At 43.6% G+C, this 144,179-nt stretch overlaps 1 protein-coding gene across 2 annotated transcripts; it reads right to left on the reverse strand.

Moving 5' to 3' along the window:
• Positions 1-8,594: 8,594 nt before the first annotated feature.
• On the reverse strand, positions 8,595-74,900 carry SESN3 (sestrin 3). Of its 2 annotated transcripts, none has more exons than XM_089775725.1 (10): positions 74,637-74,900; positions 41,793-41,858; positions 37,655-37,873; positions 36,646-36,828; positions 35,988-36,224; positions 30,333-30,480; positions 26,071-26,189; positions 22,621-22,811; positions 19,330-19,474; positions 8,595-17,725 (listed from the first exon to the last, which is right to left on the reverse strand). In XM_089775725.1, exons 1-10 carry the CDS (start codon positions 74,724-74,726, stop codon positions 17,639-17,641), a joined length of 1,485 nt encoding a protein of 494 aa, XP_089631851.1. In that variant the 5' UTR covers positions 74,727-74,900; the 3' UTR covers positions 8,595-17,638. The 2 variants fall into 2 exon arrangements, with proteins under 2 accessions (XP_089631851.1, XP_089631852.1); XM_089775726.1 differs by having other exon boundaries at positions 37,655-37,852; positions 74,637-74,899.
• Between the last annotated feature and the right edge of the window lie 69,279 nt (positions 74,901-144,179).

Genomic DNA, 144,179 nt, shown 5'->3' on the forward strand with positions numbered 1-144,179 from the left:
TGCCAATATTAGTGAGAGGTGCTGCACCCTAGTGCATGAGGTTCACAGTGACACTCAGGATAGGCTCCTTAGGCCATCTGTTATAGGGAAGGGGCTGGGCCAGATCTGCATAGCACTGCAACCCCTGTGCACTGGTTCACAATGCCACTCCATATTCTGACCCTGTGTGCCCCCCCCCCATACCCTCTCAATAGGAAGGGGCTGCAAGGCCAAACCTGTTGTGGGGCAGGCTTCTGCACCAAGGCTTTCTGTGAGGTGTTCCCAGCCTCATACCACTTCCAGCAGCCCATGCCCCAATCTGTTCTGCCTGCAGGACTCCCTTAGCAACAGCCCCAAGATCTGTTGGAAGAATGAGGAGATGGGATGAGGGCCCGCAACTGGGAGAAGGGTGATGTGGAGCCTGAGGGTCAGGATGGGGTAGAGACAAGGGGGGAGGGTAAGATAAAGGTGCCTGTGTAGTTACCCTGCTATGTTAAGTGAGGGAGGGTTAGCTGTGTATTCCATGTGAAGCATTTCTGGGGCTGCCCCAGAGCAGAGCCGCCTTCCCTACTGCTGTTCAATGAAATAGTTGTCAAGTATGTGTCTCACAGAACCGCATGGATGGTCATTTTCCAAGTCAGATCTGGCTACCAGCACAGGCACAGCAGCCAGTATAGGCAGGATCCACACAATCTAAAATAAACACAAACAAGCATGGGAGGAGATTCTGGGCTCAGTGCTGCCCTGGCAACTAGCCCAAGACTGAGAACTTGTGAAGGCAGCTGGAATGGCCACAGATCTCAGCATTCTCAAAAGCCAAACATCAAGCCCAGTTTCTTCACACAGCTTTCCTGCAACACCCAGGAAAAGGAAACATGAAGCAGTGCTGCCAACTCCACATACCAGGAAGTCACCAGACAACCCAAGTCACTAGATGTAGCTGTTTAAGCAGTAAACAAGAGGTAAAAAATTGTTGCTAAACAAAATGTCCAGAGACTTCAACAGAGAATTTTTGTTTGTGTGTGTATGTTTGTGTGTGTATGTATTAGGGCCATCAAACAATTTAAAATTAATTGTGTTTAATTGCATGATGCATATGCCATTTATTTGCATATTTTTGGATGTTTTCTACATTTTCAAATATATTGATTTCAATTACAACACAATACAAAATGTACAGTGCTCACTTTATGCTTATTTTTATTACAAATATGCACTGTAAAAACAAAACCAAAATACATAGTATTTTCCAGTTCACCTAACACAAGTACTATAGTGGAGTCTCTTTATCATGACAATTGAACTTATAAATGTAGTATTATATATAACCCCTTCCCCCGCCCCGCCAGCATTCAAAACCAAAACAATGTCAAATGTTGAGATCTGGAGGAGGGCCAGTGAGCAGGAGGGGAGAGGGGCACAGGGAGGATGAAGAGAAAGATAGTCAGAGACTTGAGAAAGATAGTCAGAGACTTGTAACCTGTCCCTGAAGGAAAGAGAGGCCCAGAGAGACTGCAGAGCCGGGGGCGGGGTACAAGGTAGGAATATAAAAGTGAAGTCGATTAACTGATAAGCAAAAGTTTATCCATTAATGCTATAGACTATGCACATTCCCCTTCCCACTTGCCAGTACATTTGTTAGCAGTCTGGGACCTACCCCCACTGCAGCTCTGCATTTAAAGTGTTTTAGGAGCCAGGCGGGCAGGCAGCCAAGCTCAGTTCCAGCTCATGCTGAGTCTGGGAGCTCAGACCCACCCCCTAGATAGGGGCTGCTCCTACCCTGAGCCACTGCCTCTTTATGGTCCACAAGGACAGCTTGTTTTTTAACTGGCTCCCTTCACGGACCAACTCCCACCTGGCATCCCGTGCTTCTATCTCTGATACAGAAGCAGCAGCGTGGAGTGGCAGGGGTCTTCTAGGGTGTGAAGCTGGAGCGCACTGGCTGCTGGCTCTGCCCCCGGGGACTATAGAATAGTCGACTATCCGATAAGAATTCACGAGGTCACTTGACTATTAAATTAACCGATATTTAACATCCCTAGTACAAGGAGGTAAGGGGGAGGGTTGTGATGGGGGAAGGGGATGTCGAAATGAGACCTTGCGGTCAGAGAAAGAGAGGAAGTTCAGAGCGACAGAGATGGGGAACATGAGGCCCATCCCACCCTTCCCAGAGAAAGCAGTTCCTCAACATGTCCATGGAGGTGAATATTGAATGCACTTACTGACTCATCACTGTGTAACCCTGTAGAAACCTCCATAATCCCTCTGCAGCAGAATGGGAAGTAACAGCCAAGTAACAGCCTGAGGTCAGAGAGGAGGGCTCAGGAAGGAACCAGAGGCTGCATGAGGAGAGCAGCAGCTGGGAGGGAAGGCCAGGGAGCAAGCTGCCTGGGAGCTGGCATTTGCATTTGGAGAGTTGGGCAGCCATTCACCAGCAAAAGCGACGAGGAGTCCTGTGGCACCTTATAGACTAACTGAAGTGAGTCTATAAGGTGCCACAGGACTCCTCGTCGCTTTTGCAGATTCAGACTAACACGGCTACCCCTCTGATACCATTCACCAGCAGAGGCCAGCAGTCACTTGCAGCGGAGCGCTATAAAACTGGGTCAGGCAGAAGAACAGTGAGGACAGGTTACACAGAATGAGACTCTTACCTTTATACCAATTAGTTGAATTGTTCCTATAGGCTGGGCTAGGAACTGCTGGTGAGAGCTTTGGGTTATAATTTTAAGCAACTGAGTCTTTTATTTGTGTCTTTACACCCTGTGCCACCTATCCTATTACATGAGAGTTATCCTACCCTAAGCATGAGAGTTAAAGGGGACCCACCGACGGCTAGTGCTTGTGAACCCTCAAAGCTTCATGCCACACAGAGCACTGTGCTAAGAGCGGTGAGAGGGGATAGGTGTAATCCAGCACACATGGCCCTGCTCTGCATGGGGGTGCGCTGCATATTCCCTTAAAGACATGAAAATAAAATCAGCTGTTTTTAGGCAGGCTTTGATCTTTGCAAGTGTATGCAAATTTGAATTCAGATTTATGCAAACTGAACCTCAAGCTTTTGGAAGCTACAACATAGGCAGGTCAGACCCAGCTCTTCAGCTCAGCACTGACAGGAATGTGTTTTATTGTCCTGATCGTTCAGGATCACATAGTGATCCTAGTCACATCATCTGCTGACGAGATGATGCTATACGGACCTTTCACCTTCTAGGCTGTCTTGTGGCCCAACCCTTTCAGGTTTTTCTCCAACCCACTACAGAGCCAGCGGGTTCATTGCAGTACTTAAGCAGGTCAGACCTGCTTTGAAACCCACAGCTGGCTGCATATCTCCACATGGTGAAAGAACATTAAAGTAAAATATCGCTGTTTCATTAAGACAGCGAACCTCTGAAGAATAACAAAACAGGGAGAAAAGTAGTTTCTCTGCTGAAGAAACTCAACGGCCTGCATCCCACTCCACTCTCAGGCAAGGAGCAGCTACAGGCCACTCAGAGCAGCTGGCTATTCCACATGCCTCTCTGTCCCACTGCAATTCTGGCCAATGGGAACTGAGAGGTTGTGCTGGGGTTGGGGCAGCATGCAAAGTTACTCCCCTTCCCCCAGGTGCCCAGCGCAGAGAAGCATATAGAGCAGCCAGCCACTTCCAATGGCCTGGGGCTGCTGGCAGGCAGGGAGTCTACTTGAGGAGCCCACTGGGCTGCTGGCCACGAGCCACCTCGGTAAGCACCTCATGGGCAGTCTTCCTCTGGCACTCCAGCTCATCCTGCACCCTAACTCCCTGCCCCAAACAACCACCCCTTCCTGCCCCAGGTCACCATCCAAGCCCTCTGCACCCTCCCACCCCCTACCCTCAAGTCACAACTCCCTCCCAGACCCTGCAAACCTCCCCCAGGCCAGAATCCTCTCCTGTACCCAGACTCCCTCCTGGACCTTGCACCCCAATCTTCTGTCCATCACAACACTCTTCTTCACTCAAACTCCCTTTCAGACCCCACACTTTCTCCTGCACCCTAGTTCCATATGCTGAGTTCCCTTCTACACCCAATCTCCATCCCAGACCCCACACTCCCTTCTATAGATAAGTGAAGCCCTTGACCACTTAGCAAAAATCTAGGAGTGCCCCTTCTATTAAAAAATTATTGCTCATTCCTGTATTAGAGGGACGATACAACAAAGAGAGTCAAGGGGATTTTGTGAGTGGCTATGTTAAGTGACCAAAAATTTTAAAAAAGGGGGAGGGAGGTTTTCTGGCACCATCTAGGAGGAGGGAGAGCTGAGTATTCAGACAGGAGACCTACCCTGGCTGAATGACCCACAAATACAGAAGGTAAAGCATCCTACATCCAGTGGTGGACTGTGGGCCAGGAGGGCCTTTCCCAGAGTCCCTGGCCAATTTGTGGCCTCCAGGAAAATCCCCCACAGAGGTCCTGGGGCTGGAGGAGCTCTTGCTTCCTGCTGCAGTGCTAGGGCTCAAAGAGTTTCTCTGGTCTTGGGGCCATAATGAAGGGCAGGAGAAGGAATGAGTAGGGCGTCCTTCTGATTTTGTACTTTCAGAGGTGGTGGTTGGATGACATAGACATCAGGGAACAAAGAATGTAGGCCATACTTGCAGAATGGGGGCTCTGTCCTGGGAAGTAGAGACTCTAAAAACAATCTGGACATTGTGGTGGATAACTGGGGGAACATGAGCTCCCGGGTGACACTGTGGCCAAAAGGGCTAATGCAATCCTTGGATGTCTGTATAGAGAAATATTGAGTAGGAATACCGGGATTATTTTCCCTCTGCATTTACCTCAGCCACACCTGCTGCTGGAATACTGGGTCTGGTTCTGGTGTCCGCAGTTCAAGAAGTATGTTGACAAATTGGAGAGGGTTCAGTGAAGAACCATGAAAATGACTGAAGGATTAGAAAACCTGCCTTCTAGTGACAGACTCAAAGAGCTCCATCTATTCAACTCAACAACAAAGTTAAGGAATGAGTTTGTCATAGTGTAAATACCTAGAAAGGGATCAAATATTCGATAATGGAGTCTTCAGTAATGCAGACAATGGCATAACATGATCCAATAGTGAAGCAAGAAGTTTTTGCCTTGAATGGTTTAAATGAAGGCTGGTAGAAAAATACTCAGAAAGGGTTTAAAAATCTGAACAAGTGTAACTCTCTTAATGGGACATAAAAAGGGTGGTGATAGTATCAAGACCTGCGAGAGTGCATAAAACAGTAATTAGTTTTAAGATTAAAAGTTATTAAATAGTTTAAATTTAGAAAATCCAATATGGCTGACAAAATGGCGGATGTAGGGAAAGGGTAAATGGAAGGTTACATCTCTGAAAGGTATATAGTGACATAATGGTACATTCAATTTCTGGAAAATTCCATATGATGTAATAGGCAATTCTGCTTGCTGTTCCACTTCCAGTAGGTAGTGACTCAGCAAAAAAAAGCCCAACTTTGTGTGAGAGCTGACGCTCACATCCTCCTTGACTGACATCTAACAGTCTCATAGGGATACATGTGACTGGGAGGAACTACCAATGCATACGCAAATATACATGACTGGGTGGGGCTAAGGACAGAGCCAACAGAAAGCTGGAAGCCGATTGGCTGAGCTTGGGAGAGCCCCCAGTATATAAAGCCAGTAGCAGATAGGTTGAACATGAAGTGAGTCTGGGGCTTGATAGAGAACAGAAACTGCAAGATACCTACAAAGAAGCAGCTACCTGCAAAGGAGCAACTGCAGCAGCAATAGAACTCTGCAAAGAAGCAGAAGCAGTAGCAGCAACCACATAATTCTAAAGTGACTACAGCAATGGCAGTAACAGCCAACCAGTGGCAGTAACTGAGAAGAGTGTGGCCCCAATAACCACAGCAATTACCACCTCCACATAATTATTGACAGAGCAGAAGGCCCATTAGACAAATCTGAGAGAAATTTGATAGGAAGAAAAAGAGTGTATGGGTTTTGCCCATCAGAAATGCTGGATGCCCTATGTTCTGAGTGAGACCTTATCCTACATATCTAATAACTGCCTCATCAGTACTTATTGGATGTTTAGTGCTAAATGGCAATTGTCAATATTAAATATTAAAAGTTAAATGTAAACCATTCACATCAGACAAAAACTTCCAATTTAGAATAACGAGAGACCAAAGTAGGTTTAGTCTCAAAAGACATGAACTAATGAAGACCACTTACATGTGATCTATTGTAGATGCTTTTCAGGATTTTAGAAAATAGTATCACTTAAGCCTTCAGGTCTTGGGGTAGGAGATGCTTTGATGTAATATGTTTTGATGTCTACATCAGACATGTTTCTCTGCTAGGAGTCAGCAAATTTACTGTGAGTTTGCTGTTTCTTCATATAGTTACAGATCTTCTACATTATGCACTCCTTGTATTTTGAGGACATTTACTTTAAGAATATTGGTTCTTTGCCATTTGGCTTGTGGCAGGTAAGCTCTGCACACAGAAGCTGGGACAGGTATCTGTAGGGGTTTTAGCACATAGCATTGTTAACGTTCTCCTCCCTCCCCTCTAATTAAACAGCTATGTTTACTCCTTCAATTTAAATGGTCTTCAAATTAGTACAATAGACTATAATGTGTGAATGCTGCCACGGCTCAGTTTAAACCAACTCCACCTATGCATTTTGAGTAGCTTGAGTTGCGTACCTTAAACTGATCTGCCTGGTCTAGTGTAGAGCAAGCCACTGATAGCAGGAGCACAAACAGTTCAGTATAAAGGTATCAGAATCTAGCCCTAGACAAAGCTCTAATGAATTCTGCTGCAAGGGTGGTGTGCTCACTTGCTAGCTACTAGTAAAAGTGTGATCAACAGTGGAACTTAAATGGTGTCAACAGGTCAGGCCATGTCTATGCTTACCGGGGATAGATGTTGCTGCAATCAGTGCAGCAGAAATTGATTTAGGGGGTCTCAGTGAAGACCACAGAGTGCTCTCTGGTTGACTCTGGAACAAGAGTAAAGTAAGTTGATGGAAGAATCTCCCATTGATGCAGGGCAGTGTAGACAGCGCAGTAAATTGACCTAAGATACGTCAATATCAGATATTTCATTCATGTAGCTGGAATAGCAAAACTTAGGTTGACTTACCATGGTAGGGTAGACAAGATCTTACACAGGGAGGTGACTATGAAAGGCCAACTGAAAAAATTCTCAAGGTGTAAGACTAATTGTTGACCCGATTCATTCATCATAATTTGAGCTAGGAAAATTTTGCTAAGGGGCCTGTAAAAATTAGTGCAACCATGCAACCGAATACTTCCATTTGGAGAATTCTACTTTAGAGAGACTTACATCTTTGAATCTTTGATGCAGAATGTAATAATATTAGGCTGCTTGTTGATAGCAAAACAAATAGGGAAACTTTTTTTTTAAATTAGGAATCACTATATTCCTTTAAAATCTCTGTAGATTAGCAGGCATGAACGTGATAGTGCCATTGTGACAATTATGGAAATTTCTGGCAAACATTATTGAATTAAGTTAAACATCTTTAGTGTCCATTGTACTAAATGGATGGTGTATGTGTCCTTGTGGGCCAGAGATTTGTGTTAATTCCATGGGGCAAGAAGATCCAGCCCTCCAGGAGTTAAGGACAGCAGAAGGTGATTAGATAAATTCACTCAGATGGTAACTCCTCCTGTGTGTTCCCACCATCTCTAAAGTCTTGCATATGCTGGTTCAAACTGGATTCTCTAGGGACGAACAGACAAAGAAAGGATTTATGGTTAAGTAACCTGAGTTTAAACTGACCCAGGACCTTCTTTCAGATCTGGCAACAGACAGGATCTTCAGGAAGGGTTAGAAAGACTTTGGTCCACTGAGACACCATAAGATTGGGCTCTTGTTCTGGGCTAAAGTGTGTTATGAACTTGAAACCATGGGGGGGGGGGAGAAGAAGAGAGAGAGAGAGAGAGAGCAAGAGTGTGTGTGTGTGGGGGGGTGGTGGTTTAAAGGACTATTCACATGCTAAAGCCTGTGAGGGAGTTGGTGGCAGGAGGGGGAAGAGTATCTGGAAAGCTCGGTAATATGCAGGTAATGCTCTTTGATTGTTATCAGTTTTCTTTAAGGATTTTACCTTAAGAATAAAATGTTTGCTTAGAAAGAGCAGTGTGTAAGTAGTACCTGTGGCAATTAGCCTGGTTAGACAGCCTGTGTTTTCCTGATTTCACAGTATAGGCAGCAGACTGTGCTTCATGGAAATATCCTGGTCAGAAGGGAGACATGCATGTTTCCATCCAAGAAAGGCAACAGCGAGGGAGCTAGAGTCTTACAGTGGATGTCCCTGTTGGGCCACAGAGTGGGAATAGAGGTACAGTGGCCCTGAATTATGGCAGCCATATCAGAAATGGCAATAATTGTGTTTTCATTATGAGTATTTAATGATTATGAATTAAGCATGCTTTCCATGACCTCTGTTCAAAGGACAAGTGTATGTATCAATGTGATAAACCATGCCAAGAGCATGGCAGTGGAAGAAAACCTACACAATGGATATAGACTTTCAGAAGGTATATTTCTGAAAGCAGACAGGAACATATCTCTGCAACAAAGTGTGTTCTAAACAGACATTAAATAAAAGAACAGAGCAGAGTTTTGCCAGTTTTATTGAACCAATAAAATTCCTACTGATAACAATGAAAGAAATTTCAGCAAGTATAAATGCGATAGTTTAACAAATCCCATTGTTTCGTACCTATAAATAGATTTTTCAAAACCTCATAAAAAGTGCAGATTTATGAATTGCTGTTAACATGTTAATACACAATTCCTTTTAAAAGGCGTTTTTTGTCTCTTAATTCACTAAAAAGTTCCTTCCGCATCTATGATGAATTCAAGTCAGACAACTAAAAACTAAAAAAAAAAGTCACAGAAAAATGGATCCAGCTAGGTCAGTTTATCCAAAAATCAGAAACAGAAGAAAAAAATTGCTAAAAGCTCTTGTGGAATCCTGCAATGAACTCCAAACTACTCACCCTGCCAATGGACAAGCCATTTGCAAAGATGCATAAGCAGTCAGGATCAAAGTGAAGCTCAGCCTGCTGCCCTGGGTAAGATGCCCAGGTATTCCTTTGGACTGGCTACCCATAGCATAAACTGTACCGCAGGACAGCAAGAAGACTGCAGAACTGCTGTTTCCCTCATCCATTATAGATGAGTGGGTAAGCTGGGTTCCCAGACTCCATCCTTTCAGCTTGCCTGCCTAGCTGCACTGGTACATTGGGGAGAGTAGGCTGCATACAATATAGACCTGGTACAGTTTACTTCCTCCTTGGAGTATGAAGCCCCAGGAAAGGGATTTGTTTCTCTCCAATTCACAATCTCTGACCACGTCTAGACTGCAGGCTTCTTTTGGAAGAAGCTTTTCTGGAAGAGATCCTCCAAAAAACTTCTTCCAAAAGAGTGTCCACACTTCCAAAGCGCATCAAAAAAGCGATATGCTTTTTCGAAAGATAGTATCCACACTTTTTTTAAGACATATTTAAGCTGTGGTTATTATGGGCGGAGTTGCCACCAGCGCAACCCTGCTTTTTCCTCTTTCCTCAAGAACTCCCTCTTCTCCATCCACACATGCCTTTTTGTGAAAGAGCTCTTTCGGAAACAGGCTTCTTTCTCGTAGAAAGAGGTTTACTAATGTCGGAAAACCCCTCTGTTCTTTCGATTTTTTTCCCAAAAGAACACGATTGCAGTGTGGACATAAATGAAGTTTTTCAGAAAAATAGCTGTTTTTCAAAAAATCACCCTCCCCCCCCCCCCCCGGTAGAGTAGACATACTCTCTGTCTTTGGCTGCTCTTGGGCAGCCCAACTACTTATTGCTCCTTATTCCACGTAGATAATTAAATCATAATCTAGTCTCAATAAATTAGACCCATCACAACCTTTGGAAGGAACCTTGCCTTATGTTCTCTTGCTGAGCAGGGCTTCTTTGACATCAAATTAAAAGTAATGTAGCCATTTCCATTATTTAAAGAAAACCCCAAAGGAATTTAGGATTCTCAATGGACTAACCACAGAAGATTATCTTGTCTTACAGGTCAGCAAGGTACAAGGCTTAGGCAACACTTGAATCCCTCCCGTTTTGAGCTGTCGTGTAGAACATGTAAATGATGCTTGCAATGGTCCTCTGCATTAGGGATGTAAATACCACTCAAATAAGTTAACTGGTTAAACAATTAAAATTATGTTGTTTAGCCACTTAACCTTTGGTGGGCCAAAGGTCTCATGAGGCTGTGGGCATGCATGGCATGGCTGCTGTGCCATGGCCAGGGTCCTGCCTGGAGCCACTGCAGCATGGCCAGAGCTGGGGTCCCACCTACCACCACCCAGCATGCAGTGGGGCCAGGGCTGGTGCCATGGTTACTGGCATGGCCGGGGCTGTGGCTACTGCTGCAGCACAGCCAGGGCTGGAGTCCCACCTGCTCCCACTAGAGCTGCAGGCCTTGCCAGGACCAGTGTGGCTGGGGCTGCTGCTATGGGTGTGTCCCATCTGCCCCTGCCTGGTGTGCAGCGGGTCCAGGACGGGGCTGCCTGTATGGCCGGGAGTAGGGCTGCCACTGCAGCTGGGGCCCTGCCTGCTGTCCTGAGCTGTCCAGGTCCCCGCCACTTGACCCATCCAATTAACCTGTAACATGTAAGCATTCTGATAAGCCTAATGCTTTCTGGTTAACTGGTTAACCTCTGACATCCCTGCTTTGCATAGGAACATATTTCACCTTTATGAATAGCATATTCATTGATGGGGGAGGTTACAATGTGCTTTAAAACCACAGCTCTTCATGCTAATGGGAAAAAGAGACTTTGACCCATCCACAGAGAGTCCTTAAGACACTGCCATTAGTCCAGCCCTTTACTACCCATATTTATAGCAGTATTTTATCTCCAACAGGGTCTGTTTCACAAGAGCAGTTTAAAGTGGCTATGTCTATCAAATTGGCTAGTTTACAAATTAAAACTATAAATACAAAGACTCCCACATACTGAACATTGCTTGTGTGAATCCTAAACTGCATCAATTAACTATTAAAAGCTTATTATATTTAAAATCTTACATAGTACAAGAGATTGATAAGTAGCAGTCCTGTATGATCACACGCCTGCCTCACATTAGCCTACAGTCATGTGCTTCACAAGAATAGAAATGTTACAGTAACAAAGCACAGGCCTGCAAAGGCATATCACAGCTTCTGATTACATTGGATAAAAAGTACCAAGTAACACAAAAAGAATAGGTGTTAATACTGATGAATTAAGAATAACTATAAAGATCAAACATGTTCACAGCATGCTACATATACTGCTCAACTTAAAATAAGGTGAATACAATGTTTAACAAAAACCAAAGTAGTTGGCAGTGTGAATTTTGAATTGTGTTTCAAATACAAAGATATAGCATATACATTCATTATGTGGCTGTCCAGCAAAAATTGTGGTATAGATTTCAAGTTTAAATGCTATCTTGTAAGCTACAGTTTAGATCCAGTTCTGTCATAGCCAAGGAAGTATTTTGTGTCTTTGTGTATTTTTTCAGAGTCTCAAGACAGAGACCAAGTTTACAAAACCTCAATATTTATCTGACTTTCGGAAGTTTGTTGAGTGGCTGTTCCTGTCCTGTCAGCATTAGTATGAGTATTGGTGGGGGGCATCGTTTGAATTATGACAACAAAATGAATTATGCATGGATGAGGCACAACATAAAGCTAGATGTGGCAAAGTGTAGATTATAGTTTGCTGGGATGAATTTAGTGCCATTTTATCTACAACCTTTAAGATGGATAGGCATCTGATGTGCCATAATTCTTAAAACTTTTGCCTAAAGAAGTTTATAACAAATGCCAGAAAAGGAAATTTGAACAACAGTTTTTACTTTCAAAAATTAAAGACTGGTCTCCCAACCCCTTTACACTGTAGAACGATAAGATGGCCAAGATACCACAATTAAAACCCAGCAACTCAAAGCCATATCTTTTGTAAAAAAATTTCACTGGCAGTCTTGGAGGAAAAAGTATTGCCACCCTTTCCCCTGAATACAGAAGTACCATCTATGTATTTTTAAATCCATTTGATGATATTTTATTTTAGGGAATAAAAACACTGATTTCCCTCCTAATTTTATTCCTTCCTTCCTGTCAAACAGCCCCATGCAAATAACTTTATTCACCCAAGTAAATTTACTCAGGTAAGAACATTTGCATGGGAAGGCCCATTATTTTGTATATTTTTCAGTATCATAAAAACGTTATAATGGCATCAGAATCAGGAGCAAAACCTTCCACAGACTTCAATTAAAGCAGAATCAGGCCCTCCTAACGAGTAAAAAACCTTTGCTGTCTCAAATAATCATAAGCAGATGTATTTATGCTTAGAGCTGTCCATAAGAAGTATACAAAGGTAATTTGTTCTAAAGGCCATTATACAATCTACTTCCTTTTAAGGGTCGTCCCCCCCCAATCTAAAGTGATTCCCTACTGAAATTCATTTTAGTCTCTTACTAGTTGTACAAAGGTATATGTTAAGAAAACTGAATGGTCTAGGTCTAAAGCCTTTACATGTGGAAAATTCCCCAAAATTAAGGGAAGTTTTATCTGAGAAGGGTCTTCATGAGTGGGTCAAGAGTAAGTACTAGAGGATTTCTTTTATTGTAGACACAAGCTGGATGAGTATCTTTTATTGAGCCGAGTTTTGTTGGTGAAAGAGACAAGCTTTAGAGCCATACAAAGCTCTTCTTTAGGCCTTTTTTTTTAATTACAGAGCAAGACTCTGATCCCTGTTTCCTATACTGAGTAGCACCGCTCCATGAGTGGTCCAGTTGGCTCATTTCATAAGGATGGCAGAATCAGATCCTTAGAAATAAAGCTCTGTTAAGTTAGTCTCCCTTCTCGACAGTGTGATTTTAACATTTAAAATAGGCACGCTGAACTTTTAGAAGAGATTTAATCTCCCTGGCCCGGAATAAAGGGAACATTTTAATTCAGTGTTGCTGAAAGTAAGGAACATTGAATATGACCACTGAACTCCAGCTAGCATCTAGATGGCTGACTTGGGAAATGAATGCAGTCTTTAGATCTTGAGCCTGGGAGCTTGTCCCTGAAACCTGAAATTTAGACTTTGACAAGTGGGAGAGCAGGACTAAGAACTTTTCCTTCTAACAATGTCTTGAGATGAGAGACCTTTAGACAGGATTAGCCATTGAAAACTCGGGCTCAAAGCCCTTGGTGAAAAGCAGAGCTGGATGGGAGATTGGGATGGGGTGCCTGTGGGGACTCACTGCATGGCCAAGGTTAAAATAGGATACAGCAGGCAGATGCTAAGCATCCGCAAACTGGTATGCCAATGCATCAGTCCTAATTTCCTATTATTGTACCAGGTGTCCTCCATGCCGAATGGGTGTGTGATGTTGTGATGTGTACAGCTTGCCGAACTCTTTCACTTGAGAAAGACAAAGACTTCTTGATTAACTTAAAAGTTGATTTGGAAAAAATTAACTTTTTGGCCAACCTTTGTGGTAGGCAGCATTTGTGTGCCAAAGGCAGGGTATCTGCCTGGATCAGCTACAGTAAGTTTCATTTACAGATGGTTGATCCATTTCCTTCTCGTTTATGTACTATGGGCCTATTGTGAAAGTACGGTAATGTCAATGGGTGTTGGATCAGGCCCTATGGATAGAAAGGCCTGACACAGGCCAGACACCCACTGAATCCAATGGGTGCTTGGTTCAAGTGGAGGCTTCAAAATTTATCCCCTAGAAGCTAGGTCAGTCTGAGCACATCTGTTAAACGCATATACTTACGATGAACAAGTGCATACACAAGAGCAAGGATGTGAAGATTTTGTTCTACAATGGTAGCAGCATACATATTAACATCTTTCAAAAAAGTGAATAAAAACTATTTATGTCACTAAACCAATACAAATTATACTATTACTTTAATATTCATGGAAACTAACTGCTAGTCTAGTAACTTTTGGCAACTGAATACCATTAAAAATTGGGTTCAGATATGGAAAAAGGTACCTACCAGGATTTTCAGAAGTGCCTATGTACTTAACATCCATTGAAAGCATTCTGGAAATCCTAGTAGGCACCTAATCTGTCCCCTTGTCCTTTTCAATTTAAGCTTTATTATTTAAACATTGTCTTTCTGATTTGTTCTAATTTGACTTCAATTTAAGATAGTCCTAAATATGTAATTTTTACATTTGCAGCTAATTTTGCAGCTCCCACTTGCTAAAACATCAAACAAATTAGCTTATGTTTTGGGGGAGGAAGGTTAGGGGAAAAAAGCAGATCGAGACAAGCTCTCTGGCCCAATTCTGTGTAAATCCCAGCAGTATTAACTTAGGCATCCTATGCACTAGAACTGCAGCACCATGGACATAAGTGAACTATAGAAGAATTTCAAAAATTAGTTCTCATGGGACTCAACAGTAGTTTGAATCACCTGCTGTTAGCATAAATTGTATCTTACTTATCTTAAAATGGGTTCTACTATTATATGACTACAATCTCATGATATTCTATTGCCATAGAATACTGAGAGAATGCAAATGGCTTTTCCAACTTGTACTTTTCCCCCAACTTATTTTCATTACAGACAAGCAATTTCTAAACGTACTGTTTTGTGCCTGACCAGAATACAAATACTTTTTAAATGCTCGTAAGGTTAATAAGCACTCCAATCTCGTAAAAAAGCTATTCCCTATTTCTCACGTGGTTAGTCATTACCCTAGTGAACCAATAGTTCAGGACTTTTCTTCAGCAGATAAGAGATGATGCATTTGTCTTTTTACCTTAGTGAAGACAGGGATTTTGATAATTAAACATTAATGCTGATACATATAAACCCTAGAAAGGGAAAGCAAAAAGTCAGTAGCCATGCATGTTCCCCCATGGATTATTAAGGTACATTTCTGACAAAGGACGTTGACAAGCAATGAAGTTGCAGGATTCACATTTACATTTTTTAAAAACAGTTGCACATTTAAGTTTGGCACAAAGTGAGCCTACGGTGTAGGTAAAATATACGGTATAATCGTATACCCTTAACACCTGTCCTGAACAAACATCTATATTTTAAAAATATCACATTTTGAGTATAAAAGCTAGGCTATAAATGATTATACAGTAAACTGAATACTCTGAAAAAGTGGAAAACAGCATTATAATTTTTTAAGTTCGCATTTTATATAGGAAAGTTACAGCAAGTAACTAGTTGTCAAATGACATTTCCCAATGTGGAATGCCATGTGGGCCATATTAGATAAGATATGGCATCTTCTGAAATCACTCTTCATTTTGTTTAAACTGATTCACTATGAAGAGATCAATTCAATTACAGTTTATGTATTTCAAAAATCTAATCACATACTTCGCTGAGAAGGCAATTCAGCTGGAAAAGTAAATTCGGTAGTGAAAGATTAAAATAAAGGCACTAAAAGTTTCTACAACTAATACTCAAGCTACTTTACAATCCTTATATTTCTGAAGAGGAATTAAGTGGTTATGGTAGCTACCTAAAACTAGTTTCACCTTCCTTCCAAAACTTAACTGTTCTTGAGAAATACCTTGCCTCTCATATCAAAGAGATTTCACTGAACAGAGTTTCCATAATTAATGTCAAAGTTACTAACATCCTTCCCAGATAGAACGGTTACAAGCAAAAAACCTCATTAGGTGCAGCCACTATAGTTAAGTTGAAAAAAGATAAGTTAAATAAATCAAATCTAAGGTTATGTATATCAACCTCTCACCGCACTGGCTGAATAATCTTTATGGTGAGCTATACAAGATGAATAAATCTTATTATTTATGCAATGTTTTATACAGGAGAGATTCAGATACACAGTTTGTTGGGCAGCTTCTTATCTTGGCTTTAAAAAGTTAGTAATTTCTTTCTCACACGGCTTTTCATGCAAATAGACTGCCATCCAAAAGTGCAGAAAAATGAATTTAAATGTACAATCATTTAGTTTTCCAATCTGGAACAGCTAAAACAAAAACCCCATGATGTGGTGTCACAGCAAGTTATTAAGGGAAGGAGGAAGAAAACTAATTTTAGTAGTATACTGGTCCATGTTTGTTTGTTTCCCTCAATGAAAGTTGTTAAAAGGGCTATTCTGCAGTCTTCAATGTAAACGTTTTCTTACATCGTCTACAACTCAGAAAAACTTTAGAAAGCCTAACCAGTTTGCTTCTAATACATGTAAAAGCAATTAAAGCCACCCTTCTTATAGTAAACAGAAAACAAAAGCCAAAACAAAAGACTTTTAGCAGTGACTGCTATGTCCTACTGGGTAAGTTTAAGCATGAATTTAGGCACTTCACTGGTTCATTAACACAATCCAAAGTAAAGCTATAAACACTGAAATGTTGTGCTCTTAAAATCAGTCTAGTCAAGCAACACAAAACAATGCAAAAATGTGATATTTTTGGCAGCTTATTTCTTCCCCAGTATTAGCAGTTGTCCAAGTTTAATTTTGTGGATGCTTTGGCACTTAAATATCAGATTGCTCAAACCATACAAGCTAAAACAAAAATGCAAAGCCTTGGACAATAAAGAAATTGTTTTAAAATTTCTTTATGGCTGTATAAAAAGGGCACTTTAGCCATGACATAATAGGGAAAAAGCTTGCTTTCTTTTTAAATATTGCACTTTTCTTTTGTTCACACACATTAATGCATAGAAACACAATTTTAGCTTTGAATGCTAAAGTATTCTGACACTATGAATGAAAAAATCCTAGAAAATAAATGTCTATAATCTAATAGGAAAGCCACATGTAAGATAGCCTTCCTTTGCTTTACTTAAACTATAAAATGCACTGGAAAAAGGAGAGTGCAAAAAATTTTTTTGGTCAGTCTGTTAATACATTTACAGGCACCAACTAAGTGAACTTGCAAGCAACACTATGATGAGCATGTATGCTGTAAAGACGACTGAGGGTGACTGTCTGTAAGACAAAATTATCCATGATTGAACCATAATATGTACAACTGAAATGGATCATTGTGAAACCTCTTCTTTTGGAAAAATAACTGAATTTTCCATTTCAGTAGCATGCTGTAGAATTTATCATGATTAATGTCACATTAAAATGTGGACCATTGTTGGCATTACACTTCACATCACCTTCAATTGCTGTAGTAAAACAGTGCCTGACAAGTAGTCTCCAGGAGATAAAGAATCCAGTAGCCATTTCAGTGTCATAGATCACATGTTTCTCTCTACTAGAGTTAGGACATGGCATTACGATCTCTTAGTACATCCAAAAAAATCTTTGCTGAATTCCACTAATCTGAAAAATGATTGCTTGAAAAGATAAACACTTTTTTGTATTTAAGAACAAAGCACTAGAGTTGAGTATAACAAAATTAGTCTTAGGATTTTGACCAGTATCTTGAAATCCAACTAGAAAAAGTAGTGCTCCTCTGTTATTTTTGATATCATTAGTAATGTTAAGCATCAAGAAAATAAAACACGTCATTGCACATTACAGCCGCCAAAAATACGGCTAAACTTTGACACTAGAGAATTGAGTAACTTGATGCTACATCACATACAGCTTCTGGTGTGTATCTATTTCAAAAGTCTTTACGTAGCAATTAAACTTCCTTTGCCCTCTCTAAATTGATGCTTCAGGTCAAGTGTCGAGTTATGGCACGAAGGGCATATAGAAGTTCTGCTTGCATACGGGCTTCCATTAAAAGTAGGTTTACATGGACCTGTTTAAAATAATTAAAAAAAAGGCATTTAGTTCACTATTACATATCAACCAGCAGAAGAGTTTAATCAATTATCTTACAGATTTAGACGTTTGTGCTAACTAAAAATAGCTGCATCACTTCTCTCTACATACTAGTGTCATGTGGTAGACTGAAGTGTTGCTATTTCTTCTCCAGATTGCTATCTAATATGCCAATTTTATCTGACATTCTAAACTCCCCAGTAACAAGCCCTAATTACAGCTTTAAGCAGTGTTCCATCTGTTTTAAAAGAACTCACAGCAAAACAATGGATGTATGGTAACAGCAATCATGAGAGAAGACTTTCATTTCACTATGACTATGAACATTATACTCTGGGGACTAGATTTCTGTTATCAATGTTGTATCTTCAGTCCACATGCCAAACACCATACGAAATCAACTGTCAAATAACTGCAACCTTAGGAATGGCAAATTATTCCAATGAAGACAGGCTGGTTTCAGATTGATATTTACTTAACAACAAGGAATAAAAAATGCACATAGCACTGCTTGCTGCTTTAGCATCTGGGCTTACTGCACAGCTGTCTCAGGAACTTCGAGCAGCATGATGTCTCCTAGTGCAATGCTGGGGCACTGGCTCAGATACCACATTAGAAGAGAAGAATACTGACTACTGAATCTCTCACATCATTCCCTGCAACTTCTAGGTCTCTCTTTTATGTATCCCATCTAAGTTTTGATCAGGTCTGTTCCAGCTTAGCTGGTGATATTAGGAGACCTAGCAGTTATCAATAAAGGAAGATCAACTGTAGCTTTATCTCATCTATTACAGGTCTTTAAGAAAGTCTGCTTCTATTGAAGATCCAATCATCATGATTGGAGGCATCTATAGTAGCAGTTCAGAAAAAGTTTTATAGATTAGAGAAAGGACAAAAAGAGCAGTATTTTGGCCATGGATGTTGCTGGACCAAAAAGCTCCATGAGGTAGTGGGGTTGGTAGCAGCCGGACAGCAGCAGCTAGGCAGCCCCAGCCGGAAACCCCCAGAGGCAGTGGGGCTGGAAGTGGCCGGGGAGCCCTGGCTGGGGAACCCCTGGCAAGCCCCAGCGTAATGGGTGGGGAGCTTCAGCTGGACCAGCTTTAGTGAGGCAGTGGCAGGGGAGCCCCAGCCTTGGGAGTGCCAGAGAAATGAACTGGCAGCAGGGCAGCCAGCAGGGGAGCACTGGTCCAGCAAACTCCCTGGTCTGGATGACTCAGGTCTCAAGGGTGCCGGACCAAGGAGGTCCAACCTGTAGTAATTTTTATTATCAGAGGGGGGTGAGGGTGCAAGGGAGTCATGGTGCAATGAAGTTTGAGAATCCCTGATCTAGCTTCATATAGGAATCACAAGAGACTGTCCACAGTTTGCTCATTAAGAAAATGTTTTTGCAACAGTTAAATTTAACATTCATAGAACTAACATGTATTGTTTTGCTGTACAGTACTTAATATTTAAGCTTTTATTTTACGGTTAAGAAAGTTAGCTCTCCTATACACACCCTTTTGCAAACCATCTTATTATTTGCACTGTTTGCACAGCACAGGGCCTCTTATCTAACGTGTTTGGCTATGAAACACTTACCTTCTCTGAATGCTTGAACTGACGCCAATAACTATCGTACATGCGCTTGGTAGTTCTCTCTGGGTAGCAGGTCACTGTCTTAATGTAAACCTTCAGGCTGCGTTCAAGTAACTGATTAACTTCCCCATAATCATAATCATCATACCTAAGCAAAATAAGGCAGACTGAATATTTTTTTGGACCCACATGGTTTTTTAAATTCTGAAACTACATGTTTTTATGAACTGAAATACTAGAAGGAACAGTTATTTATCCTGTACAGTAACTGGAGATGTTCGAGATTCATTACCTTATGAGTGGTTCAGTATCAGGGCATGCACATACCTATACACTTTTGATTTTGCAAACTATGTCCACAAGTCCGTGCCTGCAGCCCAGAAATCCTCATGCTCTGGAACAAGGGCATTTGGGAGGGAGGCAGACCAGCCAGCAGGCTAGTTCCTTTTCAATCCAGTGAAGTCCAGTGAAAGATTTTAAGGCAGAGGGGAAGAAGGGTGGGAAGTGGAATACCCACAGGGACATACCTTGAAGAATTCCAGTTAACTCCTGTTTTGAGTAGTGTCCCTATGTGTGTTCCATATCAGAAGATTCATGAGCATTTATGGAGGAGAGTGCCAAAGAGGTGGATTCAGTACAAAAGCATGACTGGAGCAATTTAATCTCTAAAAATGGAAGAGCTCAGTGCCAGTAAAACATATGCAGTGAAGACTAGATGGCTGCCCTGCAGATATCAAGAACTGTATGTTTTTCAGTACCCAATGGAATGAACAATAACTTGTGTGTGCGCGCATGTACAAGTATGTGTGTGTAAACCACCGAGGCTTGTAACTGGTTAAGAGGCATCCTGAAATCCATTTGAACAGTTTGCATGGAAACTGCATCTTTTTTCGTGCATTCTGCAATTGAGATGAAAGGACTGGGTGAAGCCCTAAAGGGCCTAGTCCTATATGGGTAAAAAGCAAGGGGTCTTCTTACGTTCAGTGTATGGAGGCTCGTTTCTCCTCTTGAATACTGAGACTTGAAATAAACACCAGCAAGAGACCTTATTTAACAGAACACTGTGTATAGTGCGTAAGCCACCTATAAGGAATGAGGCATTACGGGACAGATGAATATTTGTCATGGTTCAACTGGGTGTTTTGTTTGTTTTTTAAGCACATTGAGAGCTGAAGTCCCATTATATAGAAGTTCCTTGACAGAAGGGAAGAGTGAACAGGCCCTCATAGGGGCTGGGTAGGTGAAGACTGAAAACCCTGTGATAGGGAGAGAAAAGCTGTGACAGCAACTAGGTGAACTTTCATGGAACTCAGCAATAATCCCCCGGCTTTTAAATTGAACAGGTAATAGAGATGGTGCATTACACACGACTTGAAAGGCAATATATATTGGTGACTGCATGAAGTCATTTCCACTTCTGCAGGTAAGTTTTCTGCTACGAAGCAGTACTGTTTGTATTATGAAAAGCAGTCTTGTTCTACATTAGGGAGCCATCTAAATAGCTACACCCTGAGATGAACTACTGATAAGTTTGGGTGGGTGATGGAGCCCAACTTCTGGGTGACAAGATTTGTGGTCAGAGAAGAGACAATCACAGGGGCATGCAAACCAGCTCTGGCTCTTTGAATACTGTGCTATGGAGGATGGCTACTTATTTTTGTCTTGTTAAGTTTATCCAAGAAGTGAAGTAAAGAAGTCAGGGGATAAACATATACCAATATATGAGGTCAAGCAATGACTAAGGCATCTCCTTTTTGTTTACAACCATTCACTTCCCTTGAGGAAAGCTGAGTACACTTCACATTAGATGGAGTTACAAAGATTTGTGAATGACACATGTAACATCTGGAATACCTCATTCATCTCCCACTCATGGTTGATGCTGATAAGGGAGTTCACCACTGATTCTGCAGTCCTGGCAGTTAAAATATTGTGATCTGTATGTGGGGTAATACAAACCAGTCACACATTTTATGTGCCCATTTGATGTATAAATACTGGGGTCTTCCTCCTTCTTGACAACTGGTATAATGTATAGCTGCTTAGCTGCTCTGTCATCCAATATTATTTTGACTGAATGGCCCCTGACATGACTTGCATAACAAACCACTCTGAGTTCTAATATATTGATACGGAAGATCACTTCCTGAGGGGGTTCATTTGCCGTGGATTATAAGGTTTTGAGAGTGTGCACCTCAGACTATTTAAAGAGGGATCTATCATGAAGCATAGTGGGATCAGGCTGCAAGAAAAGGAGCTCCATGTTGAGTGGAACCAACATATTATCTGTTCCATTCAATAACTGCCTCTCTGACCAGGGAGTTGGGTGAATAATGGAAGGGGAAAACCCCCAAAACATTCTGAGTCTTTGGGTTGTATTTTCTGTCATCCCATTTACACACAGTTAGTATAGTAATTAGAGTTTGCTACACAGAGGTCAAAAGAACGTCACTGAGGGGCAAGATGATTTTGCCTGGAGATGTATAAAGATTGTCCAATAGGGAATGTTGGTGTTCTTATGTCTCTTCCAATGGAATATGTAGGATTTTTGGTAAAGATCTTGAATGGCTTTGAAATCATCAGCATAAGACAGTAGGGGAGGCAAAATTAAGAGAAAGGGGTTATGTTCCTCCCCGCCCAAAAAAAGCAAGAACAGAGCCAAAAATACAAAAATAAAGATATATTGAGAAAAGAAGGAATTACACGTGAGAGAGGTAGCAAGCTGTGTAGCTAGTTTGGTAGCTAGCTAATGGACACAATGATGTTCCATGTCAAGCCATAGGTGGTTGAGAAAGGAACAGGTGTAGCACTAGGTAGTATACTCCTATACCAGAGCATGAGAGTATCTGAGGCACAGGCAGGGATTCACAGACAGTGCTGAACATCACTGATCAACAGCGAATAGGTGTTCACACTTCCTGACATGGCGAGCCTATAGGGACACTACTCAAAGAAAAACAAAAGTTCCTCAGTTCCTCAGAGCCTTTTAAATAGTGCAGTTATTTACTTTTTTCTGACCTGACAATGTTGTCCATGAGTTCAGAGAAGACAGATTTCTGTAAAAATATCAATCCTAATTTGATTCTGTAAAAACCATTTTTTAAAATTGATTAAATTATACTGCCACCAGTATTTGTATCAATTTCACTGCAGAAAACAAATCTAAAAGCCACAGACACCAATTCTAAAACACTGCTTTAGTGTGATCAAAATTTCTGTTCCTATCCTGAAGTAAATATATTTAGCTTGTATGTTTCCAAATATACTTATTAAACAGGTCAATTTGTCACAAACCTGATTCCAAACATACAGTGAACGTAGTTAAATAAAGCTCTTCTCAACATGGTTGTGTCAACACCTTCATGCGTAGCCATAGTGTTGTATGTGAGGTTGTAGACCATTCGAAACTTCTCATCCAGGAGATGCCCAATATCAGAATAAAGCCTGTTCACAAGGGAGAAGCCATGATTTTCCCAGGTATAATCCTGTAAGAGCATAAAGAAATACATTAGTGATGCATAAATATGAAAATAGTGCCATACATACCCAGCTGATCCTCCCTCTGGTTTCTCTCCCACCTGAAGATCTTGTTATCTCATTCTGCTTTATTAATTTAATTGTTCTGTCCCTGCACCAAAGGGAGGTTTTGATCAGTAAATTTTCTCTGACAAGGTCTGCTTTAATCCTGAGGTCCTGCAGATTTGGTTCAGATTAGAAAATATTCACCCTGATATTATTCAGCAACTGCTGCTTTGGTAAGCTATGAGCTAGAGCAGAAGACTGGGAATGTCTTGTTCCTTAAAGACTTCACTCATGCACCAATGATTAAAAAAAAAAAAAAGAGGTAGCAGAATGAAAAATGCTGCCAACAGTGCCTGAGCAGCAACAGTTTTGCAGGCTACTACTTTACATGTAACCACTTTGGGGCAGGGATTATCTTATCCTATGTTCATAAAGTGCCTAGAATAATGAGTCCTTGCTCCATCACTGAGGTCTCTGTCTGAGTGCTTTTGTAATACACTTGTTACAACAGAAGATCCGATTACGAAAAAGTGTCTCATATTCTAGCACCATTCAGCCTATTAAGCAATTGAACAATTTAGCTATTCAGAAGAAGGTGAAACTTTTGAAGCTAGAAGACAGTAACTGTAAATCCTTGCCTGCCAACAGAGACATTTTAGTATAACCTTCCCTACAGCTCTTCAGAAGCAGTACTGTACATGCCTAACATTGTCTCAAGCCAATGATGATTATCAGTTTTCTCCCAGGAGAGTCTTCTAAAGTTCCTAGAAATTCCAGCAGTATCTTTGATCTCACAAGCACAAACTTGGCCATATTCCTGTTCATAATACACTTCTGTGGTATGGATGTAAAATGTCGCTTAAAAAGTTAACTGTATAACTACTTTTTAAGCTCTATATTGCAGAGTTCACAGTGAAGCCGCCCTGGGAGCAGGGCTGGTAAGGGCTACTAGCTCCGAACATGTGGAGGAGGCTTTGGTGTCACAGTGAAGCCGCATTCCCAGGAGTGAGGCTAGCTACCTTCTGCTGGCTCTGCTCCGGTGGAAGCTTTGCTGTGGGCTCTGTAGCTGGTTCCCCAGGAGCAGGGCTGGCAGCTCCTGCCGGCCCTACTCCTGGGGAGCCAGCATGTAACCTGCAGTGGGGGGAGAGGGGCGGGCTGGCTGAGGTTTACCAGTTAACATTCCCTACTCTGCGGTGGCCCAGGTGGAAACTCTAAAATATGGTACTCTCTGGTCTGGCAACACCATAGATATTGCTGGACCAGACAGCCTGGCTGGGAATAGGGGTGGCCAGGGTCAGAAGCACAGCCCCAGCTGGTGGCAGCAGAGCCCGAGGCCAGGAGTGCAGCCCAGACCTGCAGTGGGGAGTGCAGCCCTGGCCAGGGCTGGCAGCAGCAGGGATGGCGTGGCTGGGAGTGCAGTCCCGGCTGGGGCTGGCGGCAGCAAGACTGCTGCAGCAGGAAGTGCAGCCCTGGTCAGGGGTGGGAACGGGGCTGATGCCCAGGAGGAGAGCCTTGACTTCTCAAGTCTGGAAAACTCCCTGGTTTAGGACCACTCAGGTTCTGAGGATACTGGATCAGGGAGGTCCAACCTGTATGTGTGTTTCCTCCCAAAATATGGTTTACTGTACATGAAAAATTGCAGCGTGAATTCATACTGATCATCACAGACCGCTGTAAATTTACGAGCTTGTCAACACATGGCATTATTTAGGAATAGCTACTGAGCTTTAACACTCTACTTTAATCCAAATTAACTTTCAAGTATAGACAAGCCTTATTATGTCTGTTGAGAGAAACCACGACCTACCATATTTTACCAAGGAATTTTCTTTTGTATACAAGTGCTCTGACATGATTAAAGATTTTCCCATTACTTGCAGTTTTTTAATATTAGTTTCCCAGGTGATCAAACACCTAGGCTGCATCTAGACTGGCAAGTTTTTCCGCAAAAGCGCCTGCTTTTGTGCAAAAACTTGCCAGCTGTCTACACTGGCTGCTTGATTTTGCACAAAAGCACTGACATTCTACTGTCCGAAATCAGTGCTTCTTGCACAAATGCTTTGACGTTCCCATTCGGGCAAAAGCCCTTTTCCGGAAATGTTTTTGCGCAAGAGGGCCAGTGTAGACAGCTAAAAACTGTTTTGCGCGAAAAAGCCCCCATGGCAAAAATGGCAATCGGGGCTTTCTTGCGCAAAACCGCATCTAGATTGGCACGGACGCTTTTCCGCAAGAAGTGCTTTTGCAGAAAAGCGTCCATGCCAATCTAGACGCTCTTTTCCGCAAATGCTTTTAACGGAAAAACTTTTCCGTTAAAAGCATTTGCGGAAAATCATGCCAGTCTAGACGTAGCCCTAGAGCTTTCTTTTTTGTTTTTATTTGTATCGTAATAGTACATAGGAGCCCTAGTCAAGGATTAGGGCCCTACAGTGCTAGACACTGCACAGACATAAAACAGATACCAGTTACATACACTTCTTCTGTTAATACAATAGAAGACCTACTGCACCATGGCCTGGTTATTACAATTAATGTGGGTGGCAGGGGGCTAGTCATCCAACTGAAGCTATGGAAGTCTCCTCATTTGTGATAATCTAACAGCTGACTGAACAAAATGCTACAAATATAAAAATATACCATAAGGAACAGTTATCTACTTGGGCTATATCTACACTTAACACTACAGTGGCATGGCTGCAGCACCTGAACTTCAGTAGAAACAAATACTCCAGTGACCAGTATCTATACATTGTTATAGGTAATCTACCCTCCTGTAAGGCAGTAGGTAGGTTGACAGAAGAATTCTAGATCTAGCACTATCTGTATCAGGAATTAGGTTGGCTTAACTGTACCCCTTTCAGACCACTGAGGAATTTAGCAATGGTGATCTAATTTTTCAGTGTAGACCAGCTTTTGGTCCTCTGCTTGGGCATGGGCATTTAAAAAGAATTTTCTGCTACTACTCCATCTTATTTTTCCAGTAGAGAGAGACTTAGGGCATATCTGCAAGTCTTTACTTGCTATGAGGCATAAAGCTACAGTACATCAAAGGGCAATAGGGAACTTTAAGTGTGCAGCAGCACAGTCCACATATACAGTGAGTGCAAGGCATGCTAATGTGCTGTAAATGGGTGCCCTAGCTTGCAGAACAGCAAGTATTCATTCAGATATGCCCTGAGAATGCTGGCGTTAATTTATTTTTAAAAATAAGTGCATTTAAAGTACCTGAGCTCGGAATGTTGGCAGATGTTCTTCTCCCCTCCTGGCAAAGTCTTTGTACCCAAAACCAGGATCTTCAACATAGCGGGAGACATCCGATGTAGAAACAATTTCATCATCAAATGCTGAGAAGGACAGAAAAATGCTGTGTATAAGTATGGAAGCTGTTGTACCCTTCTAACCCACTCCTCAACAAAGACTACAAACTATAAGGTGCACTGACCAAAGTATTTAGAAGGTTTGCAACTAATTCAATGTACAAAAAAAAAGAGGATAAATGTTGGTGTAGGAAGAGTGTTGGGAGAATTTCAATCAATTTCCATTCAGTTTATGATACTTCATGTGTGCATATTTGTCAATGTCTAATTCAAAGTAATTTGTTTGATTTACGAGTTTCAAGTAAACATTTATTCTTACTCTTCTCCCTCTTTCAGAGATTTTCTAAAACTCATTAAAACTCTGAAACAAGGGGCAAGATGTTTTTAAACAGACTGAAAGATTGGATTAGAGAATGAGGTTAGTAACAAGAAATCTGGAGAAGGGGAAGAATTCATTAGTGAAGATTTGAAATGATCTGGGAATGGATCAGAAATTTATTTGTTGGAATAGGCAGCAACAGTTCAATTTCAGAGACAAAGCAAGAAAAGTTGGGATTTATGCATAAGTTGAGGGGGTAGATGTCAATGATAACCCTAATGCTGCCTACAGTGTTAGGAAGAATGAAGGTGTGTCTCAATGGTGAATGGAAATAGCACAGAGCTCAGAAGGAAGGCAAGTTGGCCCTACTGAATTTGAGATTACAGCAGGCTATATTCAAGAGAAGTGAAAACGTAAGACTGAACAAAAGTGGTATGTCCTTTTATAGTACTGTTTATTACAAAAAACAAAACAACCCTTTAAGTTACAACACACAACTATAGTTCATGTTTTTCTTACAATATACAAATTATCAAAGTGTTAAGACAGCACATGCCTCATCTGAAGAAGTGGGTCGCACCCACGAAAGCTCATGATACCATCTACATGTTTTGTTAGTCTTTAAGGTGCTACTGAACTATTTGTTGTTTGTTTAGGTTTTTCCTGTTACACGGATTCTGACCAGGTGAAAATAAGAGGCTACTGAGGAGGTGTCATCTCACACAGCTTCAGACAATCTTGCCTCCACCACAAGGCTACGTACAATTGCATGTGAAGGCCAATGGACATTGCTGCAAAACCTTCCAGCTTCAGCACATGGTGTGCATGCACACCTGCATTTGGAACACCTACAAGGACTGTCATTTGAAGAACTAAATGATACAAGACTTTTGGCTTGTAGATATCAGTTGAAAACAATAGGAAAGCAAAGAGTGCTACAGTACCTTCAGCTCTAGGCTGAACTTATGCCAAGAGTTACAGTAACTATATGGCCCTGAAGAGTTCCAACAATGTGTTACTGAGGACAGGCTCTCTAGCAGGAATCAATTTATATCCATTGAACAAACAGGTGGTTTGATGTGTAACTACCTTTTCAGAAGCTGATTACCACATAGCTGACTGCATTTGACCCTTACATTAAACGCTGGCTCACTTCCACATGCATTGACAGAAAAGCTGCCAGATGTCCATTGTTCACACCTTTAAAAATATCAGTTAATCTAAGACTCACAGGGATGCTTTACCTTCTCGCTGGCTCATTAACCAAGACATAACTGTATGGGAAGAAACCTGCATGGCACCTGTCCTAGGTAATCACCCCCTGAAGTTTTTTTTTTTTTTTTAAATACAGCCTGTTGACACCAAATATTTTAATCCCTGAATTTTATGGGAGACAAAGATACATGACACAGCTTTGCTCCCTACCAACCAAAATGGTGATAAACCCTACACCACACAATACTATTGCTATTGATTTTACATAGAAGGTGGGCAGATACTGTGGTGATAGGCAGCAATATAAAATCCAAAAATAGAAACTGTGACAAATTCTATGTATTTGCCACAGTTATCTAAATTGAATGATCTTACATGATAATGAAAATTACATTCTCAACAGATTTTTTTTAGATCTAATGATGACAAACAGTTCAAAGACACAACCATTTTGCAAAAAGTCAGGCAGCATAGCCACTGTTCGTTGGGTTTTTTCCCCCCAAAAAATGTACTTTCACCCCCAATGAGCAGCATTTGTATTGTTGGCAGAAGAGCGCTCCTGTTGACAACATGCTGCTCATACTTAAAAAACGAGTAGTCCTGTAGCACCTTAGAGGCTAACAAAAATATACATATATAGTATCATGAGCCTTTGTGGGCACAACCTACTTCTTCAGATGCAAGGAGCAAAAAGCCTTTGCTATAGAACTATGCATTTTTTAGTTTTTTTTTTTTTTTTTAATTACAGACTAATGGGGCTACCCCTCTGAGATTTTTAAACGTGCTGTTCATACTGGTACTTTTTGCAGCAAAACTTTTCTCTTGTTGCAAGAGAGGGATATTAGCATCTTTGAACAACAGAAGTTTTGTAGTTCAGCTGCTCGTGCAGATATAGCTTAAGTGATTCTTCCTTATCTCCCCCAAGGCACCAAGAACCCTGAAGGACAAGGAAAGAAGCTCTGGACCGGGGGAGTGAGAAGTCCTGGTGGAAAGGCATCCTGCCAATAAGACTGCAAAAGCATATGGTAAGAAACCTTTGCTTTGAATTCATTTAGCTTACGTTAGGTGTTACTTGTATTTTACCTTTTATTTTCCTGTATTTTTCTGTTGATAATAAACTTGTTTTATTGTTTTATCTAGACAAGTATGTTTGGACTGAAGTATCTGGGAAACTCCATTTGAGGTAATGGGATTTGTGGATATTATTTTCTATTGATCAAGTGCTAGACTTTATAAGAGCTTGTATTGTCCGGGAGAGAGCTGGGCAATATGAAAGATACACTTCTGGGGACAAGTCTGGAAATTGGAATTTGTTGGTGTTGGTCTACAGTATAATTCAGAAATGGCTTGATACAGAACTCACACTACAGCTGGGAGTAATCTACATGCAGGAGTTTGTGCTGTGAGCAGTCCAGAAGTGGTGCTCTTACAACGAGGCCGTGTAAAAGGCACCTGGGTTGGAGAATTGACAAGACGGAGCTGATCAATAGGCCAGGTGGTACTCTGATTAATGCCACACATGTTAAGCAGACTTCAACTATCACTAGTCAATGGATGACACTATTATTCTCAGGAGTGAAGAGAAACATAGCAAGGCAAATTCTCCAACTATGAATTTTGAATAGAAATAAGCTAAACATGTTTTATGAAACCTCCATCACAACAGAGGTAATGGCTATAATGTATAGACAAGTAACATCTCAAAAATAGATTATTTCAATCCACCCAACTCCTCAACTTCAGATTGTCCCTTCAGGACAAGGTTGAAGCTCAATGATGGAGTAATGTAGGGCCTACACTGCTATAATCTATAGCATACTTATTTCTTGAACAGAAAGTATCAGCTTCCAAGAATATTAGCAAAGGATTTGCAGAAATGGATTTGAAAATGTTGAAGTCTGCTATTTAAAATCCTATTAAGGAATGAACTTGGATTTAAAGAAATAGTAGTATGAAAGAGCAGTTTCTCCTGAAGTTGTCTGCAAGTTTCTTAGTCCTAGTCTACACTAAGACCTTATTCCAAAATAACCCCCAAATTTGAATTTATAAGCAGTGTGTGTGTACCCACTACCAAACCTGTTATTTCAAATAGTGGCTGAAGAATTCGAACGCTGTACTCCTGCTTTTCAAGAGGAGTAATGTTGATTCCAAAATAGTAATTTTAAAATAACGGTAGTATAGATACTCCAGTGCAAATAATTTGAAGTAATTGTTCTCCAGGAGGCCTCCTATAGCTCCCTATAGTGCTTTGTGTGGAGCTGTAGGAGGTAAGTCTAAGGTAGCGTGTCCACATTAACGGAGCCTGCCTTGGATTAATTTTGATGCTTCCCCATAATGAAGACATTCTAGTTTGAATTTGGTAAGTTGGGAGTTCTTAAGTCAAATTTAGTAATTTTGAAATAATTTCCTACTGTAGACATGACCTTACTGAAGAAAGAAGACTGAATTTCTAGTAACAATGAAACTTAATATATTTGAGAACCAAGAAATCTCAGACAGCTAGTGACATGAGCCAGCCTTACTGAGCTATGAAAATCCAAATTAGAGTAACTGTTGAAGTCTACTAATTGGATTGGGCCAGAGAATTCTAGTTATAATGGAGCAGAGAAAGAAGGATGAGAGAGAGGATAAAGTACCTCCAGTAACTACTAGAAGACTCTCTTTCTTCTCTTTTTCAAAGCGAGTTGCCATTTCTTCCTGCGAGGCCTCCTCTTCCTCCTTTTCTTCTTGCAGCCTCTTCATTCTTTCCATTAAGGCCTCCAGCTCACTCAAAGAATCCACAAACTGAAAAAAACCCAAACATAATATTTTGGAAAATTATAAAGTAAATGGCATCATAGTTGTCTAGGAATAAAAATTCAAATTAATATTCTCAAAGGTTATTTTGAAAAATCCAGCATATGGTACATATATTTTGAGTGCACTAAGTGAAAGAAATCTTTAAAAAAATCTTTCACAAAGGATCTATCCTATGCTTCAATGTAAACCCAGGGTTAGTTGGAGTCAAGTCAGCTGACCCACATTAGAGAATCCTAGCCTTGAGCACTTACTGTGAATCTTAATTTATGTTAAGGCTTTTCTAATCTAAGCTTGAAACAGAGGTACTGTTGTCCATGCTGTAGCATGCTGACAAGTCAAAGGGTACGTTTAGACTACATGCCTCTGGCGACAGAGGCATGTAGATTAGACTACGAGGCATAGGAAAATGAAGTGGCGATTTCAATAATCGCCGCTTCATTTAAATTTACATGGCTGCCGTGCTGAGCCGATCAGCTGTTTGTCGGCTCAGCGCGGAATTCAGGACACGCGGGGGTCGACATCAAAGGCATTTGTCGACTTCCCAGGTTTGCCTCATCCCAGGAGCTGCACCCAGGCAACAGAAGTCAGGGATGGTTTATGCTTGCACATTAGGAACTCATATGGTCCAGTGAAAGAGGAGGAAATAGTACCTGTAAGAATGTGCTTGTGGGGGGAACTGCTATGCAATTATCTTATGAATTACACACAAAAAATAATGAAGGCAGGTGGAGAGGGGGCATAACAACAGGGCTCATCTAAGGAAAAACTACTGCACTTTGGATTGCTATACCTAACTGCATGTTGAATAGTGTTAGCTTAATAATGTCTAATTACTCCTGATCTTGTTTTTAGCTTTATCATCTCAAATCATGATTGTATGATATGATGAAACAATACCAAGCTTTCTTGCTGACATTTAGGGGTTTATTTATAAATATATTAAAATAGTACTATAGGTATCCATTGCTAGGCAGGGCAGCCACCAGTATGACACCCCAAAACAAGTAACAAAAGAACATTTTCAAAAAGACACAATATAAACCCTCTATGGATGAATATCCCATTGCTCTTCATTCTCCTTTCCCATCTCTGTTTTCTATGCACTTGACACAGCGATGAATGTAGCCACAGAAGGTGTTCATGAGTGAAGGTTGCATGGGGTTTACTTGCTCTGCCCAGACACTCATGGAGCTTGAATGCATGGGCCACCCCAACATTGAATTGTTCAAGCTACTTCTGGTTGGAAAGTTTTATTGCAGGACGAGGCAGCAGGAGCCGATGCTCTTCCAGGCATGATGGAAATAGGCTCTGAAACAGTTCTCGGTTGAGCTCCTCCCTAAGCTGCTGTTCTTGTTCTAGGAATTGTATACATGTGCCTGCTCCCTCACTGAAACCTTGTCTTCCAGTTGTGTGGCAAGTCTGAACCTTTCCTTGTGCTTCTCAGCACACAGTTACTCCAGTCTTACAACCCTTTGCTGCCGGTAATGGACCTGCTTGTCAACCCTCTCAAGAACCTCAACCATAATTTCACCATGGAAACATTTTTGCATGGAATGTCCAGGAAGGTATGCAGGGATCAAGTGTATGTAGAAAAATATATAAAAAAAAAATATATAAAAACGGACAGTGATAGAACATCATATCTATGAATAGAGGAGATTAATCAGCTAGTGAGGGGGATTCTGAAAAATACACCTTTCCCCTCAATATGGCTATCAATCTGGAATTCCTACTTCAGGGAAAGTTTGCAGCCATCAGCAACCAGGATAGGGTCAGAATCCATGAGAAAATTAACATGATGCTACATTAGCTTACACATGGGCTTACCTTATGACTTGCATGTAGACACACAGAACTCCACAGCCTTCCTACTCTTCTGCCCCCAGCACATTTCTGGACAAAAATTCATACCCCAGTCATACCTGGGAGAAATGATTTTGTCACCCACAGGCATCATGGATTATCTCTAACTGACATGACTGCTATGTCTACACAGCAGCGTTATTTTGGAATAATTGATGTTATTCTGAAATAACGAAGAGCGTGTCTACACTGCAAGCCATTATTTCGAAACAACGGTGAGGAAGAGTGTTCTTCCCTCGACTTCCTGCTCTGTAGACAGCGCTAAAAGCTGAAATAACTTATTTCGACTTCAGCTACACAATTGATGTAGCTCAAGGTGTATAGCTTAATTCAACTTTTACCCTGTTGTGCAGATGTGCCCTAAATGTGGAAATGAGACACTGTTTCCCAAATACACATGGACTTCACTGTTTCCAGGCAGCTCCACAGTCCATTAAATAAAGTCAAACTTAAAGCCTTTACTACTTAAAGGAAAACATGAATGACCCCAACAAACGTGTAAAAAAGACATTTTAGAATATGTTTTTACTGTTTGCAATTCCCAGTTGCCATTTTGAACTAAACATGGCAGGGGAGGAGGGAAGGAGAATGTCAAGGCACTGAGATACAATCCAACATTATCTGATTAGCCAGAGTTTCTCATAATTTCTTCATTGGTTCCTAGAATAGAAATCCCTCCCATTGCTGTAATAATAAACTTTAAACAGGACTCAAAGTTACCGGGAACAGGTGTGGCTTCTTTCTCCTCCATGTTTGCTGCAGGCTGAGCAGCAGCCTGTTTGTTAGGCAGGGGGAGGGAGCCTCAAACAGATATAAGTATGGACCTAGAATTTGATTCCATAGCCTACACTGGGACCAGTTTCAGAATCCATTACTTTCTACTCTTTTCTTGGCACCTGCTTCCAGCAGTTCTCATGATGGATTCAGGGGACAGGAAGGCACTGTCCTGGCTGTCCATGGATGCAATATACAACAGCTAGCTGCAGGCTAGCAGTTCCCATCACTTGGTTAAATTCCTCATAAAATGAGCATGAGGTTGGAGAGTTGCCTGAGATGAAGCTCTGGTCCCTGGTCTTCCTTGCAGCTTAATCCAATCCTGGACTTGGTCACCAGTGCAGAAAATTTACAAAGCTCCCAGCTTTTTAGTGATCTGCTGATGTGTGCTTATTCTTAGTACTTTTGCTGAAGATGACAGTTTTACTGACTTGACATTGAAAAGTCACCAAAATCTGGCCGTGCTCTCATGCCCACAAAGCAGCATGCAGTGTAAAAGTCTTGTTCTGTTGGGTCTCCACTGCAACAATAGAAGGTTCCCTGATGGTGTGTTTGCCTCTCAAGCTATGTCTACACTGCAGTCTTCTGTTGGCAGAGACAATGCAAATGAAGCGTTCATTAGCATTTGTCGCACTGTCATTTGAATATTCTCTGCCAATGCTTTTTGCGGAAGAGGTTTTTGCGCAAAAACAAGCAGTGTAGATGGGGCCTTTTTGAGCAACATCCCCCTTTTGCACAAGATCCCTTATACCTCAAAAAAGGAGGTATACAGGATATTGTACAAGATTTTTTTTGCGCAAAACGTCCCTATCTACACTGCTTGTTTTTGAGCAAAAACCTCTTCTGCAAAAAGCATTGGCAGAGAATATGCAAATGTCAGCATGACAAATGCTAACGAGAGCTTCATTTGCATTGTCTACAAAAGGCTACAGCATAGATGTAGCCTCAGTGATTAGAAGGAAGTGAAAGAAGTAGAAGAAGTACACTGGGGAGGGTGGCTTCTATTTTGAATTGAGTTGACTGAAGATTGACAGAAATTAAGAAAGTTATCCCATGGGATTGTGGGATTCTTCAGGCAGACTCCCAAAACAAGAGTTAAGTGGGGCTGTGTCTACACTGCAAAGCAACAGGATTTTAACATGGAGTCCCAATGTGATTTAGACTTGTATCTGTAGCTCTAGATACTAGCCCTAGTTTAGCATGATGTGTGTACTTGAAAGGAGGAGGGGGGAAGGCTTGAGCCTGATCCTGTTCTTACACTGCAGGGTAGGCATACATAAAATTACAAGGAAAGGCAAAGAATAGGGATGGACCTGGGAGCACCATTCAAGCCTATCAAACTGTTTTATTGCAGCAGAGGTGATTGAGAAAGGCAGACATTGTTCGTAAAAGGAAACGGTAGCCATATTATATGTTACAATATTACGAATGTTCAGAAAAATTCACTTATCCCTGAATAAATATTGACATGTACTTTGGAAGACAGTTTTTAATATTAACATTGATTTTTCTGGTTCTACTGCTGCTGACAGACATCTTACAAATACTTCACAGTGGCTATGACACCAGCAATATAGGAACCCAACCTAGGAGAATAAATCAATATTTTATTCTATATTAAAGTTTATTAACTCAAACTTGTTGCCTTTACATATATATTACAAAGAAGAACCCTATACACATCTTGTAGTGACAAAAAAGGTCAGTTACAATCTTACTGAATTTATCATTCAGATATGCATAACCTAAATCTAGTTCTCTCCTTCAGTCTCTTACTTATGAAAAGGAGATTTTATTTCTTTTGTTAGCAATCATCTTAAGTGCTACTAATTAAAATGCATCAAGGATGCACGCCTCAAAAAATAGCCTAACAAAACACTCAGATTTATACATGTAATTAACTAGAGATCAAAATTCTCTCTGCTAGTTGATTCAGGAAAAAAATATCCTAGAAGTACATACTGGTTCTCATCTGCAGAAGTGAGACTTTGTTTAGTCTGCAGAAGAGAAGAGTGAGGGGGGATTTGATAGCAGCCTTCAATTTCCTGAAGGAAGGTTTCAAAGAGGATGGAGAGAGGCTGTTCACAGTAGCGACAGACGGCAGAACAAGGAGCAATGGTCTCAAGTTACAGTGGGAGAGGTGTAGGTTGGACATTAGGAAAACTATTTCACTAGGAGGGTGGTGAAGTACTGGAATGGGTCACCTCGGGAGATGGTAGAATCTCTATCCCTAGAGGTTTTTAAGTCTCAGCTTGACAAAGCCCTGGCTGGGTTGATTTAGTTGGGACTGGTCCTGCCTTGGGCAGGGAGCTGGACTTGATGACTTCCTGAGGTCTCTTCCAGCTCTATGATTCTAAGTGTTTCAAACATTGTTCTGTTTTGAGATCATTGACTTTAAATAGAACATAATTCTGATTATAATGTTGCAATTTTTTCAGTTTTGATCACAGCAACCTCTATTGCATGAGCCTCTGGAGCTCTAACAGCAATTTGTACTATTTAAAAAGCTAGGACTTCCAGCTGTCTACAAAAAAAAAGCCTTAATCTACCCCAGAAGGTAAGGGGCCAAGGAACTACTTGTTTTTTTAAAAAGTTGTTTTTAATCTCCCCCGGTAATTCAAGAGATCATCTATTAAAATCACTTTGAAATTGAAGCTTGTAATCAGAATTATGTGATTTTGAATCTGATATATTGCAAATTGTCAGGGATAAAATCTTATATGCCACTAGAACCTTAACATTCCAACAGTATATAAAAAACACATTTTTAAAAAAATCAGGTTTAAATAGGCAAAGAGTGGAAAAAGCCTAATACAAAACATAAGCAAGCAAAAGAATACTCTTGCAACACTGACCCCAAAGTTGCTACTTGTGAGGGAAGCATTTTCTATGTTGTTGTCGTTGGCAAGATCACAGACACAGAATTTGTTGACTGCAATAAGTCTGAAGCCATTAGAGGTATCCGGATCTCTCTCTGGATTAATGCCACTACCAAATACAAAACTCGCCAAGGCATGATAGTGGGCCAACAGCACCACAGCATGTACCAATTCAGGAAGAGACCAATTATTTTCTCCAGTCTTGACAAGTTTCTGAAATGAGAACAAAACAGAGGGTAAATACATGAGGTCTAGAGACCAACACAGAAAGAGTATGATAATGTATTATATGAACAGGATTAACTTCCAGCCTCCAAGAATAGTTTTTCTTTCATTCCAAACTACCCCCAAGCAAACAAAGGAGCATATACTGTCCTATTTTCTACCAAAAAGTTATCCGTGTTCTTTTCCATATTGGAGTGGGGGGGAGGAGGAGGGAGAACATATTTTTTACAAGAATAGTTTACACAATTACTTAATATCCTAATATCTTCAGATTTCTTCTGAATATATAGATTTCTCATTTAATATGAAAATTATAATAAATATAAAGCCTAAGTAGGTATTTTCATATTATTTAGAAATTTTCATGAATAAAATTATACTATTAATCTAGGTACATTTTGATGGCTACCTGAATGTGTTCTTTTGTGATCAGCCATGGTCGATGTGCAAGAAGTTTGTTTATTTCATTCAAATTTTTCAGTCTTTGTGGGATATATTCCAAACCATTCAACCATTCTGCAATCCCTCCAGTCTTCAGAAACTCATCAACATGCATATTTACTAGGTAAGAACACTGATGTCTGGCAGCAGCCTAAAGTGGTTAAAACAGTCAGGAAGAGCTTATATAAAAGCAACAGATTTAGATATGTTTACACTCCAAAAATATCCCAGAGCAACAGGACCGAGCCTGGGGGCTTGCCTACAAGTACAGTGCTGCAGTTGTACCCTGTAGCACTTTAGCAAAGACACTACTATACTGACAAAAGAGTGTTAATCAACCTCTATAAGAGGCAACAGCTATGTTGACTAGAGAGCAGGTAACTATCTGGCTCATGTGTGTGGATTTTTCAAACCCCCTCCCCTCAAGCAACAGTTAAATCAACGTAAGTTTGTACTGTAGATCTGGCATAAGTGAACTGACTCAGGTTTCCCACCCCGCTGTAGAGCAGACTCTGCAAGCCTAAGGCTTGGGGGTCTGGTTCTGGCTCCTGAGGCTCAGGGCTTCCCACCCCAGCATTGGGGAGACTGCTGCCTCCCCAATTGGGGAGATTGCCACCTCCCCACAGGGCTGAAGCACACAAAACTTACTAGCCTGGGCCCCACTAGGCTCTGGTGTGCGAGGGCAATACGGGGAGTGTCTTTCTCATTCTCAGTTGGGGGCTATGTTAGTGAGGATTTTTTTTTGTCCTTTTGGGGTTTTTTGGCTTCTTACTTGTGTGTGGCTCTCCCAATTGATTTTTTTTGTGGCTCACCTGTCCCTGGCCCAAAAAAGGTTCCCCACACCTGCTCTACAGGAAGGAAGACGCTAAGTTGTCAAGGCAGGTCTATTTATAAACACAATTTGAGGAGTTTTTCTGAGGAGCATCAAAGAGATAGGGAGGCAAATATGTGTTGTTATAAGAATTCTTGGTACATACCATTATAGCAATGTAGTGCCTGTAAGGCAAAGGAAGGGGCCCATCCATACGCAACATATAGAACTGGCTGCGGAGGAAAGACTCCAAGTACTGACTGTGTAAACTCATGACCTGTGTGATGTTGTCCAGGCGACCAGATGTTGAATATTCTTCCACAAGAAGGTTAGTACGTTCATTCAAACCATTTGCTTGCATAACCTTAAGAGCAAAGTAGACAATCTAAAAACAAAAAAAATATATGGACTCCCCCCTCCACTCAAGTAACCTTCATAAATACATAATTCAATTGCACAAGCAAATCCCCACTTCTGTGAACCTGGGGATGATTGTGCATACAGAGAATGCTTAAGAAAATAAAAGAATAAGAAATGTGCAAAGAAGCTGTACACTCAATGTTTCCATAAGAGTGGAGTCCAGTTTTCAATAAATCCTTCTGAAAATTGTATTCTTAGCTGGTACAAGTCAGCACAGGTTCATTAAAGTCAATGTGTCTATGCTAAAATACCATCTGAGAATTCAACCCAAAAATATTACTTCAAAGTTAGTAAGGACAGGACCCCAGGTTATATAACTAAACCAGAGAAATAGTCTATCTGCCACTTTCCCAGTTTTATATTTGTATAATTAAAGAGATTAAATGCCAGTTTTTCCATCATGCTCCTAATATTATTTAAAAGCTTCAGAGGGGTAGCCGAGTTAGTCTGTAACATTATTATTTAATACAGGAATTTAATGCACTCTTTAAAAACTGTTCTTTACTAGTCATTCTAGACAATCCTGACCTTGGGCTACAAGATGAAATCATGTTGTAGAACAGTAGCTCTTGAAATGCAAGCCTTAGCAAAAAACATTACCAGCTATTAGCCTGTGTTTTATCACCCAAGAACAACCATTCTGAACATGTTCATCTCTAGGGGAAAAAAAGTTGCAAGAAAGAGACCAGAATACCAAGAGTTATTCTTTAACTCCCGATAACAGAACATTACGGTAGCTAGTTTATCATTACAAATACTATGACCTTCTTTTCCACTCCAACAGGTTTACTGCGAATTAAAAGATAAAATCCCCACAACTATCAAATGTAGCTCTTTTTATGTTGATTTTTTTATTTCCCAATTACAAAAAATTTTGTATTTTAGTTTATGATGAACTGGCAAAGAGAAAAATGTTTCTTGATAAATCATGTTTTATTCAAATGAGTTACTAAAACTTATTTTTACCTCAAGGATTCCTTGTTTTAGACTGTAGAAGCAGAAGGCAGAGGTGGAAGAGTCTTTTCAATCATCTTGCCAACTAGTCCAAACATCTTTCCAAGAAGAATTGTTCCCTGCAATGCTTCTTTTTGTGCTTTGTACCAAGCAATGGACCTTCCACCATTCTTACTGGGAGGCTGTACTGACCATAAGACACTGTTGATTTTCAGAATTTGCCTATACTAGAAATGCTACTGTGGCACAGCTGCAATGCTGTAAGGTAGCCACTTGATGGAAAGGTTCTTTCAAAGCTGTAGTAAATTTCACCTTTCCAAGAGGCAGCAGATAGGTGTTTGTCAATGTACACTGAGGCTTAGATCAGTTTAACATTCATACCCCTGAGCAATGTCAGTAGGTTGACCCAAGTTTTAGTTAGAGACCAGGTCTAAATCTGGTCTTAATTTTATCCCATTAGTTCTGGTTATATTACTACACACCACTTCAATAATTCCTCTCATTCCTTGGCGATTACATCCTTCAATTATTTCTAGAAGAGTGTCTCTGTTAAGTAGTCTCTTCGGAAAACTATCCATATTTGTCTCTCTCTTTCCTTGTAAGTTTCTACCTCCAGTTCTGATCATCTTTGCCAGTTTTCTCTACACTTCATATAGCTTGTCAGCATTTTTCTTCAAATAAAGTACTGAGAACTGAAAACTGATTTCAGGTGCAGTTAAATTTTTGGCAGAGAGGATTTGTGCCTTGTATAGGCAATTACAGAACTACACTCTGATCATTACAGCTTCCCTGGCTTATCTTCACAACATGTGCTTTTGGATAATTTTCCTCTGGATAGATCAGCTAACATTTTCCAGGCTCACTTTGTATTTTCTGAAGCTTCAGGGAGTAGCCAAATTAGTCCGTACAGGATAAACTTAAAAAACAACAAATGGTCTGGTAGCACTTTATTTTGGGTCTGCACATTCTAAACTCAAAACTCCGGTCATCTGAAGAAGTAGGCTATGCCCATGAAAGCTCATGATACCATCTATGTGTTTTGTTAGCCTAATTCGAACTACCAACTCCGTGCCACGTGTAGCCGCGGGCACGGAGTCCGAACTACTGGGGCTTTAAAAATGGCGGCGCCCGGTAAGATGCAAATGAAGCCTGGGGTATTTAAATCCCGGGCTTCATTTGCAACTTCGGTTGCCTACATTAACCACCCTAGTTCGAACTAAGTGCTACCAGACCATCTGTTGTTTTTTAAGTTTATTTTGTATTTTCTGACTGTGTACCTAGTTCAACAGGTATTACTCTTTTACTCTAACGGGTATCTTTGCAAATTAATATCCCCTGTGGATTTAAAAAAAAAGCCTTTCCAGACTTTTACAGAATCCTACCCCTTTCTGATTCATGTTTGCCATTACCTATTTCTTCACTCCTGTTTTCAATCTATTCCACAATGCTCTTGCCAAAGTCCATTTTCATTAATTTTTCAAGCTTTGACATTTACCTAATTGTTTTATTAAATTACAGTTCTATCAAGTGCATTTCCTTCATCCACTATATTGATAACTATTACGAAAACAAAGTCAAGCCAGCTAGCAATGTTAGTCTTTATACCACTGCTTATTTATAGTTGAAATTTCCTATAGAAATTTGATGATTTGTTTGAATATTAGCTCCCTATTTCTTTAGTGGTAGAAGTCAAGTTTATGGGCAAGTAATTACCAGAATTATACTCCTTTCTGAAGACAAAGGCCTGGTTTACACTAGGCATTTACAATAATATAGCTATTCAACTGTACTGGCCTAACTCTGGTGTAAACAGTGCAAGGTCAACAAAATAATTCTTTCATTAACCTAGCTACTGCCTCTCCTGGAGGCGGATTACCTTCGTCCACAGGAGAGGTTTTACACAAGAGCTACAGCAATGCCACTGTACATTTTACACATCCTTTTATATGGGTTTCCAGGACCCTTCCTATCAGGACAGATTTTAACTGATATAGTACTCTCATTAGACAATTTTCCTCAAAATCTACATGTTCAGATTCAATATATTAACTTTCTGCTTTTTATGACATTTTCCTTCTTTTCTAGTTGTCCAAAGTTCATTGTTTTCATCAGCCACTTGCTTTTAAGTGTGATATTACTTGAAGTTTTTTCACACACCCCTTTGCAACTTTGGGAATCTGTTTTTTGTTGCCCTGATCTTCTCCCTGCAAGCTTCAACATAATCTTTATCCTTGTTTGTTTCCTCTCTAACTCTCCATTTCCAGTACACATTTTAAAAGTTTTTTGGTTCTGATACGGAAATATTTGAGCAAGATTTCATGATATTTAGTCTTTATAAATGCTAGTTATTGCTCATGGGTCTAATATATCACAGTCCTAAAAATTCATATTTTGGCATATATCATAGGACCCAACCTGAGTTTGCACCTTTACAACTATACAATTCATTTTATTATGAACATAGTTGTGTCCTACCAAATTAATCACAGCTTCACTTTTTTGAAAAATGAAAGTCAGATCCTGCTAAAATTATTCAACATTTATGCTTCAGTATTGCCCAAAGACTACAACTAGGTATGTCCCCACTGGGGCAGGTATTATATAAATGAGTCCCCCAGTCTCCTAAAAAGTTGACAATGTGTTTGCAGGTCCTGTAGATTTAATGAGAATTGCATTTATGTAGTTGAAGACCGAAATTAATCCACAAGTTAATGGGAGCTACCTGATAAGGGGTAAACTTTGACGTGTACTCTGATTCTCACATTAAGTGATCCTTTAATCCACAAAAACTGCACTGGATTCTCAATAGGACTTCTTATAGATTAAAATACTCCTCAATAAATGTAAAGTACCTGAAATTGGCCCTGAACATTTTCAATATTCAGTTACTATGTATGCAGGAGTAGAGTAGTTTTAGTTTGCAAACTTACTTCTTTCTCTGGTATAAAGGCACTTGGTCCTCTTGTTAATGGCTGAGAGACTCGGATTCTTTTTTCCTATGAAGAAACATCACATGCTTTTATTACAATTAGCAAGGATAACATATTTACTTACTTTATCTTACAAGATTAGATTCTGAAGGCCAGGACTCAGTTATCTTTTAAGGACTGTCTGCATGTTTTACTACTCGTTAACAGATGATGCTAACATGCCATATCAGTTGGATTGATTTTAGGGATTTAAAGGGTTACCTGGGTGATACTCGCTGAGTAAGTTGTTAACTGGTGGCCCAGTTGGGCAGGAGCAGCACCCAGCCTGGCCAGGCCCTCTGTGCTGCGAGCAGGGGCCACTCTAGCCCAGCCAAAGCAGCTCTCTGTCCATGGCACAGTGTGGCAGGCTCAAGCACCCCATTGCCCATGGTGCAATGCAAGTAACAGTCATGGGTCAGCCTGAGCAGGGCCGATTGGGCACACCACACCTGATTAACTGGTTAAACTTAATGTTAAATCTCATTTAAAAAGTTAATTGATTTAGTGGTCCTTTACAATGCTCTCTAATAGACAGCATGAAGTTTGTCCAGTGACGGTATTTCCCCCACACACACACACACACACTCTCTCTCTCTCTCTAACTTTGACTACTTTACAGATCTATACAAGAAGATGTGACAAGAGTGCTCCAAATTCTGACACAATAGGTCAAAGCAAACAAACTTCCAGAATAGAAATACAGAACTCAAAGAAAATTCTAGCATAATACTAGACATTGTAGTAAGATGAGGGTCTGAAACATAAGCCCACATATCATAGGCCGGGTATGAGGCCTGAGGCCTAGACAGCAAGGGTCAAGACTTTGCTAATATAAAGCAAAGTTAAGCTAGGAACAAAAGGCAGGCCCTGTGAACACTCATACTTAAAGAGAGGAACTAGCACAGGCTGAAAGCACATTCTAGATGGGTCATAACAGAACACCTTGTTAAACATCTTGGAACCAACATACACTCCACAAATAACATACATAGCAACTCAGTATCAGGACGGGGTCTAAACTGACAACATGATGGATAGTAATGGAAACCCCCCTTCTATGAGGTAAGGGGTGGTAACTAGGTACCAGAGGGTAGCAACCTGATACGTTAGGAGTGATATGTAACTTGTATGTACCTATGTTTAAAAGTGCACCCCAAAAGGGTGGTCGTCAGCTGGATCCAGAGTGTTTAGTAGGGTGTTAGTCTGTTGTCACGGCATACACATATATAGTGGCACGGCAGTGAGTCTGTTAGCTGACAACTATTATTGTACTTCGCTTGGCAATAAACCTACTCAGGTGTTTTCACTCTGATTTGTGATCTCTGGGGGGCTCTCTCGGAGTCTGTTGTGTTGACTAATTGCACATGGTTAACACATTAGATGGGGAGCACATGCACGCATGCAGCCAAAAGTTTATCATAATCGACAGATTAGAGGACCTGTCAGGAACCCATTGGGATGACCCCACCTGACTAACAGACATAAGACTGGCATGGCTGCACATGGGAGATGGTTCTCAAATTCCATTTCCCTCAACACTAAATTGGATTATATAATGTTTGCTGAGGACTTTGAAGATTGGAAATGTTCTGAAGTGGTAAGTATTCTTACAAAAAAAGCTATTACACATATAGCAACCAGAGCAAATTAAGAACTTGTACTAGAAAAACTATGCCTCCACTCTTTAAAGAAAAGATCACCTAATTGAGCTGTATTCAATTCAGAAGAGACTAGTGGATACAAGGCACAAACTAAAGCTAAGGAAAAGCTCAGGCCACAAAAAGAATTAAAGTCAAGTTTCTTTGTACAGAATGTGTTTACTACACAATAGGCAGAGTATTTTTTCTAAGAAAAGAACTGAACTAAGATTTCAAGAAAATATATGGGTCTGAAGCTAGCTTCCATTGACTTACATGGTAGTCTTTAAACTGACTTTAAAAGGAGCAGGATCAAATCTAAGATGAGTATATCCAAATGCTAAGACAGTAAGAGGTGAGTGAAGTTACTCCTTGTAACTTTTTGCACTACTATTATGAATATCGTTAAAGTGCATGGGATTCTGTATGCATATGTTACAATAATATGTCCCATTGATTAAGCTACTAGATAATTTCAACCTTCATAAGAATGAATTACAGTAAAACTCCATTGGTCCGGCATTCAATGCTCCGGTACCATTGGGAACCCGGAAGTGCTCTGGGCAGCCAGACAATTGGAGCTGCTCTGCGCCCGGCTTCCCCAATTCAGCTGCTGCTGAAACTGACTAGCAGCTGAATCGGGAAAGCCGGGGGCAGAGCAGCTGGGGTGCTGCCGAGTTGGTCTCGCAGCACCGAGGGGCGGCGCTACCGGACCAACTCGGCAGCACCCCAGCTGCTCTGCTGCAGGCGTCCGATTCAACCGCTGCTGAAACTGACCAGCAGTGGCTGAATCGGGGATGCCTGGGGCAGAGCCGGACTATCGGAAGGGGGGCTATGAGAGGTCTGGGGTAGCATCCCTCCCCACCCCACTCCAGACCCCTCGAAGCTTCCCCTTCCAATAGTCTGGCATATCTGATAATCCGGCACCCCCTGGGTCCTAAAGGTGCCGGATTATCGGAAGTTTACTGTAGTTTTGATTTATTGGTTTATCAGTAGTCCTATATCACTAACCTTGGAAAATATTTGTAGCCTGATTTCATCAGTTCATATATGCAAGGTGATGAAGATTTGCAGGCAACCACTACATAACTATGAATTATTATATGCTTTGTAAACAACTATGAAGTTCTGAAGTAAACAGATGCTCTACATCAAAATGTGTGGACAAGTTTCATGGACAGATGCCAACCAGTTTGAGTGCTGGGAGAAAAATTAAAAAAAAAAAATCAATCTTTGCTCTAAAAATATGCATTATTTCTTTCACCTCAAGTAAAATGATGAAAGATGCTTTCCAAGAGCAGCATAAATATCTTCCCCCCATGACTTATGAACCCTCTCAAGCTTTTTTTAAATCAAAATGCTTGTAGCCATTCAACTACTTTCCTTTCAAATGCATTAATTCTTACTCTCTCAGGGTATGTCTACACTACCCTGCTAGTTCGAACTAGCGGGGTAATGTAGGCATACCGCACTTGCAAATGAAGCCCGGGATTTGAATTTCCCGGGCTTCATTTGCATAAGCGGGGAGCCGCCGTTTTTAAAACCCCGCTGGTTCGAACCCCGTGCAGCGCGGCTACACGGGGCACGAACTAGGTAGTTCGAACTAGGCTTCCTAGTTCGAACTACCGTTACTGCCATTAGAGATATGTTTGATAGATGCTCTAATTTTGTAAATGAATAAGTGAGCTGTTCTGAGATTACATTAAACACTAATCTTTGCAACAGATTTCAGCATAGGGAAATAAAATGTAAGGGTGGGAATCTCTGGCCCATAGGCCAGATGCAATTCAGCAGGGTTAGATGGTTTTTTACCCAATGCCTGCAAGGTTAATCATTCCCAGCCAAGGGGAGCTGCAGAAAGCAGTGTGTACTTGGCCATCGTTTCCCACAGCTCCCCTTGGCCGGGAACAGTGAACCGTGTATAGGAGATGTTTCACCTCTCCTGGTCAAACATGTTTGCTATGGACACCTGCCTGTGATTTTGGAAGGAGGTCAGTGGCAGCTGAATCGGGGACAGCTGGGGTACTGCCGGATTGGTCCCACAGCACCGAGGGGCAGCGCTATGGAACCTACCGGCAGCACTCCAGCTGTTCTGCCCCCAGCTTCCCCGATTCAGCCGCAGGTCAGTTTCAGCAGTGGCTGAATCGGGGAAGCCGGGGGAAGAGCAGCTCCAATGGTCCGGCTGCCCGAAGCACTTCCGGGTTCCTGATGGTGCCAGACCATCAGGAGCGCCAGACCATCAGATGCCGGACCAATGGAGTTTTACCGTACCTGCTGTTGAAAAGCTTTGACCTAGCCCTTCTTCCAATGTATGCCAATCTGATACTGAGAAATTACACACCAGACCATACCAATATTTGCCACTACATCTTTCCTTGGAAACTGGGCTCTATGGAATCAAAGCTTAGCTCCACCTCCTTCAGAGAGGCATGCAATGGCAAGTATTCTGAGCATGTTCAAAAGGCTCACTGCAGCTTTTAAAAGGCAGCCTGGGTAATTTATCTTCCTTTCCCCATGTTGTTTTTACCAAGGAGGGAGGAAGGATTCACGCTACAGACTGTACTCAAAGGCCAACTTCCACAATGCAAGATTTTAAGTAACAGTCTGCTGCATCAGTATCATTAATGTATTACTCTTTTCTGGGTTCTAATCCTAGTTCTGACAGACTGCGTGGGGCTTCAGCAAACACTTATTGGTATTTCCCTTCCCAGAGATAAATCATAAGCAGGATTTTTTAGGCAGATTACTTAAGAGTTTTAGAACACTTAATCATCAGGTATTAAAATATAAAATAGTTTAATTCTGCAGGTTACACCACAGGATCAGAGGTTCCTTCATGCTTGCTAACTAATCTAGCATGCATATTGTCAAAACATGATAGATCCAAAGACTGTCCGGCATGTCATTTCAAAATTTATTTTTAGGAACTACAACAGGGTGGGTATCTGCTGTCAGATGCCAAGTGTTGAAGGGACAGTGGTGTATAGCAACTGTTTCCAACAATTGTATCAGCCAGGCTGACAAAAATAAAAGCGGGTAGTGGTGGCAAAAAGCACAGCACCATTCTCAAGTTTTATACTGCCCAAGGGATTCACCCCTTTATGTGAAAAGTATTCCTTAGTGACCAGCTCTTTCAGCTCTATTGCCCCATGGGCTGGTATAAAAGGGCCAGAATGGCAGGGAGAATCTGATCCACCAGCTCCAGCTCGAACTCCTCCACACTTACTACAGATTACTAACCAAAATATAATCGTCCATATATTAAATAGCAAAGGTCTGAATACAGACCTCTCCTCTACATGGCACCCTGTAATTAATCTGTCCCCATTCTGAGGAATGGCTTTCCACTATGTTTTTTGCTACAGAGGAACTTGATGAAAGATTTATGAACACATGACTACACAAATGTTAGTAACTTTGTCAGAGGGAAAAAAAAAACCCCAACAGGTGACCCAGTAAAGCTCTCCCTACACCGTTGCCGGTCCCTCAAAAGCAGAAATCATCTGATTTCTGTACCTGATGACTGGAAGATAGCTCATGTGACACCAATATTTAAAAAGGGCTCTAGAGGCGATCCTGGAAATTACAGACTGATAAGTCTAACGTCAGTACTGGGCAAATTAGTTGAAACTATAGTAAAGAATAAAATTATCAGACACAGAGTAACATAATTTGTTGGGGAAAAGTCAAAATGGTTTCTGTAAAGGGAAATTATGTCTTACTAATATACTAGAGTTCTTTGAGGGGGTCAACAAACTTGTGGATAATGGGATCCAGTGGATATAGTGTACAGGCAGTCCCCGGGTTACGTACAAGATAGGGACTGTAGGTTTGTTCTTAAGTTGCATTTGTATGTAAGTCGGAACTGGCTGATCAGTTTCAACAGCGGCTGAATCTGGACGCCTGGGACAGAGCAGCTGTGGCGCCTGGGACAGAACGCCTGGTCTGCTGGGGGGGCGCACTAGCTGCACCCCCCCCCCCCCCAGCAGACCAGGGAGACGCGGAGCGGCTTTTCTTGCCACGGAGGACGCGGGCGGCGGGACCGCCGAGATGCGCCGCGGTCCTGCCGCCCGCGTCCTCCGCGGCGAGGAAAGCCGCTCCGCGTCTCCCTGGTCTGCTGGGGGGAGGCGGGCGCTAGCTCTGCGTCTCCCTGGTCTGCTGGAGGGAAGCGCTCCCTGCGCCGCCGGAGGCGGCGACAGTGGGGGAGGCACCCCGCACTAGCTGCGCCCCTCCCCCCCCCGTTCGTAACTAGGGGTCTGACTTAAGTCGGATTGACCTAACCCGGGGACTGCCTGTACTTAGATTTCCAGAAAGCCTTTGACAAGGTCCCTCATCAAAGGCTCTTAAGTAAAATAGGTAGTCATGGGAAACAAAGGGTAGGAATAAATGTTACCTTTCTCCATTCTGAAAACTTACCAAGTGGTGTCCCATTAGGGGCTGTACTGGGACCAAACCTATTCAACGGTAAACAATGAGGTGGCAAAATTTGCAGATGATACTAAACAGCTCAAGATAGTTAAGACCAAAGCAAATGGTGAAGAGACTCAAAAAGATCTCACAAAACTAAGTGATTGGGCAATAAAATGGCAAATTAAATTTAATACTGATAAACAAAGTAATGCACATTGGAAAAAATAATCCCAACTATACATACAATATGATGGAGACTAATTTAGCAGACTAATTTAGCTATAATCACTCAAGAGAGAGATCGTGGAGTCATTGTGGATAGTTCTCTGAAAACATCCACTCAATGTGCAGCAGCAAACACAAAACAACATAACTCCAAAACAGAATGTTAGGAATCACTTTAAAAAAAAAAAAAAAAAAGATAGAGTATAAGACAGAGAATCTTACTGCTTCTATATAAAACCACAGTACAGACACATCTTGAATACTGCATACAGATGTGATTGCCTCATCTCAAAAAAGATATATTGGCACTGAAAAAGGCTCAGAAAAGGGGCAACAAAAATTATTAGTGTTTTGGAATGGATACCATATGAAGAGAGATTAAAAAGGCGGAGACTTTTCAGCTTAAAAAAAGAGGAGACTAAGGGGGGGGGGATATGATAGAGGTCTATAAAATTATGACAAGTATGGAGAAAGTGAATAAGGAAAAGTTTTTACTTGTTCCCAGAAGAGCTAGGAATCACCAAATGAAATTTATAGGAAGTAGGTTTAAAACAAAGGATGTTCTTCTTCATGCAGCACACAATCAACCTGTGGAACTCCTTGCCAAAGGATGTTGTAAAGACCAGGAATTTAAAAGGGTTAAAAAAAGAACTAGATAAATTCATGAAGGTTAGGTCCATTGATGGCTATTAGCTAGGGCATCCCTAGCTTCTGTTTGTCATAGGCTGGAAGTGGATGACAGGAAAGGGATCACGTGAGGATTACCTGTTCTGTTCACTCCCTCTGGGGCATCTGGCATTGGCCACTGTTGGGAGACGGGATTCTGGGCTAGATGGATCTTTGGTCTGACCCAGTATGGCCATTCTTATGTTCTCATCTTAACAAATTATTCTCCTCTTTCTAAGATTTAGAAAGTTACATACTTAAGTAAGCGTAGCTATCTAATTCCTAGAATCAACGTTGACACTTAAAGACAAAGTAATGGACCCTTAATTTTAAGAACCATCAGTTATATGAATCATTTTTCCCCACAGTGGGTGGTAGTAGGATGCAGAATTGCACAACAAAGGTGATATCAAATAAGAACAAGTCGACATCTCTTCACATTCTGATGTCTTCAGTGCACTGGAAATCACTGTGCAGTAGTTTGAAGGAAAGCAAAATGATCCATGCATCATAATGCAACTTATGCCTGCACCTATTATAATTGTGAGATGTAACATTTTATGAACTCCTCAGTTCCCAGTTCATTTATAGAGTAAGTGCCTTCTTGTATATTAGCAACCTCATTAACAGCTTTCCAGCCTCCAGGAGATAGCTGCTGTTTAAGAATATACAGATTTGCTGGTGTCCTCTTTTTCACATCCTATATCCTTCAGAAATGCCAGATAAATAGTATCCGCCACCACTTCAGTGGTTACTTTGTAACTTCAGTCTCTATCAAGGTCATACTCTGGTCTAACATAGAAGTGCCTCAGAGGAAATTCCCCTTTACCCTCTGCTGCATAGGACATGGACAATTCATATAATTCTCTAATCTACCATTTCACTACCCTCTAGCTGTCCTCTTGCACATCTAGCTTATTTCAAGGGTATTTTGCTACTTAATGAGATGCTCAACTAAGAAAAAGTCAACCATGTCTGAAAATTGGGTAGCTATTATAGTTATAACTGACATGACTGTTGAAGAGTACAAGAATAAAGTTTTGCTGTTCATTTACTAAGGGCATTTGACACAATATAGTAATTTTTCCAGTGTTCCCTTGAACAGTTCCCCTGGCTGAAGAGCCACAAACACCAAGAAAGGAGTATTAAAAGCACTTATTTTTAAGTTGATTTTGCACACATTTTAAAAAAGGTGCTTTGTGACAAAATAAGTTTTGTTTTTAATATCAAATTGACTATGTCTCTTAACACCAGAGTCACATCGACCCTTCTGAGCACTAAGGCAAGCAGCTATAAAAACAAATCTTATCTGGTATCAATAAAAATGCTTCTTCAAGCCCTGCCCAAATGGTGAAATTCAGCCAAACTCATATTGTAGTAGGTAAAACTCCTTATTATCCTACCATCCGATTTAACAGTTTCACATGTTCATATTCTTGTCTCAACAATTTGCAGTATGCACCTACAATTAGTATTACCTGAGGTTCATGACCAGATGCACTTTATCTCTTTTGATGGGCAGATTTTTTTATACCGTCTGCTATATCATCAACACAAACCCTTACTACCATCTCATTGACATTTTAACTTTCCTTATAGTTTATAACCAAGGCTCTAGCTAAACTCATTTTATAATGTACTCAACACAGCAGCCTCTGAAGGCACAAAAAAAGTTACCATTGCCATGATATTGTCACATACCTTGGGTTTTTAAGTTCCCAGTTAGACTCTCAAGATGTCAAAACACTACAGCTCTGCTATTTTTTGTGGAAAAAAATACTTTAGTGTTAAGAGAATAGCTAGAATTACTGTCCCCAGTTAAAATCTTAACAGCATGAAATAATTTCTACAAGTCTATTACGCCTGCTATCAGATGTTAAAGCGGCATCCTTACTACAAATGCTATAGTGGCAAAGCTGCAGCCACACCACTATAGTGCTATAGTGTAGACTCTACACCAATACATGATTTTTTCTGTTGATGTAAGTAATCCTCCTCCCTTAGTGGTAAAAAACTGACAGAATTATTCTACTGACCTAGCCACATCTACGCCAGGGGTTAGATTGGCCTAACTATGGCACTCGGATACAAAATTCAAAACCCTGAATGATGTCGTTAGATTAACCTAAATTTAAAAAAACTGACTCCTCTTCCCCAACATTTCCCAACTGTTGGATCCTCACAACATGGATACCTCCTTATTCTGTCTGTGATTATTACTGAAAACCAGAAGGTATGGACTAGACTGGATATCAAAGTCGTCTTCAAATCATAGCAATTTGGAATCCTTCAGTTTTACTAGCTTTTTCCACAGTCCATGCACTTACTTAATCTAACTTGCAGTGCAAAGGCCAGAGCCATCCCTTACTTTGCCCTCAAGTAGATGAGTATATTGTCTTTTTAAACACGATATTAAAGAACGAGAAAAGGTATCTGAGCACTCATTTAGTATTAGTTTGTGACTAATAAACAAAAAAAAGTTGCCCAAAAGCTGAATATATGGGACACATGGAAGAGTATATTAAAACTTGATTTGTCTGCATAATTCTGAATCTGGCAGAGGGCAGAGTTTCCATGGGTGTATGCGACAGTACTATGTTTGTGGGGAGGGTGTGGAAACACAGTGGAAGGATCATTTATTCATTTAACTACAGAACAGGAAAACCAAATGTAAATCAAACCATAACTTCATAGATGGATTAAATTTCTGACATGATCAGCATTTTTGGATTGTGGCAGCAGTTCTGGAAGCATCCAATTTATTGAGTCAAAACTGTATAACACTTTCTGAAAGTGTATCTGAAGCTACAAAATAGTTCTTGTTCATTAAAATGAAAACTTTTCTTGCTTTTACAGGAGTTTGATATTTTTGCTTTTATAGTGATATTTTTATTTTGGCTGCAAGAAAAATATTCAAGTTTAGCCTCTCAACTAGTTTTTTTGTTTTTATTACAAAAAACACTTGTTTAATATCTGTTTGGAAATTTATTACTCAAGACAAAAGAAAGAGGAGAGGAGTCATGGAAAGAGAGGTGCAGAAACATGAGAGTACACAAAATAATATGTTTAAGACCAGAGAAAAAGGAGATAATGCTATGAAGGTCTGAAGTTTTCCTTATTTAGAAAGACAGATTAAAAAGTGTAGAGCTGGATGGAACTTTGAAAGGTCATGTACTCCAGACCCCTGCACTGAGACAGGACAAAGTATTTCTAGTCCAATGATATCCAAGCCTCAGTGGGCTCTTACTACATTTAAAAGGCAGAGCCGCAGCACCACTGCACTTCTGCTTCCTCCAGCACAGCTAAGCCAGTGCTGGGGGGGGGACGGACTTTTAAGCCAGATCCCCCCCAGCACTGGCTCCTGCTTTCCCCCCCCCCCCCATAATGCCTCTGATAAGCCTAAATAGTTGAATAGTCAACTATTCTTTTAATGTCTCTACATTTACTCCCCCTTCCCCCCACACACGGTAATTCATTCATTTATTAATTATATAGTATATACAAACACTCGATAAAATGATAACTCTTGGTCAGAATTATCAACTACAACTGGTTAACATAGTAAAAGCATCCTGATTGGTAATAACTGAATCACACACTGTTTTATTATCATGCACTGCAAAGAAATGCAGGTAGGGCATTCACCTTTCTAATTGTTGGGTTTAACCAAACCCTGATGCCCCTGAACTATCACTTCCCCCACAAGATGACTCCTCACATCATTCACTCTTCTCTGCTCGGGTTGCTTGCCAGATCTTCAAGGAGTGTGATTGCAGATAGGAGGCAGCCGCAGCTGAGCTCAGACTGGCACAGGTAGCATCCAGCACCTCACCCCGTAACTCCTCCACTTCCTGCGGCTCCTTAGCTACAGGCCCTTTAGGTAAGCAAAGTAGCATGGGCACTGTAGTGGCTGTCTCAAAGCAGGCTTGTGGCCCGCTTTGAGAAACACAGCCCTAGCCAGTTATTCCCCATTTTGTAGTTATGCATTTCATTTTTCCTTAACTGTAGTACTTTGCACTTGTCTTGACTGACTTTCATCTCGCTGATTTCAAGCCATTTCTCAAATCTGTAAAGGTCATTTTGAATTCTAATTAGGGATGTAAGAAGTTGGTTAAAAAAATGTTAACATGTAACCGCTAAAAATATTAGTGGTTATACATGCTGTGGCCTCTGCAGTATAAAGCTGCCAGTCCTGCTCTGGGGGAGGCTTCATTGCTGGCTCTGCAGCTGGCTCCCAGAGAACAGGCTGGCAGCCCCTGGTGGCTCTGTTATGGAGAGCCACAACATATAACCTGTGATGGGGGTGGGGGAGAGGCTAGGTCTGCCATGGACTGAGGCTGCTCCGGCAGCCCGGAGCAGTCCCTGCCTGCGGTGGGCCCCATGGGGCTGGAGCAGTCCCCTGCCCAGGGAGGACAGAGTTGCTCCAGTCCCTACCTCTTAACCAGAACCGGTAAGCCTCACCTGTTAAGAGTGAGGCTTGCCAGTTAACTTTTTACATACCTAATTCTAATCCTACCCTACGAAGTGCTTGCAACTCTTCCTTGTGTGGCATCATCTGCAAATTTTATAAATATACTCTTCATGATTGCCTTGACTAATGGAGTGAAAACACTGAATGTAACAGAGTCCACCTTGACCCTGGATTGCCTGCAAAAAGTTTCCATTCTGTAACAGTTGCCAATAAGCAAAGGGCTAATTTGTGAGTCTGTAGCCAGGGAAGACATGTCCCACCATGTCCTTCCCTTGCTGCAGCCCCACAAACCTGCTTGTATAGGGTTACCACTTTTGCATTTCCAAAGACCCAGGTAACCTCTTCCCCCACAATGCAAGCCTGCTGCAACTCCCACCTCCCCATACATCTCTGCCAACAGCCACTAATATCATCTAGAGAGAGGACGCATATCTAGATAAGACTGATAACATCACATGCCTCCTCACTCTTGCATGACGTAAGCTCTCTCATGCACACACAGAGTTTGTGCTTGCATGCTGGTTGGCAGATTGTTGCTGTATTTTCAAACAATATAATAGAATCATAGAACCATGGAATATTAGGATTGGAAGAAACCTTAGGAGGTTACCTAGTCCAATCTCTTGCTCAAAGCAGGGCGAACCCCAATAGATCAATTAGCACTTAAAATATGAAATGAAAACACTTACATCTTTAGGTGGAAACATAATTTTAACATTAGATATCCCAGTGTATTGTGATATGAATGCAAATCTTTAGACTCATGTAGAAAAACCCAGCAGATTAAATAATTTTTCTGGCAACTGGAAAATCCATAAAAATATCAACCAAGTGGTAACCTTTTTAAAATACAAGTTCCATAAGCAGCATGTCACTGTCAATTTCTCAATCCCATGAATATTAAAGTAAAAGGTAATAGTTCCTGGCAAAATACTGCTCTGAACTAGGGATGCATGCACTCAGGTAAATGTGTAACCACTGAAAATTTCAGTGGTTATGAGTGTGTGAACATATGGTGGCTCCCATAGAGCTGCCTCCTTCCCCTGCTGCTGTCTCTGTATCAGAGGCAGCAGCACGGGGAAGGGAGGGAAGCAGACAGGAGATGGTGCTCACAGGGAGGGGCACCTGCAGCATGTGAGTGGGGGTTGTGTTTAACCGTGAAGGTTAACTGAGGAGTCTGGGCTCATCGGTTAACTGTTTACACTATCACACTACTAGATAGGGATCTACTAAATTCACAACCAAGGAAAAGGCTTCATGGACCATTAAATCTGGTGTTGGGTACTTTTAGGGGTTCCTGATTAACAGGGAACTGCAAGGGCATTGTGGTATTGTCATCCCTTTTTTTGCACTGCCTTCAGAGCTGGGTGGCTGAACAGCTGCATGTGTTGTCCACCACACAGCTCTAACGGTGGAGCCCTGTCAACAACAGAAGTAAGGGTGGTAATATAACATGTTATCCTTCTGTGTTGCTGCCTTCAGAGCTGCGTGGCTAGAGAATAGTGGGTGTGACTGAGAATAGTGACTGAGGGCCAAGCTCTGCAGGAAGCAACACAGAAACGTAGCAATACTATAGTGTTCCACCACTACTTCTGCACTGCTGCTGGTGGTAGCTCTGTCTTCAGAGCTGGGCTTTTAGCCAACAGCTGCTGCTCACTAGCGGCCTAGATCTGAAGGCACTACTGTTGCTAGCAGCAGTGCAGAAGTAAGGATAGCAGTACTGTACTCCTTCTAAAAGGACCTTGCAAATCCATCCACCAATTCTTTATTGGGTCAGGACCCCTACAGTTACAGCACTGTGAAATTTCAGATTTAAATATCTGAAATCAGTAAATGTAGCATTTTAAAAATCCTATGGACATGAAATTGACAACAATGGGTGCTGAATTTGGTAGGGCCCCAACTTACTGTTATTAGATTTTAGCTACAGAAGCAACTCAAAGTCAGAACTACCTTCTCTGAATGAATTTAACATGTATTTCCAAACAGAGGACTTTAATTTAATCCAGAAGTAATAGAAATATTAAGTTGAGTGGTCCACCTAAGACAGTATGTTTTCATCCTCCTGTCAGACAAACAAAAGAAGACCTAGCGATTGCTATTAGCTAGTCTAAAATAATCCAGACAAACACCAGGCTATGAACACAAGTAACACACGAAGGACATAGTTTTTGGTTTGGTTCCAATAACACAAAGGCAAATATGGTGCAGAGCAGCTGGAAAATGTGGTTTCTAACCGAGGAACTATTTGCTCTCTTCTATGCACCAATTTTATCTAAATGCCACAGCACTCTCAGCTCAATCTCCAGTCTGAATACAATTAAGATGCAGAGCTACACTACTTCACCCTAATCTTCTAATTAACTCTAATGGCCTCATTCACACATCAAATAAGGGTGACAATATAGAAACTTGTGATACCCAACAAGAAAACCCTAACAACAAAATACAGTCTCATGATTGGCATCATGAACAAGAAATCCTGAACCAACTCTGAAAGAGCGCTAGAGTTACATAGCACTATGTACTATGCTAGGTACTGCAGCAGAAATGATGTGCAACAGTTCACACTGAGAATTTGTGGTACAACAGTGTTATTACAACAGAATAAGTTCCAACATTATCTAAGACTGACATGTTAGAACAAGAGGACAATGGCACAGACTGCGTAGGGAAGTTATGGAAACTCCTTCACTGGAGGTTATAAGAGTTGTAACTCCCACAATTCCTTATATCCCAGGGAGTCATCAGTGCCTTGGCTTGTTCTGCCTACAAATTCTGCTTCAATATTAAGTGTGGTCATCTAGTTTCATGTTATCACTTTCTACAGAGCCCAGAATGACAGTATCTAAATGCTAAACTTGATGGAGTTATATCCATTAGCTCAATAAATTAATGTTCCAAACTGTTGGCAACAGAAAGAGAACAAACATTTTATTTGCACTTTAACAAGCCTCAATTAAAATTTGAACAAAGGTCTGACAACAGTCCTAATACAATAAAGTTAGTCCATTTAAGAATGGACACTAATGTTAAAAAGCTGCAGAACTATCAGGCTTACTGCTAGCCACGGTAGCTGTTAGATGGGGAGGAGGCAATCTAAATCCATCCCTCAACTTTGCAAGATTGCCCATAAGTGCTTTGTCAAGTCTATAATACAAGCAATGTTATGAGTACCTATGAACACTGAAAAACTGAGTGGCTTCCACCCATACTGCACACAAAATGGCATCTTCCTACTACAAGAGGACTTCCTAAAATGACATAAGATTTTACAAATATTTCAAATACTCTATAAACAAAATTTTGAATACCTAGCAATAATCATCAAAAGAGCACTGAATGGAAAGAGACGCATCATAAATCTCACAGATTTTAAGAAAGCACTTGACAGCCTCCACACTCATTCTCTCTGGATGATCTTTAGGCTTTATAGTATGCCAACCAAAATGTAATATCAGGGCTTTATATCAAGAAGTAATTTTCAGTAAAAATAAATGCAGAGTTTGGTGAATGCTTAAACATACAAGGATATCAAATAAAGGCCTTAAATGGAGGCTCTTACTGCATTTAAAATGCAGTGGCACAGTGGATCCGAACCCACACAAGCCAGCACTGTTTGGTCCTGGCTCACACCAGGTCCAGCAACCCCTGTTAGTGGTGGCCTGGCCGGCTGCTGCCGGAACAGCCTCTGCCCACGGCCTGTCGTAAACAGGGGCCAGCTCCCCACTGGAATGCCCATGGACAGGGGCTGCTGCTGGAGCAGTCTCACCTACTCCTACCCCCACCCCCGTTGCCTCTAACAGCAGTGGACAGGAAGGCAGTACCATGGAGACAGTGCTAGGAGGAAACCAGCTTTTAACCCAGCTCCCCCCAGAGCTGGCTCACGTTCCTCCCACTTACCGCCTCTCATACAGAAGCAGCAAAGGGGGTGGGGGGAAGCGAGTAGTCAAGTACTCCACTCAACTACTCACTTAAATCCCAGTATCTTTGCACCTTTCCTGTTTGGCATCACCACTGACTTCCTTAAGGGAAAAAAGTGTACATGGACACAGTACATGGCTGAACAATACATTTGAAGCTGAACTAAAATGCAAATGGTGAACAAAAGAATGTCCAGCATCGCAAAACAGATGGGGTTACTTAGTTATGAAAACACAAGTCTATTGAGAACACCATCTCTCCACCCAAATAAATTGCAAGCACCGAGATGTGATAAAGCTATATATGAAACATTTGTCAAACCAACCTTATTTCTTTTGATAACGTCTAGCAGACAGAAGGAAGCAGTAGATGTGATATATCTTGATTGTGGGACTGTGTCAAAAGCCTGACTATAACAGTCTCATAAGCAAACTAAGGTCTCAATAATATTATAATAAGGTGGATGCACAACTGGTTGAAAGACCATAGAGAACAGTTATCAATGGTTCACTGTCAAGCTGGAAAGGAGTATCTAATTGGGTCCTGTGGAGGTGTGTCCTGGATCCAGTTTTATACAATGTTTTCATTAATGATGCAGATAATGGTGTGAAGTGTATGCTTATAAAATGTGCAAATTACACCAAGGTGGGACAGTTTGAAAGCACTTTGGAGGACAGGATAAAAATACAAAACTACCTTGAAAAATTGGAGAATTGATCTGAAAAAAAAAAATCAAGATGATGAAATTTAATAAAGAGAAGAGCTAATACTTCACTTACGAAAAAAAATTTCAAATCAAATGCTCAACTGTAAAAAGTGAATTAACTGGCTAAGTGATACTACTGCTGAAAAGGATCTGGGGGATTAGAGTAATCACAAACTGCATAAGGCTATAAAAAATGCCATCATCACTCTGGGGTGTATTAAAAGGAATGTTGTTGTGACCAATCTGGCCAACATGGAGTAGCTCAGTCTCTGTACTGTCATGGTGGTGTGTAGCACAGATAGGAATCTTTCCAAATAACATTCTTGCTATGTAGAGCAGGTGTGAGTGTTTCTAGGGTGTGTCCTTTAAGGAGACCAGAAAGACCTTGCAGGAGAGAGAGATAGGTCTATCCTGCTCAGAGGCCAAAGAGGAAGAAATAGAGCACATACTGGGTGCTAGGTGAATGGTTTTCTGTTTCCTGAATCAAGGCAAGCAGGCATCTAAGTCTAGTTAAGAGCTTGCCTGAAGCAGCAGGCTTATCAGGCACCTACAACCAATTAAGGCCTGCTGAGCTACTTTAAAAGGTCCCCCCTCCCCCCCCCCCAAGGAAGGGTCGGGGACAGAGAAGAGTGAAGGAATGAGAGAAAGAAGTGTGTGGCTAGAGACTGCAAAAAAGGAAGAGTATTTGGGCTGAAGCAGGAAAAATTTGCTCAGGCACCAGGGAGAAAGTACTAGGGGAGTGTTTGGGGAAGTGGCCCACAAAAAAGGTTGCTGTATGGGGCTAGGGGAGAAAACCTGACAGCCGCTGCTACCTAGGGTCCCGGGTCACCCCCAACTCTCCCCATAACACTTAAAAAAAACCACCTCTCTTCCTGTAAAGCATGACCAGGATTACAGCAGCGTTTCACCCCAATCCTTTGGCTTTGCCAATGATTAGGATGGCTCAGAAAACTGTGACCCTGGCCTCTAGAAAAGAGTAGAGGAAATGTGGGAGGTCACAGTGAGCCTCTGAGGCACACAACTGCCTAGAAGTGCAGGATCCATGGGGCATCGCCAGAGCTTTGCCACAATATACAACAAATACTTGGAATGGTTAGAGTTCATGTCTACCGTATCTCTAAAATTATCTAGAAAAGAAGATGGAAATATCTGGAAATGAAGCCAGCGCACATACCACTGGCAGCTAGAAGAACACGTAAAAAGACCACAGAAAGCATCCCTCTGAACATTACCAGTGGATAAACAACTTGTGGATTTAGCACAGAAGATATCTAAAGCAAAACCCAGGACAGACAGGGATGACAAACCCTAGTTCATGTCTTAAGTGAGATTTGACAGGCTGGGAAGGATCAGAATCAAAAGTTCAGGGTTTTTTTTTTTTTTGGCTTTTCAACTTTCATTTAATTATTTGTTTTACCATAACTTATCAAAGCAGAAATGAATTTCATAACATCAAGTAGCAAACAGTTCCAATAGTATATACTAAACACTCTAAATCATGTCTCTTTTTTGATTAGTCTGTGATACTGTGTTCAACGTACATTTATGGTGCTCAGCTATTTTTGTTTGTTTGCTCCAGAACTAAGCAAGCAAATATTTATGATTATGTCCAGATTGTTTTTCTGCTTTATGTACATTCATCACATGTTCAGTTTTGGCAGTAACATTTCAATGACTTGAACTGCAGTTCTAATCTGAAAAATGATTAAAGTTAGAAAAGTGCCATTTTCTGTAAAGATCTGTTTCCCATAAGGATTCAAAATCACACTACTTCATTTAATGACAGTTTTGCTATATTTTACACCAGTTAGCATCTCAAAGACCATAATGGCCAACGAATGGAAAGGTATCTGAGTGTTAGTCCTTTTCCTGCCAGAATTGTTTACCAAGTTCCAATGGCGCTGAAACAATTTTCATAGTGGCGGTACTAAAAAGCCATTGAACAAAAATGTAAACCCTGTATATGATGGAAACCCCAGCACCCATAGTTTCAGCACTCCTATCAAGTTCCAATTTAGTCCATCCAAAACAATGAAGATGAGGAGGTTGCACAGGTGTCCTAATCTGATCCACAAAGTGTTTTACTGGCTGATGATCAGCTATTTGTAATATTAGCTTATTTTATAGGAACATCACAAGAGGATGTAGGTACACAATCTTTCAGATACAGGCAGTCCCCGACTTACGCGGATCCGACTTATGTCGGATCCGCACTTACGAACGGGGCTCTCTCGCCCCGGAGGTCGAGGTAGCGGATTGCTACCTGCGAGCTCCGGGGCGAGAAAGCCCCGTTCGTAAGCTACTCTGGTGCCCCTGGTCTGCTGGAGACCGTCTCCAGCAGACCAGGGGCACCGGGAGGGTTCCCGCGCTTCTGAGGCTTTGCCAGAGCAAAGCCTCAGAAGTGCGGGGAACCGCCGCTGCTGCCACTTCAGTCCCGGTGCCTGTGGTCTGCTGGGGACCGCGCCCCCCCCCCCCCCCCAGCAGACCACAGGCACCGGGACTGAAGCCGCAGCCGCGGGGGAGTCCTGCGCCTCTGAGACTTTGCCAGAGCAAAGCCTCAGAGGCGCGGCATCCCACTGCCGCTGCGGCTCTGCTCCCCATGTCCCTGGTCTGCTGGGGGGGGGGCGCGGCACCCCACTGCCGCTGCGGCTCTGCTCCCCGTGTCCCTGGTCTGCTGGGGGGGGCACGGCTAGTGTGCCCCCCCCCCCCCCAGCAGACCAGGCTTTTGTTTTGGACCCTGGAGCAGAGCAGCTGGGGCGCTGCCGATTGGTCCTGCAGCACCGCTCTGGGCACTACTGGACCAACCCGGCAGCACTCCAGCTGCTCTGCCCCAGGTCCTGATTCAGCCGCTGCTGGTCAGTTTCAGCAGTGGCTGAATCAGGACGCCTGGGGCAGAGCAGCTGGGGTGCTGCTGGGTTGGTCCAGTAGCGCCGAGGAGCGGTGCTACTGGAGCAACCCAGCAGCACCCCAGCTGCTCTGCCCCAGGCGTCCCCAAGTCAGCCGCTGCTGAAACTGACAAGTGCTGACTACAGGAAGCCCGAGGCAGAGTTGCTCTGCCCCAGGCTTCCTGGAATCAGTGCTGATCAGTTTCAGCAGCAGCTGACTTGGGGAAGCTTGGGGTTCTTAAGTTGAATCTGTATGTAAGTCAGAACTGGCGGTCAGTTTCAGCAGCGGCTGAATCTGGACGCCAGTTCCGACTTACATACAGATTCAACTTAAGAACAAACCTACAGTCCCTATCTTGTACGTAACCCGGGGACTGCCTGTACTTGAGCAAGAGGGTAGGGGACCCTGCTGCTTGAAAAGCAGCAGTAAACGAATGGAAGGTGAGACTGTATAATCCAAGATCATACAATGAAGTGATTGGTTAACTGTACCTACGATATTTGCAGCTATGAAGTACTGTTATAGCTTTTGCTACCCACTGTAATTATTACAGCATCAAACATCTCTTGGCATTTAAAGCTAAACTTAAAAAATGTATCTGCTCTTTATTATCGGATCTAGGGATGTTAAATATTGGTTAATTGAATAATCGATTAACCTCATGAATTCTTATTGGTTAGTTGACTATTCTATAGTTCCTGGGCAGCCAGTAAGAGCCAGAATTGAGATGGGCTGCCTGCCTGCCTGGCTCCTACTACACTTGAAGTGTAGAGCCGCAGCAGTGTTAGGTCCAGGACCCAGTGCAAGCCAGGACTGAGCTGGGCTATTGATCAGCCAGCTAAAAAATTTACTAGCAAGGGATGAGGGTGGTGTTGGTGGGAGCAAATGAGTGTAGTCTATAGCAGTGTTTCACAACTTTTTTTTTTAAATCAAGTACCCCTTTATAACGACCCCCTTTAAAAAAAATTGTAAGTACCCCCAGTACTTACAGTTTTCAGACACACACAACCTTTTTCTATCATTGCAACACATCTGTTTAATCGTAGCAGGGTGGACAATTAAATTATTGGGTGCAAAAAGTACCAAAATAATAAAGCACTATAAAACAAAAATCAGTTTTCTCCAAATTTCAGTTGTGTTGATGTGTCCCCCAGACTTCTCTTGAATACCCCTAATGGTACTCGTACCACTGGTTAAGAAACACTGGTCTATAGCATTAACCTATAAGCTTTTACTTATCAGTTAATCAGTTTACTTTACTATTACATCCCTAATCTGATCACTATACTAATATTTTATTATAAAGACCCAACAGGTTCTCCTATGAAGGCTGCTATGTAACTGAAGTTTTTATTGATATTTAAGTGGCCTTAAATATTGCTTGCTTGCCTTTACCCAATGTTCAAACAATTGCTGTAAACCATTCAAATTGCTGTTTGAGTATCATGTTTGAGTAATGGTTTTTTGCTATTTCTTCACAGATGTGCAAGTAGAAGATTGAGAAGCCATTGCACTATTCGAGTAGAGGAAACTGATAATTCATGTCCTGGCCAATTGCCCATTGCAACAAGTCATCTTCTAAAATCCACAGCTCTGTAAAAACGATTTGAGTGAATAAACACTGTCATATTATAAATCACTACCCCATCAAACTTAACTTGTTGCTATCACTGGAAAATTCTTCAAAGTACCTTTACTTTCCTGGGTGATATGTAAAACCAAATTCTATCTGGAGAGAGGAAATAAAAAAAAAACAACTGCTCTTGTCATAACTCCCTTTTAGAAAGCTTTTTATATGACAATTACACTGATTAATTTAAGACTGTGAGAGAACCCTTTTAAAAATAAACGAACATGAATTCACCAAAATACAAGGGAAGATTCTTATGTTCTTAAGATGTGAACCTCTCATCTCTGTCATTAAAAGTGAGATGAATTATACAAGTCAGTTCAATTTTGCAGTACCTCCCACAGCCAGCTGCTTATAAACGCCTTTCTCCTTTTGGAAAACATCTCTGAATTACTGAGCTTTGCATTCTAAGCATGTCAGGTATTTTATTAATTGCCTACTGGGTGGATCATACTCCATGTGCTGTGCACTTTTATTTTGTTTTGTACTAGCCATAGAAGAAACGATTTGTTTGGAAATTAGTCTTGAACAGTTGGTTCTTAATACATAGTAATCCATTCTTTAAAAATCATAAATACGTATTTATTTTAAAATCTTCAAGAAAGTTATACCCATATTAGCAGTTCGTTACCATACACCCTTTTTTGAAAATGCTATAAATTCTAACAAGCCTCTTTTTATTGACTGCACCGCAACAGAAGACACCTTAGTTTAGTTAATTTACACATATCTAGATATCCTGCCTGCTACTGTTGAAATCAATTTAGAATATAAAGCACAAAACCATGAGTTCCAAAATAGCAAATCATAGCAAGATATATATTATTTTCAGCAAACAAGGACTGCAATCCAGGAGTCTTAAAATTCTACTCAGACACTGGTTTGCCCGGGCCTTTATTTTAACTAAAACAAAAGTTACTCAACTTTCCTGTAACTGCTGTTCTTTCGGATGTATTGTTCATGTCCATTCTAATCAGGAGTGTGTATATGCACATTCATGGCAGCTGGAAGTTTTTTTCCCTAGAAGTATCCTTCAGGTCAGCATGGACACCCCCTAAAGTCATGCCTTCATGGAACTGGATATAGATTCCCGTCAACCCGTCATTCCCTTCTTGCCAGCTACTCTGACACAGGGGCAGGTGGGTGGACACTGGAATGGACATGAACAACACATCTTGAAGGACGAGTGCTTTGATTGCTTGTTCATGTTGATTCCAATTAGATGATTACTAAGACCAATTTTGTAGGTGAGGTCAGAGCTTAGGTATCCACTGACTGAAAGACATGTCTACTAAAGGCCATGTTGTCTCTGGCCTGCTGGGTGATGGCATAATCCAATGAAAAGGTATGTACTGAGGACCACATTGGGTCTTTGCATATTTCCTGGATGAGAACCTGCACCAGGAGAGCTGCTGAAGAAGTCTGTATGCTGGTGGATTGTGCTGTTAAGTGGAAGAGCAGGCACCTTTGCGAGGTTGTAACTTTTCTGGATGCAGGACGAGATTCATGACAAAATTAACTGAGAGGAGACTGGAAGCCCTTTTATCCTGTCTGCCCTAGTCACAACTGAATGGACTTCTGAAATGATTGTATTCTTTCAGTGTAAAAGACCAGTGGTCTGTGAATATCCAATGACTGAAGTCCCTGCTCCCTGTCCCTGTGTGCAGCTTAAGCTAGAACTCAGGGAGGAAAATGCCCTGATTGATGTGAAATTGGGAGACAACCTTCAGAAGCAAAGCTGTGTGTGACCTTATAGAACATGGAAGCTCTGATGTTAGGGTCTGGAACTCAGCCAACCTCATGGTTGAGGTTACTGCTACCAAAAATGCCACCTTTTACAAGTAGAACATGGAGCAAGTCGCCAGTGGTTCGAAGCGCAGTCTCATCAGTTTGAAAAGGACCAGATTAATCCACGGTGGAGCCCAAGCTGTGATTCAGGAAGGAGCAAAACTGCTGGAACTTTTTCTTGTGTCACATGGCAAACAGGTTTATCTGGGGAAAACCACACTCTTGGAAAATTGAGTTTGTGACATTTAGGCATAGGGACCACTCACGGCCATGGAATGAACTGCTGAGATGGTCCACTGATGCATTCTGCACTCCAAGGAGGTACAGGGTTTGCAGGTGTGTCAAATGCTCCACACGAAAGTTCCAAAGCTTTAAGGCTTCCTGGCACAGGGGAGAGGAGCACAGAATTTTAAGTTTCCAGAACCATTTTTTCCCTTGCACTTCAGGTTGTCTCCAACTTTTTGGCTTACAGCATTTGATAACTCTACATATATAATCTCTGCTTGAATCCCAATCTCACTGACTGTGCTTAGTTTCTCAGTTCACAAGCCATTTACAGCTGAAGGATATAGTGGACATGTTACAACCACGGCAGGACATGCTGCAAACACTGATTTTATCCTCACAGCTTTGCTTGTGAATACTCCACATGAAGATTTATCCACATAAATGCAATTAGCATGTGCATGTCCTCTCTTTTTAAGGAAGGCTGAGCTCTTTTAGTTTGGGTAAGTAAAGCTTAGATGAGGCATCATGCAAGAGCCACAAAATCTCCCCACCAATCCATTTCAGCTCCTGTCTAGACAAGCTCTCTCTAGGAGTAAGTGTATTATTGCCCAAGCCCTTTAGATTCTCAACCTGATGAGATTTCCACTATAACATTTTAGTGTGTGTATTTCAACAGGGATATCAGACTGAAGAGAACTAGTCTGAGGCATACTTTATATTATACTGAATGAACAGCTCTCAAACTAACCAGTTCTGGTCATACCAACCTGGACTGGGCTGGAACAAGTGAAGAGTTCCACCTTGTAACCAGTGTTCCCTCTAAGCTGCAAGGCAGCAATCTCACAGGTGATTAATCAGCCAAGCCCAGTCAGAGTTTTAGTGCACAGAGCTTACTGACTGGGGGCACGTTTAAACGACTTTTTTTCCCGAAAGAGGATATGCAAATCTCTTTAAGGAAGAGCTTTTTTTTTTTCTTCCCAAAAAAGGTTTTTTTCCCAAAAAAGCTGCATTCAGACTACTTTCACTTTCGAAAGATCCTCTTTTGAAAGTGAGATTGGAAGAAAATATGCAAATTCCCACAGAATTTGCATATCCTCTTTCCAAAATTCCATGTAGTCTAGACATAACAAGTGATTAATCAGCCCCACCCAGGCTAAACTGTGCTGCCCTGCAGCTTAGAGGGAACACTGCTTGTAACTGAAACTTCCATAAAAATGGTATTTCAAACAGTTGTACATGTTTGCATCTTAAACCACCTCTCACTAAACTGGTGGGCCAAATGAGATATTTTTCTGTATCTTCATTAAGCATATGCTAATATTTTCAATTACTGCATCAACAGTGGGTTCATATAAGTGAGAAACTACATGACAGATATGGAGATATTCTGACAGTTAAAATACAAGAAACGAAGGATGACGAGAAAAAAAAATGAAGCACAAATCCTAGTACTCACAATACAACCACCACCAATGAAATCATATGCTGTAGTAAAAGGCTGGATAGCAGCCAAGCATTTAGTGGACACAGGAAAAGCTATCCCTGCTTACATGAGTGTCCCATCTAAAAACACAAGGAAAGATGGAAATGCTTTTGCATGTACTATTATGTGTCTCCTATGCACAAACAGGCTGAGTATGCAGCACTGTACTTCTATTACCTTTCTCAAGACTTTTTTTCCATGTAAGTGGCTTACAAAAAGATTAGAGGGAGGCAAAGTATTTTTGCCTTCTTTAATGTACATAAGGCAGCCTTTAAGTCTCCCAGCTCCCAACAAAATATATTTATTCGGTTTGTTACTTTTCTTGGATACATTAAATGTGTCAAATATTCTCTTCCCTAATCTTGGGAGCCACAAGCAATGGGAACTGTGGAGGCAGGGCCTGCAGTCCCAGAGGCACTGCACATAGCCTCCATGGGCTGGAGAGAGAGGTCAGCCACTTCTGGACACTACAGAAAGTGCCACAGGAACCCTGCGCCCCACCCCCTTGGATCAGCCCAGAGTCCCATCCCACACCCCTAGCTGGAATCCTCACCATTGTCTTGCACCTCAATCCCCTACTCCAGCCCCTACTCCAGCACTGAATCTCCTCCTTCACCCCAAATTTGGTCCCACTCTAGAGCCCATATTCCTAACCAGAGCCCTCACCACCTTTTCACCCTCCAACCTCCTGCCCCAGCCTGGTGAAAGTGAGGGAGGAAGGGTGGAATAAGTAGGAGTATGGCCTCAGAAAAGGGATGGGGTGGGGCCCTCTGAGAAGGGGTGGGACAGAGGGTCCCCAGAAAATTAAGTCAAACCGAAGGTCCTCACGCTCCTAAAGTTTGAGAATCACTGATGTAGATTAATCTGCAACCATATTGTTTTTGGTCCATTATTTTAAGCGATGTCACTCTGGAGTGGAAATTTCAAGACTTTGTGGAATGAGATGTATTGAGGCAGCAACTTGGATGCACATCTCCTTTTAAAAAAAATACAGTTTTAAATTAATAGTCTCCCACTCCGTAATAGTGAAGTTTGAATCTGCCAAAACAACTGAAACAAACTAGGTCTCTAGTTTAATTTTTTCCTTAAAATGTTTTTAACCATGCTGTTTTGTTGGCTCTTAGATTCTTATGTAATTCTATCAGAGGGGTAGCCGTGTTAGTCTGAATCTGCAAAAGAGACGAGGAGTCCTGTGGCACCTTATAGACTAACTGAAGTGACACTTCAGTTAGTCTATAAGGTGCCACAGGACTCCTCGTCTCTTATGTAATTCTACTGCTCACTTTGTAATCAGCATTTACTAATAAAATAAACTTTAAAATCAAGGATTGAAAAAACAGATGAGTGACTTGCATTTGAATTGTTTAAAACTGGTTTTCCATCTTTGACGACTATTTAACTTCAGTAACCGAAAGGCATTTTAGAGAAAATATGCCTTTGTTAAAAATTCAACACATTCTTTAGTCAAAGGCTGAAGGACCCCAGTCTACATCTGAGGCCTCCAAAGAGTTATCTTGCCATGGGAAGCCTGCCTTAACCCATGGCCAGGTGCCCCTGGAGGCATTAGGAGGAAGAGGGAAAAGCTGATCAGCAGTGCTTGTGGACATGCTGGAGTTCCCTCTGTTTGGGAAACGCTGAGCTACATTAAATTTGTAGCTGGATATCTGTTCTACCACTGCTAGGTGTCTTATTCCTTGGACTAGTGATAAAAAGGGAGTTGAGAAGGAAAAAAAACAGAATGGGAGAGTAAATTAAGTTAAATAACTTGGCTCCCTTTACTAAGTGGGTTGTGCCCACAAAAGCTCATGATACCATCTACATTTGTTAGTCTTTAAGGTGCTACTAGACTATTTGTTGTTTTAAGTTTTTACTAATTGATTTAGTCAGTACTGCAGATGAATGCTACTACTAGAAGTTCAAACCACAGCTAAGTCTCAAAAGCACATCTCAGTTACCTTGGCTAAAACCAGAATTGGAAGTTGACATGGCACTCTTATTAGTAAAGCATAGAATTTCTACCCATAGGATGTCTGTGGTATAGTTTAACTTATGTCAATTTTTTACTTTGACTATTCAGTATTTCATAAATAATGTCACTTCCCAAACAGCATAAACTATAGCCTATCTTTCCCAAATCCTAGCATTACCGTGTCCCATTGATTATCCTCATTCCACCAAGCTTCATGGATGCCTATTATATCAATATCCTCATTCAATGCCAGGCACTCTAGTTCATCCATCTTAGTATTTAGGCTTCTGCAGTTGTATATAAGCATTTGAGTATATCTGTCAGTATTTAATTGCTTTAGTTTAAATTCATGCATTAGATTTAAATGGGATTCTTATGTTTGACTATTCATCACTCTTTCATATATGTGTTTTGCCAACTTCTTTCCTTCCTCTTTATTGGAATATAAAGTTCACCTTTTAATAAATTCATCCATATGGACTGTCTCCACCTCAACTGTGTGCCCCTCCACACCTGACAGCTATCTCCCAGCCCTTAGTTTAAAAATTCTCTATAACCTTTTTAATGTTATATGCTGGCAGTTTAATTCCATTTTGGTTTACATGGAGCCCACAGTTAATTACTTCCCCAAATTTCCTTAGTCCCTAATGAGCCAAAAAACTCTCTTCTCTAAATCACTGTCTCATCCATTTACTAAAACTCTTCACTTCTGCTGGTCTTTCTGGGCCTGTACACAGAACTGGAAGCAATTCAAAGAATATGAGTATGGAAATCCTGGACTAAATTTGGCTTTCAGGTCCTTTCCTTATGTTAGTGGTACCTCTTTGTATTACAGCCACTGACTCCACCCCAGCATGGCACATAAGTTTACCTAGCTATCTCATGAGAACTTAAATCTTCACACCCAGCAGGCAATTAACTATGTGGCTCTGTCAGCCACCACAAACCTAACTCTTTATACTTCTATTAATCCCTTGAGTTATTTGCTCACAATAGTCACTTGGGTTCCCTCCTCGGGAGAGTAACCTCAGAGTGAGGATACCATGACATCCACTTAGGAAGGAACAATCAGTTTCACACATACAGAATGGGAAGCAACTATCTAGGAAGGAGTAAAGCAGAAAGGGATCTAGGTGTTATAGCCGACCACAAGCTAAATATGAGTCAACAATGTGACGCTGTTGCAAAAAAGGCAAACATGATTCTAGGATGCATTAACAGGTGTATTGTGAACCAGACATGAGAAATCATTCTGCTCTACTCTGCATTGATTAGGCCTCAGTTGGAGTATTGTGTCTAGTTCTGGGCACCATATTTCAAGAACGATGTGGAGAAGTTGGAGAAGGTTCAGAGAAGAGCGACAAGAATGACTAAAGGTCTAGAGAACGTGACCTATGAAGGAAAACTGAAAGAACTGGGCTTGTTTAGTTTGGAAAAGAGAATTTTAAGAGGGGATATGATAGCAGCTCAAGTATGAGTCAGATGGAAGGAGTGAAGGGGGGTATGGAGCTTCAGGCTCAAGGGGAGGGGCTTCCCCCAAAGACCAGTTCACCCCCACACAAAAGTTTCTACTTCATGTTTTGGAATAAGTTAAGAACAGAGGAATGCTCAACATTAGTGCACGTGAGCATCTCGTGCTGAGAATAGAACTCTGATACCACAGAGCAATGCCAGTAATTAAGGAAAAAGTACAATTCTCCAAATATATTGTAGAATGGAAAAATACAGGGACATATAGTCAGAAAAGTATCAAAGACCATTCTTGTCTCTTCATTGCAGTTATTAGAGGAAAGGATGAGTCGCTGCCCCATGCAATTTTTCAGATGTTTCCAGAACACACTAAGACAGTTTTTCTTAAACTTAAGACTGAGGAACACCAAACAATGTTTTTTTAATGAGGAACACCAAGGATTTTTCTGAGAGGAAAAAAAAAAGGGTTGGGAGAGAAAGTTATTGAGAAAAAAAAAGTTGCCTGCCTCTTTATGGGCAGCCATTTTGAACTCTGTTCTCCATGACACACCTCCGACTGCCTCATGGCACACCGGTGTACCACTGAACGGTTTAAGAAACACTGCACTAAGAAGTTTCAGATAGGTAGCCATGTTAGTCTGTTTCAGAAAAAAACAACACGGAATCTTGTAATGCTTGAAAGATTTCTTAGCAAAAACAATGAGTCTGGTGGCACTTTAAAGGCTATCAAGTTTATTTGGTAAACTGAAAAAACAACAACTAGTTTGGCAGCACTTTATAGACTAACAAAACATGTAGATGGTAACATGAGCTTTCGTGGGCACAGCCCATTTCTTCAGATGACTGGAGTTTTGGATGTCTAGGACCAAAATAAATAGGGGAGACGGGAGGAGGGGTAGAAGAAGGGAAAACTGGGAGGAGGGGGGACGACAAGAAAAGGCAGTGGGTAAAAAAAAAATATCAAGGGAAAGCCGAGTTTATAAGCACCTAAAGACTAGATAGTCAAGGGGGCAGATAAGAACCATTAGTTAGCAAAAAAAAAATTTTTTAAACACAAATACCCAAAAATGTATTAGGATATTAGAGCATAAACTTTCGTGAACTGCAACTCACTTCTTCAGATGAAGCCAGTTGTAGCTCACAAAAGCTCACACTCTGATAACCCCAATAAACTTGTTAGCCTTTAAAGCGCTACCAGATTCATTGTTTTTGCTAAGAAATTTGAAGTAATAAAATGCTTTTTGCTTAAAACCAGGAATATTTTGCCAGCAAGTTAAGTGTATGTCACCTACACACATGGTTCACTGTCCCATGTAGTGGCACTTAGACCACTTGCAGTGAGAGAGAAGAAGAATAAGTGAGCTCAACAGCTTAGGCTGAGAGCCAGCTGGTTTTATAGCTCAAGCTCTAGTGGCTTCTATACTAAGATTCAGAGGTTCCACGTTTGAATCTGCCTGGTAGCAGTTACATGTACACCAAAGAACAAGAAAATATGGCAGATGGCAATACTGCCAACTCCCAATTGTTCAAATATCATGCACGAGACCCTTAAAATCGTGTCATTTTAAAAAGAAGTTATACATTTGGCATTTTATTAAATTTGTCTTCAAGGTTTTGAACCTTTAGTGTTCATGTTTCCAATCTTTTCTTTGCAAATATAATTGCTAGAATTTATTTCAATGAAAGCTGAGATTCTCACATACAAGCAATATTTCAAGAGTGGTGTTCTAAGACAAACACACAGGAAAAAAATATTACAAAACTTATGATAAAACCATGAGCTGGCATATCTGCACTTTCATGTCAAGGTGTGCTAATTCATGAGAGCCCCTTTTAAAAAAAAAAAAAAAAATCCCATCCCATCAGACTTTCAGCAGGTGACTAATTCTAAGAAACCATAAAAAAAATTAACAGCTGTGATACAGCTCAAAACAGAGAAGTGAGACATTATGATAAGTAGGAAGAGTAGTGTGCATTAAAGGAAGTATATACATTTATCTGACATTTATAAAAATTAAGTGTAACATTATAAAATGAAGAGATCCATTCATTTCACCAGTACTTTAACTACTTGGTCCCTTTAAAAAAAAAAAAAAAAAAAAACTGTACAATCTCTTGACAGTACACAAAGTATTGTGTAGTCTGAGAAGTACTTCTCACTTCACAGCCTGGTTCAGCCTACTCAGAAAGTCACTCAAATTCAACTGGCTCTACTACGGAGGCATTTCCTTAATTTAGCTGGGTGACATTCCTGAAAATCCTCTTGAATTCTACAAAGCAAATATTAGCATTTACACCCATCTCAACTAGCATGCATTATTCAAGACAGCAGTGACTACCTCGCTAGATCCCTAGAAAAAGACTGCATTTTAAATGTATTTATTCGTGTTAACATCTGTAAAATGGGCTCTTCGATATTGGGGGAAAAAAAGCCACAGTTTTCCAGAGACTGAAAACACCGTTAAAAAAACATAACTCTAATACAAAATAAACAGATAGTGCATTCTAAATCTAGTTTTTCCTCCATTTACCAATAATTGTTGCTCACACTACACGTTAACAATTTAAAATACAGATAGATGAAAATAGGAACCAATTCACACTGTTTTATGATCAGTCATTTTTCCAATGCATTGTCACACAAATTTTAAAAGAATATGGTCATAAGACAAGATGAAGTAACCATCTTCAGGGCACTTTAGCATATATACTGAGACCCAGATAAAAGTTTGCATCACATTTATACCTGAGAAGAATAACATTTTTAAATTTGTAAATTAGCTAATTTAGTGCAAATAGTTAAAGTTTACAATGATTTTATTACACCAACCATATTAAATGCTTACAGGACAAATGAGACAAGCTGTATATTGCTGTGTTTTCTGGCTAGACTGATTAGGCTAGAAGCCATAACATCACAACCAATTCAACCACAAAATAGCCCTCTCAAGTCACTTGCTCTTAAATTAATTTCAATAACTGCCACTGGAATTATGTATTCTGTAGCAAAAGTTCCTATACAGCTCACCAGCAGAGAATTCACAAGACAGGTCAGCAGAGAACTGTTCATGTTCACTTAATCAACTAGGTTCCTATGCAGTGCCCAGGACCCTGATACCTAAGAATGCCATCATTAATCTCCATAATTTGCTTAAACAGTAGCATTTAATCAGAGGATATGCCTGTAAATAAACTTTCAAAATCACTACTAGGAAAGTAATGCACATAGAAGACTAACAGAAAATACATTATAGCCACTGCTATCAGTATTTAAAAGGTATAAAACAAAAGACCTACTCACTATGACTTCAAGAAATTTCAGATCAATTAAATTTTATAAACACTAGGGTTATCATATACCAGTTTATTAGTCAACAAAAACTGTGTTTATTTGACAAAAACAAGGCAGGTTCCCCTTCTTACTTTACATAGGTCAGTTTGTCACCAGTTAATAAGCCAATCCCTTTAAAAGTGGGTTTTATCCACAAAAGTTCATGATTTTATTTATATATCTATCTGTGCTAGTCTCTAAGGCACCACAAGACTACTCCTTATTTTTAAAGTCTCACAGACAGAACTTCAGGCTTTTAAACTTCTCAGAAGTGTTTCTTTTCCTCAAAACAATTAGTTAGAAAGTTAAAAGTTTGTCCCTGCAATGAAATAGTTAACATTTGACTGCAATGATATGCAATTCTCAGATCCATTACATTTGTCACAAGCTAGACTACAATGAGCTGAGCACCAAGTATCAACTGTAATATGATCTAAGAGTTTATGGGGGGGAATAACTGCACATTCCATGTGTACACATTTAATAAGAGTTTGTCTCCCTTAAAACATTTTATAAACATGATTCTTAAGATACACATCTCTTTCATAGATTTTAAATATGCTTCCCTCTCTTTCTACACCCCCCCTTCCCTAAAACCAAACCCTTTACCCAAGAAAAAAAACCACACCAGCAGACCACTGCAGCAAAAAGAGGCTTGAAAAACAACTTTGATTGGCACTTGGCCTGACCCACGGAGGAAGAAAAACAGTTTTTGGACAAAGAGCGCAAATATTTGAGCTTACTGACTTACATGCTTTCTTGATATGTACAAAAAAGTAAGACAAAATATATTTAAAGATCAATATAAAAAAAGATACTGCATTTTTCTTTGTCAGTCTTGATGCATTTGCACAGCTCAGCAATTTTAATTAATTTGCGCTAGACAAACAAAAAGCACCTCGAATGCTCAAGTTCCCAATTAATCAGATGTTAAGAGAAGGTAGTAAACTATTAGAATATTTGCAAAGGACATTCTGGCCAGATTAATAACCAGATAGATTTTTTCCCTGGAAGCTTTACATTTCAGAGAAGCAGTCTGAAAATAAAGTTTTCTAGAAATTGTAGTGATAAATGTATTTTAATTAAGCCCCCACTCTAGGAAAATCAACCAGAGCCAGTATTAATGATAATCCATCACGGTAAACACTTTTGCTGAATCCCCCTCCCCCTTGTACAAAACCCCACAGCATAAAGTTAAAGGTGCTTTATTACATCAAAAAGCCTAAAAACAGACTTCCAGGTATATTTTATTTCCCACACAGAATCGCTAATAAAAAAGGCATTATAAGGGAGTGCGAACTATAAGAAACTAAAAACCCCACTAATGGGAGCTGTGGCTGAAGGCTGCTTTCACCAGGTAACAGGGACATCAATGGGCCAGGCAAACATCTCCCTCAGACCCGGGAGAAGCAGATGCAAAGATCAGTGAAAGCAGAGGGGATCTTCGCCCGTGGGAAAGACGGGCTGCTCATCCCCACTCTTCTCTGCCATACTGGGGCTGACATGCCCAACGGCACCCCGCCTCGCACGGCTGGGACCATGCCCCGTTCTCCTCATACCTACACACCTGCTAGCGCCAGACACTGCCCTGCCCCCTCTTCTCCCCCTAGCTATGTTAAGGTGCCTGGCTGCCCCCCGGCCTCAGATCTGCTATTACGCCGGTCTCCCCCTCCCATGCGCTGAGGGGCCAGCTCCTTCGCTACCCCTCCTCCCCCCAGCATCCTCGCCCGGGTCTCCTCCCCCCCGAGTGCCTCGCGCCCACACCTCTTCGGGTGCTGCCCCCTGGACTCGGCCTCGAACCCAGGCTCCGTCGCTCCTCCCCCCCCCCAGCGGCCCCTTTCCCCCCAAGTCCCACCCCCTCGCATTCCCAACGGTCCCGTGGGGCCCTCGTACGCCCTGCGCCCCCAAGGTCCCAGCCCCACCGCGTCCATCCTCCTTCCCCCTCCCAGCCTCAACGGCTCCACGGCCGCCCCCTCGGTACCTGTCTCAGCACTTTCCGGCAGTTGCTGCAGACCCGGTACTCGGTGGCGGAGGCGGCGCTGCCGATGGAGCCGGGGCTGAGCCGGTTCATGCTGCCCCGACGCTCGGCTCAGCTCCTCATGGGACCGGGAGCGGGTGCGCCCGGGTCGGAGGGGCTGGTCGCGCGCTGCTCAACGACCCGCTCCGCCGACTGTCCCCATCCTCCGGCAGCTTCCCCGCACACCGCTCCCGGCCCAAAGCAGCCCCTTCCCCCGCGCACATCCCTCAGCCCTCCGCCAATCGCCGCGCTCCGGCCACGCCCACCTTCGGCGCTAGCAGCCAATAGACAAGCCCGCTCGGCGCTGACCAATTGCCAGAACGCTCGCCGGCTCCCGTCTCCGGGCAGCCTCAAGCCAGGGGCGGGGGGGAAAAGGCGGGGCCACGGTACAAGGGGGCGGGGTCGGCTCCTATCTCCGGGCGGTCTTTGAGGTAGAGAGCAGGGGCAAAGCACGGGGGCGTGGCTTCCTCCAGCCAATAGAAGGCGGCGGACGAGGATACGCAGATGAGGCATAGGAGGCCACGCTTGCTAGGTGTCAGTCACACACACCCCTTTAAACGCTGCTGGGATGTGGGATGGAGAAGAGCCTGGAAGAGAGGGAAGAAGGATCGGAGAGAAGGAGCCCAAGGAGGAGGGGAAAGGGAGAAAGGCCAAGTAAAAGGAAAATACAGTGCCTAGAAATACCCCAGGATAGCAGCCACCAAGGGACTGTCTTGCACCGTGCCTGTAAAGCCAGCAAATTCGGAGTTTCTCGGAGACTCCCAGGCTAGTGTTATGCATGGTTGTTTCCTCCCATTAGGGGTCTTTTAGTTCAAACAAGTCAGCTAATCTCAGCCGCTGTCTTGGGAAGGCAGAGGGAAGTTGCTTGTCGTAGCCAGGACACAAGCCTTACACAGTGCAGGTTAACAGATGAGACTTATCACTTTGAGTTGTATTCCAAATTTAATAGGACGCAAACAGAACTGTGCAGTAGAAGCAGTGAGATATGCTCTGCCACCAAATAGACACGTAGTAATTCTGCCCTGATTGGAGCTTCAGAGCTGCTCTCTGGTGCACAGCACTTTGCAACAATCCAATCTAAAATTTTTAAACGTCACAATTGCAATGAGATAATGTTTTTGTCCTCCAAATTTCCTAGTTTGCAGATGCAAACAGCTGTACAAAAGCTCCCTAACACACACCATAAATCTCTTGGACAGAGTAGAAACAAACCTCTTCTTTCACGAAGCTACAAACATGAGATTCTTTTCCAGTCCATTAGCATCAACTTTGTCTTGTTTGGATTATTATCCATTTATTCCCCAATGTGCATTGATCAATTATTTATCAAGTGAGAGATACCGCATTATTGCCTCCTTCGTCCCAAAGATCAGATTAGATTGCTTAGCTGGAGAAAAATGTGCTTTTCGGGGGGGGGGGGGGGGGCTGGAAATCCTGCTTTGAGGCAGTTGCTTGCACACATAGAAACAAGACACCGCTGCCGCGCAGGATGAGATTAGATATTTACTTTAGGGGAAGCTGGGACTTGGGAATGTTTGGAGAGAGAGAGAGAGAGAGAGAGAGAGTGAGAGCGAGCTTGTGTGTGTGCCTCAGGTTGTGAGGATTGTTAAAAATGATGAGTCAGGTTTTCTAGTCTCCAGGCAAATGCGCAGAGAGACAGTGGATATAATTAGGACAAATCTAGTCTATAGGGCAGGGTGAGTGGGGGTGTAGCTCCCCACTGCTCTGATTATAGTGATGCACTTTTTTTATACCATGGATCACTAGAATTTCCCTCATTTATGGGCTATCCTGACTTTAGATTTTTAATTCTAAGCACTTTATACATGTGCAGTAAGCATGTGCATAATCCCGTTAACTTCAATAAAATTCTGTAAATTAATGATAGGGTGGTATATGATCTCTACTCTGAAAAAAATAGTATAAAGACATTTGTTCTACCTGTGACAGAAACCTGCACTCCTCTGAAATCCATAAAACAGGATTCACTGTTTTGTTATGTGTAACATTATAAAATTGTATCTTGTCAAAGTAATTGTAAATTGTCTATAAATAAGTTGTGATCTTGTTCCAATATTTTTACCTTTGATATTGTCTGTTTTTGCAAAGTTTAGCAGTGCACAGTTAAGCTAACTGGTTTGCATAAAGGGACACTGCCAAACAGTTTATGTCTGGAGAGGAGATCAAATAAATACAAGGTCTGATCATGTTTAGAAAATGCTGCAAAACCTGATGATTTAACAAAATATTTCTGCAATAACCACAACATCTACAGCATCAAACACTTCCATCTTGTTCAGATCAGAGTTAAATTTCTGCACACACCTCTCAGGAAAACTCTTGATGGGATATGAATGGATTGTTCATCCTGTGCCTCCAGTCAGGCAACTAGTTTAGAGTAAGAACAACAAAACTTTTTTTTAACTGAAATAATTGACCAAATGCAATGAAATTACTAGTCCCAAACATGCAAAAATGTATGCCCTGCTTAGTTGAAGCCATGTGACATCAATGTTTTGTACATGTTGATTAATTTTAAATATGTGACCAATTCCACTGACCTCAAGTGAAGCATTTGCAGAATTGGGACCTTTATGAAAACAAGATGTTCTGCTAAATGTTTCAAGAATTTCTAGGATACTTCTTTTATGTACATGAATATACATTTATATAGTGGGAATGATTTTTTTTCTAGTGTGGCCTTCACCTTTGGCAACTTTCAAAGTCCAACTGCCCCCTCCTTTTACCCACTGCTGTGATTGTAATTTAATGTTTGCTTAATCATCACACTGGTGAAAGTTAATGAAGTCCTTTAGTGATTCTGTATTTGAGCCTCTGGAATTGTGCACTGGCAGAGAGAGTTTAAACTTTCCCACCCCACCTTAATCCTTCTTCAAGGGTGAGAATGTAGTTTAGTCTACACACTCCAGTTTTTCATCCCCCTGCTGAGGCTGCCTACATAGGAAGCCAGTTAGCACCATATGTATGTTTTTTGGTTCTGGGGTTTTTTTTTTTTTTTTTTTTTTTTTTTTTGGTGATATAGATATTTGTCAAATGGAAATTGGAATCGGACCATCAAACTGTTTCCACAGCATACTGAACAACTATAAAAGGGATGCATTTTTGGCCTCTCCTAATCTGGTTTACATTGATTTTATAATCAGTGGTCACAATTTTTGTACACTATTTTAATAGTGGAAATTATTTACTACAGAACAAACTACCAATAGAAGTCATAGAGTCTCCATCTTTTGAGGTCTTGAGATCAAGACTGGATCCCTTGCTGGTACACTTTAAATTATTGGGCTCAGTATGGAAGTAACTGGATGAGATTATAGGGCCTGTTATATAGGAGGTCAAACTAGATGATCTGATGGTCCCTTCTAGCCTCAAAAGTCCATGAACCATACATTAACATTGCATTAAACATGGTTAAACATAGAACAAATAGAAAAAGCAAGCAAATGCACTTAAAAAGGAGACATATACATGGTTTCTCAAGTGCACACCAAGAAATCCAGCATGACATCTTGTGAGCATAGGTGTTGGGGTATACCTGGCCTTTAAAGCTCCCTTCATTGAGGAGAAGTAAGCACTGTCCGGAGTCCTCTGCTCGGTGTCTCCATCCAGTTCCTTTTTTTAAACCTTTGACCTACACCCCTTAACCCTGTTTTTCACCATATTCAGTTGAATCCTGGGTCCAGAAGTCCCTTCCGCAAGGCTGGGGGAGGAGCCTTTAGAAGTGGGCAGGCTGGCACCTGCCCATCCCTCCCTTGGGTTCAAGTAGTGACTTTACAGCTCCCTGCAGGAGGTCCTGAGGTCCCATACCCCAGGAAAGGAGCAACAAAGTTGGATACTCCAAGTTTGCCTAGAGAGGCCTCACAGACAAACAATCAGAGCCTATCAGGTTCCCATAAAAGAAGCTGTAAGGGCAAGTACCTCAGCTCAACCGAAGGCTAGGACTGGGGGGGGGGGGGGGGGGAGAGAGGAAGGAAGGGTGCTCTTCTCTGGACAAAGGTGCTTGATTGTTATGTGTTTTTGCTGGCTGAATTTGCCTACTTGGAATTATATAAAGAGAAGTACCTCAGATAAGGCTGGATATAAAAGGGCCTGGTTGGAAGTGGCTTAGAGAAACCTGTGTAACAAAGGACTGAAGAAAGCAGTATTGGGCTGCTGTGTTTAGTGTTTCTGGGTTGGAACCCAGAGTAATGGATGAACCTCTCTCATGGCTACAACTAAAGTGCTGTAAAACCCGTGAAGCGGACAAGACTTGAATTGGAGGCCCAAACAAAGAACTATATTTAAAGGGGCATGAAACAGGACTGTTTGCCACAGAAGACCCACCAAAGGTGACCTGTAGAAGGATGTTGGGGTGAGAAAACGATGGCACTACCACACTCAGCTGCTAGAGGCACCTGAGTTAAGTTTCCCATGACATGCTGAAGGACCTATAGGGCTGCCTTTGTGATTGTACATTTGTTGGTACATTTCTATAATTTTATTCAGGCTTTATTAAATTCATCATGGTAGAAAAGATGGCAGTTAATATGTGTGCTCTGAATAATACTACATAAATGTTTTAAATTACAAAATGAAACTTTCTGAGTTTGTAATTACATATCCTAATTTGCAAAATGACGGTAGAGATAATTACATGAGACAGTGAGAGCTAATAGATCATGGAATAGTCCCTTTAGGGAAATGGTGCAAGCTTCACCTAAGGCATTTAAATCAGGACTAGATAAAGCACTAAAACGTCTGTATGTCATAGGAAACAATTATGCACTGGCCCATGAGATGGACGAGGTGACCCAATAGGTCTCCATCTCTAATTTCTCACTGCTGTGTAGGTCTGTAAAACATTCAATCAGTTTCTAGCCATGAAATGTATTTTTCCACTACTCCTGTCTGTATTTTCTGTGGTTTGTATAACTTGCCAAGTATTATAACATTACCTACTTTGCTCTACAGCTTTAAGACCATATCAACTAACCCTGAAAACTAGTAAATAGGGACATTTGGAGAGCAAACAGGGTTACACTAAGTTACCTTTGAAAATGTTTTAGCCTAAGAACATTTAGAAGTGACACTATGTGCTGGAAAATGGCTGATATATTGGTTAAAAGGGAAAGGACTAGTGGCATGTAGTTGCCCTTCACTTTTACATGAATGACAATTATTTGTAATATATTTGCATCACTTTTTAGGCCACTCTGGATTCTGATTAGAGACAGGGTCTATGTAAGCAGTGAAGAATGAGGTCAGGGAGTTCCAGCTAGACACTGGGGACCAAAATTCTGTATACATGTATAAATAGGGAGTGACTGCATTGATTCATATGGAGTCTCAAGAATTGCATGGCGAATGAGACCATAACTTGGCCCAATATTCTGGAGAAAGGGGTTGCAAGAAGAGTGAGTAGGGCTGGAGACAGACTGTTCAGATTAGAAGATAGGGTAATAGAAGCTACTGAAGGAAGACAGAGAAGGGAACTGGACCAGTGTCATCTTGAAAGACTAGGATGGAGGTAACAGTTGGGAGATTAAAAGGGGGAAGCGGCACAATATCAGTCATGGGCATCCAGGCAGGTTCTCATGTCTTATCATAGATGACTTTAAGTTGCCAAATTTACAGATTTTAAATCGCCCCAGCACCCTTCTCTCCCCAGTGGTGCATGTGTAACCCACACACATTCTAAGTGTACTATCCTATCTAGAAGCACTGACATTACTTACAGAGAGAATAATGCATTTACACTACTGCCTTATCTAGTAGCCTGCTAGCTTTTAGCTCATGCAGAAGGGGCTTATGCACTAAGCTCCAGAGGTTCCCCGGTTCAATTCCCATTACATGAACTCTCGGGAAGTAAACAATTTACTTCTTGCCTCCATATCACTCCTAATGAGAATTAGGGTACGTCTACACTGCAACATTGTTTCGAAATAACTTAGTCCACGTCTACACAGCAGGCAGTTATTTCAAAATAGTGTAAAAAAACTGTCAAGCTGGAGGACTTCTTACCCGGACACCTGTAACCAGGGGTGGCCCGTGGATGTAGGCAACCTCGGCAGTTGCCTAGGGCGCCGCGTTTAGCGCGGCACCCAATGATGATGTCACGCCATTGAGGTCTATGGAGGCGGGGGCGCCGATCGCACATTCCGCCTAGGGCGCCAGTTGCCGGCAGCTCTCCTTGAGCCGCTCCTGCCTGTAACCCTCAATGTATGAAGAATAAGGGAAGTTGGAAGAAGAGTGCTCTATTTTGAAATAAGTGCTGTGTAGATGCTCCTAATTTCAAAATAAGCTATTTCAAAATAAGATGCTCAATTGACGTAGCTCAATTTGCATAGTTTATTTTGAGTTATGCCCTGCAGGTCAGATGCACCCTTAAACCCAGCTCCTTAAAAGTATTTGGGCATCTATGAGCCAACATACCCATTCAAAAGCATTCACATCAAGGGCTGAATTCTGTGCTGAGCACCCTGAACTGTCACTGATGTGTATGGTGCTCAGCCCCTTGCAGTATCTGGCCCAATGTAAGGATATTAGCAAACCTAACACTTGATTTGTTTTTATGGTCAGGTCCTAAGTAAAAACCACCCAGTCAATGGATGGAGTGGGATATTGCACAAATAAAGCAGATTGCTACCAACAAAGATTCCAAAATTAATGCATATAGCTGGGCTAAACTGCATTTTCCTCTTGCCAGAGTGCACCCCCTCAGATATCGGGCTTCTGCCTACTCCTATCCTAGAGTCCCATGATTCTTCTATTCAGACAGGTCCCTGAGTTGCAGGACCCATCTTTGTGTTTTCTTAGGAGGTCTGACTGGGTTTCAAGAGCTGTGACTAGTAGGTAAATGCAGTGATTCAGAACAGCATCTTCAAAACAAAGGTTCTGCTCTTTTCCTGTAGTGAATCAGGCAAAGGGGATCCTGTCTGCTCCCTTCTTACAAATGAAATCCATTCAAGATGGATCTTACCAGTGCAGTTAGCCTGCTGCATTCACTGTAGAAGTTATGACTTCTATTATTTTCACAACAAATAGAACACTCCACAGCTTTCAGATTTTGACCCATAATTAAGATCTAATTCTCATTGAAGGCAATGGCATTTTATTGTAAGATGTTAATTACACTGGAAGATCATGCTGACTTATGGGGCAGTTATTCTTTGTTTCTAGTGAATAAAAACTGGAATGCAGAATGATTTACAACTGTCGTGCCCTGACCTGTATTTCGGATTACAGATGTTTCTATTTCATTATTTCCTTGAGCTTTATATCCTGTAAAGACAAAAGTGTCAGACACCTAAAGCTGAATTTTCTCAAAAAGTGCCACCATTTAAAGAGACACAATCAGGAGTGTAATTGAGGGGAGTGAATGCTGGTGAGCTTGGGATTGAGGGCTAGAACTTAATTGCAAGGCACCTTTCTCCTTTCATTAAACTCTACTGGAGTACCAGGAATGTTCTTGGATGTGAAAGGGCCCACAGTTCAAAACTGAAATTCAAACGCTAAAAAATAGCTTCCAAGGTAGCAGGAAAAAAAGGGGCTAATCTAGCCAGAAATGGAATGTATCTAGCTAATTAGTCTGTTTGGGTCCACAAAGCCAGCTAGTCTTATATTTCTGTTTTTCCTCTTTTGTGAAGCCAACCAGTACTTATTATGATGCACACAAAACACAGACTGGGGAAGGGCTACTGACATTATTATATCGGAGAAAAGAAACAGCAACTTTTCCTTTCCACAATTAATATCAGCAAAGTCCATTCCTTCCCTCCCCATCTCCTTTTTATTTGCAAACTAGAAGACTTGCCCAGCATTGCCTGCATCTGGCCCAAGGCTGGAGGGGACGGGGGGAGGAGGAGGCGGGAAGTGGACTCTTTCTGATGCCATGCAGGCCAACCCCAGCAGCGCTTTCTGGGCTGGGGAGGGAAGAATGAACAGGCCTGCTGGTGCAGCCATTTTGGGTGGCCCAGCACTGTTTGGAGGGGGCCATCTGTGGGCCCTGGGGGGCAGACTACACTGGGGTCGAGAGCGGGGGGGAGAAAGAAGGGTTTGGGGGCAGGGACATCTTCCTGGGCTGGTGGCTGGCAAGATGGTGAGCCCCGTCCCCAGCTGGCCACTCCCTTCCTGGTATGGTTGGCCCCAGTGATCACTCTGCAATATAGCTGTCTCCCACGCTTGTTGCCCTCAGTGGTGACTGCAGTATTGCATCCTTCCAATCAGTCCCTCCTTTTCCACATTAAGGAAGACCATACAATTCCAGGCACATTCCATTTTCCTGCCACAACTAAACCCCGACCTTGCTTAAGTTAGGATAAGAGGAAGCTGCACATAGGATTGCCAGATGGTTTCAACAAAAATACCGGACACACATGACATTTCATCACAATCCACATGACATCTTATTTAGAAAATACCAGACATTTATATTTTCTCATTTATATTTTCTCAATTTGTTTCCCGAACCGAAAGCTCAAATACTGGACTGTCCAGTTCAAAACCGGACACTGGGCAACCCTAGCTGCACACCAAATGTGAGGGTCCTAGCTGTTATCATTTAGGAGGAGTTCTTGAACAGACTCACAGACAGATGGATGCACAGATAGACAGATGCCTCTAAAATATATCTATATATATGCATTTAAATATAGAACATTTACAAATCCCCTCTGAAGTCTTTCTGAACTTTTTCACTTCACAGAACACTGCTGCCTCTGCTGGGGGATAGGACTCATGTTAACTATAGGCAATGGGGGAGGAAGTCAGTCAGCAAAGAGAACGGTGGGTATAAATTCTCCTTGGCTCCACTAGAGCAATCCTACAAAGAGACAGGACAGTATGGTCCAGTTGTCTGGGATGTGAGCCCTAGGTTAAATGCCCTACCATACTACAGACTACCCTGGGCAGGACACTTACCTTTCTGTGCCTTGGTTCCCCATCTTTAAAAGGGAGCCCTGAAATTATGCATTAAAGATGAGAATTAGTCTTATATTATAATAACAAGGGGCACAGAAGTACCTAATACAGATATCAGTGTAAGTGCACTGATATAACTGAAAGGAGAATTTGACCCATGGTATTTTGCAGAGGGTTCTGGGATATTTCTGGAAGTAATTAGTGTATTGAATTGGCTAAGAGCATGATTCTGCCACCCCTTCGTCCTGTTAAGTTGTATGTTCTATCAGTTGCCTCATTGAAATCTGGAGGTAGACTCACGCACCAAATGGGCACAGCTGAATTGTTACACTCATAAGCTTTGTTAATTTATAGTTGTGAGGAGATTGGGTAGCAGAGACACTAATGTGGATGTCTTAAACCCATACCAGCTCCCTGTTATAAGTATGCAATGAGCTGAGATGTTACATAAAAGCAATATATTTCAAGAGTAAGGGCTCAAGAATTTTATTTATCCTTGTTCCTAGTATAATGCCCTTCTACGGGGAGAAATAATGTGGCATTTTTTGCAATGCTGAAATCTAAATTTCTTTATCTTGGTTTATGAATGACTGGAAATAGTGGATTTTCATATAAACAGACCAAAGATCAATTTACATTTTTGTATTTGATTCCATTCCTTCAACACAATGGGCCAAAATCTTTCCTGGAATAATTCCACTTCCGATATTCTTATTTTACAAACACTAGGCCAAAATTCTGATCTCAATCCTATCAGTGTAAATCCAGGTTAACCCCACTAATCAATGGAGGTACTAGTATGAATGCTGTGTGAAACAGTGTGCAGAACCTAGTCCTCTATTTAAATACCACTTTGAGCAAGTAAGTTAGGAAAAACAGGACTGAATGTATCTAAAACAATTAATTGTGCTGATGACACATTAGATAGTTCACCCTTGTCTTACTTTTATTTCATTGTATAATCAGAAAAAATCTGGCTGAAAAAAGAATGAGAAATTAATGAACTTATTTATTCTAAAAGGTGCTGCAACTCTCTCTCTCTCTCTGTATATAAATGTTGAATTTCATGGAGAGTTCATGGTAAACAAGCTTGGAGTCACTTTGCTCTGTATAATCAGTGTTTACATAAAGACTATTCATGTGATGTTCTTGTTGGGCAAAGAACTTGTTTTTTTAAATCTGTTTATGAAAACTGAATTGCCCCAGTGTAGGATATTATTACCTTAAATAAAAACAGGCAGTTATGATACCATGCAAGCAATTTATCCACCACATACTGGAGACAGAGGGCCACTAAGCTTGCCAAGGGACAATGGCATCATTTTGTAAGAGTAGTGGAGGTTCTGTTGCTTTGAGCTGGTGACACCAGTCAGTTAGGCTATGTCTACTCTACTAGGTTATTTCAAAATAAGTTATTTTGAAATAATAGCTCCCGAAATAACAATTTCAAAATAAGCTATTCCTCTTCACAAGCAGGAGTTATTATTTTAAAACAACAAGCCCTTTATTTTGAAATAACAGGCTTGGTAGTGTGGACACTCGTTATTTCGAAATCATTTCCCAGTGTAGACATGCCCTTAGTTAGTGGGCAAAGCATTTTATCTAGAAACTGAGGATCCTTCTAAGCTCTTCAGTGACTTCCTCTCATTTTAAAATGTGGTATCAGAGAAATGGGACATAGGCATTGAATCCAAACCTTGTTGAAATGTAAATATAGGGTTTATAAGCTGAGTCTACGACATAATTAAACTAGTTCTGTTTCAAAGCCACAGGAGGGAGAAAAAGATAATTGGTACTATATATTGCAACTGTTTGTCATTCTCACCAATGACTTGTAGAAGTGCCATCTAATTTAATCTGTTTTGAGATTGCATGTGCTAAAGCATGATCACTTACAATACATGAAATCTTCTGAGTTATACAGAGCACAAATGAACAATCACGTGTTTGGAAAAACTACAACTTTACTCTTCACTGATTTAGTATAGTGTACACTTGAACCAAAAACTACTTGATTAAATAACAGGCTTCTAATATAAAACAGAAATGCAAATTCTAAATCATGTTTATTCTTTGCCCATTAAAACAATGAAGACAGAAATTAATACCTGGATGGCTAGTGCACAGTTGCCAAGGAATCTATTATTGGTGGACATAATGACAGGAACTAAACTCATCCGTGCTAGACATTAATCTTTTTCCAGAGTCTACTCTAGACAATTAGTTTTTCCATTGACTCTAGGAGACTTTGAATTAGGCCTACAGCAGAGGTCTGAGTGGGACATCTGAAGTTCTGGGTTCTGCCACAAGCTTCTTGGATGACCTTGTGCAAGTTGCTTAACATCTACGGGACTGATTCCCTACTGCTCACACATGGTTTAGCCATTAAAACCATGCAAAGCAAGAGTAAGATACTAACCAATCAGAATTCCCCACTCCCTAGGGATGCCAACTTTTCTGGACAGACTGGGTGCCATTGGCATCCACACATCAATGATAACATTTTGCTCTTTGCTCTTTTTGCATGCATGTAAAGGAGTATACAAAGCTGAAGAATCAGACTCTATCCAATTCCTGTACTCTTCTGCAGCATTTGAGGGTTTTTTTTAAAGTGCTTTTGAAATTGTCTGCTGAAAGGTGAGTATTTATTCCTCAGCCAAGGAAAAGTGTCTGAAGGAGCATGACAGATAGAGAATGATCTCACTCCTTGTGCTAGAAGAGTTCCTCTGCAGGTCATCTTAGAATGATTAAAGATTATGGTAGCTGTACTTCTGTCAGAATAAAAGAATATATGCTGTGTTGGGTAGCGCAATGTCAGATCTCTAATCCAAGATAGTGTTAAAAGGAGAAACAAGGAAGAACATCCAGATATTTAAATGATTTTTAAACCAATTACCCAAGGTTCTGGACCACTTTTCTAAAAGCTGATTTACCCTGCACTTGTGATTCAATTGCTGCAAAACTCCTATGGTAACCAGAACATAACAGCTAGGCCACTTTCTAACTTGAAGTTTCTCAAGTTCAAAGGGACTTGAACTGTCTGCCTATAGTGGGTCTCTACTGAGCTGCAGAGTTCAGATCTTAGCATAAGAGGTGGACTGGTATGGGCTTTCAGTTCTGGCTTATATCCATCATCATTAAAAACTGAGTGTTAATATCAAAGATATATCAGATGGGTCTGACAACATACAACAAAGAATGCATGTCTACCAGAGCTCCAAATACTGATTCTTTGCTCCTTAAATTTATATTTAAAGGGGATGATAATTGGTGCTACAATCTCCTGTACACAAATGGAGGCACCAACAAATGTGAGGAATATGTTGATTATTAAAAGCTGCTGGCTGAAGTTAGTCATTTTTGTAATGGAATAGAAAGGACTTACGTATTGAGTAGACTACCCCAACCAACATCACTATAACAACACCTACATACAAATAAGTCCCTGTGCAAACATTCCTCCAAATGATTTATGATTTGTTTTAACCATTTCCAGCTATGTTTGTTGTCATTCTGTATACCTAAAGAAACACCATATATTCAGCCTAAATGACTGTTTTGTTTTATATTAAGAGAATCCAATGGATGGAGAGTCAGTCTCTCTTCTGTCGCAGGCAGCATTTGAATGGGATCACAAAATAAAGGGTCCAGAAACTGTAAGATGCATTACACAAATTGAAACCACAACTCAGAGCACAATTGCAATGAGTTGAAAATGAAGAACAAGTTGAGCTCTGCTATCTGGGCCTCTTACAGCTTCTGAAGAAGGCCGCTACTGAAGGGTGAAGTACAGCCTAAGCCTAAAGACTACTTGAAGTGAGTGGAGCTGATGATCACAAAGTCAGTTTGGTGCAATAGTTCGGACTTTTTTAAAAACTACAGCATGAAGACAGGCGATGAAGAACAGTGATATTGAAACTGCTTGTGAGACTGTCATAGGCTGAGGAGATGAAATGAGCCGTTACAGCAGCAATGTAGAACGTAGCAATCAGCTGGATACGCCCAGATACTTTGGGCACCTATGGACCAGTGGCTGTTTCAAAAAGAGGATGCCATCGAAAAGATACCAAGGCAGAAATTGCAGGGAAGGCAGGATAAGTGGGGGCAGGATAAGTCGCTAAAGACAGCATCCTTACTGCTGAGATGAATGGTTTTTTTGTGGTGTACTTCTGCATTTAAGTCTCCAATTCAAAATGGCATTTAGATGCCAATATCTATTAGCAACAGAGCTCTGCATATGCTTAACTTGAAATACAACAAAGTGAATGGGACTTCAGCTTAGGGACAAAGTCAAGTATGTGCTTCAGTGCTCTGATGAACAGGATGGACTGTCCTAGGTGCAGGTACTCAGGTTCCCGGGGATGCTAATGTATCCCCTTGCTTTTCATTTTATTAAGTGGTTTTCATTTTATTAAGCATTTATAGTTTGGCTCAGTGGCTCTCAGTACCCCCATGCTACGCATTGTTCCAGTGCCCTTGTGGATTGTTGAATCATGTCCCTATTTAGTAGTTTCTATTAGACAGCTGACCCTGTGCTGCAGGAATTATTTTGTGTAAAGAAGCATATTTTAATGTAAATGTACATTTGACTTTTTATACTAGATCACAAAAAAGGCCATACTGGGTCAGACCAAAGGTCCATCTAGCCCAGTATCTGTCTTCTGACAGTGGCCAATACTAGGTGCCCACAGAGGAGATGAACAAAACAGGTAATCAAGTGATCCTACTCTGTCACCTATTCCCAGCTTCTGACAAACAGAGTCTATGAACACCATTCCTACCCATCCTGGCTAATAGTCACTGATGGATCTATTGGCCATGAATTTATCTAGCTCTTTTTTGAATCCTGTTAAAGTCCTGGCCTTCACAACATCCTCTGGCAAGGAGTTCCACAGGTTGACTGTGTGATGTGTGAAGAAGTACTTATTTTCATTTGTTTTAAACCTGCTATCTATTAATTTCATTTGGTGATCCCTAGTTCTTATGTTATGGGAATAAGTAAATAACTTTTCCTTATTCACTTTCTCCACACCAGTCATGATTTTAGAGTCCTCTATCATATCCCCCCCCTCTAGTCTCCTCTTTTCTAAGATGAAAAGTCCCAGTCTTTTAAATCTCTCTTCTTATAACAGCTCTTCATATAACTCCTATTCATTCTTGTTGCCCTTTTCTAAACTTTTTCAAATGCTAAGGTATCTTTTTGAGATGGGGTGACCATATCTGTACTCAGTATTCAAGATGCGGGTGCACCATGGATTTATACAGAGGCAATAAGATATTCTCTGCCTTATTCTCTATCCCTTTTTAAATGATTTCATTCTATTTTCTTTTTTGACCACTGCAGTATAAGCAACAGTGTCTTCTGTTTTGGCCTATATAGTTTCTTATATCATGTTCATCACCACAGTAACTGAGCATCTTCTAGTAGTGCATTAAGTGGCTTGGCTAATACTTATCACAAATTGTCTCTTCTCTTAGGGTACGTCTACACTTGCACCCTAGTTTGAACTAGGGATGCAAATGTAGGCGACCGAAATTGCTAATGAAGCAGGGATTTAAATATCCTGCTCTTAATTAGCATGATGTCGCCGGTGTGTTACTCCGCTGAACAGCTGTTTCAAAAGTGAAAATGCGCGCTGGGATGCATTAGTTCAAACCAAACTCCTTGGTTCGAACCAGAGCCGGATTAAGACCTTTAGAGGCCCTAAGCACTGAAAAGATTATGGTGCCCCCCTGTATGTAATTCAAAATAAAAACAATACTCTACCGTAAAATCTCTTCTTTTTTTTTGGTGCCTCTGCTTTGCTGGTGCCCTAAGCACGTGCTTAGTCTGCCTACTGGGTAATCCAGCTCTGGTTCGAATTAACGTTACTCCTCATTTTTTCAAAATTTTTGAAAAAATGAGGAGTAACGTTAGTTTGAACCAAGGGGTTTGGTTCGAACTAACACGTCCCGGCGCGCACTTTCACTTTCAAAACAGCTGTTCAGCGGAGTAATGTGCCGATGAGATCATGCTAATTCATTAGCAATTTTGGTCGCCTACATTTGCATACCTGGTTCGAACTAGGGTGCAAGTGTAGACGTATCCTATTCTACTTTTCCTCGGGGGAGAAGCATGTAGTAACGTCTTCGCAGTAGCATCTTGTTTTGATAATGTTTTGTTTTAAGCAGCCATAGAATGGAGAAGACAAAATCAAAGATATACATCTTTCACTTATTGTGGAAGATGGTGAGGCTTTGTGATGGTCTTAAATTCTTGGGAGTTCATTCTGCTGTCTCAGATGAGCTCATGAAAAAGTTATGTCTTCCACACAGAAGAGCTTTTCTTAGGGTACGTCTAGACTACATGCCTCTGGCGACAGAGGCATGTAGATTAGGCTACCCGGCATAGGAAAATGAAGCGGTGATTTAAATAATCACCACTTCATTTAAATGGCTACCACGCTGAGCTGATCAGCTGTTTGTCAGCTCAGCACGGTAGTCTGGACGCTCCGCGGTCGACATCAAAGGCATTTGTCGACCTCCCAGGTATGCCTCCTAGAATGAGGTTTACCTGGGAGGTCGACAAATGCCTTTGATGTCAACCGCGGCGCGTCCAGACTACCGCGCTGAGCCGACAAACAGCTGATCAGCTCAGCGCGGCAGCCATTTAAATGAAGCGGTGATTATTTAAATCACCGCTTCATTTTCCTATGCCGGGTAGCCTAATCTACATGCCTCTGTCTCCAGGGGCAGGTAGTCTAGTCGTACCCTTAGTCTCCTGGGGTATGTCTACACTACAGCACTAATTCGAACTAACTTAATTCGAATTAGTTAATTCGAACTAAGCTAATTCGAACTAGCATGTCCACACTGAGTGGACCCTGAACCGAGGTTAAGGATGGCCGGAAGCAGTGCCAGCAGGGCATCAGGTTAATACTTAGAGCGTGGAGCTGCTGCCTCAGGCTAGCCGAGGGCTGTGCTTAAAGGGACCTGACCCCCACCCCGGACAGACAGTTCTCAGGGTTCCCCGCTCGCTTGTCTAACTCGATGAGGGACAGCAAAGCAGTCCTGGTTTGCAGTGCCCTGAATGCCCACACTCGGCACATCACAGCACTCAGCCATCAGTCTGGCTGCACTTGCCACAGGCTGCCATCCGGGGGGGCGGGTGTCAATTGGGGGGCTGCAGGAGAGCTTCCACCCCGAGGAGCCTGCAGAGCCAGCCCAGTCCTCCCCATCAGGGGCTCGTGCCCCATTCCTCCCTCGCCTCCTTCCACTTACCCCTCCCTAGCCCCCCTTCCTGATGTAAAAAATAAAGGACACGTGTTCTAAAATAGAAACTCTCTTTATTGAACAGAACTGGGGGGGGAGGAAATAAAACTGTGGGGAGATGGGGGAAAGAAGACGGGAAAGGGCAGGAGAGAGTGTGGGAGAGGGGAGGGGGAAAACTGGGAGGAGGGAGCTGGAAGGGGAAAGCAAGGAAAAGGAGGGGGAGGGGAAACTCAGGGATTGGGGTGGGGGTCTCGCCGGGCCAACTGCCTCCGAGCATGGCGAGGGAGGAGGCCTCGGCGTCCCTGGGGGGATGGGGTGGAGGGTGCGGAGGTTGAGGTGGGGGGTGTGGACATTGAGGAAGAGGGTGTGGGGGTTGAGGAGGAAGAGGTGGGAGGGGGGGCAGGAGTGGGAGGAGGGACAATAGTTGCGGGGGCAGCAGGCGCAGGACCAGCACGGGGCACCATGCTCTGCAGCAGGGCCTGGAGGTTTGAGTTCAGCCCTCGGACCTCAGCCAGCTGCTCCTGGCGGAGCTACAGGTCTCCCCGCATCCAGGCCTCCACGGTGCGGTGCACGGCTCGCAGGGCCCCCAGGTGCTGGTCCCAGTACTCCTGCTCCGTGCTGGCGGTCCGGAGCAGACCGCGGGTGTGGGAGCATGTCCCGGGTGGGGTGGTGCGCCCTGCACGAGCAGCTGGTGCAGCTGTAGAGAAAGAAGAGAAGTGGTCAGTTCTCCCTGGGGACGCAGAGGATGATGCCCAGCCCCCTCCCCCCTCCCCCATGACGTGAGGGCGACCATGCCCTGCACCGTCAGAGCCGCTATGCTTGTACAGAGGCCATGGTCAGGATGTCTGGCTCTCCCCGGGACTGGGAGCTGCCCCAAGACCGCACCCATGTCCCTGTGTCATGTATAATGTGGCCGGGGCGGCGGGGGGAGGGAGAGATGTCCCCTGCCTCCGTGTAGAGGGGACATGTGAAGGGAAAGCATCCTGCTGGGTCCCGCCCCGGGGTCGGGAGCATGTCAGGTCTCTTCGCGCAAGCATGTGCCTATTGAGCCATGGACTCTGGGTGTCACGCAGCTGGAGCCACCTGCCCAAGGTGGCATGGCACGTGCTCGCACGTGCACAGGTGGCTGCGTGATCCGTGGAAGGCATGGCCCACGCGCGCGGTCCCTGGTCTCCCTCCCACCTCCCTCCCCCCCCCCGAACTACTTAATTCGAACTACTTACCCAGTACGGTCTCCCTGGACGACCCTGCCGACTCCAGTGCTGGAACATCTTGAGGTGGCCCCTCCAGTGTGCCCGGGTCAGGGCCCTCCGGTCCCGGTTCGCTGTCCCCTGGGCTGGCACGGACCGCCCCGCCCCCCAAGAGTCGGTCGAGGGCGGAGAAGTAGGGGCAGGTGGCAGCCCCTGCTGCGGCACCACCCCCGGTGGCCCTGGCATACAGCTGCTTTACTTTCAGGAGCACCTGCTCCTGGGTGCGCCTGTGTCCCTTTTGGGCCATGGCGGCCGCTATGCGGCCGTAGACCGCCACGTTCCTCCACCTAGTGCGGAGATCATGGAGGTTGGGGGCCTGCCCCCAAACCTCAATGAGGTCCATGACCTCCGCACTAGACCAGGAGGGTGTGTGCCGTCTACGGCCCCTGGATGGCCCCTGGGTGCTGGGGGACTGGGCAGGGGATGGCTCGCTGGCACTGGCTCCCTGGCTCATCATGGGGCCACTGGTTCGGGGCAGAGACTGCTGGCAGGGCTGGCTGTGACAAGTGCCATCTGGCCAGAGTCTACCCCTTTAAGAGCCCGGGGCTGGGGGAGAGGAGAGGAGTTTTCCTGGTTTGGCCCAGAGTGGCTACCAGGGGGAACCTGGGAAGGACTAGCCTCCCACTAGTTCGAATTAAGTGGCTACACAGCCCTTAATTCGAACTAGTTAATTCGAAATAGGAGTTAGTCCTCATGGAATGAGGTTTACCTAGTTCGAATTAAGCGCTCCGCTAGTTCGAATTAAGTTCGAACTAGAAGTTTGCTAGTGTAGCGCCTATCACAGTTAATTCGAACTAACGTCTGTTAGTTCAAATTAACTTTGAAGTGTAGACATACCCTGCAGAATGACTGTTCTATTGTGCCAGGAAAGAATAGTTACTGAGCATTCTTTAACCCAGAGCTTTCGGCAGTCTCCTATTTCCTGGGCCCAGGCCATTGACAATTTGTCTACACATCATCCCGCGTCTTCAGAAGTCACCTGTTATTTCGAAATATTTTTTTAAATCACAGCCGTGCTATTTCAGCATCCAGGTAACTCTCGTTACAGGAGGGTTAAGGAATGTCTCAAAATAGCACTTTATTTTAAAATTTGGTGCTGAATAGACAGCACCAAATTTTGAAATAGCTTATTTTGAAATAAACTCAAAATAAGAACGCAAGTTGCATAGCGCAAATTGCGTATCTTATTTCAAGTTTAGAGTACTGTGTAGATATAGCCTGAGGGCTTGAAGATAAAGACTAAAGCCTTGAATTGGCTTCAATAATATGCGAATACAGTGAAAAAAGCAGAGGACAGTTTGTGTTCAGGATGAATTGGAGTTTCCTAGACAACTGGAGATGATAGATGTACAGGCAGTCCCCGGGTTACGTACAAGATAGGGACTGTAGGTTTGTTCTTAAGTTGAATCTGTATGTAAGTCGGAACTGGCGTCCAGATTCAGCCGCTGCTGAAACTGACCGCCAGTTCTGACTTACATACAGAATCAACTTAAGAACCCCAGGCGTCCCCAAGTCAGCTGCTGCTGAAACTGATCAGCAGCTGATTCCAGGAAGCCCGGGGCAGAGCAACTCTGCCTCGGGATTCCTGTAGTCAGCGCTGGTCAGTTTCAGCAGAAGCTGACTTGGGGACGCCTGGGGCAGAGCAGCTGGGGTGCTGCTGGGTTGCTCCAGTAGCGCCGCTCCTCGGTGCTACTGGACCAACCCAGCAGCACCCCATCTGCTCTGCCCCAGGCTTCCTGATTCAGCCGCTGCTGAAACTGACCAGCAGCGGCTGAATCAGGACCTGGGGCAGAGCAGCTGGGGTGCTGCCGGGTTGGTCCAGTAGTGCCCAGAGCGGCGCTGCAGGACCAATTGGCAGCGCCCCAGCTGCTCTGCCCCAGGGTCCAAAACAAAAGCCTGGTCTGCTGGGGGGGGGGGCACACTAGCTGCGCCCTCCCCCCCCCCCAGCAGACCAGGGACACGGGGAGCAGAGCCGCAGCGGCAGCGGGGTGCCGCGCCTCTGAGGCTTTGCTCTGGCAAAGTCTCAGAGGTGCGGGACCCCGCCGTGGCTGCAGCTTCAGTCCCGGTGCCTGTGGTCTACTGGGGACGGTCCCCAGCAGACCACAGGCACCCGGACTGAAGCGGCAGCAGCGGTGGGTTCCCGCGCTTCTGAGGCTTTGCTCTGGCAAAGCCTCAGAAGCGCGGGAACCCGCCCGGTGCCCCTGGTCTGCTGGAGACGGTCTCCAGCAGACCAGGGGCACCAGAGCAGCTTACGAACGGGGCTTTCTCGCCCCGGAGCTTGCAGGTAGCAATCCGCCACCTCGACCTCAGGGGCGAGAAAGCCCCGTTCATAAGTGCAACTTCCACTGAGGCTTAATTAATAATAATCAGATGCACATTTAGGTACAAGCTTCACTCAGTGTAACAACTGTACCAAAAATATGAAGACAGAGCTCTACCCACCTTTCACCACAGCCAGCCATAACAACATGGCCCCCTGCTTGGCTGTGATCAGCTCATGGATGAACAACTATTTGAAGGTGAACTTGAACAAGGTAGGAGTATTCTTGTGGGCAAAAGAAAACAATCTGAAGGAGAGTTTGCACTCCTGGTGCTGTACCTGTTCCCTATACTGGACACAAAACCTACCTAGCTAACACGACGCTCCCGTCACGGACAAGTACCCGGCCGCTGGTGCGGTGAACCGACGCACTAATCCTAACGGACACACTCGATGACGAGAAGCTAGCTAACCCTCACTAACTAACAGAGACTGACAGGATGACACAAACACAAGCAAGGTGGAAAAGGCACGAACAAAAACAGACAACTGTAAGCCAGGCCTTCAAAGCACCCTTCTCATAAATATTCATGATCTTTATCTTTACAATCATTGGACCCTGTACAGGAAAACAAGGGGTCCCTGATTCAAATTAGTGTGCCCACACTACGGGGAAGCTTTAAAATTAGTCCGAGGCAGGCTCTGTTAATTTGGATGCACTATCTCAGACTTAAGAGCCCCAGGAAGCACTGGGGAATAATTGGTTGGAATTACTCTGTGGAGTAATTATTTTGAAATAGTGACACCGCAGAGTTCACATTACCGTTATTTCAAAATAACTATTTTGGAATTAGCATTACTCCTGATGAAAAGCAGAAGTACAGATTTCAAATTCCATGGCCCGTTATTTCGAAATAACAAGCTTGGTAGTGTAAATGTTCCACTTATAAATTCTACTGGGGGGAGGGTGTTATTTTGAAATAAAGTCCTAGTTTAGACCAGGCTTAGTTGCTGCATGTAGATATTAAAAAGGATTGGCAAGAGACTTGATTATTGTGGGATTCCACCAATGAGAGGTCTAGAGGTGGAAATGCAGTTTTTAAGGATGTTAAGTTTAGATTAATCAGCTAATCCAACAGTCGATGTAATTTGCATCAACTATTTGATTAGTCGATAGGAGCACCTCTGCCTTTGTGATGTGGCAAAAGCCCTGCCAGCTCTTGCTACATTTCAAAGGTGGAAGCACCGCCGGGAACGTGGGACCAGCAGGAGACTCAAACATTCCCCCACTGGCCCTGCGCTCCTGGTGGTGCTTTGCTTTTGAAATTTCAAAAGCAGGGAGCACAGGGCCAGTGGGGGAACAATGTTTGAGTCCTCAGCTTGTCCCAAGATCCCCACAGTGCTTCTGCTCTTGCTACATTTCAAAGTCAGAAGTGCCGCCTGTTCCCTTGCCCCTTCTCCCCATGGAGACGGTGCTGGGGGAACTGGCTTTCTCTCAGATAGAGGCAGCAAGGGAGGGGAGAAGCAACTAGTCGAGTCACTGGTCGACTGTCTGATAAGCATTTACCTATCAGATAGTTGGCTAGTCACTTACATCCCTAGCAGTTTCCCATCACTATCTGAGTGCACACCTCCAGATAAGACTCAAATAATTTTTAACATATTTGCCAGGACACTTGCCACCTCTGAGACAACAGAATCTCAGGGTCAGCTGTGTTGACTGCTGCAGACACATCCAGGAGGATGAGAATGGATGCCTTCCCTCTATGCATTGTCACAGGGAGACCATTAAAGCAGTTTCAATTCCAAGCCCTTGGTTGTATTCAGATTGTGCCAGATCTAGAATATTGGCTTCTGTGAGTGGAGCTGGTAGCTGGCCTTTGACTATCTTTTTTGTGATTGTGGCTTTTTAGATTGGCTCTTCTGTTTCTTCAGGCTGTTTCTTCAAGTTTGGACGGTTCTAGGTGAATCAGTGGCTTGTGCCATGAAGTGTTGTGAGTGGAGGAATGGTGCCTGGGTTAGCAGATGCCACAGGAAAAGCAGATCTGAACATCTTTAGGAACTGTGATCTGGCTGAGTGAGCCCTGGGAATGGGCAGAGATGGGGAAGTATGGTCTGGGAATTGTGTGTGTGCGTATGCGTGTGTGGTAGCATGGTGGCATCATAGCTGTGGAAATTGTGACAATAATAGGTGGAGTTGAGCTCAGCAGAAAGAATTCGTGGCATCAGATATTTCACTGAAGTAAGCTGCCTGCATTGTCATGATGCACCCATTGCACGTACCTGTTTGTTGGGAGAGGCAGGCAGATACACCAGTATATATTGAGCGCTGAGTTAGAGCTGTAACATGGCCTTCTCACCTGCAGGCATGGTGGCTGAAGAAGCAGGGCTACAGCTCAGAGCTTCTTCTGCACAAAACACTCATCAGACATCCTCTTTCCTGTGATGGTTCTTGGGCTGGGGTGGGAGAGGCCTCCAAACTTTAAACCACAGAAATATATTAATTTGTATAATTTTACTTGAGATTATTTGTAATCATCTTTGTACAGAAAACCAATACTTTAAAGTAAACGAGTATATGCTCCCAGGTTATAAACACCTGAACAGTTACACAGGCTATTCCTATTAGAGAGGAATGAATAAAGACATTGGCTGGCTAGCACACTACCTTCCACATCCTAAGGACTTAACCAATCAAACAATGGGTACTTAAAGAGGTGCAAAATGTTCTTATCAGCTTCTTGTAACTTGAACAATCTTATTCACTATCCCCCTTCTCTTACCCCACCTCCTTCCCTTATTTATTCTTGGATCTGAACTTTTAATATTCCAGTCATCTGAAGAAGTGGGTTGTGCCCTCAAAAACTCATGATACCATCTACATGTTTTGTTAGTCTTTTAATGTGCTGCTAGACTATTTGTTGTTTTTTAAATTTTTCCAGTTACAGACTAACTCAACTACTCCTTCGAAGCTTTTGAACAGGCAACTTTGTCAATGTTAAAACCAAAAGAGTCTGTTTTCCCAACAATTCTGATATCCTTTATATCAGACTATTTAATTTTGCCCACCCCATATTGAACCCAGTAACTTGAATTAGACTAAAAGAGTGGCTTTCAACCTGTAGACCCCTGTGGGCCTATAGACTAAGAATTGCAAAGGGGTCTGCACCTCCATTTGAAATGTTTTAGGGATCCACAAGGAAAACAGGTTGAAAACCACTTAGCTGAAGTATTTGTCCTCAGAGACTGAACTGTTGTGTGCCACAAGCATACCAGGGGAAACCAGAGCCTAAGGAATAAAGGGGCTATCATAACTGTGGAACTTCAATGGGCATCTTTGTACTACCATTGGGCTGTGTCCAGACTCAGGGGTTTTTTCGGGAAAAGTAGCCTTTTTCCGAAAAAACTTCACCTGCGTCTAGACTGCAGCCGCGTTCTTTCGAAATTAAATCGAAAGAACGCGGCTTTTCTTTCGAGGGCGGTAAACCTCATTTCACGAGGAAGAACGCCTTCTTTCGAAAGTGCTTCTTTCGAAAGAAGGCGTTCTTGAATGTAAATAGGGCTTCTTCGAAAGACAGCATCCAGACTCACTGGGTGCTTTCTTTCAAAAAAGCGGCTTGCTCTTTCGAAAGTTCCACGTGCAGTCTAGTCGCTCTCTTTCGAAAGAGCCTCTTTCGAAAGAGGCTTGCAGTCTAGACATAGCCTTGGTAAGGCACACTAAAGTAAATAGGCAAACTCATAGGCTACGTCTACACTGCAGGCTTCTTGCACAAGAACTTTTGCGCAAGAGTTCTTGTGCAAAAAGTTCTTGTGCAAGAGCACGTCTACACTGCCATGTGCTTTTGCGCAAGAGATGTGCTTTTGCGCAAGAGCGTCCATGATAGTGTGGACGCTCTCTTGCGCAAGAAAGCTCTGATGGCCATTTTAGTCATAGGAGTTTCTTGCGCAAGAAACTCCTGAAGCCCATCCATACTTACCTTTTTGCGCAAGAGCTCTTGTGCAAAAAGGCTTATTCCCCGTAGAAAGAGGAATAACTCCTGTTCAAAAAGCTCTGTGTTCTTACAATTTACTGTACTTTTTCTTGAGAAAGAACACGCTTGTAGTGTGGATACTCCGTGAGTTTTTACGCAAAAATGGCCAGTTTTGAGCAAAAACTCTGCAGTGTAGATGTAGCCATAAAGTATTGGGCCAAATTCTTCTCTAGTAGGAGTGGATGTAACACTTTCCAAGTGAATGGAGTTGCACTTGCTTACACCAAGAATGAATAAGGGCAGTGATTTCTAATGTAACAATACTTTGTCTTTAGAGGAGTGAAAAAGACTATATCAGAGGAAGTCAATAGGTAGACTGAAGACCAAATCCTGACTTCCAGATGTTTTTGAATGGCCCCAAAAATATTTTTATTTACTTATTATTATTGTTTTCTCTGGAGTCTGGAACTTGGCTATAGGTTTACCAAGAAATTTGGACCTTGACAAAAGATAGACTTACCCCCAGCACTATACAGTGCACCTTGGGGGATTTTACCAGTGGGGGGAGGGGTGTCAAGTTAGATAAGGACAGTTTTATGATTATAGCACTAATCTGAGATTCAGGAAATCTGGGCTCATTTCTTGACTTTGCCTCAGGCTTCCAATGTGACTGTAGGCAAGTCACTTGGTCTTCCTGTCCTCAGTTCCTACTCTGTGGAACAGGGAATCTTTAAACTGTGAGCTCTTCAGTGCAGGGACTGTTTCAAACTATGTTTATACAGCAGCTAGGGACCTGATTTAGGTTAAGACTTTCAGTTGCTACTGTAATATAATTGACACATACTAATTATTATTCTCATTTTACAGACAGGGTAGATTAGGCATAATGTGGTTTGTCAAAGATCACAAAGCAATTCAATGGCAGAATCAACAATAGATTCCAGCTCACCATATTCCCAGTCCTTTTCTCAGCTCAGGAGAGCACAGCTGCTCCTTATGTAACATCTCTACATTCAAAGAGAAATGGCTGATTTACAAAGGTAATATTTGAATGTATTTGCTTGTATTTTTCTGGAGGGCGAAGGGGGAGCTACCAAGCTAACGGCAACAACTGAATCATTTTAAGTTTGAGAAGTCACAGTTTGCCAACAAATGTCAAAGTGTGTATGTGTGAAGTACTCTGGTTTTGCTGGGAAAACATGGCTAGAGAGCAAGTCATCTTCCCAACTAGCTGAAAACAGTTTCAACTGCTGTGCTTCAGAAGCCTTCCACCCAGCAACAGGATGATGTCAGTGGTAAAAGGAAAGTGACCAATCAGAGGTAAGAGTGAATCAGTCTGAGCAAAATCATAGTACTGTTTCCTAGCAAAGCGAGCTCTCCTGTGGAGTGCACAGGCTCTTTGCACTTCCCTTGCACTTGCAGCATAGACAAGATATCTCCAGACACTGAAATTGTACAAAAGAATGACCGCACATCTGACTTAATTTGCATCAAGACAATTTATAAGCAAGGGGGTGATAAGTGCTGATTCAGGCTTCTCAGCAAGCTCAGGTTCGCAGAGCACCCAGGCAATGTGATAAACAGGGCTAAAAATATTTCTTTGAATAGTGGTGTCTGTAAACAAAATATGCTGTGATATTATGCAACTCCTGGCAAGTTAACTATATTTCCATGCTATTAAAACATGGTAATTTGCTTAGTGCCTCTGGAACCTGAGCATTCTTACTGTCCACTGGTATTTATTTGTATTTCAGTTGCATTTATTCTGTCTGGACATTGCCAACCCCAAAGAGTTATAAACGAGTCTGCTCTTTTAAAAATATATATTTGGGTTCCTTAGTTGCTGTCTGGCTTCTGGGCCTCCTGTGCAGACATTTTCAAGTGTTCTCCATGACTGTGAGGGCCAAAACTTAGTATTTTAAAATAGAAATTGAGAATCTTAAAACCATAGGATTCCAGGAAGTGGGGCTGTAAGAAAAGCAACAGATGTAAGACTCACAAAAGCTGGTAACACTAGATACATCAGAGCAGCAGCCCCTTTGTTGACAGCCACTGATCGCATCAGCTTTTATTCTAAATAGACAAGGCAAAAGGCAGGAAAGGAAATAGAGAAAGGTGAAGTGACTAGGTCAGGGTCATACAGCAGTTCAGTGGTGTTCACCAATCCGTTGTAAGTGGAGCAATTTAGGCTACGTCTACACTGTAGCCTTCTTCTAGAAAAGTTTATGCAAATGAAGCATGGAATGGAATATCACCGTGTTTCATTTGCATAATTAATTAGCAGTTGTTTTTGTGCAAGAGGGTTTTGTGCAAAAAGGAGCTGTGTAGACAGCTAGGGTTGACAGGTGTCCGGTTTTGAACTGGACAGTCCAGTATTTTAGCTTTCTGTTCGGCAAACAAATTGAGAAAATATAAGTGAGAAAATATAAATGTCTGATATTTTCTAAATAAGATGTAATGTAGATTGTGATGTAATGTCAAGCGTGTCTGGCATTTTTGTTGAAACTGTCTGGCAACCCTAGCAGACCCAGGGAGCAGAACTGCAAGTGTGGCTAAGAGGCAGGCCAAAGGCTGGAGTCAGGAGCTCAGAGGCAGGCAGAGGCTGTAGGGTTGTGGTGGAGCAAGTGCAACCCACACACCTAGAGTGGTTCACTGTCTCCTGTAGTGTCACTTAGACCAAGTATAACAACAGATAAGAACAAGGGAGTTCTACAGCCTAAGCTGAGAGCCAACTGGCTTTATAGCCCAAGCTTTAGAGGCTACAAATCATGTCAAACCAATCTGATAGCTTTCTTTGATAGGATAACGAGTCTTGTGGATAAGGGAGAAGCGGTGGATGTGGTATACCTAGACTTTAGTAAGGCATTTGATACGGTCTCACATGATATTCTTATCAATAAACTAGGCAAATACAATTTAGATGAGGCTACTATAAGGTGGGTGCATAACTGGCTGGATAACCATACTCAGAGAGTAGTTATTAATGGTGCACAATCCTTCTGGAAAGGTATAACAAGTGGTGTTCTGCAGGGGTCTGTTTTGGGGCTGGCTCTGTTCAATATTTTCAACGATTTAGATATTGTCATAGAAAGTACGCTTATTAAGTTTGCAGATGATACCAAGTTGGGAGGGGTTGCGACTGCTTTGGAGAATAGGGTCATAATTCAAAATGATCTGGATAAATTGGAGAAATGGTCTGAGGCAAACAGGATGAAGTTTAATAAAGACAAATGCAAAGTGCTCCACTTAGGAAGGAACAATCAGTTTCACACATACAGATTGGGAAGCGACTGTCTAGGAAGGGATCTAGGGGTTATAGTGGACCATAAGCTGAATATGAGTCAGTAGTGTAATGCTGTTGCAAAAAAAGCAAACATGATTCTGGGATGCATTAACAGGTGTGTGGTGAGCAAGACACGAGAAGTCATTCTTCCGCTCTACTCTGCACTGGTTAGGCCTCAGTTGGAGTATTGTGTCCAGTTCTGGGCACTGCATTTCAAGAAAGATGTGGAGAAATTGGAGAGGGTCCAGAGAAGAGCAACAAGAATGATTAAAGGTCTAGAGAACATGACCTAAGAAGGAAGACTGAAAGAACTGGGTTTGTTTAGTTTAGAAAAGAGAAGATTGAGGGGGGACATGATAACAGTTTTCAGGTATCTAAAAAGGTGTCATGAGGAGGGAGAAAACTTGTTCATCTTGGCCTCTGAGGATAGAACAAGAAGCAATGGGCTTAAACTGCAGCAAGGGAGGTTTAGGTTGGACATTAGGAAAAAGTTCCTAACTGTCAGGGTGGTTAAACACTGGAATAAATTGCCCAGGGAAGTTGTGGAATCTTCATCTGTGGAAATATTTAAGAGTACCATGAGGGCAGGGAACTGGACTCGATGACCTCTTGAGGTCCCTTCCAGTCCTAGTATTCTACGATTCTATGATTCTACACTAAGCACCAGAGGTCCTAGATTCAAATCTCCCCTACACAACGGCTGGGAAGGAAGCAGATTTGGCAGAGCTGTAAAGCATGGTCTTAAGTGGTGATTGATTGGATCTTCTCTCCAATCAGTGGAGTCCTACCAAAGGAGGAAACCTGCTAGAACCCTAACTAAGAGGAAAATCTGGACTCTTGGGGCCATGCCCCAGATTTAAGGACTATACTCATATAACGGGCTGGTGTTTCCAGGCTGGGGCACCAGTAGCAGGGTTCTGCACCCTTTTTCTGCTGGCTAATTCTGGGACCTAACCATTAGACCACCCTGCCACCAGGGAGACCTGGCCACAGTGAGATAATATCTTATTGGACCAACTTCTGATGATGTGAGACAAGCTTTCAAACTACTCAAAACTCTTCCTCAAATCTGCATGGGATGAGAGGGAAACTGTTGGGGGCAGAGAATTAGTGGATTATACAACAGCCTTCCTACACCCAGTTTCTTCCCATTACAGGAGCAGTGTTAATGAGCTACTTCACTTTGACTGGTCCCTTGAAATGTGTAAATTATGCTAAACAATCTGTTCCAGCTTGTGTTTAGCTGTGACACTGAAGAAGAGCTGGAAGCTTATCTTTCACCAACAAAAGCTGGTTCAATAAAAGGTATTACCTTAGCCATCTTGTCCAACATAGGCCTGGCCTTTGCTGGAAAACACACCTGAGCAGCATAGTCACGCTGTCCTGTCTTTTATTGACCTAGTTATTGCCTTTTGGGGAGGGAGGATTACTTACTGGAGAATCTCTCCTGGTAGTGTTGTAGGTAGTGTCTGTCTTCACTGTAGTGTTGCAGCAGTGCATAACACAAGAACTAGGAGTCACCCAATACAGTTAATAGGCAGAAGGTTTAAAACAAACAAACGGAAGTATTTTTTAACACAATGCCCATCAGCCTGTTGGACTCTTTGCCAGATGATGTTGTGAAGACATAACAGGGTTGAAAAAAGAACTAGAGGATTTCATGAAGGATATGGTTTTTCAATGGCTTTTAGCCAGGAGGGGCAGAGTGTGTCCCTAGCCTTTATTTGCCAGAATCTGGGAATGAATCACTTAATCATTACTTCTTCTGTTCATTCCCTTTGGTGCACCTGACATTGGCCACGGTCAGAAGACAGGATAATGGGCTAGATGGACTCTTAGGCTACATCTACACTGCACCTCTCTTGTGCAAAAGCCTATGCAAATGAAGCGCAGGTTAGCATATTGCCATGCTTCATTTGCATAATTAATATGGGGTCGTTTTTGCGCAAGAGGCTTTTGCGCAAAAAGGAGCTGTGTAGATGGCTCCTTTTTACACAAAACCCCCCTCTTGTGCAAGAGACGTTCTTCCTAATTTTTCTTCCTGAAAAAATGAGAACGGCTCTTGTGCAAGAGGGTGCTTTTGTGCAAAACGGAGCTGTGTAGACGGCTCCTTTTTGCGCAAAAGCCTCTTGTGCAAAAAATATCCCCTAATTAATTATGCTAATCTGTGCTTCATTTGCATAAGCATTTGCATAAGAGAGCTGCAGTGGCTACGTCTACACTGCCTCTTTTTTGCATCTACACTGCTTTTTTTTGCGCAAAAACTTCTTCCGCAGAAAGCATCGGAAGAGAATATGAAAATGAAGCATGAGAAGTTGCTAATGAGCGCTTCATTTGCATTGCCTCTTCTGTAAAAAAGCGGCAGTGTAGACATAGCCTTTGTGTGACCTGCTGTAGTGTTTGTGTTATGCTGCTGTAGTGTTTGTAAGGGTAAACAAGCCCTTACAGGCCCAATTCATCAGTAGTATAAGGGCAGAGGTATAAATTACATATAAAGTGGGTGTGAGTCTGTCAGTCTGAGAAGCTAGTGGAAATCCGAGGCCTCGATCCCACCAGTAGTTCTGTGTAGGCAAGCCCATATGCCTGGATTTCCAAAGCCCAAGCCCATATTTGGTCTGGGTGCTGGTAGGCCGTCCTACACATCCGTAGACTTTCAGAGCTGAACCATTCCCTCAATTACATCATTATGATCAAAGAGTGTCACCAGTGTTGATTCTGAACCTCCATCCTACAAATGGTTTCCACTGGCTGATCTCTGACCCCCCCCCCTTGGAGTCCCATTGATGTTAACGTGCATGCAGGTGTCTGCAACTTGGAACAACTGGCAGGATTGGGGCTATAGATGCTTCTGTGAGTATGACTAAATATTAAATACATGCAAGGGCCAGGAGCAGAAATAATTCATGCAGGGAAGAGAAAGGATTGATCTAGCCAATCAATATCACTACGAATGGGAGAAAAAGATCAATCTCTCGTATTTAACCGGCTTCAGCTGTAAGCTTGTACAGGTTGAACCTCTCCAGTTCAGCATTCTAGTCCAGGAACATCCGTGAGCCACCATGATTTTAATAAGCTAGATGTCCTCTTATCATGGGGGTGGCCAAGTTTCTCACAGTCCCATACAATTTGTTTGCAGTCACCAATCCTGGCTCTCGTTGTTCTGTGCTGGAAGTGTTGGTAATGCTGCTAGTCAATACTGACCTCCCATGGTTCAGCAAATTCTCTGGTTCAGCACCAGTCAAGTCCTAAGGATGCTGGACTAGAGAGGTTCAACCTGTAGCTCTTTACTCCTTCAAGTTGATCCTCGCACCACTTCTATAATGCTTCTTATCCCCACTCTATGATCCTTTCAAGTCTTAATTTAAAAAATGAGCCGCATTGTACTTACTGCCAGTAAAACACAGTATAAGACAAAGCCTCCTTATGGCTTCTCTAGCTTTGTAGAGCATGGCAGTGAGTCTTGGAAGGAAGACAGAAGCAGCTTCATTCTGACATAGCACTCACCATGTTACCAACCCCAGGTATTCAAAGTCTTGAGACTGGCTTAAAAATAATGAGATTTAAAAAATAAATTCAAGGTTCATTTTTGTATTAATTGGTTTGGGTTCTGCACCGTTGAATGCTGGCACCTTCCTAAGGGAGCCAAGACTCCTGAGTCCAGCAGCTGGGGGTTTAGAAAAACCACACAAGACTCATAATAAATTCATGACAGCAGTATAATCAATGTGTGCCTTCAGCTCCTCCAGAGGAGCTCGCTACCCAAAGGATCAGACAGGCAAAGTGCTCCTCAAACTATTGCCTCCTCAAACTATGTTCTTATTTTTTAAAGGTGCTGGGTTTATTCTATTTGCCTTCAGGTTTCTGAAGAGTTAGACTGCTCCGGGGTCAGATTTTCTGTGTAACTCTGAGGACTAGAAACATGCTTTGGACTGGGAGGAGAGGTGAGGAAGAAGATGAAATCTAGTTGATAGTCTCATACAATCATGACTCTAGGAGCTGGGACTTTAACAAAAACATCCATTATTGCAATACTTCTGTAAAACCTCACAAGTTGGCAACATAATAAATGCTATGCCACCTGGAAAAAATTCTAGCTATTTCTGTTTAAAATAATAGATCCCTACCCTGTAATAGAATAAATACACTTAAACCTTAGCTACAGCGAAATATGTATCATAGTAGGGTGGCCAGTCTCCTATCCCCTTCATCTTCTGGGAGACATATTCTCAGATTTCTCTAGAAAGTCCATTGAAATGGTGTCTTTTGTAATAGGAAGGACTTGGACCAGCTACTAATTAAAGACAGTCTGGGTCTAGCAGACTATCTATTACATGAGACAAAGCTGCTGTCTGAAATGTTATGGATGCGGTAGTGGAGGAAAGGAACTTTGTTTTGCTGGATAGCTATAGTGTGCATTTAAACCTTTGCTGAAAGGTGACTGTCTCAAAGCAAAACTTGTGTGCTTGGTATTTTCACTGTCTTCAAGGGCCACAATTGCCTAAATCAGTGGTTTTCAGCTTTTTTTCCCCTATGCAGACCCCTATAAAAATTGAAATGAAGGTGTGGACCCCTTTACAGAACTTAGAGGTAGACTGCTGACCTTCAGGGGTTAATGGACCACAGGTTGCAAACTAATTCCAGTAAAAAAAAAACTCTGAAAGTCTGACCAGCTATCAGTTGAGCCAGTAATGACCAGGGGTAGGCCTCTGCTCAGACCCATCCTTGTCCATAAAACCGTTTGGGGCAGCCTCCCATGGCCTTGCACTTTCAGGGAGCCCACAGGGCCAAGGGTGGCTTGGGGAATTACTTGGGGCCTGGTACTGGCATCATATGTCAGGCCTGCCCCCACACTCATCAGCAGCAGTAGGAGCCATGGGAAGCAGAGCAACCCAGCTCCGGCTTGCTCCATTCTGCCATCTCCCCTCAGGGTCGCTCCACTTCACTGTGGCGGTGGGAAGTAGAGCACTTGCCCCCCAGCTCACTCTGCTCCCCTGAGCAACATGGTTGGGAACTGTGCTTGGGGGAGTGGAGCGGGCTGGGGCTGGGTTACTCTGCTTCCTGCCACCGGGGTGAGTGGGAGAGAGCTTGACTCCTGCACGTACTGGGTGTGGTTGTTCACACTGGCACCAGGCCCCCAAGTAATCCCCTGGATTGCGTCCCTCAGGAGAGAGGCTTGGGGAAAGAGGAGCAGTGGGTAGGAAGGGGTGGAGTAGAGGCAAGGTGGGGAGGAAAAGGGGTTGAGCTTAAGGAAGGGTGGATGGGGACAGGGTTTCAAGTACAAGGGGGGTTGTCCCAGGCTCTGCGCCCTTCTAGGGACAACGCTGCCAGTGGTCACCATGGTGGCTAACAAATCCTACGCTCTCAGAAATTTCATCATCTACATGCAGATTGACATTAGCAAGAACAATCAATTTGTGCTAATGACAATCCATTGACAGTGGAAGGAGGGAATTAAATCAGCTTGTGACATGCCAGTCAGCGCAGCTGCTACTAGTGCACTAAAAGTAGCTCTGTCTTAATCCCATATTGGGGCTTGTGTTTGAAATGGACACTCTGTCAGATCCAGTTTTGAAGAGGGGTGCATTTCAGGCTGGAGGCAATATAATCATGCCTCTTTCCTACTATCTTCCCTTTATGATGGACTAAATACCCGATGGTGACAACTGTGCCAAACCTGGCCCAGCAGGAGCATATAATCAGGTATTGGTAATTTATGCAAAGTGCAGGGTCTCCTCTTTTATTAACTCATAGCTTGTTTTTAATAGTTTTTTTGAAAAAACTTCACCTGCGTCCACACTGCAATCGCGTTCTTTCGAAATTAAATCGAAAGAACCCAGGAGTTTGTTCGACATTGGTAAACCTCAAATTACGAGGAAGAATGCCTTTTTTGACAGAGCTCTTTAGAAAAAAAGGTGTGTGTGGACACAGAACAGGGACATTTTTTTGAAAGAGGCAATCGAAAAAAGCACAGGTGCCCTGGTGGCCATTCTATGAATAGCAATCTGGGCTTTCTTTCGAGAGTGTCCATGCACTCTGGATGCTCTTTCAAAAAAGCAGATCTGTTTTTCGATCCGGTTTTGAGGTGTGGATGCTCTCTTGAAAGAAGCTTGTAGTCTAGACGTACCCTAACTGATGATTATGCCCAGGGGCCTCCATTTTGCAAACATATGGCACCATTGTCCCACCCTCTTGACCACTTGGGTGCTCAAATAGTGATTCTTCCCTCCCCTTCAGGACTGGCTGCAAAAGACTTCTTAAATCAACCTCCCCTCCCCCCCCACACACATGCACATACTCACCTGCTTCCTAACCCACCACCTACTCACTGTCTCACAGCAAAGACTTCTCAGAGCCTTTAGTGCCATCCCTCTCAAAATCGGGAAAAAACAATCCAAGGGGTTCTCATTTTACTGACTTTTTACTCTGCTGGCCTCTCACCTCAGGCGAACCCCCTTAACTTATCATCGTATCCATCCGTGCTTTCTCACAGGCCTGCTGACAGAGTCCAGCTATTCAAAGCGGCCCCCGACTCCCAAGCGCTGCTATTGTGGTAGCAGTGGTGGCCAGAGCCTCAGTCCTTTTAAATTACTGCCAGAGCATGCGCACTGCACATTCTGTGCTGCTCTGAGCGGTGGGGAGGAGAAGCACCATGCTCCGTACAGCAGAGGGCTGGATGTTCCCACCCAATGCCCCACCCCTTCTGGGAGTGCGAAGCTGAGCCCTCCTCTCATTGCCTAGTGGTCCACAGAGGCTGTCGGTTTCAGTAGCCTCCCCAGGAATTGAAATTAGGGGGGGTATTCGAATTTACAAGGGGGGGTGTCAGGGCCGATGAGGGGTGACACCGTGAGGGTGAAGGTGGACTGTATGGCACCATAGTACACAAAACTGGGGGGGTGTTGGGGACATTCGGGGGAGGTATACACCCCCATGGGGGGTGTAGGGAAATCCCTGGTTGGCTTCCTTGCTCTCTCAACATATGTTTTACACTGTTAGCAAGAGAGAAAATAATTCCACAGCCAACCTACCAACAGAAGATGTGATAGTATGTGCCCAGCCAGGCCACTGAGTGCCTGCTGGCTACGAAGAGGCCGTGGTTATAGGACAAGCTCTGCTGGTGGTGAGGGGGTGGGGACAGAGACAGGCTGCAATGTTAAATGAAGTTAAAAATCTAAGTTGGTAATACTACAAATCAAAAAGGAGGCATTTTTCTCCCACCAGCATCACCTTTTGCTAATTCCTATAAACCTCTGACTATGTATCACAACTGAGTCACTAACATAGTGTGCTTCCAAACTCGCACTTTGTGAGTGTGTAGGGGAGGAGGGGATCATACGTCTCAATTTTTCATCTTCCAAAATCTGTTTTCTAAATGTATTGCAAAATCCTCGTTCTAACAATCTCCCATCTGCTCATTCTTTCAATGCATCCATTATGTAGTCTGCTGTTTTGTTAGAGAGCCAGAACTTTATGGGTTGCAATTAAAATAGTCAATACTTTCAAATATATGTTTTTCTAATGTCACTGAAAAAGCTCTGCAATTAGCACCAAATTGAAGTGACTTCTCTGCTACTGGGCTTGATCTTATCCAAGAATCTGTGATGTAATTCTCTGCACCATCCATCAGAATTATAGGGCTATGATTCCATCTAGGGGTTCTTGTGACACCCTAAAATACTGGTTTGGAGGTGAGTATTTTGTGTAGGTACCAGAATGCCTCAGTGGAATTATAAATCCATAAATCACAGTGTTCATCATATTTAATGTGTACATCTGAATCCCAGATCCATGGCCTTTTATTTTTTTGTGTTCATCCTCTATTGTAATTAGCTACTACACATTCAATGTGAAACAATGAAAACTAATTTAGTGCAAAAAATAGCATCACTGGAGCACTAACAATCTGATCTAGCAAAGCAGTTAAACATATGCTTAACTTTAAGCACGTGAATGGTAGCAGTAGAAGTACTCACATGCTTAAAGTTAAGCATGTGATCAAGTCGTGTACTGGATCAGGGCCTAATTTTGAGCTTTTAAACTCTCGAAATTCAGGGCATTCCAAAATCTAAGGTAATTTTTGCTTTATACCTTATACATTTTGTGTATATACCTTAGCATGTAATAGTAGCATTTCATATTTAAAGTGTTGTAGAAATATTGGGTTACATCTTGCTAGTCTCATTTTCAAGAGCCTTCCTGTTTACTTTGGTGAGACTATTCAGGTGAGAAGGAGAAGGGCTATTATCTAATTAAATTTCATAATAGCCCTGGGAAAGATTGTAGGTAGACAGGTACCACTGCTTGCTGTTTTCTTAAGGCAATCTGAGGCATAGTGATCAAATGACTTGCCTAAGGTTTTCATAGACTCAGTGTCAGGATTGACAGGCTACAAGAACTTTGGATCAATGGATAGCTCAGCAAAATAAATATTGAATTCAGCAAAAAGTAATATTGGCAATTCTAGTGTTGTTAACAATTACCTTTTGATTTAAAAGGACACTAGCTGATAGGATGGCTAGTTTTGCAGAACTATATACACACCAAGGCTACGTCTAAATTACACCTCTCTGTCAGTAGAGGGATGTAAATTAAATGTATTGAAAGTGCAAATGAAGCGGGGATTTAAATATCCCGTGCTTCATTTGCATAATGGCGGCCGCCACTTTTTTCAAAACGGGGCTTTTCGAAAAAAATGGCAGTTTAGACATTTTTTGAGGAGTACAAGATCTTTTGAAATGGGGCATTTCTGTCAAAAATGCCCTGTCTAAACTGCCATTTTTTTTTTGAAAAGCCCAGTTTTGGAAAAAAAGCAGCAGCTGACATAATGCAAATGAAGCACGGGATATTTAAATCCCCGCTTCATTTGCACTTTCGATATGTCTAATTTACATCCCTCTGCTGACAGAGGGGTGTAGTTTAGATGTAGTTCAAGGGTTGCTGAAACTGGTTCAAACCAAAGCTGTTCTGAACCTACCACCAAGATGAAGAAATTAGGATTGATGCTTCTGGTGGGGCATTAACACAGCTATGATAGCACTTCCGTGACAGAAATGTGCCTAACTAGAGAATAATTCCAGAGAGTTCTTTTGTTTACTGATAGAGAACCAGAAAGATCCTATCTCCTTAGGCTTTCTGACTCCAACTGTCAAAGCAGGGGTTTTCTCTGCCTTGCTCCAAACAGGCATAGCCCAAATTTAGGACATGAGAGAGCTTGGAGTATGGAAGATGTAGACTTTCTTCGGCTATGGTCCTTTCCTCTGACCTGGTGTGTGCTACTCACGTAGGTTCCAAGTGCCAGACTGAAGCACAGTTCAGAGGCTGGGAAGCCTGGCCTTCGGTTTCAACCCTGCTTTTGATGAATTAACAGACCTACGGGTAAGACAGTCTTTCCATCTTCACACAGACTAAAGTACAGATTATAATCCAGTTTCCAAGTAAATCAAGAAATGGCAAGAGGGACTGGACTGTGTATAACTTTTAATTTTCATTTTCACCAACAGTTATATACTACATAAGCATCACAAGATCGTTTGACTCCTTTCAGGATAGTAAGATGGAAGAAAGGCCAATATTACTGAGAAATTGAACCACATCTTTGATCATGAACCACCCCATGAAGAGTAAAAGGTTTGCTGGAAATAAGTTCCCCGAAGGAGGGAGAGAGCTGTGTTTGGATTTTCTTTAGAAAAAGAGCAGAGTAATTTTGCCCTTTATTCAGCAAGCCATTTGAGCATGTGCTTAACTTTTGGCATGTTCTTAAATCCCACTGACTTGAAAGGCTGCAGAATTGTGGCTTATCTGACCAACAGTCCGAGCTACCACCAAGATGGTAAATTGTACCAATGGCTTCAATGTATAAGATGATCCCAGGGGTCAGGAAACATTCCCCTTTCACTTTTCCCAGCATATCTCCCTCAGGAGGCCTCAGTGTTGGACCAAATGTGGCTCTGTCTTTTAAATGATAATTTGTAGACTTGCTATTACTGAATTGGGTTAAGTGCTGTAATGCTCTATCATACAAGAAGCCCCACTTCACCATACCACTATTCACCATTCTGTATGGCCCTTTTCTGGTAACCATTACAGATGTGATTAAACTATGATAAAAATAAATCCATTAATGCTGAATGCTGTTATTTGGGTCATCTTCTATAACTGGAGAAAATGTTGTTTATGTCCAAGATCTTTCTCTCCTGCCCCATGCTTTTCAGTTCAGTCCCAAGTGAATCACAGATCAAAGCATTTCTTCTTCATTCAGCTTTATAGGCCAAATTGCAGTTTATAATGTCTGTGGTTTTAGCTAATCTGTCTCTGTGTCATCTCACTTTAAATCAACAGAATCCAGCAGAAAATAACTCATTTAAGCATGCTCTGCTGAATTGAGAGTTTTAACTTGGGCATCCTGTTACTGATCCTTTCCAAAGGTAGAAGCTTTGTGGAGCTTTGTTATTATTATAAAAATTACCCTTTTAAACAATTTGTTTTAACAGAGCTGAAACTCCATTTTGCTTCCTTCTACAAGTTTAACTACCAAATGGCAGTTTGACACTATAAAAAGCCTTTTATTTTTCATTATGTAAAGGGGATCAAACATACTTCTGCCTAATTTCAAACGCACTTGAGTATCATGGGTTCAAAAGTTCAGTTCAAACTTTAATCTTATTGTTTCTGTGTTGGAGAGATGGTGGAATTAAAATAAGGAGCAGATAGGGAGAGGGGAAAACACTGAAGGAAAAACAGATGCCATGGCCCTGAATCTCCATGGTACATCTTCCGTTGAACACTGGTATAACATCACTGAAAGTACTGGATTTACACTGAAGTTAAACTGGAGTACTACAATGTTGAATCAGACTCTGTATAAATGAAATACATACACAGAATCTAGATGGAGTATTTTGATGGAGTATTCTGATGGAGTATTTTGAGTTTCCACATGGGCTGGGACAAGTGGATCCCCCAAATCTTGTGAATTCAACTCATTCCACAAACACCATGCCCTCCAGCCTTATAATCCAAAGACACCGCCCCCACTTACCTTTTCAACCCCTCCTAGACAACTTTTTATATTCCCACGCAGGGGCTCCCAAATGTCACTGCAGACATTCCAGGGCAGCTAAGCCCATTGCAGCCCAGGTGCTGTTGAAGCTGGGCTCCTCCCTGTGGCTGGCTCTGCTCCAGCCCCACTGCCACTGTGTTGTAGCCTACAGGGCTTGGACATGGGCTCCAGCCCGCTGGGGCTCCCTGGGGATGGAGTTCCCCAGCCGCAGCAGCCCCGCCTCTCCCCCACCTGACCAGGAATCCCTGGGGAACAGGGCTCGCTGGCTGTCCCGCTTCGGCCACACTCCGCCAGGGATCTCCAGTGTCGGGGTGTCAGCAGACGGTCAGAGCAGTGAGTCCCTTATGACCGGCTGAAGTTCTTTTAAATTGTGCTTGGTTCTGTTACAGCAACTGAAGGAGTCAGGTTAAAGCTTAAACAGTTACTATTTTATTGTTACAGGGTAAACTTAGTTGTTAAATGCTACTGCTGTGTTACAGATAACACAGCCACTACAAAGGACAGGACAGAAATTACACTAATAAGTCACTTACAGGTACCATGAAACCCTTTTGGTTCTCTGAGCTCTTATTAAATGCATGCAAAATAGACACATAGCAGGTATATATTCTCACCCCTGCGTTCCAGACTTGGCGTGGCCAGCGTCTTTCTCTCAATCCCTCGGGAAGAAGTAGGGCGAGGTTGGGCGTCCCACAGACCTCGGGAGACAATCAATACCTGCCAGCAGGTATAGATGATTGGAGCTCAAATGGGGTGGGCTACTATACCCCTCTTTATACCCCTTAGGTCATGTAGGCTTCTTCCTGGTCTCAAGTGGCCAATTAGGAAAAATGGCTTTGAACACCAAGTTTCCCACAAAGGGTGCAAAGCATAATTCACACCTGGGAAAATGCAGACAATGGGCACCTCTGGTATGTGATGGGCGAAGATTCCTCTCCTGGGACAGTGCAGGCGTGTCAATTACTGGTACTTGCCATCAGGACGGCAGGAGGCCCCGGGTCGTCAGCTAGCCCATTTACTGTCTGGTTTCTGTTTATGGTAGAGTCAGGGACAGGCAGCACACCTGTGTTCCCAGGGCATCAAAGGCTGACTGCCTTTCTCTTGCTCTCTCGGGGGGGCAGAAACCAAGATGGGGTTCGTGTCTGGCTACACGGGGCTTGCTGGCTGCCCCGCTTTTGCTGCTGGCTGCCCTGCTGTTGCTGCGCCCGGCCAGGGCTCCCCGGGGATGGAGCTCACCAGTCTCCCTGCTGCCCCTCCTGACCAGGGCTCCCCAGGGGTGGGTCTCCCAGCCAGTTCGCACTCACAGGCGCTGCCGTTCTCTGGTCCAGCAACATCCATAGTCCAATGTTGCCGGGCCAGAGAATCCCAGATATTTTAGGTTCAACCTGTACTAAATTACAGCCTGTCTTCAAAAGACAGTCAAAAAACAATGCTATCTTGTTTTGACTCAGCTAAATCACTTGGAGTCATCTTCAGACTTTGCCAGCTCACTCTTGAGCTCTTCCTTCATAGACTCATAGGCTGTGTCTACACTGGGCCACTTATTCCGGAAAATCAGTCGCTTTTCCGGAATAAGCTGCGAGCTGTCTACACTGGCCCCTTGAATTTCCAGAAAAGCAACGATGCTCTACTGTACAAAATCAGCCGCTATTCCGGAAACCCTACGCTGTTCCCGCTCAGGCATAAGTCCTTATTCCGGAAAAGCTTTTCCGGGAAAGGGCCAGTGTAGACAGCTTTTCTGGAAAAGCAGAAGACACGGAAAAAAGCAGTTTGAACGGCACGAGACCCCGTAGGAGCCGTGGACTTCCTGGTAACCTGAGCTCCTACAGAGCTCGGAGGCTGCTGGGCGCCCATGGCAGGAGCCTGCCAGAGAGCGTGCAGCTTGAGCTCTGCCACGTGGCGCTGTGCTGCCCAACAGCCACCTCTGAGCCCAGCATGGCAGCTGCAGGTGGTGAGCCACCTGCACCCGCAGGGGGGGGGGGGGGCAGGTGCCCGGAGGGAGGAGGGGGAGAGCATGTCACTCAGGCCACGTGAGCTGCACGCTGCGTGGCATGAGGCAGCAAGCAGCACGTGCAACCACGTGCAGCCTGGTGACCGAGCGGCACGTGGCCGCGGCAGATAATTAAACATAGTCTAGGCGCAGGGAGGACGATTGTGGTGTTGCTGGCCACCTCAATCCTTTGGTCCTTCCGGGCCTCAGGAGAGGAACCGCCAGGAGATCCCTCGACGAAAGATGACTGGAATCAGGTACACTGACTTCAGCCTTCCACACGAACCCCGCATCCTCGTGGCTGTTCTTCGGGACAGGCGATGGTGGCCTAAACCCTAGCCTAAGCTAAAAAGAAAAACCCTAACTAAGCCCGACGCACCCGACGAACAGACTCGATGACGGCTGACGTGCTTTGACCCGACGCTTTACAATTGAGGGGGAAGTAAGGGGAGGGAGTGGGGAAAGGTAGGGGACGGGCGGGAGTAGTCTGGGGAGACCCAGGCGACCCTACTACAGAGCTTGGGCAAACATGTCCACCAGGGCCTCTCTGATGCGCACCGCATCCTGGCACGCCTGGCGGACAGCAGCTGTGTCGGGCTGTTCCAAGGTCTGTGCGTCGGCTGCCATCCATGCAGGGAGGAAGGCCTCCCCACTGCGCTCCACAATGTTGTGGAGCACGCAGCACGCGGCCAGGACCTCCGTTGCATTCTGCTCACCCATCTCGAGACGGGTGAGAAAGCAACGGAAGCGGACTTTTAAATGTCCAAAGGTGAGCTCCACTGGGTTTCGGGCCCGGTTGAGGCGGTCGTTGAACCGGGCCCGGTTCTGGTCCGGCTGCCCCGTGTAGGGCCACATTAGCCAGGGTATCAGGGGTTAGGCCGCGTCCCCAACGACGCAGATGGGCATACGCACATCCCCGACAGTCAATTCCTGCCGGGGGAAGTAGGAGCCCGCCTCCAACCTGCGATACAGTCCAGAGTTCCGGAGGATGCGGGCGTCGTGTGCCTGGCCGGACCAGCCCCCGTAAATGTCCACGAAGCGGCACCGGTGGTCCACGAGGGCCTGCAGAATGATGGAGCAGTACCCCTTGCGGTTCCTGAAATGGGCTGCTCGATGCTCCGGGGCTTGGATAGGGATGTGGGTGGTGTCCAGGGCTCCCCCACAGTTGGGGAACCCGAGGGCAGCGAAGCCGGCCATGGTATCATCCACGTCGCGCAGGCGGATGATTCGCGGGAGCAGGACGTCGTTGATGGCGTGGACGACATGCAGAAGGGTGCAGAGAAACACAAGGCAACACATCACATATGGCAGGGGTGAGTGTGCGCTCCCTTGGGCCCCCCCCTTGATTCCCTCTGTCCTCTCACACACACACACACACACACACACACACACACACACACACACACACACCCCAGGGCTCCCCTCGCCGCACGCCCCCCCCCCACCGGGCCTGTGCAAGGGAGGGGTGGCCCAAACCCCGGGGCGACCCAGCCGGGCGTCTTGGCTGTCCCTGGGCCTGGAGTGCAGCACCCTCCCCCCATCCCACTCCACCTGGGACTTACCTCCACGATGATCACTCCGACGGTTGATCTTCCCACCCCGAACTGCTGGGCCACCGAGCGGTAGCTGTCCGGTGTGGCCAGCTTCCAGAGTGCGATGGCGACCCTCTTCTTCATGGGGATGGGTGCCCGCAGCCGGGTGGTGGCTCTCTGCAGCGCGGGGGTGAGCCAGGTGCACAGCTGCAGGAAGGTCCACTTTCTCATCCGGAAATTCCGGATCCACTGGTAGTCGTCCCATCGTCCGAGGACCACCCGGTCCCACCAGTCGGTGCTGATGTCCAAACTCCAGACAGGCCGGTCTACGGTCGGGTGCTGATGCCACACGGTTGCCACGGCCCCCTGGTGAGGGAGTCCAAGACGATCTCTGCCTCCTGGTCCATGAACAGCATGGCACCGGCCTGCAGCACGAGCTGGAGCCACCTGAACAGCCCCAACAGGGGCCCGACCAGGCACATGGCCACCCGTGGCTCCATAGCAGACAGAGCAGGGCAGAAAAAAAAACCACAGGCAAAAGCAGTTGGGGGCCAAAGGGTGGTGTCCCCGAAAGTCAGAGGGCACCCACAGACCCTGCGAAGGGTGCCAGTCCCTGGCAGAGGCCCCAAGGCACGGGAGCAGGAGACCAACAGCTGCCCGGCGAGACCCCTTTAACCACGTGTCTGAACGGCGCTCTGGCCCCGCCCCCAGAAAAGTCTGGTGGCCTTTGCCCTCTTCAAAATGGCTCCAGGCTTTTGCTTTTCCGGAAAAGCATTTCATTACGACAATAACTCCGGGGCCAATGAAGATGCTCTTTTTCCGGAAAAACTGAAAACGGAATAGTATTCCGTTTTAAGCATTTCCGAAAATTCATGCCAGTGTAGACGTAGCCATAGACTTTAAGGTCTGAAGGGACCATTTTGATCATCTAGTCTGACCCCCTGCACAATTCAGGCCACAGAATCTCACCCACGCACTTCTAAAATAATCCTCTCACCTATATCCCAGATATTGAAGTCCTTGAAACGATGATGCAGAGACCCCAAGATGCAGAGAATCCTCCCACTAGTGACCCATGCCCCATGCTACAGAGGAAGGCAAAAAACCTCCAGGGCCTCTGCCAATCTACTCTGGAGGAAAATTCCCTCCTGACCCCAAATATGGCGATCAGCTAAACCCTGAGCATGTGGGCAAGACTCACGAGCCAGACACCCAGAAAAAAGTTCTCTATAGCAACTCCTATCTTCCTACCATTGGCCTATTTACCACTGATAGTGAAAGGTCAATTAATTGCCAAGATCATGTTACCCCATCAAACCATCCCCTTCATAAACCCATCTAACTTTATCTTGAAGCCAGATAGTTTTTTGCCCCCACTACTTCCCTTGGAAGGCTGTTCCAGAACTTCACTCCTCTGATGGTTAGAAATCTTCACCTAATTTCAAGTCTAAACTTCCTAATAGCCAGTTTATATCCATTTGTTCTTGTGTCCACATTGGTATTGAGCTTAAATAATTCCTCTCCCTCCTTGGCATTTATCCCTCTAATATATTTAAAGAGAGCAATCATGTCTCCCCTCAGCCTTCTTTTGGTTAAGGTAAACAAGCCAAGTTCCTTGAGTCTCCTTTCATAAGACAGGTTTTCCATTCCTCGGATCATCCTAGTGGCCCTTCTTTGTACCTGTTCCAGTTTGAATTCATCCTTCTTAAACATGGGAGACCAGAACTGCACACAGTATTCCAAATGAGGTCTCACCAATGCCTTGTATAACGGCACTAACACCTTCTTATCCCTACTGGAAATATCTCGCCTAATGTATTCCAAGACCATATTAGCCTTTTTCACAGCCATATCACAATGGTGGCTCATAGTTATCCTGTGATCAACCAGGACTCTGAGGTCCTTCTCCTCTTCTGTTACTTCCAACTGATGTGTCCCCAGCTTAACACTAAAATTCTTGGGGACACAATTCAGATAGTCCTCTGTCCAGCTACCCAAAGCCTACATACCAAGGGTAATCTAAATTGTGTACATCAGATATACTATCAATGCTAATCCAGCTATGGAACATGCAGCTTGCCAGGTGACTTTACCACCCTTCTACCAGGGGAACTGAAGAGGATAATTCACTAGACAGAAAATATTTATCTGTGCTAGGAAACCATTTTAACTTCTCACTGCTTTTCTCTGGTCTCTTCTTGTTCACGTATGGCTGAATACCAATGAGATAGAATTTAGCCATATATCAACTGTTCATTTTTGTGTAATTAACTAGGCACTGAGAGCAGGAATTAATAGTCCTGGTTTTCTCAGATGGAAGATGACTGATTAAAAGGGCTCTCACACTATTATATGTAACTTTTTCTTTATTTTAGCCCAGCTTACTTGCTGATTTTAGTGTTCTTAGCATCTTGACCCCACTCCCGTGGAAATCATTGGCAAAACTACCATTGGCTCAAATGGGAGCAGGATTGGACTCTGCTAAACTTATTCTGGAACAAGGGATAATAGGACGGTTGAACTTTGTGATGCTTTTAACCAGCAATATTTAGCCATTTGTGCTGGAAAGCTGTAGTCCATGGGAGCTGTTGTGGCTCAGCTCCTTTGAAAATCAGGCTCAAGGTAGCTCAAAATGGGCATCCAAAACTGGAGGAACCCCAAATTAGAGGCTGCTTTTTAAAACATGGTCTTAACGTATTGGGTAACTGTGTGTATACCACCCAGGACAGGGGAGCTAATTGGGAGTGTGGGGAGGATAGAAGGCAGGAAACTGGAAAACTCTCGGAATAAGTTTGTTCTTAGTGGTAGGGGACAGGGTGTGTGTGTGGGAAGTGATGTGATTGTATATCTGTTTTCAAAGTTATGTAGGCACTCATCTGACAGGCATTGCATCAAGCCTCCTCCCCAGCACAAGAATATACCCACCTTCAGAGCAGGTCCTGTGATGTGACTCTGGATACTGCTATCTAAGAGAGCAGACCCAAACAGTTTGTAGTTGAAATCTATGGGAATCAGAAGGATGAAATTAAAGGTCTGACACCTCTAACTCCCCACCAGTAGCCAGAACAAGCTGATAATAGTCATAAAGCTAGCGTAACAGTTTTGATTGCATCCCTAACAACACATGTAGGCATTCCCTATGAAATGGGCATTCCCTAGTGCATAGAGGTCCTGATTCAGAGAGCCTTTTGAAGTCACTAAAAACACTCCCATTGATTTCAGTGGGCTTTGGATAAGCCCTGAAATGAGCATTTCATAGCTTATAGACTGTCTCTTCGTAGCAATACTATTCTTTTGAAATTATGTTGACCAACCAAATTGTAGAGGATCTGAAGTAGCTCCCAATCCAGCTTTCTAAAGTCCCTTTCTAAAGTTCATTTTTAATTTTCCCATCCTCCTTATTGCTTAGCTGTCGTCTTTGACTCTCAATTCCCAGCACCCATTTTTATCTCATGTAATCAAACTCGTTAATACACACCCAAAACAGAGATACACATGATCTGCCTATACCATTACAACACTATCTCGAGCAGTGAGTTGAGGAAGTAAGTAAAATAGAAAAATAATATGGAGATAAGGGAGTATTTTTCAGCTTACAGATCTTTTTTCAGTTCCGTCTTGCATGAGTTGCTGCTCTTAAACTAGGGCAACTGCTGAATATTCTTTGTGTATTTTAAATAATGCTGAATGTACAAGAAAAAGATCATCAACATTCTGAGGACTGCAAATAGATATACAGTAACTTTTTCTACATGATGAAAGAAGTTTCACCAAATACTGCAGTGTCTAGTCTCGTTTTTGTTCATCCTATTTCGATACACTCCTGTGTAAGGTCAGTGATTCTTTTAAAAGTAAGAAAAACATGGATACATGCCCAGCTTATATCCTGCTGACAGTGCAGTTCTCTGTAGCATGTACAGTATATTGCTGAAACATTGATAGTGGTTTTTCACAGAGGTCTGCAATCTATTATTCTGCATTTACTGGTACATTTCAATGTATAAATTGATCCAAGGATAAGCAGACCATAAAAATTATGACCTGTTTGGCTATATGGCAATAATCCTTTTAACCAACAATGTACAGTGCACAGATACATAAATGCACACGCATGCACGCAGTATCTGATGATGATCCTGATAAACTAATTAGGCTCCTTTGATTACCACAGATGCACTCAGTGCATTAATCCATGCCTTCAGTCTACTTCTAACATTGCAAACTTCTTGGCCACTGCCATAAGCCACCATTCCTTGAAGTGAAATCAACCTGCCACAGAACTGTTTCCTTTCTTTCCCCCAAAGGAAAATTTCTTCCCCACCCAACTGCTGGTAGTTAAACGGAGATGAAGTGCCGCATGGGCAATATTCATCCTGGACCAGGATGAATCTAATTATCTTTGGATCATGCAAGAGTAGAAAAGGGAACATTTTATGATTGAGAAAGAGATTTTGTTTGGGAAAGAGATTCTCGGCTTCTTAAACTGGACCATCAGCACCAGCTTTAGTTCTGCAACATCCTGAGATATCAGACTTTAAAGTAATGACATATTTATAGAAAAATCTTACGTGATTTTAGAGGTCTTTAAGGAGTATTATTTTTTTCCTATCTCTGAGCTTTCAACAGTTGCATTCATGTTAACTAAGGAAACTTTCATAGGGAAGGACACAAGAAATGATTAATACATTGTCTTTAAACTATAAATTATTCAGAAAATAGTTGTGGCTTGCACACAGGTGGCGTGATGTGGTATAAAAGTTTTATTGGCATTAACTGACATGCACCCAGGGCCTGATTCAAAATCCATTGAAGTCAATGGAAGTCTTTCCATTGTCCTCAGATTCACTGGCGATGCACACAGCCATCAAAAACTCCCACTGATAAAACCTTTCTACCGCACTATGCATTTCCTGTGTACAATATATTCCAAATGGAGTCTGGGCATGAGGTTACTCATGAAAAGAATACTATAATAACTAGAAGAGCTAAAGTAGTTCAATAGCTTAATTTTAACATTTGCAATTCAAAAACTAGTTTGTCCAAATAGCGAGGAGCAGCTTGAACAAAGAACCAGGCAGCCCTTTCTAACTTGTTTTTCCTAATCATAGAACTGCTAGAACTGAATTGGTGTCAAACTTGTACTGCTGTTAGCTCATATAGCTAGCTATTTCCATTGCTGCTGGAACTTGAATGGGACTGCAAAATGGACGTTAGCATTGTGTCTGCTTCATTCGTTCACTTATTGGCAGTTGCCTTGCTGACATTATTGTGGTTTTTTTTTCTTCTTGTATTTTTAGAGTTGTGTGCTGCCTTCAGCAGGCTGGTTATCAGAGCCTTGATCGCTACATTGTGTAGTTTAACAAGTCCCTGTTTTGCTAATCATGAAAAACTAGTTTCAACCAACGATACAAGAAGGAAATGCTCTCTCACTGTAAGCATAGATGTGTAATACATATTGATGTGGCAGTTTGAATTCTGACAGGCACAAAATGGTTTGGAAAATATTTAGGACGTATTTTGCTGTTTTTAAAACCAGAGTAGTTAGCATGTGTATTTAATCTTCTCAGGGATATGAGGACACTCACCAGATTCTGTATTTGATTTTGTGGATCTATGTACTATCTGAGCAGCAGTCTTGATATGGGCCTATGGGTGCTTTCAAAACTTGAGTCCTGATTCCTCCATAGCCTGGTAGCCACACCAAGGGCAATAGGTGCCATGTTGTCACATCTTACAGTTTTTCATTGCAAGGTTCTCAGTGTTTGTTCTCTGTCTTAAAACCCCCAGCGCCTGGAGTCAAGTGCTTTTGCACTAATTTGCTTTCATTTTTTAAAAAGAAATTTCTAGCCCTTGTTGTTATGGAGAAAAGCTGGAAAGCATGAGGCAAGGGGACCCTAACATGCAGCCACAAGAAGACAGATACAAAGAGCCCCAACTTCCTTATTTTTTAAAAAAAACACCTGATTTTTTTTGTCTTGACCCTTGAGTTTTGAACATGTGGGCCATGCAAACCTGTATTCAGCTGGGGAAAGTCCATGACCCTCAAGACGAGTCTCCACTGCCTGAAACCTGTATCATGCGGGTGCCAAACACTATTGTAACACAGGTCCATGAGACTGACAACTGTATGTCAAGTGACACTTCCTTAGATCTGTGGCACAACTTCCCTTGATGACAGCTGGCATTAGGCTCCTGGACTTAAGGAAGTGTAGTAGCATATGCTGTCATGTCTCCTAAGCACAGAGGCTGCTACCAAACCTTCACAGTATAGATACAGAAGGAGTGTTTAATCAATAGATTCCCCCTCCCCCATGCATTTTGCAAAAGAATTATTTCTTCCATTTCTTCTCATTTCAACACTAGCTTTGATTTAACCACAGAAATGGCTCCTTTCTGAAATACCTGACCTCTCCTTAACAGTCTCTCTTTTTAAATACCAGCCTTATGACATGTCCACAGCCATTTTCCAGTAGTCAGCTATTTACTCCCAACCTGCTGTGGGTGGGGAAGTAAAAATAATCACAAATGTCAACTCATCTCATCTCTAATTATACCGGCAGCTGGTTGTACTACAAAAAATGTGGTCTCTATGCATGATTCAGGTTTCTCCAACAAGGAAAATGTATTGACAAAGCTAACAAAATACTGCCTTTCAAATGATTATGCAGGGTGGTCAAGGGCAGATTAAGTCAATAAGATATTGAGATTGTAATGGACACCTGTAGGAACTACTGTGCTTTGATTCCAAGGGGCTGGAACTGGCCTCTGTGTGTACATCTCAGGGCTTGTCTACACTTGCAGCACGGCACCGGTACAGCAGTGCCACTGTAGTGCTTAGTGAAGACTCACTCCACTGATGAGAAAGCTCCCATGGGTGAAGATACTTCACTGCCCCAAGAAGCAGTAGCTATGTCGATGGTTGAAGTAACATTGATAAAGGCTGTCTACACACAGGTTAGGCGGGTATAATTGTGTTGTTAACTGGTTAAACATATTCGAATAATGGGGCATGAGGAATGCTTCCTCTCCCCCTGATGCAGGTAGCTCCTTCCGGCCAAAGCATCCTGATCGGAGCAGCCCTTCCCTGCAGAGCGCCCGGGCCTGCCATGGACAGAAGCAGCTACTCAGGATGCCAGAACAGCCCCTGCCAGCAGTGGGCCCCCTGCGGGGCTGCTTGAGCCTCACCAATTAAGCAGTTAAATCTTCACCCCCCCTAGTTATACTGACATAAGCTGGTAGTGTAGACCACTGCTGAGTTTAGCGTGTGGAGAGGTTTTGTGCCACAGAAGAATCATGCTGTAATGGGGAAGAGAATGGAATGGCGAGTCAAGAAACCTGGGTTCTGTTCTCAGCTTTATGTGGGCTGAAGGATAATTCACTTACTCTTTGCCTTAGTTTTCATGGGCTTCCCTAAGTCTCACGTGGGAGCCATCAAGGAGCCAGTTATACTTGCCCATTGCTGATCCAGGCTGGTCTGCATGTCAGGCCAAAGTAGGAGCTGCTCTATTTTACACTGCGGCTGTGTCTACACTGCACCCCTTTTCCAGAAAAGGGATGCAGATGAGACAAGTCGGAATTGCAAATGCAGTGGGGATTTAAATTTTCCCCGCTGCATTTGCATGAACATGGCTGCCGCTTTTTTCCAGCTTGAGGAAAAAAGTGTCAGTCTAGACAGGGATCTTTCGGAAAATAAAGCCTTTTCTGAAAGGTCCCTTATTCCTGATTTTAAGAGGAATAAGGGACCTTTCGGAAAAGGCTTTATTTTCCAAAAGATCCCTGTCTAGACTGGCGCTTTTTTCCGGCAAAGCCCCGAGCCGGAAAAAAGCGGCAACCATGTTCATGCAAATGCAGCGGGGAAAATTTAAATCCCCGCTGCATTTACAATTCTGACTTGTCTCATCTGCATCCCTTTTCTGGAAAAGGGGTGCAGTGTAGATACAGCCTGCTAGTATGAGGTCCCCAAAGCTATAAGATTCTTTAGAGTTGAGACTCCACATCTGCATCCCTTTGTCCCACCTGTGTCATGTCTCCTTTCTTTATCAGTCTTCTTCCTTTTGCCAGGGTAGAGAATGCAGCTGTTGACACTGGTGCCTCTACCAGGTTTAGGTCAATGAGGCATTCACCTCTGTAAGTGGAATTTTCCAGTGGCCAGTTATGGCCAGAGTCCATCCTCTTTATGCTAACTTAATGGTGCAAAGTGGCAGGACTGTGTTGGAGAATGTGAACCCCTTCTGGTATACTCATAATACCAATCTCGCAGAGGGATTGGGAGATTTAGGACCAGATCCCCAGCTAATGCAAATCAGCATTGTTTTGTTGGGTTCTCTGAGGATGTACCCCTTAATGTTTGCAAACTGCTTTGAGATCTTTGTGTGGAGGTTGCTCCAGATGGGGTAAGCATTATGATTGTGACTCAGCTGCACCCCCGGGCACCGCCATTATAAAATGGCCTTCTGTTGGGGTATTTGCTGTCACTCATTTGTCTGCATCTCTCTAGTAATTTAAGTTTATGACTTGAAGTTGTGAGCACTATGCAGTGAGGAGGTGAAGAAGGTCTGGCCCACGTGGATTTGCTAGATGTAGGGCCTCATTTGAGAAGCATGCTGTACACAGCATTCCTACCAAAGTCAATGGAAATTCCAAGCACAGAGCATCTGTAGGATCTGGTCCATAATCTGAAATATCCTTCCCAGACAATCAGGTCTCTCATTTTTTCTTGCTGTGTTACAAATTCAAATACATCTCTCCCTTGGGCAATGGGAGACATGAGCCTGTAGCCTGCACACAGAAATCACTAGCACTGGTTCTCTCTGTTGCCATGATCAAGTCACTTAACTTCCTACCTGCACTTTCCCCTTTGGTCAAATGGTTTAAAAAAATACTGACCTACCACTTTATAGGACTGCTGTGAAGACTAATTATTGTTTGAGGAGAGCTCTGGTGATGCGAAGCATAGTATAAACCCTGAATATTATTATTAGATCATTGTTAAACCAGTCCCCTTCTGAAGATTTGTAAACTAAGGAGTCACAAAACAGGGTGGATTTTAATTGGGTTCCCAATTTTGATGGACAGCCATGCTTATATAATATACTTGCACAGTGTGTCTTGTACTGTATCAGGAATGTTGGGAAAGGGAAGAAGAAGAATACTAATATCTGCATTATGTTATTGCCTCTTTATATCGTTTCAGCTCCTAGTCAAGGGAAAGATCCCTTTTTTTGTCACTGACTTCTCAGGGTGCTGGATCAAGCCCAGAATGACTAAGGGCATTGGTAGAGAAAAGAGCATTGCCATGTGCACAGTAAATTGCAGATAAAAATTCAGGGTAAAACAAATCAGGTGCATGGCTAAGAAGGGGCAACCAGGTGCAAACAGGAAATTAAGAATGGCGAGAATGAATAGAGAGCCTGTGATTAGTTTTGAGATTCTGAAGCTGTATATGCGGGAAATTTTGCTTGATTAAAATCCTGGTATTTTGGAGCCCAGTGAGTTTCTTTGTTCTGTATCAGGCAGCTTAAACTGGAGAATTTAGGATGGTGAAGCACTGCTATAACAATCATCTGTTTTGTGCCACTTTACCTGCTTGGTTCATTAAGTTGCAGGCTGCATGATGAATCTGTGGGTGGAGCAACAAGCATCAAACATTGTCATTCACATCTGTCTACTGTAGCTTTTGGATGTAGTAGATTGTACAGTCCTACAGTACCTCCTCCAGTGGTTTTGGTCTGGTCTTGCTTTGGTGTAAATTATCACAGTGTAACACTGAATTATAGTGCCTGAAGATGTGGTCCAAGAAATAGGAATGTTGGTAAGCAGTGCATGCAAGTTTGTGCTGCTGCTGCTGTCTGAATAAATAGACAAATAGCAGGTATATCTAGTACTATTTATCCAGCACCTTTAATGAGCCTGAATCAAAGTGGATTTTAGGTTTCACTCATAGCTCAATTAAATTGAGGCTACGTCTACACTTCAGGCTTCTTGCGCAAGAACTGTTTTGCACAAGAGTTTTTGCGCGAAAGGTCTTGCACAAGAGCGCGTCCACACTGCCATGTGCTTTTGTACAGGAGATGTGCTTTTGCGCAAGAGCGTCCATGGTAGTGTGGACACTCTCTTGCGCAAGAAAGCTCTGATGGCCATTTTAGCCATACGGGTTTCTTGCGCAAGAAACCCCTGTTGCCCATCCAGACTGCCTTCTTGCGCAAGAGCTCTTGTGCAAGAGCGCTTATTCCTCTTGGGGAGAGGAATTACTCTTGTGCAAGAAGCCCTCATTCCCATGCTTTACTGTCAATTTACTTGCACAACAACGTGCGTGCAGTGTAGATGCTCTGCAAGTTTTTGCACAAGAACAGTTGTTCTTGCACAAGAAGCCTATAGTGTAGTCGTGGCTTGAGATAATAGGGTTTAAGAAAGAAAACACTGCCTGTGGACCAGGAAGTTGTAGAAATAAATTCAAGTGAGTCACAAAATTCAGATCCAGATTTTGGACCAGAGTTTGGAGGAAGTGGGACCCAGTGTTTTTGTTCATCACAATAGAAAGACAGGAAGCATTTTCAAAATATGTGTTGAAATCCCAGACCTATTTTGGGATTTCATATATTTCTAACATTGGGGGCATTTTGGCTTTCACTCTTCATGTGAGGAATAATTACCAAAAAGCTTCAAACAAATCCAGTCCCAGACTCCTTTTTGGTTTCTTCAGACGCTCCAGTGCGCATATTTTCTAACACAACAGCTCCTGAATTATGATCATGCATGCAATAAGGGTGCTTTGATCAGGAATTTTCCACCTATGAACAACATCGTAATGAGAGCTGCTGAGTTAATAGGTCACCACACGTCCCTGCCCTTTATGGACACAGCTCCATTGAAAGCTAATTGGATTTTTAGAAAGCCTTTGACAAGGTCCTTCACCAAAGGCTCTTGTGTAAATTACATGGCCATGGGATAAGAGGGAAGGTCCTTTCTTGGATTGCGAACTGGTTAAAAGACAGGAAACAAAGGGTAGGAATAAATGGTAAATTTTCAGATTGGAGAGGGGTAACTAGTGGTGTACCCCAACGGTCAGTCCTGGGATCAATCCTTTTCAACTTATTCATAAATGATCTGGAGAAAGGGGTAAACAGTGAGGTAGTAAAGTTTGCGGATGATACCAAACTGTTTAGGATAGTCGAGACAGAAGCAGACTGTGAGGGACTCCAAGAAGATCTCACCAAACTCAGTGATTGGGCAACAAAATGGCAAATGAAATTTAATGTGGATAAGTGTAAAGTAATGCACATTGGGAAAAATAACCCCAACTATATGTACAGTACGATGGGGGCTAATTTGGCTACGACAAATCAGGAAAGGGATCTTGGAGTTATTGTGGACAGTTCTCTGAAAACTTCCACGCAGTGTGCAGCGGCCATCAAAAAGGCAAATAGGATGCTAGGAATTATTAGGAAAGGGATAGAAAATAAGACACAGAATATCTTACTGCCCCTGTATAAAACTATGGTACGCCCACATCTTGAATACTGTGTACAGATGTGGTCTCCTCACCTCAAAAAAGATATTTTGGCCTTGGAAAGGGTTCAGAAAAGGGCAACTAAAATGATTAGGGGTTTGGAACGGGTCCCATATGAGGAGAGATTAAAGAGACTGGGACGTTTCAGTTTAGAAAAGAGGAGACTAAGGGGGGGATATAATAGAGGTATATAAAATCATGAGTGGTATGGAGAGGGCCAATAAAGAAAAGTTATTTATTAGTTCCCTAAATAGAAGAACTAGAGGACACCAAATTAAACTAATGGGTAGCAGGTTTAAAACTAATAAAAGAAAGTTCTTCTTCACACAGCGTGTAGTCAACCTGTGGAACTCCTTGCCAGAGGAGGCTGTGAAGGGTAGGACTATAACAGAGTTTAAAGAGAAGCTAGATAATTTCATGGAGGTTAGGTCCATAAAAGGCTATTAGCCAGGGGATAAAATGGTGTCCTTGGCCTCTGTTTTTCAGAGGCTGGAGAGAGATGGCAGGAGACAAATCGCTTGATCATTGTCTTCGGTCCACCCTCTCTGGGGCACCTGGTGCTGGCCACTGTCGGCAGACAGGATACTGAGCTAGAAGGACCTTTGGTCTGACCCAGTACGGCCGTTCTTATGTTCTTATGTTATGTTCTTATGTGATACAGGATAAAGAATGTGACAAAACTACTGACTCAAATGATGGGGAAATAACTCTAGATGGATGAATATCTGAATGGAGACAATGGAAATGGGAAGTACCTCTGAGATTTTTATGAACTACAGTTGGAACAAAGAGTAGATACAACTGATATGTGATGGAGGAATTGTGGGGAAACAGGCATGCTTTTTATTTATCTCTTGGACACTTCCAGTTCATCTCCTTTGGAGCAAGGGTATGTGACTATTCCACACATTCTAGAATTCTAGGCTAGAATCGAATCTCTTTAACACCAGAGTAGCTCTAGTGAGATCAAAAGACATTGGTTTTCCAGTGGTATAATTGAGTCTAGGCCAGAATTTGCACCTGAGCCAATCTATGATGGGCCAGTTCCTATTCCATTGCACAGGGGATGGTCACAGTTGCAGTCTCTGCACAAAGGCAAACATGAGGGCTGTGTAAAGTTAGTGCTATAGGTCAACACCAAAGACTCTGCCCATACCCATAACAACAGGATGTGGCCCACAGTGTTTGAAGTGCATACAACCCATAGAGGTGTTGTGTTTGAAGCAATAGCAATAAGCAATTTGCTGCAGTCAGTGAAGGCTTGCATGGAATTTAGGACTAGTGCCTAAGTGGTTTAAATTAGAAAAATTGTGATGAAGGTCTGATTCCCTCCTCCATTATTCCAGTTTTCTAGTGGTGTTACTCTTCTGACTATGCCAGCCCCAAACTAGAGTAACCTGGTGTAACCAGCCATCCTTAAAAGTATAATTGTCAGACGAAGTTCAGAACTAATCAGGACAGCCTATGTTGAAAGAGTGTTTGAAGCACTATACTACCAGAACAAACTCTCTTTAGCTATCATCACAACCTGAGACTTGATGTTGTTTTCAGCAGCCGCTAAGAGCTGCCATTTCTAAATTAACCTTTTACTAGTGTCACATGTACCTCATATAACACAGAACCTTTTTTATTATTAAAAACCCCAGTAGGCATCTCTAAAACTAGCATTTTTATATATCATCACAGACACTTTAACAAGTGCACACATCTGGCCTAAATTAGACCACCTATTGAGGTGGCCTACAAAATCTAGACATTACTGGAGGAAACATTGGAAAAAGCAGATTATTACCAATAGGAGGATCATTTTAAAGCCAGCCCACCAGCAAAGAGCCCTAGCAGCCCAATTCAGTGGAGAACGGAAAGTGCCACGTGAAGGGATGGCTTCTGATCTGTTACACCAAGAATAATCATTGACTTCAGTGGACTTTCTCTAGCATTATACCAGGGTGACAAAATAAAACCTGACTGTAAGGTGACACATAGTCCTGAAACAGTTTAGGACATAGATAGGCATGTCTCAGAAATCTGCCCCCTCCTATGCCCCTAAAATATTCAGGTTGAAAGAATGCATCAGAAAATAAAATCACTTTGAGAAACGGTTGGAGAATGTAGAATGCCCATTTTAGAAGCAATGTGGGTGAGGTCATCTCTTTTATCGGACTGACTTCTGTTGGCAGAAGAGTGAAGTTTTCAAGATTACACAGAGCACAATACATACATTTCAAGGTCATATCTATTTCAAGAATTTTCCCCCTATGTATAGGGATGAAATCTCTTGACACTTACCTGAAAGACCAGACTAAGAAGACCACAGTTTGTTCTTTATGAATACTGTATGTCCAAGTCTGATTTTAAAGAATGTAATTTGGCTCAAGACATTAAAAATGGCTGTACTTCTGTGCTTTCCCACTCTCCTATATCAGCAACACGCTGGGTTAATAGGAATATCAACTCCTATCAACACAATAGATCTCCACCCCACTGACAAAGGAGTGCATTATGCTGAGTCAAACCTACGACTTAAGATAGCACACATAAAATGTAGTTGTGTTTGGCAAGTGCAGAGTTGCAGAACAAGTCCTATTCCTGATGTACTTTCAGTGACATTGGTGGAGTTATGTGAGCAATGGATTTGGCCATTATTGTTTAAATTATTCTTGGTTTTACTTATGCTTTAAAAGAAATTCTCCCTTTCCAGTTAATTTGCAGCATACTGGAATATCATTTGAGGCTGGTGCATTCTACCATCTTATGGGAGTGATTCAGTGTGGTACAGAAGTGTCTGGGTTAATTGTGGTACATAGAGCCGGTAGATCTGTAGGGAATCTCAGCCTTGTCTTTAGGATATCCTTGATTGCTTAGCTATCCTTCCCCTTTAACAACACTACTGACTCACTGGTGGTGCTGCCATTAGCTTCCCCCATCATATCTGTGCTTCTTCCTACCACTGCAAGCACAACAGAAGCCATGCATCTGCAGTCAGTGCTTCAAGGAGCAGCATTAATTGTCACTGCAAAAATTGCCATCTATGGATCGGCCGTAGTTGCTATGGTATAGGTGACAAAGAGCTTCTCCTCCTTCACATCCTTCCATTTCTGCCCAGTCATGCTCCCTACAGTGTGAATATATGGACACTCATTTTGCTGTGGCCGCCTAACAGGCAGGGAAGAGGTGGTGAGGGAGAATGACACGATGCGCTGATATATGACATGCCACACTGGATCACACAATCTAACCCAGTGTCCTGTCTCCTGCAGTGACCCACCTCCCCTGCTTCAAGAGAAGGTGCAAGAAACCCTGCTGAGGGCAATGGTAGAATACCTCCCTAAACCCTACTAATGAAGGTTGACTAATGACCAAAGTGTGATGGTGTATAGCTTTATAATTATTTACTGTCTGTTTTAATATAGTGCCTCAGATCCTATACAAAAAACAGAACAAAAAGACAGTTCCCCAAAGAGCTTACCTTCTGGGTAACCTCCATTCCTCTCCTTTCATGCTCCTGGGCCCCACTTCAACAAGGATGGCACATGGCTGCTCCCTGTGCAAGGTGATAACACAGGAGGTGCCTCACCCAAAGATAATGGTATGAAAGCAGATAGTAATTGCTTCTCTTCTGTTTTGTAAGAGACTGATACTCACTGACAGGTGCCAAGTGGGGAAGGTCAGCACAAATAATTGTGGGTATGTCTACACTACAAAGTTAGTTCGAACTAACATCCGTTAGTTCGAACTAACTTTCCTAGGCGCTACACTAGCGCTCCGTTAGTTCGAACTTAATTCGAACTAACGGAGCGCTTAGTTCGAACTAGGTAAACCTCATTTTACGAGGACTAACGCCTAGTTCGAACTAGCTAGTTCGAATTAAGGGCTGTGTAGACCCTTAATTCGAACTAGTGTAGGCTAAGGCTTCCCAGGTTTCCCTGGTGGCCACTCTGGCCAACACCAGGGAAACTCTATTGCCCCCCTCCCGGCCCCGGAGCCCTTAAAGGGCCACGGGCTGGCTACTCACTTTGTGCCAGTTGCAAGGCTGCAAGCACCCATGCCTGCACAGCCTGCACCTGCCACAGGATGAGCCAGCCATCCGAGGGCTCCCAGCCCTCCACTGCTCCCCACGACCAGCCTGGCGGCTCCCAGGAGCCTGCCCGGGGGTGCAAAAGGCGGGCGCCAGCCTGGTCAAGTGCGGAGATCGTGGACCTCATCGAGGTTTGGGGGGAAGCCTCCAATGTCCACGATCGCCGCACTAGCCACCGGAACGTGGCCGTCTACGGACGCATGGCTGCCAGCTTGGCCGCCAGGGGCCACCAGCGCAGCCGGGAGCAGGTCCGCTGCAAAATAAAGGACTTGCGGCAGTCCTACTCCCGGGCCTGCCTGCCAGGGGCCGACCCGGAGGCCTGTCCCCACTTCCATGCCCTGGACCGCATCCTGGGGGCTCATGCCGTCCCTGCCCCCTGGGACGTGATTGACCCCGGGGCAGAGGGACCGCTCCTGGACACGGAGGAGGAGGAAGAGGGCTCTGAGAGCCAGGAGCCTGCCGCCAGCCTGCCCAGGACCCGGGACCCCCGAGGCACGCCACAGAGCTGCTCGCCTGCGTCGTCTGAGGCCGGGGAGGCGTCCACCTGTGAGTACCCTCGTGTTCCCCTTATGTGTACGGGGGGCTGGGGCGAGAGGGAACCCCGGGACCGTGCGCCTGGGCCTTGCCCACCACGGAGCAGCAGCTGGGGATCCTGCAGGGGCCCTGGCCTTGCAGAGGGGAGCTGGGTTTCACACACCTGGGCCCCTGGGGTAATTGACCGCTGGTCTTCTTGCACCACAGACGCAGCACCTGGGCCTGCAGGGCGCACCACCCCGCCTGCAGCAGCCGCCCGCGCCCGGGCAAGCAGGACAGCCAGGAACCAGGAGGACTACCAGAGGCGGCACTTCTGGTTCCTGGATCGACAGCTCCGTCTCCAGGACCACTGGGTCCAGGAGGACCTGAGGCTGCGCCGGAGGAGTCTGGAGGCCCTGGAGGAGCAGGGCCGTGCTCTGCGAGGCCACCTCCAGAGCCTGCTGGACCGCTTCCCATTTCCTCCTCCCCCTGCTTCCCCTCTTGCTCCCTCTCTTGCTCCCCCTGCTCCACCTGCTCCCCCTGCTCCCGCTCCTGCTTCCTCCACACCCCCTGTCCCTCCTGCCCCCCACTCCACAACCATTCCCCACCGACGCCCCCGGACCCGCAGTGTGGCGAGACGGGAGAGGCAGCCGGACTCCCACCCCTGAGCTTTCCTTTCCCTTCCTCCCTTCCCTCCCCTTCCCTTCCAGCTCCCTCCTCCCAGGTTTCCCCCTCCCCTCTCTCACCCTCATTCCTCCCTTCCCGCACCCAGTTATGTTAAATAAACAGACATTTTTGTTTGAAAAACAGGTGTCTTTATTGTACAGTAGATAGGGAGGGGGAAGGGGGTAGGGTGGAAGAAGGCCCCAGTGGGGCATGCAGGGAGAGGTCAGTCCTCCTCCTCCTCCACCAGGAAGCTCTCCCGTAGGGCTTCCCGGATCCAGACGGCCCCCCGCTGGGCTTCCTGGATGGCGGCGGTGAGGGGCTGACCGTAGTGTCCAGCCATGCGGTCAGCCTCAGCCATCCAGGCTGGCAGGAAAGCCTCCCCTTTCTGCTCACACAAATTGTGGAGCACACAACATGCCGCCACCACGGAAGGGATGTTGTGCTCGGCCAGGTCCAGACGGGTGAGGAGGCATCGAAAGCGGGCTTTCAGTTGCCCGAAGGCCCCCTCCACCACGATGCGGGCCCTGGTCAGCCTGGCATAGAAGGCCTGCCGGGAGGGATTGAGGTGCCTCGTGTAGGGCTTGATGAGCCAGGGCTGCAGTGGGTAGGCGGCATCCCCCACCAGGCACACGGGCATGTCCACGTCCCCGACCCTGATGTGGCGGTCGGGGAAGAAGGTCCCGGCCTGCAGCCGCTGGCACACGGAGGAGTTGCGGTACACCCGGGCGTCGTGTGCTTTGCCGGACCAGCTCACATTAATGTCCGTGAACTGTCCCCGGTGGTCACACACGGCCTGCAGGATCACAGAGAAGTACTCCTTTCTGTTGACGTACCGGGACGCCTGGTGTTCCGGGGCACGGATGGGGATGTGCGTCCCGTCGATGGCCCCCCCGCAGTTGGGGAAGCCGAGGGCGCCGAATCCCCGGATGATGGCGTCTGGGTCGGCGAGGCGGACCACCCTGCGGAGCAGCACCCGGTTGATAGCCTTGACCACCTGCGGAGAGAGACACAGCAAAGCGCCAATCAGTGGGGTGCCCGGGTGGCTGGGAGCGTGCGTGTCCTGGCAGTGCCCCGCGCCCCACTCCTGGAAGCAACCCCCCTGGCGGCGTGTAGTACGGCCGGGACAGCCCGACCCCTCCGGTGCGGGGCGCTTTCGCCTCCTCCCGCCTCCCCTTTGTCCCTGGGGCGGCCCATCCCCTCCTCGCAGCCCCCCTCCTCCCCGGCTCGGTGGCCGACGAGCACCATACCTGCATGAGCACCGCTCCGACGGTGGATCTCCCCACGCCGAACTGGTTCCCGACGGATCGGTAGCTGTCCGGCGTGGAGAGCTTCCAGAGGGCGATGGCCACCCACTTCTGGAGGGGGATGGCGGGTCTCATGCGAGTGTCCCTTCTTTGCAGGGCAGGGGTGAGCCACTCGCAGAGCTCCAGGAAGGTGTCCCTCTTCATCCTGAAGTTCTGGGTCCACTGTCGGTCTTCCCAGCACTCCAGGACGATGCGGTCCCACCAGTCGCTGCTGGTGTCCAGACGCCAGATGCGGCGGGGCACGCCGGTGCCGGGGCGCCGCCGCGGCTCCTCCACAGCCCCCAGGGCGGCCAGGCGGAGAGGCAGGGGGCTGACGTTCCCCAGGTGGTGCCAGGCAGCCTCGAGCCATTGCTGGCAGGCTTGCAGCAGCAAGTCCAGAACGTGCACCAGAAGGTGCAGGGCGAGCCGTGGCTCCATGTTGCCACCTGCGGCGGCCCCCCCGAAGGGAAGCACTGACACAGACGGGCACAGAGACCAACGCTTTGCTGTCCCTCGGCGAGGTTGGCAAGCAAGCAGGAAAAGCTGAGAACCGGCTGTCCAGGGGGGTCCCTTTAAGCTCGAGCCTCAGATAGCCTCAGACAGCAGCCACACAAAGCAACTACTGACCTGATGCCCTGCCAGAACCGGTTTCAGCTGCCCTTAAATGCCCCCCTGCGTCCAATCAGTGTGGACGCGCTAGTTCGAATTAGCAAAACGCTAATTCGAACTAGTTTTTAGTTCTAGACGCGTTAGTTCGAATTAGCTTAGTTCGAATTAACTAATTCGAACTAAGTTAGTTCGAACTAGCGCTGTAGTGTAGACGTACCCTGAGTGTTTAAAGTGTTGCTAGGTCCCAAAGTTATTTGCATCAGTCCTTCACTTGCAGGATTGTGTGTATTTAAAGAAAAAATTTACAAAACAACACACTCCAGCCAGAGTGGCTTTTCTTTAAACAGTTACAGTGCTTTTCCCCACAGAGTTTCAGAAGGATTTTCAGTTTGATTGGCTGACACGGAGAAATAAGATACGGTTCAAGGATGAAAAGGCCTAGTATTTGGTTGTTTTCAGTGAAACATCAATTAACCACATTAGCTGGTGTTTTGAGCTGTCAGAGTCATGGGCACTTTGTTTTGTTCATCTATCTGAACGATAGCTCCAACTGGAAAAAAGCAGAACTGAACAAGCCCAAACACAGGAAATTGGGATCCAGAGCCCAGCTTCACAAGCAGGTGTTTGTCTCTGTGATGGGCCAAACCAAAATCCCAGATAAGAGACCTGACAGGTTGAGAGAGAAGTTGAAACCCAGATCCAGGTCTAGAGCCAAAGTTTGCAACTCTGTCCATATATGCATCTCACATGCATTGCCTTGCCTTTCAGAGTTACATGGATGCACTATTCAGCATAGTCAGTGTCAATCTCTGGTGCTCCTAATAGAAAGAAATGGGTGTATAAAAATCATATTAATATCCATCATGGTTAAACTATGGCATATTGGCTATCTTGGAGCTATTCCTGTTCGTTGTGACTGTAGCTATAAAGGTGTGGCTGAAGTGTACCTGTTCTGGTGGAGATGCTTTTGTGTTTTCTCTACATCAATAGAATGTGGGACTGCATGTTTTAACTTCTTCTAAATCTTTCATCTGAATTAGTTTTATTTCACCAGAAAACTTGTTCTCTTAAATTGCATGGATGGATAAATATTTTTTTAAAGTGCGTTTTTATATTAGTTTTTACTTTCTATTAACAACCATCCAGTAAGAAACAGAAATCTGTTCTGCTTAGAAGCTTTTCCCTCCTCTTGATCATAGATTCACAAATTGGATTGCTCTTGTAGAAATGGCCATGAATGCTGAGCAGCTGACACTGAGAATGAAGGCCTTTCTATTTTGCTTTCTATAAGAAGCAAAACAGTGGGTATGTCTACACTACAAAGTTAGTTCGAACTAACGGACGTTAGTTCGAACTAACTTTAATAGGTGCTACACTAGCGCTCCGCTAGTTCGAATTTGAATCGAACTAGCGGAGCGCTTAGTTCGAACTAGGTAAACCTCATTTTACGAGGACTAACGCCTAGTTCGAACTAGCTAGTTCGAACTAAGGGCTGTGTAGCCCTTTAGTTCGAACTAGTGGGAGGCTAGCCCTCCCCAGGTTTCCCTGGTGGCCACTCTGGCCAACACCAGGGAAACTCTATGCCCCCCTCCCGGCCCCGGACCCCTTAAAGGGGCACGGGCTGGCTACGGTGCCCGTGCCAGGTGCAAGCCTGCCAGCACCCAGCTAGCAGACCCTGCACCTGGCACGGCACAGAGCCACCCACCCGATGCCCCCCAGCCCACCCCCTCTTGCCGGGACCAGGCTGGCGGCTCCCGGGAGCTTGCCCTGGACCGCAAGAGGCGGGCACCTTCCTGGGCTAGTGCGGACATCGTGGACCTCGTCCACGATCTCCGCACTAGGCACAGGAAAGTGGCCGTCTAGGGCAGGAGAGCTGCCAGCCTGGCCACCCAGGACCAGGTGTGCATGAAAATCAAGGGGGTCCACTGAGACCCCCGACACTGAGCCCTGAGCTTACAATGGCCGTACTGGGTCAGACCAAAGGTCCATCTAGCCCAGTAGCCTGTCTGCCAACAGCGGCCAACCCTAGGGACCCTGGAGGGGATGGACCGAAGACAATGACCAAGCCATTTGTCTCGTGCCATCCCTCTCCAGCCTTCCACAAACTTTGGGCAGGGACACCACTCCTACCCTCTGGCTAATAGGACTCCATGGACCCAACCTCCATCACTTTATCTCACTTCCCTTTAAACTCTGTTCTAGTTGTAGCCTTCACAGCCTCCTGCAGCAAGGAGTTCCACAGGTTAACTATTTGCTTTCTCAAGAAGAACAACAACTTTCTCTTACTAGTTTCAAGCCTGCTACCCATTCCTTTCCTTTGGTGTCCTCTAGTCCTTCTTTATGGGAACTCAGGAAGAACTTTTCTGAATGCACCCTCTCCACCCAACCCCTGCTTTTAGAGACCTCTATCCTGTCCCCCCTCCGTCTCCTCTTTTCTAAGCTGAACAGTCCCAGTCTCTGTAGCCTTTCTTCATCTGGGACCTGTTCCCAACCCCTGATCATGTTAGTTGCCCTCCCCTCTCCCAGCCTTTCTCTTCCCCTCTACCACCTCCTTTTCCCAGTCTCCCCCAGTTTTTTTCAATAAAGACAGAGTCAATGTTGGAAGAAACGTTATCTTTATTTTGTACATCAATAAGAAGGGGGGCTAGGGAAGGGTAAGTGGAAGGAGGTGAGGGAGGAATGGGGTACGAGCCCCCGATGGGGAGGACTGGGCTGGCTCTGCGGGCTTCTGGGGGTGGAAGCTCTCCTGCAGCCCCGCAATTACTCCCTCTCCCCAGATGGCAGCCTGCGGCAAGTGCAGCCGGGCTGATGGCCGAGTGGTGTGATGTGCCCAGTGTGGGCACTCAGGGCACTCCAAGCCAGAACTTCTTTGCAAGCGGGGCACCCCTTAGAACTGTGTGTCCGGGGTGGGGGTCGGGACCCTTTAAGCGCAGCCCTCGGCTAGCCTGAGACTGCATCTCCATGCTCTAAGTCCTCCTTTTATGCCCTGTCGGCACTGCTTCCGGCCATCCTTAAGCCCTGTTCAGAGTCCACTCAATGTGGACTTACTAGTTCGAACTAACAAAACGCTAGTTCGAACTAGTTTTTAGTTCTAGATGCGTTAGTTCGAACTAGCTTAGTTCGAATTAACTAATTCGAACTAAGTTAGTTCGAACTAGCGCTGTAGTGTAGACGTACCCAGTGAGATGAAAGAGAGGGCCACGGATGGCAAAGATGTTCAAGAGGCCTCATCTACTACTCCTTTGGAACCACAGATCCAAACAATGTAGATCCCATGGGTACGAACTCCTGTGATGCATGAGTGGAAAAGCAGTGGCCATAGTGGGAATGCAATAGAACACTGACGCTTTTGTTTGCGAGCTTTGTCTCTCTGTCTCTCTGAGTACATGTGTAATATGAGACCTACCAATTTGGACACTGTCCCATTATCAGATGCCCCTATGAACTTCAATACCAAAATGTAAACCTCATGTCATTATGGTTTTAGAAAAGCGGAGGCCATCTTGCCTGATTGGATGGATACACAGATAGCTTCAGTTTAGTTGTTGCAAACTTTTTCCTGGCCTATGATGGATTTTTTTTTCATCGAAGTGGACTACACAGCAGACGGCTTGGATACCTCCCAAGTTTATTGTACAAAGCTATATGCGAGAGTTGACAGCAAAATCTTTGCTTAATTGGCACCAAATCTTTTCATGCTACTGTTGGGTGGGGTCAGAAGCAAGGTGCCACTATGTACAGAGTGTGTGGGAAGGAGCCAGGGTAGGAGAGAGAAGCGGAGGAGGAAGAAGCTTGGTACATTCCTTTTACATCTCTGCAGCAAACTGCTAGGGTCACACTGATGAGCTGACCTACAAGTTCATACTGATTTCAGGCCATAATATCTTCACACATATTCATTAATGTAAGGCAGGATTGGAACTCACCCAGCAAAGTAACACAGGGCTGAAAGAACTGAAAGACATGACATCTGTCAAGGCTTGAAGTCACGATTCCGTTTCCCCTGGCTACGCTGTATGGAATAAACCCTGCTGTGCTGCTCTGGGAGTTAATGATGCCATCCTCTGTAGCAAGTGAGACACAGGGCTCTGTACACCAGTTGGGGCAGGTAGCTGGAAGGGGAACTCATTTTCCACCTCTTTCTTCCACCATGTATTCAATGATCATTTTACAGTCTACAAGTATTTGGGACCCTAAAAAGTTGGCTCCTTCTTTTCAGAGCATTTCTGTACCCCTTTAAAGAATCTGAAGGACTGATAGGGGCGAGATGTGCTGGGGAGAGTAACAAGTCGGATACCATCTTTTTCTTCTGTTTCTCTTGTCGAACCTGATCCAAATGCAATTTGTCTTTCCATGGACTTGTGGGAGTTGGATCCGGCCCCTGAAGATGGTGTGTTGGCCTGGGCCATTGTCAGAAGACATGATTTCCGTTTTTGTGAAGTGGCTAAATCACTGGAGTTGGAGTCGTGCCTACAGTGACACGTACCTCATCAGCAAACACCAGAACTCCCAACAGTGACCCCATTACCTGCCCACCACTTGCCTAGGTGATCCACTGCTGTTCTTCATCTGTCTCTTCCTTCAGGGGCAAACTGCATTCTGAACTGGCCACTCATCGTCAGCAAGGAGGGTTGGACCCACTGCCTATTCCTTTCCTAACTGACCTCTGCCAATGTCAGGGCCTCAGCCTGGGCACTGCTTAGGCCACAGCTTCTCTGGCTCCTACTGCCTTTTCCCCAGCATTGTTCTGCCTGTGGCACCTTTACTTATAGGCAGCAAGTCCTTCCCTCTCCGGATCTAAAGAAGACTGAGCTCTCTGTGCTTTGCAGCCTTTTTATACAGCCCAACTGGGCCCTGATTGTCTGCCTTCAGCCTCTTTCTAATGACTCCTGGCCCCAGCTCTCTCCAAGGGCTGTTTTTTAACCCTTTTTGCTCCAGTGCAGGGCAATCACCCCACCACAGGTAGGGATTGTTTGTGTTTGCTGTTTGCATAGTGCCTACTACAGTGAGGTCCAGGTCTAGGACTGGAACTCCTACACACTATGGCAATGCAAATATTCTTCAACTCATAGACATTAAAAATAGAAGGAACCATTGATATAATCTAATCTGACCTGTTACACATTGCAGACCACAGAACCTCACCCATCCACTCCTGAAATAGACCACTGATCTCTGGCAGCATTGCTAGAGTCCTCAAATCATAGTTTCAGAACTCGAGTTATAGAGAATCCACCATTTACACTAGTTTAAACCTGCCATTGGCCCATGCCCCATGCCACAGAGAATGGCAATCTCCCCATCCCCCGCCCAAAAAAAATACCCATGATTTATGTCAATCTGACCCTGGTGAAATTTCCTTTCCGTCCCCAAATATGGTCATCAGCTAGACCCTAAATCTATGGGTAAGATCTAGCAGGTGGATACCTGGGAAACAATTTTCTGTAGTGACTCCGGGCCCTTCCCACCTGGTGTCCCATCTCCAGCCATTAGGATTTTTGCTGCCAGCAGTTGTTGATGAGCCACATGCAATTCTAGATAGTCCCATCCTACCATCCCCTCCATAAACATATCAGATTTGATCTTCAAGCCAGTTGCCTCCACTGCTTCTCTTGGAAGGCTGTTCCAGAGCTTGACTTCTCTGATGGTTAAAAACCTTCGCCTGATTTCAAGCCTACACTTCTTGATGGCCAGTTTATATCCATTTGTTCTTGTATCCATCCACTATCCATACATATCGGCATCTTTTATTGTAATCTTCTTTCTTACCAACTACCTCTCACCATGTCACCTCCCAGGGTGCTTTGTTTCACCGGAGACGAACTCCATATCCCTAAATAATCCAAGTGAGCGTGTGAGTTGGTCCGTTGAAATCAATGAGGCTACACAGCTGTGGCTGGGCTCAGTAAGGGCTGTCAGCTCAGAGCCTTAAATTATAAACCTCTCAGGCATCTGGTGAAGTAAGAAACATTGGCCATACAAACAATATAATACATATAATGATGAATAATGCCTTCCCTCCCAGAACTGTATGTGGGAATCTGTAAACAGGAGCGCCATCAAGTGATCTCCAAATCGGCTGTATTTAGGTCCTTAATTTTCCTTTTAAGGACTGCCAAAAGAATCTGACAGAAGGCCCCCAAAGCACAGAGAGAATGAAACACCCAGAAGAGAGAGAATCTGCCACAGATGGCGCCCCCAAGGCTGCTGAACGTCACCTCTCTGTGTTCCCCAGTAACACGGTGAAGGGTAGAACATCTGACAGTGCTCAGAGACCAGGGTGAGCCGCAGCTGACAGTGGCTCAACAGTATATTTAGAATTGGCAAGCTCCTCTAGAACCCAGTACATGAAAATAAGTCTGTATTTTCACGGTGAAGGAAAATCCTTCCTACATGGAACAGGTATGGATTCATTGGACTCTTTGCCTATCTCCAATACCAGTTAGCAGAGTGCCAACAACAGTCATTGCACCTCCTCCCCGCTTCAGTCTATAATGTAACAATCTTACAACCTTCCATCTGACTAGATGGCAAGTCCAACACGCATGTCTGTGCCAGGCATGCCATACCATGTGAGTGATGGGGGTGTATCCTGGGGTCACTCTTAATCCATCTAGTGAACATGTCACTGGTTAGATACTTCATTTCTGCTGTTTCCGCCATCAGGGGATATGTAGCCACCTTTTCTATGGAGGAAGGAGCAATTCTGAGTTATCAAAGCTATCAGAATATTCCAACTGCTGAAACTCATTCTATGTGACATCAGTGCCTGAGCAGTTGGTAATGCCACTTGGTTCAACACCATGATGCACAGAAAGCAAACAGCAATGGTAGTTTGCTATTCAAACACTATCTTCAGTGTAAATTTGCCAATAACTCCCCCCACTTTCCTGCCCCAAATGTTCCAGCAACATTAAGGTGTCAGTGCCGGCATATCAAGGGTTAAGCATCGATTTTTATTTTTTGTAAGCATTCTTCTCTGCTACAATGTCAAGGAAGGATGTGAAGGAGGCAGGCTGAGCTTAGCTAAAAGTGTAGGCTCTGGGATCCTTGTCACTAGAAAGGAGATCCATGTATTCCTTCCTCTGACTTGATTATTACTGCTTGTTACTGTGTATCTGACTGGACAAGGGAGAGTCTTCAGCAGTTGAATGCTCAAATTCTCAAGAGCTAGCATGGGATTTTAGCTGCACTGCATCCAGTGCTCTGAGTCAGGGTGGGTGGGATTATACACTGTGTGGCAAGGGCCCCTTTTGCACTCGTGAGACTCTGTTCTTCTCCCTTTGGCGAGAAGGGCCTCAGGCAAAGCACCCCCTGCCTGTTGTGTGGAGCAGTCAGCCTTCCCCTCAGAAGCAGGTTAGCTGGCAGTCTGTCCCTGAGGGGAAGGTACAGAGCCCAGCCTCTCCTGTTTCTCACTCTGTAACTGTGAGTGCCTCTGTATGCTCCTCTCACTTTCCTCTATCTCTCCTCCCTCCACCTAACAGGGGAGGCTATTAAAAGGTCACCAACAGGCCTGATATGGAGTCAGCTGGCCCTAATTGATCCAAAGTAGCCCTGTCTCAGCTGATCCTAATCTTCCTGAGCCAGCTCCTTGTTAGCTGCTCCTAATTGGCCCACTCCTCATTAACAAGGCAGTTGGCTTTGTTTCTCTTCTAGGGCTGCCTTTCTCCCTCTCCGTTGCAGCCCTCTGACCTCACTTTGTCACAACTGGCTCTAAGCATGTTCTTAGATGATGATGAGGATATATTTGTAATACTGTAGTGCCTAGCAAGCCCAGGGTGGACCAGGACTCCATTGTGCGAGGCATTGTACAAACACAAGACAAAAATAGATCCATGACATTATGTAGTTTGTGTCAAATCACAACAATTCAAATCCCTGTTCCACTTTTGAAGAGCATGCACCTGACTGATATAATCTTGACCCTTTCGTACTTTTTATGATTCTCTCCAAAGTCCTGTGGACCTGACAAAAAAAAATTCATTGATGTAAGCTGTAGATCAGGCCCCATTGTGAGATAACTGGATAGACCTCTTTCTTTATTGTAATTGGGCAAAAGGGGTTACTTGCTCTTCCCCCTGCCCCCCCAAAATTGATGTTTTCACCCACCCTACTCCACCTTCCTTGCTCCAAACTGATGGCAGGCTCCAACATTAATCAACAATATCTTCCTTGTTTTAGCCAGTGATGGGTGGGAGGTTTGGGCCACTTAAGTCAATGGTGTTACCCTAGAGATGAAGTTAGTGCATTGGTGACATTCTGCAGGTATCACACCAAGTTCAAGAAATCCCTGTGAGCTACTTCATGTATGAGAAAGACTTTTCTTTTTTTTCTTCTCATAAGTCTTTATTTTCTAGACATTTATACCCAATGGCATCTGGGCTCTAAGACTAATTTATAACTGTTGTAATCTGCAGGATCCCAGAGCATGGACCAAATGAGGAAGAAGAAATAACAAAACATATTGAAATAAAATCTCAGATGGCTAGTATGAAGAGAGAGGCGGTGTGCTCTCATAGATGTGACTCCAGAAAACCTACTTCTATTCCAGGCTCTGCCACTGATCTGCTGGGTGACGTTAGGCAAGTCTATGTGTCTCTCCTATACATGGTCTGTTTTGTCTCTTTATTGTGAAGGCTGTTTGGGATAAAGCTCTCTCTTACTATATGCTGTGTCTAGACTGGCCACTTTTTCCGGAAAAGCACTGACAATCTCATGTAAGATTGTCAGTATTTTTGCGGAAATACTATGCTGCGCCCGTTCGGGCAAAAGTCTTTTTCCGAAAAACTTTTGTGCAAAAGGGCTAGTGTGGACAGCAGAGATTTGTTTTCCTCAAAAAAGCCCCGATCACGAAAATGGCGATCGGGGCTTTTTTGTGGAAAAGTGCGTCTAGATTGGCCACGGACGCTTTTCCGCAAAAAATGCTTTTGCGGAAAAGCGTCCTGCCAATCTAGACGCGCATTTCCGAAAATGCTTTTAACGGAAAACTTTTCCATTAAAAGCATTTCCGGAAAATCATGCCAGTCTAGACGTAGCCTATGAATGTATAGAACCTAACACAGTGGAGCCCCACTTTTGGATGGAATCCCTATGTACTACCATAATATATATAATTAATTGTTACAATTATTTCTATTCTTGTTTATTATTTAGTTTTTCTGTTGTGATAACACTTAGGGACCCCCAGCACTAATCAATATCTCATTTATCTGTACCAGTTCTTATGCTGTCCTTACTTGATGTTTTCCTAACACCTTTTAGTAAGAGTAGTTTTAGGGCAACTTCTCCTCTGGTCAGAGTCTCTACTTTCTTGATCAACAGAGTAGTCTTCTAAGTA

The sequence above is a fragment of the Pelodiscus sinensis genome, chromosome 1, assembly GCF_052426305.1.
Source record: "Pelodiscus sinensis isolate ZL-2025 chromosome 1, ASM5242630v1, whole genome shotgun sequence".
NCBI classification, from domain to species: Eukaryota; Metazoa; Chordata; order Testudines; family Trionychidae; genus Pelodiscus; species Pelodiscus sinensis.

Bases quoted from the DNA above. Each gene is read 5' to 3' on its own strand.
- SESN3 (XM_089775725.1), bottom strand. From the start codon at position 74,726: ATGAACCGGCTCAGCCCCGGCTCCATCGGCAGCGCCGCCTCCGCCACC. The intron at 37,874-41,792 runs GTAAGTTTGCAA...TTTTGTTTTTAG, and splicing joins CCTTTATACCAGAGAAAGAA to ATTGTCTACTTTGCTCTTAA. The intron at 26,190-30,332 runs GTACTTTATCCT...TGTCCTTCTCAG, and splicing joins TCTTCTAGTAGTTACTGGAG to CATTTGATGATGAAATTGTT.